This window comes from Sturnira hondurensis, unplaced genomic scaffold, assembly GCF_014824575.4.
Source record: "Sturnira hondurensis isolate 20B ecotype Veracruz unplaced genomic scaffold, ASM1482457v3 Scaffold0021555, whole genome shotgun sequence".
Taxonomy (NCBI): domain Eukaryota; kingdom Metazoa; phylum Chordata; class Mammalia; order Chiroptera; family Phyllostomidae; genus Sturnira; species Sturnira hondurensis.
The window spans coordinates 3,098,122-3,211,108 of record NW_028094186.1 but is presented as its reverse complement, the minus strand read 5'-3'; the positions used below and the strand labels follow the sequence as shown (position 1 = coordinate 3,211,108).

Genomic DNA, 112,987 nt, shown 5'->3' with positions numbered 1-112,987 from the left:
CTCCTCAAAGTTGCCTCCCTGCCTTTTTCCCCCTCATATCCCTGACACTCATGGCCCCTGGTTCCCTAAGGGTTCTGCCGCTCTGTGGAACTCTAGTCACAGAGAGAAATCTGGGAGGTGGTGGGTTCTTTCTCAATGTTGAACTGAGCAGAGAGAGACAGGGCTGATGCTGTAAGTCGGCCCATGCAGCTACCAGCTGTGTGACTTTACTGTCCATCAGACCACTCCCTCTGTGACCCGACTAAGCTGAAAGGCAGATCTAATTCTAAAAAGTGGCTCAGAAAAAAATAACACTAACACACGAATGCTGCTTCCAAATTTAACCCTCAGGTGTTGTGGGAAGAGCAGTTCTTGTCTCTCCAAAGTCAAGACAGTTTGACAGTTGTTAAAATTCAAGGGAACTTTCTGATGTGGGGAATTAATTGACAGCCACATTTGAGGTTCCTAAGCACCCTTTTAAATTCTCAGGGCCCTGGCTGGTGTGGCTCAGTGGGTTGAGTGCCGGCCTGCAAACCAAAGTGTTGTTGGTTCACTTCCTAGCCAGGGCACATGCCCGGGTTGCAGGCCAGATCCCCAGTAGGGGGCGCACAAAAGGCAACCACACATTGATGTTTCTCTCCCTCTCTTTTTTCTTCCCATCCCCTCTCTCTAAAAGTAGATGAATAAAATCTTTTTAAAAAAGTCTCAGAGGTCCCTTTCCAAACATAAAGAACCTCCAAATTCCAAATAGAAATAAACATCCATTCAAAAGACAATTCTGAAAAATTAGAGTTGATTTTCACCCATCAGACTAGAGAAGTTTTAAAAGGTCAGTAGTGTCCAGCTTGGACCTGGATGTCGAGAAACAGGACCCTTATTCACTACTGGGAGAAGTGCATGTTGGGACAGTCCATTTTGGAGGACAACTTGGCAGCGACTATGGAAAGTTTAAGGAAGCATGCTCTTGACAAATTCCATTGCTAAGTACCATCTTACAAAAATACTCTTCCAGGCCCTGGCTGGGTTTGTCAGTTGGTTAGAGGGTTGTCCCCATACGCCAAGGTTACAGGTTCGATCCCCAGTCAGGACACATATAAGAATGAATGCATCAATAAGTGGAGCAAGAGATGGATGTTTCTCTCTCCCTCACTCCTTTCCTTTCTCTTTCTAAAATCAATAAATGAAATAAAATAAAAATACTCTTCCATATGCACACAGATATATACTTATCATAGTGCAAAAAAAGTGAAGAGAACTGAAGTGCTTTTTTGCAGTCCTTTTGGTGAAATAAAGGATATCATATCTACATTATGAGCTACTGTAGAGCGTTTTTAAAAAACCCAGTAGATCTCTCTGTATTGATATGATAAGCTCTCTGGGTGGAAAAAAGCAAGTTACAGAACCATATGTGATCCCGTTCATGTGCCCCAGACTATAAAAATGCACATAAATGCTAGAAAAGTAACCTGGAAGGAATCACACCACGCCGCTAACAGCGGTCAGCTGGGGGCGGGGAGATGGGGCAAGTGCAAGGCGGCTTCACCTTTTACACTCTTACATGCAATACATTGTTGGCATTTTTACAAGCAGGTAACTTATACAGTTACATATAAAGAGAGAGAAAAAGTGAATTATGAAACTTTTGAGCAAGCTACTTTACATCAAACTTCATGCTCCACATTACAAAAGGGAAATTGCTGAAGTAACTTCTGGCTATAAAGTTCTACAAATACTAATTAACTAAGTAACTAACTAACTAAGCACATACATACATTTCCAGTAATGCAAAGGATACTTCTAAACCAAAGGTTTCCCAACCTGGCTTGAGTCAGGACCCCCTGTGAAATTTGTTAAGGAAAATCACAAAGCACAAAGTCGCCCCTCCCCCATACCCGGTGCCTCCACCCCACCTGCCCCATGCCCTGGACAAAAAATTGCTCCCCCCGCCCCCGTCTTCCTCCTTAGTTCCCCCTCCTCCCCCAGATTGGACCAGCTGTGAGCAAAGCTGAATTAAATCTCAAACATTCTAAAGAGCCCCAGAGACGTTTCCTCCCTGGTGGAGGAGGAGGAAAAGCGTCCTCGGAGGAAGATGCTAAATTGCCTTAATTATGTTTCTTTGGAAGGCACAAGTGCCCATCTGCTGCCGTGGTGGGGGGTGTGGATGCATGCTAAACACAACTACAAATCAACCCAAACACAAACACAATTAGCAGGTCTCTCCGCCCTGTAACCTGAGAAAGAGTGACCGTGGCTCTCGCGGAGTGGGCAGCAGGTTGGCACGGCACCAGGCTCCTCTCGAACCTGGGCTGCAGATGGAGCAGGCGGGGGGCACAAACTCTTAATGGGGGTGTGGCACGGGGGTGGGGGACACAGTGAGGTCCTAGGGAGAGGCTGCCGGCATGGGGGCTCCCAGCTGGAGCAGTGCCAACCCCATGCAAGAGCAGGACTGTAAAATCACAGCGTCATTGCACTCCAGTGAACTTGAGAAGCAGGAGGGGCTTTGGCACATCATCTCGGCAAGAGCGCGCATGCTGAATCAGGCAGCTCTGGGTCCAAATCCTGGCCATGCCTCTTATTAGTGATGCGACCTTGGACAAGAATGTGGCCCTGACTGGGGCTTCCTCTTCTGTGAGATGGAGATAGTAATACCTCCTTAAATTGAAGTGAGGAGGAGTGAGATTATGTGTATACAGCTCCCAACAGCGGGCACAATTCAGTGCTTGAGAATTGGCCCTTACGTTATTTCTCAGTGTAATTCACCCACCCTTTCCCGAAACACCTAGGGTACACTCCCTCATTCTCCTTCTCAGGTAGGAAGGCTGCCGAGAAGAGATGAAACAAATTCTAGAAAGGTCAGCAACTCGATCTGTGTCCCTGAAGGAAATGCGTACAACCTTGACTAAGTCCCTCCAGGCCTTTGGGACTCAGTTTCCCCACTTATAACCCAAGGTCTGGAGGATGTGACAGCTCTGACCATCAAGTGTTTTATGCACAATGACAGCACCAGGCTGCCTTCGGAGCTTATCCTGTGGGGAGAAGCAGAATCAGGGAGAAATCCCCAGACAGCACCTCATCACTCTGAAGAGCGTGACTGGGACCCGTGAGGGGTGAGCTGAGGATGCAGGTGGTTCCCGGGCAAAGAAGGGAAGACGTGGGCACATGCTCAGTCGTGTCCAGCTCGTTCCAAGCAGAAACTGATGGGACTGTGGGTGATGATAGCAGATTTTATTTTTTGAAACCTACTCGGCATCAGGCACTATGTGAGGCCTTTTACATGTACAGACTCATTCATCCTTGTAACACTGCTGGACAGGAATGACCTCGTTTTAAAGACAAGGAGACAGATTTAGAAGCTAAGATCACATGGCAAATAAAACAGAAAAAAAATAGGATTTGAACCCAGGAAGCTCTGGTGTCGAGTCCCTGGGCTTTGTGCTGCACCATTTGGGAACTGCTTGGAAGGGAGAAAGGGAAGCAAGGGTGCAGATTTCCTTCTAGACGGGAAGCAGCAGGCTAGACATTATGCTGATTTCACTTAAATATCACAGTAATCTTGTACGTATTAATGTTCCCATTTTATAGATGGGCAGACTGCGGACTGTCTGAGGCTAAGAACTGGATTCAGGCTATTGTGCGCTGTGGCCCCTTCCGCAATCTGGTGAAACCTATGGGCTCCACCTCAGAACATGTTTTTAAATGCATTAAAAAATTTTAAAAATGCATAAAAAATACAGAGGATCACAACAAAAATGAATTATAATGAAATAAAGTTGTCAAATATATATCTTTAAAATTCATGGTATTATGGTATTATAATAATAGTATTTCTTTTTATTTAAAAATTTAAAGTATTTATTTATGTATTTATTTATTTTTTATTTTTAGAGAAAGGGGAAGGAAAGGAGAAAGAGAGGGAGAGAAACATTCCTATGTGGTTGCCTCTCACATGCCCCCAACCAGGGACCTGGCCCACAACCCAGGCATGTGCCCTGCCTGGGAATCGAACTGGTGACCCTTTGGTTTGCAGGCCAGCATTCCATTCACTGAGCCACACCAGCCAGTTCTAATAATAGCATTTCCTTATTAACACATTAAATAACAAGATTTGGTGTCTGGTTTACTAACTACTCTAATTTCAAAGTTGTGATGATGATAAGCAATATTTTACGATATCTGCAATAGCCATACTATGGTTATGGTTATAACAAACCATAACATGGTTAATATGGTTATAACAAAATATCTATGATTTTTATTGGTGCCAAAGCCACAATATTTGCTAATAGTATGTGGTTTCCTGCCTTCATTCATAACTGAAGTGATGCTAACTAACTTTCAGATAGGAGGTAGTGAAAACACAAATGTGTTTCTCCCCTAAGTCTGTAACCTGTCTAAATTCTGCCCGTGGGTGTCTTGGGGCTCCACGGACCCAGGTTAACGCCTCTGCCTCCACTCTAACTGTGGTCATTAGACTGAGCTGTACTAGAAAATCAGGCACAGTGATGCCTCTGGTAACCTACCAGTGGCTTGTTTCACTGAGGATCAAACGTTTGACCCAGTGCGTGATGGTCTCCAACTTCGTTTGCACACCTGGGGGAAAAGCCTTCAAGGGAACAGGACCACCAGAGATGCAGGATACTCACACAGGGTGGTCATACCTGGGTGGGCCAGACCCTTCTGGTTCTTGGGGGCTTCAAATGGGTGGCTTGAATATATGAAAATAGGCAGCCCCCAATTTGTCATAAGATCTTAGACTTCTCTTTGTCCTGGCTCTATTTCCAAGCAGACAAGCTTTCTTCTCTCTTACTTGGGGGACTTCATGTGATAAAGATTGATTAAGACCTACCGTATACCAAAGAGCGCAACAAACGCTAAGAAGCATTTATCCACTTAACTCATATTTATTGAGTTAAGCAAGTGAAGAGCCTGAGCTATGCAAAAAACAGGCGAAGGGTACTTATTGGCTCACAAAAATAGTGGTGCCCCAAAATAGCACCATTTAGGTATAGCTGACTTTTTCATCATATCAGCTTCATTCTCCGATAGGCATCCCACGAATCTAATAAAGCAGCCACCAGTAACTTCAGGTGACTGTCTTACCTGCTTAGCTACTTCATCATCGTCGTCATCATCATCGTTGTCATCATCATCACTGCCATTGTCATCATCACCTGGTGGTGGGGAGTTTTTTGAAGCAAATCAGTGCAAAAAGGTTTGATGTGGCCATGGACTTCTGTTACTTTTTATTGCACATTACTTACGGCAGCAAAGAATCTGGCAAGCAAGCAAAATCAGCACTCACATTGAAATGCGCTCTCTAAATTAAAAATGTTTTTTAAAATATTTTATTTATTTATCTTTAGAGGGGAAGGGAAGGAGAAAGGAAGAGAAACATCAATGTATGGTTGCTTCTCGTGCATCCCCTGCTGGGAACTGGCCCCTGCAGGGAACCAGCCTGCAACCCAGGCATGTGCCCTGACTGGGACTCGAACCACGATTGTCTGGTTCGCAGACCCGAACTCAATCCACTGAGCTACACCAGCCAGGGCCTAAAAATGTTTTTAAGATAAAAATAAATTTATTTTCCTTAAAATAATTAGCATGCTTGACAGATCTGACTGCATACACACAAAAATAAATACTTTTTCCTCTCTGGCACATGGCACTCCAAACAAAGTCAAAATAACACATTAGAGGGAAGTATGTCTACCTACAACAGTGTGAAAATGGTCCTATGAGGTAATAAGAAGAAAACAGAGAATCCACTAGAAAAATGGGTTAAGGACACAGACAACTCGCAGAAACAGGCTGCAAGTGGCCGAGACCCTTATGAAACGGTGTCCAACCTCCCGGAGAAGTCAGGGGCACACACGTAGAACCAGGAGACACTATTTTTCTCCCATCGGATTGGCAAACATTTTAACAATGAATAAAACAGGGGGAAGTGTCAGTGAGCTACCAATTGCTACAACCTTTGGGAAAACAATCTGGCACTATTTATCAAAATTTAAAGCATGCTTCGCTTTTGACCCCAGCAATTCCACGTCTAGCAATCTGTCAGATGGGAATAAAAGTTTGAGAGTATAGAGGAAGGTGTGCAGGAGATTCACTGACATTGTAACAGCAAAAGAGCAAAAAAACTGGGGAAGCAAGCTGAAGGTCATCAGTGGGAGAAGAAAGAAGGTAGTCTACCCACTTAGCATAGGATATTATTAACTACTAAAAAAGAATAAAATGTTGCATATGGATGTGAATGACCTCCAGACATGGTATTAAGTGAAAACAGCCAGGTACAGAGAGCATGTAAAACTGGAGAGACAGTGCACGTACACATTTGCTTCTCCATGCTTAATGCAGCTCTGGAAGGACGCACAAGAAAGAAATGTTAGGCCCTGGCTGGTGTAGCTCAGTGGATTGAGCACAGGACTGTGAACCAGAGGATTGTGGTTTGATTCCCAGTCAGGGCACATGCCTGGGTTGCAGGCCAGTTCCCAGCAGGGGACGCATGAGAGCCGCCAATACATTGATATTTCTCTCCCTGTCTCCTTCCCTTCCCCTCTAAAGATAAATAAATAAAATCTTTAAAAAAAAAAAGAAATATTGGCTGACACTGGGGAGTCAACCTGGCACCTAGAGGAGATGGGTAGGAGGGGAGCTCATCTTTGAATGCTCTTGGAATTTTGAACCACGTGAATATATTACTTATTGAAACTTTAATTAAGAGGGGGAAAGTGGGTGGGGGGTGTGCAGGATGGAGGGAAATGAAGGGAGGAAGTGGGACAACTGTAATGGCATAATCAATAAAATATATTTTTAAAAAACAAAAATCTTTAATTAAAAAGAACAGAGCCCTGGGGATGACAGGTGGCTCCGTTGGTTGGAGCGTCATCCCACACACCAGAGGCTGCAGGGTTGGTGCCCGGTCAGGGTACGACCCAGGTGGTGGGTTCAGTCCCAGGTCGGGTGCGTATAGCAACTGATCAGTGTTTTTCACATCAATGTTTCTCTTCCTCTCTCTCTCCCCACTTCCTCTCTCTCTAAGATCATTAAATACATCTTCAGGTGAGGATTAAAAAAAAAGAATAGACACATCTAAATACAAAAGGTGTCCACAAAACATTGTTAAATTAGACTTCCGCCAAGATGCAAACTCTCTGTATCTCAGGTGGGTGGGAAGAACTTCTCCTGGAGTCCTGAGTCTGTGTTGGCAGAATGGACACTGCTTTCTCGGTCCTCTGGGTTTTTAACCCAACGGGCTCAGCCCGCCGAGTGCCGCCTTTGCCCGGCATGAGAGAAACAGGCAGACACTCTCCAGGTGTGTGGTCCCTAGACAGCTGCTTGGGTCCCCGAGAGTCCCATTTTCATTATTTCAGGAGAAGGAGATAGTTGGCGGCTTTTTGATAGTCACTCCCCAGTGACATCCCAGCAACACTTTGCTCTCACGTAGCACGAAGGCCTGGGCTGAAATCTCAGTGGTTAGTCCCAGTGGTTAGGGTTTCCGGCATAGGTGGAAACACTGTGCCTTCTCCCACAGCCAAGTTTGAATACAACAAAGGTTTGGAGAACAAGGACACACCCAAAGACCAGAAAATTGAATTATACGGAAGTCCGACAACTACGAACCATTCAATGGGGACGGTAAGAGAGGCGGAGCCAGCAGCGAGCTGGGTCGGGAAGGACAGATCCCCCAACCTAGGTGTGCAGGCAGCCCGGAACCAGTAGGGGTGTGGGGCAGACTGACTGTGGTCACACATTCTCGCACAGTGAGACGGACCACACAGGCCCCAGGGGGCGAACCCAGTGGTGGAGGGCTGACGGCGGTGGCACACTCACATGCAGTGGAACGAAACGCGTGGGCCTGGTGACGGTGGTGGCTGCGGCGGCAGGCAGCAGGCAGCAGGCGGCAGGCGAGACACAATTGTCCCTCTTTGACCCCGCCCCCACATACAACGTCACAACCCAGCGACTGAGTTGCCCTGCTCTAGTGAACACTTTAGGGCTCCGATCCTGCTACGAAACAGGCACGAACAGCCCAAAAGATGGCACAAGAAGAACTCAAAGTCCCAGAGCTGATAACTCTCAGCGACCAAGAAATTGCCAGCCTCTCAGAAGCACAATTCAAAACACTGTTTATCAGGATGCTAACAGAACTGGTTGATTATAGTCACAAATTAGAGGAACACATGAAGGCTAAACTAATTGAAATGAAGGGAGATACACAGGAAACCAATAGCAATGGAAAGGAAACTGAGACTCAAATCAATGGAATGGACCAGAAGGCAGAACGAAAAATCCAACCAGAAAGGAATGAAGAAATGAGAATTCAAAACAATGAGGAGAGGCTTAGGAACTTCCAGGACATCTTTAAACGTTCCAACATCCGGATTATAGGGGTACCAGAAGGAGGAAAGAAACAGCCACGAATGGAAAACCTATTTGAACAAATAATAAAGGAGAACTTCCCCAATCTGGCAAAGCAAATAGACTTCCAGGAAATCCAGGACACTCAGAGAGTCCCAAAGAAGTTGGACCCAAGAAGGAACACACCAAGGCACATCATCATTACATTAGCCAAGACTAAAATGAAGGAGAGAATCCTAGAAGCACCAGGAGATAAGGGGACAGTCACCTACAAAGGAGTACCCATCAGACTGTCAGTGGATTTCTCAAAAGAGACCTTACAGGCAAGAAGGGGCTGGAAAGAAGTATGCCAAGTCATGAAATCCAAAGACCTACATCCAACATTGCTTTATCCAGCAAAACTTTCATTTAGAATGGAAGGACAGATAAAGTGCTTCTCAGATAAGGTCAAGTTCAAGGAGTTCATCATCACCAAGCCCTTATTATATGAAATGCTAAAGGGACTTATATAAGAAAAAGAAGATGGAAAATATGAACAGTGAAAGGACAGCAAACTCACAGTTATTAACAACCACACCTAAAACAAAAGCAAACCAAGAGGACAGCTAGATCAGGAGTGGAACCACAGAAATGAAGAACACATGGAGGGTTAGAAACAGGGGAGTGGGAGGAGGAGAAGGGGGCAGAAGGTACAGAAAATAGCATAGATGGTAGGTAGAAAATAGATAGGGGGAGGGCAAAAATAGTGGGGGAAATATAGAATCTAAAGAACTTGAGACATGTGGTTATAAACTAAGGGGGGGGGAGAATGGTGGGGGAGGGGTGTGCAGGGTGGAGGGGAATGAAGGGGGGAATAGAACAACTGTAATGGTATAATCAATAAAATATATTTTAAAAGAACATTGTTAAATTAAAAAAAACTATGTTCCAGAACAATAAAGAATTTTTTGTACAAAAAGAAAGCAGAAGAAACAAAAGTCCTAACATTATACATGTATTTGTTTACACACAAAGAATTTTTTTATAAATGACCATATGTAAGTTCTCTTTTTTAAAAGATTTTGTTTATTTATTTTGAGAGAGAGGGGAAGGGAGGGAGAAAGAGAGCGAGAGAAACATCGATGTACAAGGTATATCAGATGGTTGCCTCTTGCACACCCCCAGCTGGGGAGCTGGCCCACAACCCAGGCCTGTGCCCCCACTGGGAATCAAACTGGCGACCTTTCAGTTTGCAGGCTGGCACTCGATCCACTGAGCCACACCAGCCAGGGCCATACATAAGTTTTCTAATTAAAAAAAATAAATTGCCATTGCTTTGGGAGTTTTATTTTTTTATTTGTTTGTTTTGTCGCAGTGCTTAATTATTCAAGCTGAGGACTCTGGTCTGGAAGATTTCATGCAAACTCTCGGTATCTCAGGTGGGTGGGAAGAACTTCTCCTGGAGTCCTGAGTCTGTGTTGGCGGAATGGACACTGCTTTCTCGGTCCTCTGGGTTTTTAACCCAATGGGCTCAGCCCGCCGAGTGCCGCCTTTGCCCGGCATGAGAGAAACAGGCAGACACTTTCCAGGTGTGTGGTCCCTAGACAGCTGCTTGGGTCCCCAAGAGTCCCATTTTCATTATTTCAGGAGAAGGAAATAGTTGGCGGCTTTTTGATAGTCACTCCCCAGTGACATCCCAGCAACACTTTGCTCTCACGTAGCACGAAGGCCTGGGCTGAAATCTTAGTGGTTAGTCCCAGTGGTTAGGGTTTCCGGCCAGCTTGGTTTCCACTGCCTGCTGGCTCTCCTGGGCTGATGTTCTGGTGAAGAGCTCCGGGCTCCAACGGACTTGGTCTTCAGACCACCTCTGCCATGAATGACCTATCTACGGCATTCTGGGCAGGTGACTTTCCTTCTCTAAGCCTCAGTGTCCCCGTTGCAAATGGGGGTGATGCTGCTGGGGGGGCCTGGCTCCTGGCAGAGGTGACATCTGCCTGTTGGCTTCAGGCACCGGGGGGGGGGGGGGGGGGGGGTGGGTGTGGGGGGGGGGGTGTTGTGACTGCGTGCCTCTTGCTCTCACCGGACTGTGGGCCCTGGTGTGCCCTCGTGGGTGTGGCTGAGCACAGGTGCTCTCGTGTGGGAACGCGTGTGCCCGAGTGTGAGGGAAAGCATGTCTAGGGCTGCTTCTTTGGGGGGCGTTGCATCTGGTAGGTTCCGTCAGAACCAGGCAGACTGCCTGCCATCTCGAAGCCGGAAGAGCAGGAGAGGAGGGCCCCTCGCAGCAAAGGCGTGGAGGCCCAGTTCACAAAAATAACCCTCCGGGTCCCTCGTGAGGCAGAGGCAAGGACTCCCCCTTTCTCCTGCTCTTCGCACTTCAAGTGAGATGAGACAAGCCGAGTCATTAGTTATTTCAGAAATAACCAAGGCGGCGCTTGCCACCCCAGCAGCTGAAGTTGCAGGTGCCCAGTTGGTTTTAATTATTTTTCAGGGAAATAGCTGTACCCATCAATCACGGACCCATTCCGCTGAGTGCTCAGGGGCGGGTTGGGCTGGGTGAGGGGACAGGACCTTATTCCAGCCTTCAAGGAGGGGCAGAGGAGAGCGGGGGGAGGGGGGACTTCTGTGTGATGGGACTATTTTAGGGAAACCATCAGAGAGCAAGCTGGCCAGCGTGGGAGCTGGGCCTTAGAGCATGGGGAGGGCCATGGTAGGTAGGGGGAGAGCCTCGGCGGGTGTTCGGGCTCCGCCCTTCTTATCCATGTGACCCTGAGCAAGGTTCTACACCTTGCCTCCGTTTCCTCATCTTGGGCTACTGGTCAGGAAGTTAGGAACATCAGCTTGTGGAAGTGGTGAGAAAAGCCAGAAGAAGAAACTGAGGCTCAGGGTGGTGCAATGGCTGCCCGAGGCCCCTCAGTGGTCACTGACAAGCAGGACCTTCGGGGATCCAGTGTTGTCACCTCCATGCCCTCTTTCCTGGGGTCTCCTGTGGTCCTTTTCCAGGACCATTTCCAAGGGCCACAAGGGCTGCTCTCCACTTGCAGTCCTGGACACAGGCCCAGCACGTGCCCCGCAAACCTGGGCACCCCTAGGCTCCCCCCCACAGCCCTTCAGACTTGTTTAATGCTGGGCCTCCTCACAGCAGGCCCAGACTGCAGCTCCACGGATGGACGGCGAGGGGGTGGGACTAGATGAACCCCCACCCTGGGGATTGGAAGGGGTTCCCTCTACCTCTGGATCCTGAGGATCCCCTTCTGAATTCTGGCTGTTTCCACCATTTCCACAGCATGACACTTCCAGGTTCCTGACCAGTTGCCTCTGTCCAAAACGGGTTCAAAGGGCAGCTGGCACAGCCTGACTGGCAGCAGCCAGTGGCCCCCTGGTTGCCTCTGGCACCTCCCTGCCTGGGCTGGAGTCCCCACCCCACCACTCCCTACTTGTGCAGCCTGGACCCAGTTGCTTCACCAACCCGTGCCTCTGTTCCCATGAAAAACACAGGGGTAATGAATGTACCACCACAATGGGGGTGTGGGGAGGTTTAAATGAGATAATACACGTCCGTGCTTAGCCCTGTCCTGAGGTCACAACAACTGCTCGAGAATGACGGAACTACTGTGCGAGCAGGTCGCTGACACATACCGGATCCCCTTCTGTGCGCGGCAAGCTTGGCGAGGGCAAGAATCACGTTTGATTTTATATCTTTCACGCCGTGAATACTAAAAAGATTAGTTAATTAAAGCTGCTGGATTTAGAAAGCCGGTGAAGTTCGGGGACTCCTGTTCTCAGCGCGCGACACTCCAGGACTTGATTTTCAGGCTCGTATTTCCATTTCGCTGGACTTGTCCTTTTCAGTACTTTCCACACTTACAACACAATTACGCATTTTTTCACTGATTGCTTGCCTCCCTTCCTAGGTTATCAAATCCACGAGGGAAAGGGCTCCGCTGGCTGGACCCACAGGCCGAGCACGGGGCCAGGCAAACCCTGGACTCTGACTAAACACTTCCGGCTGGCCGCCGACTCACTCGGCTGGCGACTCCGAAGGGAGGTGTGGCTGGTGAGCAGAGGAAACCTGCATTTAGAAAAACCAACGAAACCCTAGAAGAATGTTATGTTCTATATAATAATATATTCCATTAAATACATATAATTATTTACAATTATTGCAAAAATTAGTTTCATGTAAGTAGCCAGATATCACTAATTCTTAACTATTGTTTATTACTGTTGAGCTTAACCTTGACTTGGGGCTCTGGCTAGAAACAGAAAATATTTTTAGCTCACTCTTCATCTCCTAGCTGTCTGAGACTTCCCAGGATGCATCTCTAAACATCTCTTTGGGCTTAAAGACCCCTTCACGACCACAGCCTTACACGTGGCTTTTCTCACAGGCCAATGATGTCCTCGCAGCCATAGACACGATATGCTTTTTGCCCTGGCTGCTGTGGCTCAGTGGATTGAGTGCCAGCCTGCAAATTGAAAGGTTGCTGGTTTGATTCCCATTCAGGGCACCTGCCTGGGTTGCCGGCCAGGTCCCCAGCTGGGTAGGTGTGTCTCTCTCACACACTGATGTATCTATCCCTCTCTTTCCCCCTCCCTTCCCCAGTCTAAAAATAAATAAATAAAAGCTTTAAAAGATTAAAAAGGAAACGTACTCAGTGGATTGAGCGCGGGCCTGCGAACCAGAGGATGGCGGTTCGATTCCCAGGCAGGGCACGTGCCTGGGTTGCAGGCCGGTTCCCTGCAGGCCAACTCCCAGCAGGGGATGCACGAAAGGCAACCATACATTGTTTCTCTCCCTCTCTCCTTCCCCTCTAAAGATAAATAAATAAAATCTTTAAAAAAAAAGGAAACGTAAATATATAAACCCTTTTGAAAAAGGCTACACACTTAGACGAGAAGACTAAATAGCTTTATTGTTTTCCTTTCTTCTTGACACCTATCCTTCCCCATCTCCACCCACACACAGAAGGAACTATGGGGAAAAGAAAGAGAGCCCCCAGGGATGGGGTCTCGGCCCTCCCCAGAAGTGCGACCCTTTTCACTGCCTTTGCCCTGAGCAGAAAAACAACAGATTTCTCTTCCTCTGTCAGCATTTTCCCTAGTCATTTTTTTCTCTTCCTCTTTGGGAGAAAATTGCTTCTAGCTTTTCCCCTTCCCTCCCGATCGATAACTTGGCTGGGTGGGCTGTAAACTAAAGTTTAGGTGCAGTTGTTTCCATGGCAACCTCACACCAGACCTCTGGTTCTACAGCAATCATAGCCCTTTTCCAGTTATAAATTCAAGGTTGCCAAGGAGTAACTTTTTAAAGAAAGTACAGGATAGAACCTAATGTGGTTTGTAGATAGAGATAAAGTGCTTGCACAAGACAGAGGCCTCTTGCTAGAAAGCATGAGATGAATTCCTGAATAAAAAAATCCTCTGCAGGCCCTGGCTGGTGTAGCTCAGTGGATTGAGCGTGGGCCTGTGAACCACACGATCGTGGTTCGATTCCCAGTCAGGGCACATGCCTGGGTTGCAGGCCAGTTCCCAGCAGGGGACACACCAGAGGCAACCGCACATTGATATTTCTCTCTCTCTCTCCTTCCTTTCCCCTCTAAACATAAATAAATAAAATCTTTAAAAGAAATCCTCTGCAGATCATGGTTATTCGCACTCTGCTGAAACCGTCTAAAGTCTGCATAAGAACGCTTGTTGCGTCATAGACATCAGGAGCGCCTCATTTCTGGGACACTGCCCGCTCTGGGTTAGACGTGGGACAGAGCACTCTGCATCCGTGAATTGTCTAGTTTAATTTAACGCTCATTGCATTCTGCGGAGAATTTAGCACACAGATTGTTTTTACAGCCCCTGGGAGTCTGCCGCCTTGGAAAATGTTTCGGTTGCTCAATTAACTAGCTGGAATTGAAGCATTCATATCGCATAATAAGAGTAACAGCTGGCATTTACCGTGCCACGTTCACTGCGGAGAGATTTGACCACATCCTCTCAGTCAATCACTGGAATAAGCCTGGGGGGTAGTAGTATCCCCTTATCGGAGCTGGGGAAGCTGAGACTCAGGGAGGGAAGGCCATTTGCCCACACAGCTAGGAAGTTACAGAGTCGGGATTTGAATGCAGGTGGGTTGGGTCCCAAAGCATGTGCTCTTGTCATTCTGCCTCCCACAAATGCTTCCGGTCAGAGAGGCAGGAAGAGAGCCACGGCCGTCCTCAGAAGTCACAGGCTTCCACCCAGGTCGGATGAGTGTCTTAGGCAGGTTCTGTACCAGGGGTGGGTAACTCTGGGGCACAGCAGGTGGGAGGGAGGAAGAGGGAGGAGTCACTCCTCCCCAGTCCTTCAAACGCCTGGGTTTTAGGTTGGTTCCCACCAACTGAAATGCCGTCTTCCTCCTGCCTCTCCCTCGACGTTTCCACCTGCGCGTCTCCTACGCAGCCTCCGAGCCTTCCCCCGAGTCACCGGTTCCTGCCACAAGTGAGAGAGCGCTCAACCTCAACCTGGCTTTACAGATGGGACTCCTCCAGAGCCCAGAGAAGGACTTGCCTGAGGTCACCCGGTGAGTTAATTAGCGACCACTCCAGGCCCCGCCCCAGGTGTGCTCTGCCTGCCAGGACTTCTGCCACCTCCCCCGCACTGCGGGTCTCCCCAGCTGCGCGAGCACAGAGCTGGGCGCACAGGGGCCCCTTGGTAAGTTGCTTCAGAGGCAGCATGGGGCTCCGAACCCACAGAAACCTGGGACTGGTGGTGCCGGGTCTGTCACTCACATGCTGTGCAGCCTCAGGGAAGTCACTTCACCTCTCAGAGCTTCGGTTTCTTCGTTCATAAAATAGAACTAATAACGACCTTGCCTCCTTCGGAACCATCCTGAAAGACAGCAGTGCACAGAAGCGGAGAGCAGGGGCTGCGGAGCCAGGCCGCTCGTTCCAGCTCTGCCACACCAGACCTGGGTCACCTGGGCAACCGTGTCTCAGTTTTTTCATCTGCAGTCTGGGGATTATAAAAGCACCTCCCTCAAAGAGTGTGAGGACCAAATGAGACCAAATAAGATCAAATGCTTAGGATGGGGCCTGGCACACATAAGGTCCTCAGTGAACGAGACCCGTCACTCAGTGTCGCTATAGGGCTGTCCGGAGCGCAACGGGAGAGAATGTACAAAACCACCTAGTGCAGTATCTGGGGCACAGCACGTGTCCTATATAAAGTGGCACATGTTGTCTCTGCTGGCATTTCCTGCTGAGGGGCCCCGCAGTTCCCCTGGCCAGGCCAACTCTCTCCTACCACCAGAGGCCCCGAGGCTCCGCTCTCTGAAAGCCCCCCTTTCCCGAGTCTGGTGCTCGTGATGATCTAGTTCTGCCGACCCTTCCCAAATGCGCGCACCAGCGCTCGGCCACGCGCCAGCAGGCAGGCTTCCATCTCAGATGTCCACAGAAGTGCATTCTGCGGCAGAGCATGGGGGGAGGCATTCACACAGGCTGCCAGGCTCAAGCGCTTCGTGTTCTTTGCAGTTTGGTGGAGACTTCCATTCGCTGTTAAAACCAGAAGGATCCTAGAGAGGCCTGTTTTACTTCACGGAACACCGAGGGCCAGGAGATTGTGGTGAACCAGGGGTGGGAACAGGGGAGAAGTATGCTTTTCAAGTTTAAACAAAAATTGCAAAACATAGCCTATGCACAAAGGACATGTGTACAATGTGTCTTAGTGTTTAAAGAATCATGCAATCCCCGAAGCTGCCCTCCAGTTTCAGAAATAGAATTCATACTGATACCTGTGAAGCCCCTCCCGCTGTGTTTATTTATAAGCAGGGGGTCTCCAGATGAAGCAAATGCCCAGAGAACACTTAGGGGCTCATCAAAAGTGGGGCTCCTCTGAGTAAGACACTAATGAAGGCAGCACTGGGTCCTCTCTCCTCTGTATTTCTCCATGGCCGAGCCCGGACTATTGGCTGGGCTGTGGGTCTGGCCGAATGTTCCAGCCCCTCCATGTCTGTTTGGTCTCTCAACATTGGGAAGCTAGTGGTCCTCCCCCTAACTGCGGGGGAGGTCACCACATTTGATTTCCACCAACAGGATGGATAAACATCTCCACCTTCACGATGGCTCCCACTTACTGAGGGTTCAGTTGTCCTGGGCAGGGGGCTACTTGTATTTGCTCACTAAGTGTCGACAGGACTCTTACAAGGGGTCACCATTAATAAACCCACTTTTTTTCAAATGAGGAAACTGAGGCTCCAAGAGATTTAAAACTCTAGACTAATTTTGGATGGGGTAGAGCCAAGATCTGAGCCCAGGGTTGTCAGACTCCAGGGTCATATCTGGGTTTTGTGGGGCCTGAAATGGGCTATTTGGGGTGGGGGTGGGGTGTAACGGGGAGGAAGAAGTTTTCCTTGACCCTCTTAGAGTCCAGGCTGGGTCGAAAACGGAAACCGAAGAGGACAGATTAAGAGGAGAAAAGCGTGCGTGTTTACTTAGTATGTTCTACGTGACACTGGAGGCTTCATAAAGAAATGAAGACCCGAAGAAACTTGAATGAAGACTCAGAAACCTGAGTACATTTATGGCAGACTTGATGAAGGGTGGCAGTTACGTAAGATATGACAAATTAAGGCAAATGAGATAATTACAGTCAACCGGGCCAGTTCGTGAGGATTCTTCTGGCGTCCCTTTTCCTTCAGAAATAAGGATGCTCCCCTCCTCCATGGACAGGGAGGGCCCCTCTCACCTGAGAAATTTGTGACCAGTTTCAGAGACAAAGGGCGCAGTGGCCGTCCAGCTCCTGCCTTTGTCTCAAAGTCCTTCCACTGAAAATATGCCAAGGTGCCACATTTTGGGGTAGTATGTCCTGAACCCCATCAGGGACCATCTTTCAGAAAAGAATAAAGAATTTTAAAAACAAATTTTGGTTTGAAGTGTTGGAGTGAAAGGAAACCATGAGTGGTCTTAAGGAACTGCAGTTGAAAGATCTTAATTCTGCAAATTTTACAAACACGTTTACCCTGTGAAGACATTAGGGTGTCTCCTGGGCCTTTGCAAGGAGCTGGTGCAGGTGAGGAGCCCTGAGGCCACCACTTCATCAGCAACAGTGGTTTTCAAGAGAGAATTGTCCCGTCCAAAATGCCAGTAGTGCCTCAGTGGAGACGCCTTGGGCTGGAGTGATGAAACCGGAAAGAAGAGGCCGCCGACCTCTCCCTGGGCCAGTCACGGACGGCACCCAGGCAGTATTTTATACCGCCTCTCACTTCCACTGTCCCTGTTGGCCCTGGGAAGACAGTAGGGGAATCAGAAAACAGAGTGTTCCGCTTTTAGAATTATGAGTGTGACCAGAGTGACAAAGAGAGGGTGTCCCACACGGACGTGCTCAGGCTCCCTAACACTCTTCCTTCTCTCTCCTCTGTCATGGTGGACTCCCACTGGGCCATCCCTGTCCAGGGCCAAGGGCGAGACCTGGTCCCATGAAGGGAGGAAAGAGCTGTGGGTGCTTCTACCACAGGGTGAAGCTCTAGTCTGATGCATATCTGAAAGCAAACATGCCCTTGCCGAAAGAATTGATCTCCTCCTGGAGATCCTGCCGTTCTAATCCGAATGAGAAATTGGTATTCTCCTAGCACTCTGGTTTTCGTCCTATTTGCTGGGACACAATATCTCCGCTCTTGCCCTCATTACGCCCAAGGTGCCTTCCCCACCCCCATCCTTGCCCTGAATTGCATGACAAAGCTTTCTGGAATTAGGAAACATCAAAAGGTGCCCTGCCCCAAGGTTCTCCCCTCCCCAACGGGGGAAGGGGAAGGGAAAATAACTCAGTTCACTTTGCTGAGGCTGCCTTATTCTTTGGATTGTCTCCCAAGCACGACACTATGACAAAGCTTTTCATTTAATCTTTGTTGCACTGAGGACAAATGAAGCATGAACCCTCAAAAGATTGATCTGGAGAAAACCTATGCTGGGCCAAAGTTCAAGGCTGTACCCTGCTCCAATCCACTTTTTCTGCAGGAGGTGGCTGGGGAAAGTCAGAAACATGGGAAGCCGTACCTCCCTCCCATCACTCCCTTGAGGACAGTTTACAGGTTCGTTAGGGAAGGAAAACGGGTGTATGATTTCGTGACACCTCCCAGACTTCTACCAGCAGCTGACAATTAACCTAATTCCCAAGCCAATGCCAAAGCCACAGTCAAGATGGAAATGGTGTTGAAGGACAGCAGAATATGCCACCCCAAAATACGCCATTTTTGCATATTGATTTTTTTGAAATAAAGTTACCTAAAGAACAGCCAGTGCAGGGACACTCTGACCCTGCTTTGTCCCCCTGAAAACAGGAGGTAAAACTCCCATGTGAAAGGTGCCCCCTGTACTGGGAAGGTAGAGGCATCCTTATCACCAGAGATCAGGAAATTAAGACTGAGAAGACTGTGTGAACAAACCTAGCTCTTCTTCACTAATTTACTACCTCAAACCCAAACTTCTTTTTTTCTGATCCTCACCTGAGGATACATTTTATGTTTATTCAGTTGAGAGACAGAGAGAGAAGAGAAAGAAACACCGATATGAGAGAAACATTAACCAGTTGCCTCCCGTATATGCCTCAATGGGAGATGGAACCCACAACCTAGGTTTGTGCTGTGACCAGGAATCGAACCCGCAGCCTTTTGGTGTACGGAACAACAGTCAAACCGATTGAGCCACCCAGCCAGGGCATCCCAGCCCAAACTTCTTTGTCTTGTTGAGTCTTCACAAGTGTATTGTTCCTTTGGGTCTCGTATTTTTACGGAGCTCCTGTATATATGAACTTTGTTTCTCTCCTGTTACACCACCTTGTGTAAATTTAATTATTACACCAGCCGAAAAACTCACAAGGGGAGCAGGGAGAAGCTTTCCATCCCTACAAAGCACTTGGCATAGTTATGTGGTTATGGTGACACCTTCTCAGTCGACATGTTTAGAGTTGCCCAGACCAGAAATTAACCAGAATTAACTCAATCTCTTTTTTTTTCTCCAATTGTGGTAAAATGCACAGAATATCAAACTTACCACCTTCCCCATTGTGAGCAGACATTCACAGTGTTAAATGTTAAATGTGTTAAATGTGTGTTAAATGTGTCCATGATGCTGTGCAGCCGTCACCACCTCCGTCTCCGGAAGTCTTTTCCTCTCGTGAAACCGAAACTCTTCCCCTGTTCAACACTAACTCCCCGTTCTCCCCTCCCTCCAGGTCTTGGCAACCCCCTTGCCGCTCTCAGGCTCTGTGGTATTGATTACCCTTCCTCGTGTAAGTGGAATTATACAGTGTTTCTCTTTCTGTGTCTGGCTGACTTCACGTAGCATCCTGTCCTCAAGTTGTAGCATATGTCAGAATTTCTTTTCTCTTTAAGGCTGAATAATATTCCATTATATGTATACCACTATCTGTATATACCACTTTTTTAAATCTTTACCTGGTGATATGTTTCATTTTAATTAATTTGAGAGAGAGAGAGAAAGGGAGAGAAACATTAATCAGTTGCCTCCTGTAGGCACCCTGACCCCTTGACCAGGGATCTAACCCATAACCTAGGTACATGCCCTGACCCCTACCCGGAATTGAACCTGCAAACTTTTGGTGCACGGGGTGATGCTGCAACCCACTGAGCCACTCAGCCAGGGCCTTGCTTAATTTTTTTAAAGATTTTATTTATTGATTTTTAGAGAGAGGAGAAGGGAAGGAGAAAGGAAGAAAAACATCAGTGTGTGTTTGCCTCTTATGCACCCCTTACTGGGGACCTGGCCCGCAACCCAGGCATGTGACCTGACTGGGAATTGAACCAGCAACCCTCTGGTCCACAGACGAGGGCTCAATCCACTAAACCATGCCAGCCAGGGCTGATTTTTAACATACTTCATTATATAGGATGATTTCTGATACTGAAAATTGCCCAAAGTGATTCTTCTTACTTAATTATTCCTACCTTTAAAAACCTCTTTAAAAACCATACTTGGAAACTACGGTTTGAATAAAATTGTTTCCAAGGCAAATGGCTAGCCAGAAATCTGGGACAATTTGAGCAATAAAATAATGAATGATAGTGATAGACTATAAACCATAGAATAACATAAGAACCCATGAGTCCACATAAGTGAACAGGTAGAAGAAAAAGTTCTTCCTTGTAGTAGGCTGATAACTAATAAACATAGAAGGAATGATGCTAAAACTAGTGGGTGAAAGTTTGACGAGGAATGTAGTTTCAGTGAGTACCCCCACTAAGTACTTAGTAACTTCTAAGGGGGAAAGAGTAACTTGACAATGGAGAAATCTGGCAGACACGATCTTAACCGTGTGGTTCAAGTTAACATCGGTACTATTGGGACATGCCAACCAGTGTGCCTCCTGTTACGATGCACTGAGGACATGAGATCACTCCTGCAGTATTTCTGCTCAATATGCACATATAACCTGAATTCAGTCACAAGGAAACACAGACCATCCCAAATCAAGAGACGATCTACATAACAATTGGCTCATACTCTTCAAAAACAGCACAAAGAATGGCTGAGGGACAACTTCAGATTAAAGGAGACTAACAACTAAATACAATGTGTGATCCTGGCTTGGTTGGTAAAAATCAAACCAGGATCACACATTGGTAAAAAATAGCTGTAAAGAGTGTTATTGGGCCCTGGCTTGTATGGCTCAATGGAAAGAATGCCAAGCTGTGAACCAAAGGATCGCTGGTACGATTCCCAGTCAGGGCACATGCCTGGGTTTCGGGCCAGGTATCCAGTAGGGGGCACACAAGAGGCATCCACATATTGGTGTTTCTTTCCCTCTCTCCCTCCCTTCCCTTCTCTCCAAAAATAAATAAATAAAATATTTAAAAAAACATTATGGGGACATTTGATGAAATCTACAAATGGGCTGTGGATTAGGTAATAGTACTCCATCAATGTTCGATTTCCTGATTTTGATAGCTGAGCTGTGGTAATGCAAGAGAATGTCTTTGGCCTTAAAATATACACATGAAATATTTATGATTATGGGCACACAACGTCTCCAATTAACTCCCAACTTTTAGAAGCACACGTACATAGAGGAAACGAGAAAGCACACAGGGGAAAAACATAAACAATTGAAGAATCTAAACAGAGGTTATAGGGATTCCCTTGCATTATTCTTGTGCATTTTCTGTAACTTTGAAATTATATGAAAATATAACAAAAATAGTTGTCCAGACAACTTTTATTTCACCCCAGAGTATGAAAAATATTTCTAAAGTAGGAGTCCACTTTCTTGGGTTGGCAAACCACCTCTAAGAATTTAACTGAACCTCTGAAACAATCCAGAGGTTTAAGGTTCTAAGTCAATAAATTTGTATTCATTCATCATTGATGAGAAAAGTGAATACATTTAATTTTCCATATAATCAAAACTTATTCCTTTATTCTTTCAGCAAATAAGTGGGCCCTTCCCATGTGCCAGACACATCGTAGGTGTTTGGTAAACCAGAGATCCCCATCCCAGCAGAGGGAGGGAGACCGACCGTGAACAACAGACACGATTGGTAAGTGGTACATGATAGGCTAGAAGTTGGTAAGTGCTGTGCAGGCATCGTCTGTTTCAGAGAATCATACAGTTTCAGATAGCTCCAAGATCCCTTTCAGCTCTAGGCCGAAATGATGTCCCATTTTCAAGAAGAGAACGTTGTACCACAGGAAGACAAAACAACTTGTGTAGAGACACATACCAGGAAAAACTAGGACTCTGTCTTAGCCACCAGAAGCCGCCTACTCCAACCCCTGGCAGTTTCGTCACTGTATCCCTGAAACTCCTGAAGCACAAAAGCACAGAAGTTCCCTCATCTAAGAATAAAACGTTTTACCTTATTATTCTCCAGGGACAATTATGGAAGTTTCAGGTTGTGTCACTGATTACTTGCTATCACTCTGCAACTCCAAATAACTTTAGGTTCCCATAGCAACACACTCTGCTCTGGAAACTGACATTGTTCCCTAATCCATGTGGGAAGGAACAAGAGCCTCACTCAGAAAACTCACAGCAGGTGGAAGAAGCCAAGTTAGGGAGTGTGGAGCGTGGGGATGGTTATTAAGGACTTTGTCTAGCCGAAGACAATGAACCTACCAGGGTCACCAGTGAATGACTAGCCAATCCTTGGCCATCCTATGGGCCCCAAGGAAGAAAGTTGGCCAACAAAAAGTCTTCATATTATAAGAAGCACTATGATGCTTGGCAGGACCAAGGCAAGAAATTAAGATGCTTTTTCATCAAGTGAAAGTAACTTCCACTAAACTGCACTGGAAGTACACAGTATTTTTCATAGAAAAGATGTAAACCCAAAAGATCTATGTTGGCAGGCAGACTGAAAGGCCTGGGACACGCTGATTGTTTGGGAGATGTGTACCGATGTCTGTAAGTTACTGGTGTCTGCAAGCGGGTCTCAGAAGATGACTTGGTTGATGGAGGATGGACAGGTATGTACTGCAGCAAGCACTGTAAAATAATGGGAGAACCCAGGTGTTTCTATCGAAGTAGTTACCGTAACTTCTTTCAGCTTTTCCCTACATTGGAAAGTTTCATAATAAAATGTTGGAATAGCCCTGGGTGGGAAGTTCAGTGGGTGAGAGTGTCACCCCAACACCCCAAGGTTGCATCTTCGATCCCCTGTCAGGGCACATGCAAGAATCAACCAATGACTGTATGAATAAGTGCAACAACTAATTGGTGTCTCTCTCAAAGCAATAAACTCAAAGGCACATCACAATGAGACAGAACAGGAACGGGAAAAAAGAAAAGCAAAAGAAAAAGTAGTGGAGAAAGGAGGGAAAGGGAAAAGAATATTTTCCGTGTCCTCCCTAACTTAATTCCCTTTTCTTACCTCTGTCTTTGAGAGCTGTTTAAAGCAGAAGGTTTGGACCGAACTGGGTTGAAATTGTTGAAATATACCTTGGTGTCAAAAGGAACTCAAAGAAATTTCTTTAAAAAAAAAAGCAGGATCACTAACATCACTTGATGTTTTGGAGCTGGCTTTTGTTATCCTAACAGGTGTTTATATAAAATAAAACAAGCATCTATAAAAGGCAGGGTAGAATTAAACAAGTGTCTTTTTAGCCAGGAAGCCCAGTTAATCCCTAAAAGTGAAAGCTAGAGGTTTTGAATGATAGGGCCTATATCGCTCAAGGGCAGGGACTAGTGCAATATGTATATAGTTGGAATGCTCCGTCCTTTACACACAGAGTTTAAAACTGAGAGTGCCGAGGGCAAAACAAAGCTTACAAAGCTTTTAACAGATTTTTGAAATTTCAGGACAAATTTTCTGTGAGCTACTGACAGCTTCATAAGCATCCTGTATACATGGGTAGCAGTAGCTCTAGTCTAGAAAGCAACCAAAATCTGTGCAAATAGTGTCTCCTGGTGGTCAGAGTGGGGAATAACATTGTCTCTCCTACCAACTTGTTTTTTTCCTTGTTGGGGGAAAGGGCCCAGGAAGTGGTAATTATGTAACATGATGGAAGTGTTAGCTAATGCTATGGTGGTAACAATGTTGCAATATATTATAGTCATTTTGGTCAAGTCATGGGAAATTCCATCCTTAAAACAATTCCTTTCTTAGGGTAAGATTCTCTGTGCTCAGTTTTCTGATTAAAGAAAAATGCCCACAAAGAGGTGATGCTTTCAATGAAAAGGTTTGGGTTCTGATATCTGCTGTCAGTTCACTAGTTGCGCGATTTGGGGAAATCACAACCTTTGAGTCAGCTCCATCTGGATGTCACCTACCTACCCTACTTCCCACTGGTCGGATCTTGTATTTTCTTGTCTTCTAATACACATCCATCTCTGGGGTCAGCAGAGCCCAGGCCTAGCTTGACCCTCCCGCCTTCTTCCCTGGGCAAAGAGGCCTCTCTCTACTTCCTCAGGATACAGCAGCCGCTATGATGTCAGGGAGTTAGGGCAGAAACAAAAGGAACACCTTTAACCGCTGACTAAAATGAAAGCTGGTCAAGTGAAACCGGCTTGAAATCGTTTTAGAAGTTATTAAAATGGTTGAATTCAATATGAGTTATTATAAGGTTTAGGGATGAAGTAAAAGTAAATTTGGTGAGTTGGTCATTGAGCAAATTGGCCAGTTTCCTGACATAACCTCCCTAGGCCTTTGTGTACAAAAAATTTTTTTAAATAGCATCAACCTTATAAGTATGGAAGAAAGATAAAATCAGGTCATTTATTTAAAGTGCTTAGCACCATGCTGGTACATAGAAAGATGCTATTGTAATATTGCGTTGGCCCAAAGTCCATTTAGTTTTTTCCATAAAAGACATTTTTCATTTCATCAATAACTTTATTGACTTGGATATTTTGAGTGTGTTAGCTATCTTCTGCGTGGTATAACATTGACTGCTCCCAATTAATGTCTTGATTTGATTGCTCTCAACTTCCACTGGCCTGCCCGACCATGGAGCCTCATCCAGGGAGGAATGGCCAGCACACAACTCCACAAACCGTTTCTGACACATTCCATCAGTCCCAGCACCTTCTCCACACACTGCACAAATCCTTTTTTTTGCATTTTTACCTTTCTTGAAATAATAAAGCATAACATGCCTAAAATGTTGCATATTTTCTTCCACCTTCAATATTAAAATGGTTACACCAACACTAATTTTTGTTTTTTTATAAATGCATGCTGATATGACAGCTGTCACAATACAGTCTAACAAAATTGTTTTGAATGAAGCTAAAGACAACTAACTAGTACTAGAGCCATCTTATGGAAAAAAGCCAAAGGAACTTTTTGGCCAACCCAATATACTACCAGCACCATTAGGCACTATAATAGCTAGCCTCAATAACCCTTACAATACTGCAGGATGTTATTTGCTCAAGATCACAAAGTTTAGACACAGATCTAGCTCCAAAGCCTGTATGTTTTTTTAAGACCCTTTTTGATCATGAAATGTAACGCCAATACAAATGTATCAGAGGTTAATACATACTTACAAAGCAAATATCCATAGAATCACCATGCAGACTAAGAAATCAAATTCTACAAGTCTTCTGTGTCTCTTTCATCACATTCTTGTATACGTATCCTGATGCATTGCCCTAGGGTATGACTTCAAGGAGTGGCAATATCGTACTATGGGGTACGTGTGTGTATCCTCAGATTTACTAGGCAAGACAAACTGTTTTATTTTTGTTTTTAAAGACAGGGAAAGGGAAGGAGAAAGAGAGAATGAAACCTCAGTGTGTGATTGCTTCTTATACCCCGCACTGGGGACCTGGCCCTCAACCCAGGCATGTGCCCTTGACTGGGAATCAAACCACGATCCTTTTGTTCGCAGGCCTGCACTCAACCCACTGAACTACCCCAGCCAGGGCGACAAACTGTTTTTTATAAAATGGTTTTTCTAATTTACTCTGCTGCCAGCAGTGTATATGTGAATTTCTCCCCAACATTTGCCATTAGCAGACTTTTCTCCACCACTCATCAGAGTGGCCAGCATGTCACTGTGGTTTTGATATACACCTCCCTGGTTCCAAATGAGGTTCAGCACTTTTCATGTTTAGTAATCACTGAACTATCTTCTTTTATTTTTTTACTTTATTTATTTATTTTTAGAGAGAGGGGAAGGGAAGGAGAGTGGGAGAGAAATATCAATGTATAGTTGCCTCTCATGTGTCCCCTGCTGGGAACTGGCCTGCAACCCAGGCACGTGCCCTGACTGGGAATTGAACCACGACCCTTTGCTTCACAGGCCCGTGCTCAATCCACTGAGCTACACCAGCCAGGTGAACTGTCTTCTTTTATATTTCGTCTTTTCCCCAGTTTCCTATTCACTTACCCCAGGCCCTCCTTTCCACTCTGCACCTCATGAGAAATTCTAAATATGGTCCAGATAACACAGAGCAGACAAAAGACAGTTGTCAAGGCTTATTCTTTGCAGGTAATACCCACAGTGCTAGGCAGAGCTGGCCACAGAGTAGGGCTTAATAAGTACATGCTGATTCATTAGTGCAGGTCCACAATACTTACTGGCAATCCTAAAATCCAGAAAGTTATAAAAAAGCAAAAAAAATGTTTGTTTGGTACTAAAATTCGCTTGGAGGAAAAACCTAGTATATTTTATTTACCAGTATATTTTATACTAGTAAAAAGCTTGTATATTTTTTAAAAACTTGTATATTTTATCATGTTTTTCTTGCAGAAATATTAATGTGTTTGACTGTGGATGCTGCCCCAGACGCTGCTGGGGAAAAAACATCATATATAAGTGACTATGCCCCAGAGTAGCTTCTTAAATCTAAAAATTTCTCTTGCACACATCTGGTCATAGAGATACGAAATACAAAACTCTGGACCTATTATTTACCGAATTCTTGCAGAGTTTCCAAGCACGGTGAGTGTTCTACACACATAATAGACCTGCAGTGAAGATTAAATGAGGTAGGTATTACCTCTCGATTTACATTTCCCATCAGAGAAACCAGAAGCTCAGATTATCTCCCTAGTCACACAACAGAGCTGAGACTCATGTTTCTAGAAATTAGGGCATCTTCCAGACTGCGTATACGGCTTACCTGATACCACAGAGTGACTTAAAGGTATCACTGAAACATACTCAAAAGTAGTTAGCGAGTCAAATTGAATGCCTACGGCATATTCACCGAGAAACTCGACTTAGATGGACTGGTCACAGTAACAAGGAGCTAGACGGAAGCTCAAAGAGCACCTACTACATTGTTTGTAGGAGACGAGGCCAGCCCAGGGGCCCTACAAAGTGTGCCAAGGCCTCGGCGCTGGGCAGTGCGGTGCAGCTTCTGGGCACACGAGGTAGCAGCAACCAACACTGCATTCCACTTCTTTTTTTTTTAAGGTTTTATTTATTTATCTTTAGAGGGGAAGGGAAGGAGAGAAGGAGAGAAACATCAATGTATGGTTGTCTCTCGTGCATTCCCTACAGGGAACTGGCCTGCAACCCAGGCATGTGCCTTGACTGGGAATCGAACTGCTATCCTTTGGTTTGTAGGCCCGCGCTCAAATCCACTGAGCTACACCAGCCAGGGCCCACTTCTGGTGGGCTTTTAAGTCAAAGTGAAGCTGCTATTCTTGAAAACGCCAGTATTTAAAGCAAACAATTTTCAAATACGGTAAACTCTAAAATCTCTCCTCACCTCACACACTTATATATTCTTCCCTCCAGTCTCAGAGGATGAGATGCCTTCTCGTCCCAAGTCCACCCTGCAAGGCCTTCCACTCCATTCATACCTCTTCTCTGGAGCCTTGGTTTAGCAGTAACCATCCCCAGTCGCATTTAAACATTTCCAAATTTGTTGATTTTTAGAGACAGAAGAGGAAGAGAGAAGGGAGGAGGAGGAGAGGGAGGGGGAGAGAAAGGGGGGAGAGACATCGATTTGTTGTTCCACTCATCCACGCACCCGTCATTGGTTGCCTCCTGCACGTGCCCCAGTCAGGGACAGAACCTGCCACCTGGTGCCTCAGGAAGGTGCTCCAACTGAGCATCCAGAACCCCCGCCCCCGTAAGTTTTAACCTTCCTGTTTTCAACTGCCCTCCCAGTCTTTAAAAGCAAGCTTCGTTTCTCCATTGCCTCCTGTTTCTTCTCTCCTTCAGTTAAAGAGGAATCTACACTACTCCACATTCTCACCTCTCACTTGCTCAGCACACAAGGAACTCGCTCCCCCCACTGTTCCTCTGACATCACGTTGGCAGTTTCTGTGGACACACTTCAGCCGTCTCTCTGCTGACCATTCCCTTTCGTGCAACTCCTCTCCCTTGGGCTTCGTGTTGCTCCTGTTTCCCAATTCTCCTGGAGGTTTCTCCATAGCCTTGAACTTCCAACTATACATAGGTTTGAACATTTTGGTGTCTCCAGAGACACATTAAACTAATTGTGATCAAATTCCTTTGTCACCCCTCTTGATCCCAGGTCTGTTCCTAGCTATCACCTACCAGATAATCTAACTAGAAACCTAGTGGTCATGCCTGACTCTTTCCCCCCCTGCCCCTAAATCAATCCTTAATTCTTGCCATTCCCTTATCAAAGAATCCCAAAAGAGAATTCACTCTTATCAATTCAGCCTAACAAACACATATTTTAAGATTTTACTTATTTATCTTTAGAGGGGAAGGGAAGGGGAAAGGGAGAGAAATATCAATGTACGGTTGCCTTGTGTGTGTCCCCTGCTGGGCACCTGGCCCACAACCCAGGTATGTGCCCTGACCGGGAATTGAACCGAGATCCAGTGGTTTGCAGGTCCGCGCTCAATCCACTGAGCTACACCAGCCAGGGCAAGTTGAACAAATGCTTATTAGCGCCTCATGTACACTTAAAACATATTAGAACTCACCTGAGTGTAGATATTAAGCAGCCTATGAATCTTAGAAAAATGTCTGCCATGCTACACATACACTAACCATTTGCATTTAGGTCAAAACACTTTTGGAGAAATCACTGTAGAGCACAGGTGGCAAATACAAGGCCCGCGGACCGAATCCCGCCCTCCACCTTGTTTTATCCGGCTGGCACCTCGTTTCTATCTGGCGGCAGTGCCGAGCTCTCACTTCTATTAAGGAGTAGTTACATTTATACAGTCCTAAAATTACGTTAGGTCTTTTGAAGGCAACCATGAGGCTGATGTGATCCCCAGTGAAAATGAGTTTGACATTGCATAAAGTATTAAAATACACTAGGAATCATAAGCAAGCCTTTTTAAGTTCACATACCAAAGGCCAGCCTTATAAACCTGGCTTAATAGGACCGCAAATGACCTTAAACTTATTCCAAGCTATGGGTCCCAGTTGATTCTCCCCTCCCACACTGGGCAGGGTTGACCTGTGTGATCAATGGGATACTGCAGAAATGGAAGCTCGCTGCATGGTTCACTCAGGTTGGGGTGAGAGGTAGCTGCAGGTCATGAGGAGTCAGTCCAACAAAGGGGTCCACTGGGCTAGAAACTAAGACTTCCTGCCCACAACTGGCATGAATCGCCACGCGTGTGAGCAAACAAAGCGAATCCTCCACCCCCAGTCAAGCCTTCCAATGATTGCAACCTCTTGGAGCCATGAGCCAGACCACTCCACTCCACCACCCTCGGTGTGATAACGTGTTTGTTTTAAATCCCTGAGTCTTGGCACCCATATAAGGAACGTGGAAAATCTTACAGCACAAGCAGTTGCATTACCAAGCAGACAGCGGTGAGATACCCTGAATGTAGTGACTATGGGAAAGCTTTGAATGCTCTCTATTTGACTCTGGAAAGTCCTATTTAATGTCATCACTGTTGGAAAATCTTTGCTTTTTCCACATTCCTTCAGAAACTTGTGAGAACTCACACTGCAAATAAACTCATGAACATAACGAATGAGGGAAAGTCTTTTAATGGTGCCTCTTGCATTAGTTGTATGAAAATTCTCCCTGGATCAAACTCTTGAGTGTTATCAATTTTGGAAAAATTGTCAGTGGTCCGGTCTTCACTGACATGTGAGAACTCATACTGAAGGGAACTCAGGAATATTATCAATATGAGGATGCCTCAGCTTCAGCTCTGCACTGAGTGGCCACAAAATGTACTGCAAACCAAAAGTATAAATGTACAAGTATGCTATTACCTTTATCAATATCTCATTCTTAGGTTGGGACAACAGCTCATTAATGTTTAGCCTTGTTTTAGTATAAATATTGATGCCAAAGCTATTCCTAAAATAAACTTTAAATTACATTAAAAAACTAAGTCAATAAACCAAATTTTGGGGATAATTTGTTATGCAGCAATAGATAACACAAAGAATTCCCAAGGCATGTGAAAAGTTGTTCACTATAACTCATGGTAATTTTGTCCTGCAACTGTGTTTATTGGAATGGGAAGACAACTAGACTCTTGTCTGTAAATAGCCAAAGAGGTTGAAAATATGTCCTAAGAAGTTACTTTGAAGAGTACTCCATAAATCAGGTTGTAGGGCAGTTGACAATTCCCAACAATGGGGTTAGGAATTCCCAAGTTAAGCCCTAGAGTATATTAGGTAATATGCTTTGTAAAAATCAAAGGCCAGACCAAGTACCCCGCACCTCCACTAAAGGCACCAACTTATCTTTACATCTATATTTCCTACTCCTTTGACTTTTCCTGCCCACTGAGTGCAACTGACCACAACCGATGGCCCGTCCACAGAACTGTGCCTTAGAATCTTAGAATACACCCTTTTTATATACACCTCTATTTCTAAAATTCTGGCTTCAAGTCATTCCCAAATCTAATTTCTGCCACCTGCTACCAACTGCCACCCTAACTTCACACAGTGAAGTCATCTCTACCTCATACGAATCACCAACAACCTTTAAGCTGTATTTCTCTCCTCTCACTTCATGGCACTACACTTGCTTTTTACCCCCCTAGACTTTCCTATCAAATTGTGAACCAAAGCCGAGAATCTGAATCTTCACAGCAAGTCAAATGTTAGTTGAATGAATAATGGGACTGGGTTTTGGAGTCCCAGTCTCCTGAGTCTTCCTTGAATCTGCTCTCCTTTGACCTAATAATGTTCGCAAGGCATTAAATCACTTGTGTGTATACTCCCATTCATGTGTATATATTTCCCATCAAAACATTTGTTGAAGGGAATGCATACATTTTCAGATTCTGCTGTTCATTCACACATTCCCCCCCCAAAGGCTATCATCAGCATGTTGAAGAGCCACCCAGAATTGTGCAAACTATCAAAGATCTTTACAAATATTTTGCCAATTGTATGAGCATTCTCAATGTACAACTGCCTTTCAACTAACATGCAATGACTCCTACAATGAGGCAAAAGGCCCTGTGAGAGCCCACCCCTTTGCTGCCAGCCAGACACTGCCCACTGAACCAAGTTCATGGTCTTGTTTACAGGGGCCCAAATGTAATCTACAGCCCGCTATCCAGCATTACTTGGGAGATTATTAGAAATGCTGACTCAAATAGTACAGTCAACTTTAGAAATTTAGTTCAAAATGTTAACTTGATGACATAGATCCGTTGTACAACATGGTGCCAAATTAATACTATACTGTTAAATTCCAGTTGAGAAAGTAAATCTCATCAGTTGTTTAAAGCTACCATATAACCAGTCCACTCTTCTGTATATTCCTGACAGAACCAAACACGCATTCACACAAAACTTTGTGCATGAATGTTCATAACAGCAGTATTCATGATCGTCAAAAAGCAGAAAACCCGAATGTCCATCAACTGATGAAGAAATAAAACGTGGCCTGTCCAGGCAGGGCAGCATTCCTCGGCCACAAAAAGGAACGAGGTACCTAATATACATGACACAACATGGGTGAACCCGGACATATTAAGAAGCCAGTTACAGAAGTCCACATAGTGCATGATTCCACGTCTAGGAAACGCACAGACTAGGTAAACCCAGAGAGCCATAAAGTAGGTTAGTGGCTGCCAGAGACTGAGGGTGGTGGCGGCGAATGGGGGTGACCGTTGATGGGTGCAGTTTCTTCTGTGGCAAGATGAAAATGTCCTGGTTAAGACACTAATAACAGTTGCATGCTTTAAAAAACTCAAATTGTATACTTTTAAGTAGTGAGTTATTTCAATAAAGAGAAATACAGATTCTCAGGGTGACCCCAGACCTATTGAATCAAAATCTGCATTCTAGCAAGATCCCCAAGTGATTCACATATATCTTAAAGTTTGAGAAGCACTGATCTGGGATCCGATCAAAACTATCTCTCATTTATTTCATTATTCACAGAAGAGTTAATGTGGTTTCACTAGGGTAGATTTCTCATCACAACTGTTTGAGATACACAATCAACCGCTGTTCACATTGATTTTATAACACCTAATTTTTCCTTTAAAAATTTGTGAAGTTTTAGTACTGGGTGGCACCTTCATTAAGCTTAAGATCAAAGTTTTTATATATTGTGATATATATTTAATATTTTTATATATTACATAACATATACTTTTAATCCTCAGCACTACTAGGTATATAGCAGGTGTCCTCAACATTGATCAGCTGCCTCCTGCATGTACCCCAACCAGGAATCAAACCCGCAACCTTTGACACCCCCATTAACTGAGCCACCTGGCCAGGGCTCGAATTAAACCTGTTTTGAAGGGGTAACAGAAACATACATAAGGTGACCAAAGATACACAACCAGATGGGAAATGAGACCAAAAAACCACTCACTTCAGAAAACAGTTTATTAAAGACCAAATGGATTTACAGTATGTAACAGGGCACAGTGGTGTGGAAGCTCCAAGTAAACTATGCATACAACAGGAAGCAGATTTACCTACCTGAGGTTCTCAAAGCAGTTTTTATTCCTGTAGAGCCTAATGTGTTCTTTTAAAAAGAGCCCTGGAAAAACTCTCAGCAGCCGTGTTTTCTCATGATTTAGCAGATAAAACATACAGTCCAGAAACAAGGGGTGAGCCGGGGGCACAGTATAAAGATTCTGAGTATAAAACTTAACCATGAGCCGCTCTGGTCCGTCCCAGTTCTTTGATTTTCGTGTGTGCACAATCTGCTGGGAGCTGGGAGGATGGGCCGTGAGAGGGGAGGTCATCAAGAAAAATGACTCTTAGAGCCAAAGAAAGGGAATTTTTGGTTCTCTGAAAAATTTATTACTACATCTTTAGCCTTTTTGTGCTATTGGAACTTTTTTAAACCTTAGTTTTATTAAGAACTTGGAACATTTTACAGGTACTTACAGCCTACAGGTACTATACATAAGTATCACCCACAAACTAGGGGGGCACGCTCTGGAATCAACTTATCTGGGTTCCAATACTGGCCTGAGACCGCAGTTGTGTCAACTGGGCCGTTAGTAACTCCTCTGCCTCAATGACTCAAAGGAAAATACACTTAGAGGGCAGTTATGGGGATTTTTAAAATGTATGTGAACAGCTTACAACAGTAACTGGCACACAGTGTTTTATAATCCTCTCTCACATACAAGTGCACGTGTGCAGGGTCTTCCAAACACAATCAGTCATATTCAGATTGACACGCTAGTTAGAAGGAACTGTTGACGGAGGCATGGAATTAGCCTCATTTGAATATAATTCCCTAAACTAGAATTCCATCTGCATTGTGTCAATAAAAATAAACTGAAATCATGAACTGTATGCCAATTCGTCTTTGTATTCCAGGCCCTCGCACAGTGTCCACTATGTAAGTGTGTAATAAGTAATTTAAAAATTATCTATAAAACTAATCAAGGTGATGTTAGTAAAGACCTATAAAGCCCCATTTCTCTTATTTGACTATGTATAATGGAAATGTAATCTGGTAGGAACTTCGAAGCATTTTTAAAGTTTTTCTATAAATACAGTAAGGGATAACATTAAAATTCCAATAATTTTTAACAAAGTTTTTGAGCATAAAACAACAGAAATTAGCACTTTATATGCTTCGATCCAGTTCCAACCTCACTGCTGAGCAGAGGGAAAGCACCCTGTTGGCTGGAGCAACTGCACCCAGCAAGGGCAAGACTTTTTGAGGCTCAGAATAAAGCAGTTGTCCATCTTTACTAACATGGAACAATTGGATTTAAAATACCTAAGAGTCTTTCTTCAAAACAGACATCTCACTTACCTGAAATTTTCTAAAAACATTACAGACAGATGCAAGGCTTAGCCGGTAATTTCCATGAACTCGGTTCTTTTCCTCTGACTGCAGTGGACTTGACACGACAAAGCAGGCTTAGGAACGCTAGAAATGAATTCCTACTTCCCCTCGAATTCTTCAGCCATTTTCCCCATTTCAGCATTGGTTGGCTTCCACTTCAGCATCGGTCATGAAATCTTGAAGGTCAGACACAGTAAACAGGGAAGGACATAAAATTAAGTGATCCGGGTGTAGCGCTGAGTCTCCCAACTTTAACAGGGATGAGTCACACCTTAAAGCATGTGAAAATTGCAAGTTCTGTTCCTCAATGAAATTCAACTTCTAGTTAAAGGTACTAGTTTGTTATTTCCTAAAATTCTGTGTTTCTTGCCCTGGCTGGTGTAGCTCAGTGGATTGAGCACGGGCCTGCAAACCAGACGATGGCGGTTCGATTCCCAGTCAGGGCACATGCCTGGGTTGCAAGCCAGTTCCCGGCAGGGGACACACGGTACATTGTGTCCTCGGCAGAGGCAACCATACATTGATATTTCTCTCCCTCTCTCCTTCCCTTCCCCTCTAAAGATAAATAAAATATTTTAAAAAAATTCTGTTTCTTTAATGTATATTGAGTGTAAAAAGGATGTAATTCCCATAAAAGCCAGGCTTTGATCAACCAAAAGTTGATCAATTTAGTATGAGTCTGCATTCTTGACTTATTCTGCAGTTTGTGTAAAGAAAAAAAAATTTAAGAAAACTAAAAATGGGAAATTGTTTTCACTGATTTTCTATTGGCCAGTTAAATCTGAACTACATATTACTGCTTTGCAAAATCATAAACTGAAAGTAAGAGCTTTCTGCACTTCAAGGAGTTAGCAAACAAATTTGCTTCCCATAAATCATTCCATGGGTTTGCTGAACACACACACTGACATTCAACTCCTTTTGACACCCAGAAGTGGCACAGAGAGACCACTCCATTAGGGATGGAGACGAGGGCACACAGATTAGGGGAGCTGAGGCTATGAAAACTTGCTTTGTAGAGAAATGGGAGAGGAATGCATCAGTATGCCATACGAGTTTGAGCATTCTGACCATTATCATCAGGCAGTTATCCTTGCTGAGTGGTCCTGGATTCCAAATGACACATTCTTCCTCAACATACTCACTCCACCACTGGGCTTGGCAGTCCGACTGGAGACCATTTAAAATGTGCACTTGGCAATAATCATTATCTATCTTAGCAGCTAGAAAGGCAAAACAAAAGTTAGTGTATCAAACTGCCTTCAGAGACTAGGGCAGAATACGAATTTATGAGTGATGAACATAGTTGACTATAACCAATCTTTTAAAAAGTATCAGGAACACATCCAGGCCTGAGTTGTTGTTTTTTTTTGGGGGGGGGGGATTCAAAACATTTGTTTTCAAAGTATGGTCAAAGTATCCTCTTTCCTCTCCACAACTTCAACTTTTGGACTGACATTCTGTAAGTGTAAGGAATGCAAAATATAATTAGCTGTCCAGGAAACAGAGCCAGTGACCTTACTTACACTTCCCAATTAAATAAACACTGGACTAGATATGCCTTCCATCCCAGAAAAATCCATGGATGAAACTTGGACATGGCAACAACTCCTAATGCCAAGATTCTGACAGCAAAGGGCAAGAGGGACTTATGTTACCTACTCTTCGCATTATAAATAAGAGCAAAATTCAGTTTAAGGAAGGAAAAAAACCACCATTTAAAATGACCTGGAAAAAAACCTCTGAGTAATTAATTAAAACTGAGACTGAGAACAAGCTGTGTGAACGCTGGGCTATTTAGTTTGCAGTTTAAAAGAAATATTGAAAGTAAGACAAAATGTTGAGTTTTTCAAACCAAAAGACTGCTGAAAGCTAATCAACATGGCCAAGAGCACATGTGTTAAACTGGTATCTGGAAATCAGGCAAAAATAAGTTTGTTGTAGGACTTGACACGCTTATGGATTAGACTGGAGACAGGAGCTGGCAAGTCTTTTGCCCTTAGGTGTCTCGGTTTGTAGCAGTTTAACAGCCAGCAAGAATTTCAAGCTTCAAGATTTGTATTTTGAAACTTATCATTCTCCAACCTCTCACTATGAATTTTCAGGGTAAATCTTACCTTCAAGGACAGTTGTGACTCCTATATTTCAAAACACTTGAGGTTAGTATTTCAAATCCTTAGTTCACCTAACATACTTAATCACAAATTCACTGACATCTGAACTGAGCTTATACAATCAAAAGTGGAGGACAGAAAACTCTGAGAAACATAATTATACCTGTTGTACGAGTTGTACAGAATCACCTCATAATCTGGAGAATTGTTTCTTCTTTATGCCTGATTTATAATAAGTTGACCACTAGACATGATAAAGTGAAGGCCCTAACTAGTTTTCATAACTATTTTCTTCACTCACTCGAAGTCAACTCCAAAGACATCAACACGCAGCCTCACTGCCAGGTTAGTTTCAGCTATCCGGGTGTCCTCCTCCAGTGGTGTGAAAGCTGATCGGGAATCACACGCAGTATGCCCTCACGAGAACAGCCATTACTCCTCCAGCCACAAATCCATATACACACCGAAGTCTTTGCATGGCTCTTTATAATGTCAATGTATGAAATGAGTGTAATGTTATTGCTTTATTTAAATTCAGCATTCAGTGTCCCTGATTGAGGTGAACTCAATAATCCAGCTTTCAAAGAAGAAAACACACATGACTCATGTATCTTTTGAGTGTCACTGCTGGTGTGTCCCCTACTTTCACTCAGTTCTCAGTTCTGGGACAAAGCCAAGAGAAAAACTGAACCTGTAGGCTAAGCCTGAACACTGATGTAAAATGGCCACCAACTTCCAAGTGGTATCTCTCTGAGATTGGTGATACCCTGGACATAGAAGTAAACAAAGGGTCAGGGCTAAACCATGTCCACAAGATTGAGATTTCTGCAGCCTCAGCTCGTGCAAATGCATTTCAAAGATTGTAATAAAGTGTTAAGTTTAGTCATGAGATGTGTATCAGGAGAATGAGCAAGAAAAAAATCTTGGTCATAATTCCAATTTCTCTAAATATGCTTTCTTGACAACCTAAAACCATGGAAATGTCCTTCATGGAGCCCTTTCCTATCCATCGGCTGATGATGAAGGGGATCAGACTCGATTATTTAGACTTTTTCCTTTGGAGACGCGCCGCTGCTCTTGGACTGAAGGCCACCACAGCCATTTCTGCTACTTGGACCTAGAGCTGCCGCAACCTGTACCTCTGGGCTGGCTTCCCATCCTTCCCCCAAATTCATGCTTAAAGGATGAGACTCAGTTCATGTTAGTTGTAAGTGAACCACAGGGGAATCACTGTACAAATCACTTAATACTTATTTACATATATCACCTTCTGCCTCCCTAATGCTGACCCCACTCCATTCTGGCAACCTCTTCTCTATTCTTTTTCTTTTTCAATTCTCTTCTCCCAACAGCTGTGGGCTTTCCCCTCTTACTTTCTTAGAAAAAGACAATGAACTATACTTTTGTGGGGGGAAAAATTGGGGGTGGGGGCAGGAATCAGTTTTGACACTATAAGCAGACTTGTAGTAAAAATGTTATTTTTCATATAAATTATCATCCACAGGGTCCCATTAAAGAGGCTGTGAACAGTTGTCTGATTAGCACCCTCTCCCCTATCTTCTTGCCTTTGGTTCCAAGGGTGAACCTTAGAAACCATGGTCACTGGCAGACTGTCAGCGAATGGAGGCTGCTTGCAAGGGGGTGACTCCACCTTTCTCTCAGGTACGTGTGGCGCAGTGACTGGAGCTGCAGCATTTCATGAATCAAAGGAGAGAAACTTTTAACCCAAACATCAGAGAAAAATAAATCTCAAATGTATCACTAGTTTTTTAATTAAATTCTTCAGTGGACTAATGGTTCTACCTGATACCTTGGATGAAACCAATTTGATCTTGCTAAATTAGTTTACTATAATCAAGATGTAAAAGTAGAATATTTTTTATATATTCACTTTCTAGACTGCCACCAGAGCCAGCTCTTAAAGATTAGAGACAAAATAAAAAAGAATATATATTATGCATATGCAGAAACTTGTGTTCTTGTTCACTTTCATTTTGCAGAAGAACCTAGTTTTTTTCTACAGAGCCATGAAGAACCTAGTTTTTTTGAATCATTCACTACAAAGTTCTACTCCAAGTACATGGGGTTTAAGCAAACTTTAATTCCAAGTTAAAAAAAATGCAGAAATCTAGTTTTCAAAGAACACTTGACAGAGAAATTAATGTTAACACTGTTTGTCACTAACTTCAAAAAATAAAAAGAAGTGGCATATCTTGCTTCTTTATTAAAATAGAGAATTAAAGCAACTTTATGAAGCATATAAAGGAATATGTCACTTCCATGGCTTTCTGCTCTTCTACAAGGACATGCAGTATTGAACTTGGCACACCTGGCTCAGATATGAGACAGACATGATGTGGAGTTTATATGCAACTGAGGGTGAGAAAATACTTGGGACAAAGCAGTAGTAAAGCCTGATTCTGATAAAGCTGAAATGTGTTTTAGATTAGTATTTGCTATTCAGTTGATTTCACACAGAAGGGAAATACTTTAAAGTCTTCAGTATTTCCTAATAACATGAAAGCATCTTTTTTACCTTATGGATTAAAAGAATGAATGCTATGTTTATAAAATTAAACAGAATGAAAAAATTGTTTTGGTAAAATCTATACCACTTGTTTTATAAGTAATTTTCAGATTGGATATGGCAAGTATGCAACTAAAGAGATTTCATAATCCTAATGTCAAGAAATGTTCCATATACTTTTTACCTATGTCCTTCTTCAAGTCTGAGTGCTCCAATACACGCTAGTGAAAAAGAAGATCAAAATTAGCATTAGCACAAGGATTTTCAGTTAATACCGCAAATAGAATCACCAGGAAAAAAGGCCAGAATAAAAAAAAGAAAAGCCTCAAATATGTGACCGAATGAGAAACCTTTGAGACATACAAAATCAAACTGGCTTACTTACCAAACCTCTCCTGATAAAAATCCAGGAAAAAGTGTGGGAGATCTATAATACATCATAAATGGGTAGAGAGAATACTTTAATAGCCCTCCCCCTAAATAACATAATTCAAAATAAAAAATTTAAGACATAGGTCCAACGAAGTATAAATATTTTGACTTTTTTAATAAAATTTCTAAACAAATGAGCAAATCTGAAGTTTTCTGCTCCTTTTGTTTTTTTAAGTGTTGTTTTAAATTTTATTTATTTATTGTTTTTTTAGAGAGACAGGAAAAGAGGGAGAAAGGGAAAGACACATCAATGTGTGGTTGCCTTCCTGGGGACCTGGCCCACAACTCAGGCATGTGCCCTGATTGGGAATTGAACCAGTGATCCTTAAGTTCGCAGGCCGGCACTCAATCCACTCAGCCACACCAACCAGGGCTGTTTTCTGCTTCTAAGAACAGGAAAATCCTTTGAAAAAAATAATTAAAAAACAAATAAATAAACAAACTTTAAGTATGGGAGAGGAAATCCAACACAGAACATAGCATAGAGTGAAGTTGAATAGAGAAATCACCAAAGTAAAACAAAAAAACAAAATCAAATAAGACCCCTTTGTCTATAATACCCTGGAGCTCTATTTTTCTGAACAAGTTGCTTAGTATTCGAATCATGGCTCAGCTCCTAAGTGCTGTTGCGTCTTGGCGTCTTCATCTGTACAGTGAGGTTGTGAAGACTAAAGAAGTTACAAAAAGCACTTTAAAACAGCACTTGACATAAGATATTAACAAATGCCATAGCTATTAACACATGAAACAAAGCACATATTCACTGAAATATTTTCACTGGCTATTATTATTATTATTTTTGTAAGAGCAAAAGCAGCCACGTTTGTGATGGGTATGCTGAATGGCTGAAATTTGAGTCCAGATGACAACAGCACATCTAAGGACACTTGACTCTCAGAACAGCTTCAGGGAAATTCTTTGAAATGCTTTCTATAGACGTTAACTGACCCAAATATAAGGTAGCACTTCTTGTCTGGAATATTAGTATTAATATTAAGAGACAGATGGAAGGCAGTATCCCCTTATATATGGGGGGGAGCAAAAGTAGGTTCACAGTTGATCATATGGAAAACACAACATAAGAACTCATTTGTGATTCGCATACTCACAACTGTAACCCTAACTTGCTCCCACCCTATATAGTTTATCTGCGTGCTAAATGTTAGGTGACTTGAATATTTGAGTTTGCTGTGGGAATAATCAAAGTGACCAGGTTATACTTACAGATATAAAACCAACTTCTTTTATCCCTTCTACCCCCATTTTGTTCTCAAACTACCACTTAAGTGATTCTAAATGCTCTAGGCCGGTTCCCAGCAGGGGACTCACGAGAGGCAACCACACATTGATATTTCTCTCCTTCCCTTCCTCTCTAAAGATAAATAAATAAAACCTTTAAAAATAAATAAATAATTTAAAAGGTGTTATTTTTCAAGGGGGGGGTGGGAGAAACATCAATGTGTGCTTGCCTCTCATGGACCCCCAACTGGGGACCTCACCCGCAACCCAGGCATGTGCTCTGATTGGGAACTGAACAGGCAACCCTTCGGATCACATTCTGGAGGTTAATCCAGAGCCACACCAGCCAGGGCTGTATATGGCAATTTTGGTAGCTCAACCGTATATACATGGTCCAGCAAAAGGCTTGCTTGAGTGTAGTTGGTAGGGTAACAATATGGGTTTAATAACTTATAATTCTAATTTGAGCATTTCACCTAAAATGTCTTATGGTATACTTGAATGTGACAGTTATGCTACACAATTACATGCTTATGATTTTGTAATAAAATACTTTGTAATAAAAAAGGTGTTAATTTGTGCCAGACCCTATATATTCCTGGGTTATTTCATGTGACATTCCAATCATTTCTCTTAGGAAAATGGAATAATCTTCCAAAGTAACTGCTAGGAAGTAATGTGTTAAAGCAAGATGGATAAAGACAGTGTAACTTTTCAAAGCCTAACAGTAAAGGTTTAAATACCATCATAGTCAGATTGAAAAAGAAAAGGTTTGGAAGATGCCAGGGATGTATATGATGTCTCCAATTTCAAGGATTTAGATTTGAAGTCAAGATTTAATAAGAATGTTGGTGTTTGTGTGATAATTAGTATGGCAATTGTATAAAGCAAATACAGTAGAAGGGGATCAGGCAGGAAAATCGGAAGAGTTGTAATAACCTAGGAGTTAACTTGTAAGGCACACAGCAGTGCTTCCTAACCTGTAAGTCTTGGATTGGGGGGTGCTGTACATCAAGCAGGCTAAATGTGAATTCTCTCTTTTTTTAGAGATTTTTAAAAAATTCTTTAGAGGGGAAGGGAAGGAGAGAAAAAGAGAAATATCAATGTATGGTTGCCTCTCATGGGTCCCCTGCTGGGAACTGACCTGCAACCCAAGAATGTGCCCTGACTGGGAATTGAACCACAATTCATTGGTTGGATGGAACTGCCACTTAAGACTAGAGAATTCAGGAAAAACCATCACAGAAGAATCACAACTTAACAGAAAATCCAACAGAAATTCTAAGACTGAAGTGCTTCCAAAGACCTAATTCTTTCATAGCTATGTCTGTAAGGTATTGTTCCCTTTTGTATCCCCAGTGCCAGGAATATACAGACACTAAATGTTTGTTAAATGAACACATGCTGGTCATTGTTTTTCAATACTATCAAGTTTCATGTGATCTGGAGACACATGAGATTAGAGAGCAAAGATTAGTCAGAGAGATGATCTGGGAGGATATAAAACCCTGTACCCCTACAGCAGTTTAAATTCCGAAAGAGTAGTAAGATATGGGAAGGGGGCATCAAAAGAACAATACGCAAAACTGTGAATCAGTCAGGAAAACTAGAAAAGCTTTGAAGGTTTACTCAATTGTGTCAAAAGTAACAAAATGATCAAGGGCAACAACTGGGAGAAAAAAGGCAATCCAAATGACCTGAAGACCGTTGCTGCCATTAACACTAGCTTTAACTGAATGGTAATCAAAATCCTCTATAATTAAGAGTCTCCTATGCAGAAAACAGCTACATGGAACCCCACAGCAATTTGACTGGTCACATGTATATTCTGATATTAACTGTTTGTTCACCAGCTGTGTGCTCGCGTGCACACATACACATAATATCAGAGAAAATTTCCCCAGGGTTAATACGCCATCAATTTGCCATTCAAGTTTGCATATGCATACTATGTTTCTCCAGGAATCAAGGTTAGTGAAAAACTACCAGGATGCAAGTTCTGGTTCTGCCCTATCTTTCTTTCTTTTATGACAGTAGCCTAAGTAAACCATGTGAGTCATGAAGTGAAATATAAACAGCAACACCCAACTTCTAAAACATATATAAAGATAGTAATTAAGGGTAATGATAAAACTGTAAAAAAATGACAATCAACACTACACAAAGCCATGGTTATGTATGCAACCAGCATACTTCATGACTTTCCATTAGCCACTTCAAAAACAAAAAAGAAAGCCAGGGAAGTACAAAACAGGGCAACTTAAGAAGTGTTTACAGAAATAAAGTGGCTTTTACCTTTGAAGAGTAAGAACTCCAATCTGGAAAAAAAATTAGATGATGAAGTTGAATTCCATGAAAAATCCAAATGGTTATAGATAAAATAACACAGCCCACCTCCATTTTATTAAAAGTCATTTAAAACAAATCCTGAAACACTCTAATTAGATGTTTTAAAACTGGTAAAAGGAAATCAAATCATAGGATGTTTAGTAAGCTTGTGGCAAAAATTACAAGTACAAAAAAGAGTCATTTGATAAACTAAACAGGTTTAAGGAGCCCTGGCTGGTGTGGTTCAATGGACTGACTGAGCGACTGCCTGTGAACCAAAGGGTCGCCAGTTGGATTCCCAGTAGGGGCGCATGCCTGGGTTGTAGGCCAGGTCCCTGGTCGGGCAACCACACATTGATGTTTCTCTCCCTTTCCCTCTCCCTTTCTGTGTAAAAATAAAGTCTTTAAAAAAAAACACCCAAAAACCACGTTTAAGGAGGAGCACTGTTCAATCCTGGAGGCTACAATGACAGCACATTTCTATACAAAAGGGAAGTCTGAGTTATTCAGAGGCTATCATTAATCTTACAACACAGAAGAATCCTTCTGCTCTTATTTCTCTAAACTAGTCCTTGGCCCACCCATAGTTGTAAACTCTGGAAATCACTAGTCTAACCAACCAATCAATAATATCCCAATTACCCAATATTTCAAAGAACCCTAATGTCATGTACCTGGTAAGACTGCGCAAAGCAAGTAAAATCCAGAAGACAGTGCAGAGTGGTGGTTTAATGTGAGCTTTGATATCACACCCACCTGGGTTCGGTATCAGATTTGCCTCTTCTGGTTAGGAGGCCTTGGACCAAAGTCTGTCTTGGTTTCCACATTTTCACTTACTTTACAGGGTTAGTAAACAAGTTAAAGAATTTAAGACAATGACACTCCACTGGAAATACTCATTATTAGTTCTTCCACCAAATTTGTCTTTGACTGAAATTATAACCAGTGTAATGTGTTAACCTGATATCAGATAATGGAGTACAAAACAGCTTAACCTTGTAAGAAATTTTTATGAGTCACAGGGAATGGATTAAACAGTTAGGTCTAATAAATTGATTCTGCCTGAGTGATGCAGCATCTGTATGTAAGAGGGAAGCAATGTTTCAAAGAACTGCTCATTAATCCAATCTTGACCAGGAATTTCTCACCTAAACGCTTCAAGTTTTCAGTAATGAAAAAATGGGTAAAAATATAAGAAAACCTACCATCATATTTGTTCTTTCAGATTCAGTCATCCAACCTTTACTTTTGTATTTTCTTTAATTAACATTTGAACTGTATGTGAAAATTATTAAAATCAAGTTTTTATATACATAATTTTTTTGAAGTCTGTCTGGAAAAGGTCTAGCCATTAATAAAACGAGAATGGTTTGCACAACATCCATGTAACCTGGCAGCCTGACAGACTTCATTGCACTGGTCAGTGGGGGCAGTGGACACTGCTGACTGAGCATGTGCACTGTGTGGTCATCACATTCAAAATGGCTGAGCGAGTAGTGCAACAAATCTGCATCAAACTTTGTATTAAGTTTGAACATTCTTCCACAGAAACTATTCAGATGATTCAGAACGCTGCAGCTATGGGCAACTGGTGACTGGCAGCTTTGTCAGGACAGCGTGCCTGCTCATGTATTCCATCTTCTGCAGTTTTTTTTGCAAAACAGCAGACAAACTCAGGCCCTCTACAGCCCAGATTTGGTGCCCTGAGACTTCTGGCTTTTTCACAAAACTAAATTAATCTTTGAAAGAGAAGAGATTTGACTGCCAATGAGAGTCAGGAAAATACGACAGGGAAGCTGATGGCGACTGGGAGAACCGTGTGAGGTCCCAAGGTGTCTTACTATTAAGGGGACTGAGGTGTAATTGTCCTATGTACAATGTTTCTCGTATCTTGAATAAATGTCTCTATTTTTCACATTACATGACTGGGTATCTTCCGGACAGACCTCGTTGTATATCCAGTGGACACTTAATTTAATTTTAGTTAGCTAAATAAAGGAGATGTTTTATAAACTCTTATGCTCTTTAGAGGTAATCTAAATCATACACATTAGTCATGTATTCCAATTATAAACAGAGTATTTTATTAAGACCCAGAACACCTCTCAAATTTCCAATGGTGTTTCTGGAAATTGGTTTTGATGCTTATTACCATTTATAAATCTATTATTGCCTTCTGGAATATTCTCTAAATTCTTTAAGTATAATGATCATGACTTACTGATTCTGTATTCCTAACTACTAAAACAAAAATCCCTCCATGGTTATGGAATTAATAAATGATGTATCAATTACTGGTGTTAGGTACTGACCTTTTGAATAAATAGCTTTTGGCTACCTATATTTAGTTAATGAGACAAGTCAACCGTTTTAATGATTCCCTCTCTAAGCATCCACAGGCTGATGGAGATGTTACTGTACTTTCTAAAAAAAAACAAAGTTCATTACTTTTGTCACACTTCTCAGCACAAAATCTAGGATGGGAATATTCGGTCATTTCTACAATCGTATCGAAAGCTCACACTGTGGAAAAATAAGCTAGTGATTGTCATAAACATTTATTAGTGCTTTGACCCATTTAACAGATTAAAATATAAATACTGAAACTGTTATACAAATGTTATTTTTAAAAGAGCAATAATAGTGACTTTAGAAAGTACTGGCTAATCTCCTATCTCAAATCATTAATAATCTCCCTCTAGAAAACATTTAGTCTACACTGAACGAAACCAACCTAATGAAACTTTATTAAGGAGGACTAGTTTTCTTAGAGGTTAGATGCACTGATCAGTTATAGACTCAAATAAATGACTGAGAGATTTTATCATGGTAAATAATAAGCCTTCTGCTCTTCATTAATACAGTCTCACATTACTGTTACAATGACCTTGAATTCAGGACTAGTGAGCACTGAGAATTCCCGATTCTATTTTGAAATAACCCATTACTTTAAGTAATGGACCAAAGTACACAGAACCCAAGCAGCAAGATATTACAGTCCTTAAAAATCGTTTTTAAACTTATTTTTATAGAAGAGAAGAGAGGGAGAGAAACATCAATGTAACCTTGCCTCTCCCAAACCCCCTATTGGGGACCTGGCCTGCAACCCAGGCATGAGCCCTGACTGGGAACTGAACCAGCAACCCTTTGGTTCGAAGGCGGGCACTCAATCCACTGAGCCACAAGATGCCAGGGCTCAAAAATAGGATTTTAACAAACATATTGCTGTTGACCTACCTATTTTTTTACTAGATAGCTCAGATTTTCATAAATATCCTGCATAACCTACAACATTATTTTATTTTATGATTTTATTTATCTATCTTGAGAGGGGCAGGGAAGGAGAAAGGGAGAGATATCAATGTATGGTTGCTTCTCATGCATCCCCCATTGGGAACCAGCCTGCAACCGAGGCATGTGCCCTGATTGGGAATCAAACCACAGTTGGTTGGTTCGCAGGCCCTAGCTCAATCCACTGAGGGATACCAGCCAGGGCTATTTTATTTTTTAAAAAAAGATTTTATTTATTTTTAGAGAAAGGGGAAGGGAAACACCAATGTGTCATTGCTTCTTATGCATCCTCTACTAGGGACCTGACCCACAACCCAGGCATGTGCCCTGACTAGGTATCAAACTAGTGACCCTTTGGTTCACAGGCCTGGGCTCAATCCATAGAGCAACACCAGCCAGGGCTTATTTTTTTAAAATAGGAAAAAATGTTTTAAGACCACCTTTCTTCCTATTTCAGAAAATAACATTTTCCGTAAGAGTGCATAAGAAAAGTAAGTTCTCTACAGCACCAATTTTAGGGCTGAGCATACTGTCTTCTTCATGTGTAAACACAGCATCCTTCATGTACACACCGTCAGGTCTGACAAGCAAAGCCCTTTAACATTTTCCCACTATGTCCTTGAAACATGTAGAAGGGCTAAAATCAAATATTAAATGATGGAGATAGCTTAACAAACACTTTAAAAATGCTTAAATACTAATACAGATAGAATTCACAAATGAAGGTAAGTTTGGGTTTTGTGAATAAAATATTAAAATTTTTAATTTTTAAGTCATTTGGAAAGTGGCACCCTTTCTAAATCAAGTATAACCTTACCTAGGTAAAAAATAGCTGTCTTAATAAAGGGATCAAAATCCAATGACATTTGGCCATAAATTTTTATAAATAAATGGTAGAAAAAAAACCCACAAATGACAAACCATCAACGTAACACACAAAACCACTTTAGCAATACACTTTAATCTAGGATTAAATTATTTTACTTTAAGTTCAAATTAGGCTGTCTTTGTTTCAGGCATAACTTAAGAGGTTTAAAGTAAACATAAAACTTAACATTTAACTCTAACTTCACATTGTTAGGCCTATTTCTGATCCAATAGTTAGAGTGTATACTGGAGTCAGGCAGAACAGGGTTTAAATCCTGTCTTTGCCACACTACATATGATATAACAAGTGACTTAACTCAATCTCTAAATTCACATGTAATGTAGGAATAATGCCACCTACTTTAGAGTTGATCACTACATAATACACAGAATGCAAAGCAATTTCTTAGCAAAGTGCCTGGTACATAGTACACCACAGTTAGTAGATATTATTAACCTACCATTGAGAAAGAGCAAAGTATTTGTTTTTCATACTTCCATCTATTTTTATTTTTAAATTAAAGTTTTAGAGATACTAAAACTTTTAGTATCTCTAAACTTTAATTTTCTGAAATCTTATTTTAGAAAATAAGATTTCAGTTACCAGGAACTACCTTCTGGCTCCTTTATATAAAAATGTATACACTTGCCATTCCCCATCTTTTTATCTTAATCCATGTTATTTTTAAATCATCTAATCCTGTTCCTCCTTAATCTCCTTCACCTTTTCACCACCCATGACTTACTTTGATCTAATTAATGAATATCAACTTTTTTTGGTGGAGATAAAAAAAAAAAAACACCCACCTGGGTATTTTTAGTAACCTATTAACCTTCCCTTTCTGGGCTTTCAGAAATTATTTTCATTTTCTATGGCTTTTGTTGTAATGCCTAAATAAACGTGCCATTTCCTCAGTGATCTGATTTTTTAAAAAGCTTTTTTCTTCCTGTTATTTTTTAACAATTCCCTAAAACTATTAAGGCCTGTTTTTCTAAATGTATTTCATTTTTTTTTGCCAACTATGCTCCTAACCTTTCCTTGGGATCCAATACACTATTAGCTTTTGGGGTGCGTGGGCTTTACCAAAGTATTAATACCCTCCAACTAGATCCAACTTGAACACTTTGATCCTGCAAATCACTGCCAATGTCTATTGCTGGCATCTTTTTTACTAAGTCGACTCAGTAACATTCCCCCACGTGTGAGATAACCAACCTGTGCCTCTGTTACTCCAAGTGTAGTCATGGGCACCAGCATCATCTACAAGCTTGTTGAAAATGCAGAATCTTGCTCCATCTCAAATCTTCTGAATCAGAATCTGCTTTTTTGAAAAGAATGTCCCAGGACTCCCACCCAAAATAAAGTTTGAGAAAAACTGTTGAATGGTAACTGTGACCAAAATAGTTTAACCAGGAAATTAAAATAATGACTAGGAGTTATTTCAAAATTATTCTGACAAACACAACAGATGATCTCATTTGTATCACCCCCACCACAGTTCTGGAAAGTTGAATAGAAATGACATTACATTGTTCTTCATGATTTAAAATGTTCAATGTAATATTTACTATTGGTTGCATCTAAACATTAGATACATAAAGCCCTGGCTGGTATAGCTCAGTGGATTGAGCACGGGCCTTCGAACCAGACAATCGCTGGATTCCCAGTCAGGGCACGTGCCTGGGTTGCAGGCCAGTTCCCAGCAGGGGACCCACGAAAGGCAACCATACATTGGTATTTCTCTCCCTCTCTCCTTCCCTTCCCCTCTAAAGATAAATAAAATCTTTATTAAAAAAATAGATACATAGCTTGCATTTAAATATAATTAATTTGATAAGGTTCTACTTAACAGGAAACATGAAAAGTTTCAGTATGATAAGCAAATACTAAATATATACTATATCTAACCAAAAATATTCAGTTAGACCATAACTAGCCAGAAGTATACCCAAGTCCTTCTGACTAATTCAATTCAGGTATATAATAAACAACAGCAAAATATCCATGACTTTGAATTAGTGATGAAAAAGGAGTATGAGATTTCTTCATGGGGAAAAATGGCAAAATATATAAAGTTATAATCAATAGGCTCACATGAAATTTGTTTCAATAATATTTTGATCAATATGTCAAAATTTTCAAACTAGTGATTAACTGATAAAAACAGCATTAGCCTTCTAAAAATACATTAACTTTTCACTATCAGAAAAACCCCAGGCAACTGCAATTTGCATACTTAAAGATTCCTGACTGATGAGATTAATCCCTTAAGAATACCTGCATAGGTACGTCTGTCTCCAAATTCTATTAAAAAGTGCTCAATAGTGAGATCAATACGTAAAATTTTCACATTAAGATACTTCCCCCTTTACATGTTTACTAACTGAAGTTGCGCTTCCAGGTACTATTATACACTTGAAAGTACTGATCTTTTCCTTTACCCTAGTGGAGAAGAATTTTAAAGTGACTTCATGGTATTTTAAAAGGCATGAGTAAGCTGTGTGGTTTTGACTAATTTAACCTCTTGACTGCTTAATAAATGAATGGGTAGACCTAAAAACCAACCTTTAAGAATTTTTAAGTAGATAGTTAAATAAAACACTACTCTTGCTTTATATTAGTTTAAGAAAATGTCTATATATGATCATGATTTCAGTCACGAATTGAAGTCTAAGTTAACAGAAATGGGTTTTTCATAGTTATAGAAAAAAGATATTCCCCTACGTGAATATATCCCATAGGAAAATACCTAATAAAACCTTGTTGCCCTGGCTGGTATGACTCAGTGGATTTGAGGTCTGGGCTGTGAAAACGTAAGGTCGCTGGTTCAATCGAGCCAGAGCACAGGCCTGGGTTGTGGGCCAGGTCCCCAGTTGAGGGCTTGGGAGAGGCAACTGATCAATGTTTCTCTTGTACACTGATATTTCTCCCCCTCTCCTTCACCTTCCCTTTCCCCTCTCTCTTAATAATAAATACAATCTTAAAAAAGAAAAAAACACCTTGTTATTTCTAAAATTAAACTAAGTAATTTTAGGGCTCAGGCAGAGCAAAAAGACACCAATAAAGCTTAAGTTTAAAATCTTTGTCATACAGTGTATTTTCCCCTATATTCTTGGAAAAAATACACTATGTATCCGTGAGCTCTCCCACCCCATCTCCAGCTCAGCTAACACCTGAACATACCCAGGTTTAGATACTGCTTGCTGTTAGTACATTCCCTCCTATCTCAGTGAGTGATTTTTAATTTTGGGACAATAGAAAACCAGATGCCATAAACTTTCTGGAAAATACTGGCCGAGGGGATGTGTTTTGTCTATACTCTTTTCTTATCTTAAAAACAATAATCACTTTTTCTTCTCTGTAGCTTAATTTATTTAAGTCTTCATTCAAAAGAGACAAGGCAGAGTTGAGGGGAAAGAAACTGCAGTCTCCCCCTTTCTTCTTCCACCAGCTCCAGCCCTGGCCTTTCATCCCTCTTCCCCAAGACNCAGATGCCATAAACTTTCTGGAAAATACTGGCCGAGGGGATGTGTTTTGTCTATACTCTTTTCTTATCTTAAAAACAATAATCACTTTTTCTTCTCTGTAGCTTAATTTATTTAAGTCTTCATTCAAAAGAGACAAGGCAGAGTTGAGGGGAAAGAAACTGCAGTCTCCCCCTTTCTTCTTCCACCAGCTCCAGCCCTGGCCTTTCATCCCTCTCCCCCAAGATAGAAGCTGTGGCCCTGGCCACGGCATCGTGTTCCTGTGCCCCCTGCATGTTCCCTACCCTTCACTTCCTCTTGTATGGATCCCAGTACAATATTTTTTCAAGAGAGTGAGAGAATGAGTGAGAGAGAGAGAGAGAGAAGGCAGTCTATGTTACTACTCCTTATGAAGAATTTCATCATTTGTTTACAATCATTAGGTCCCTGTCACTTACCTCCTTAATCTCTGTTATTAACGGTAGTCTGCAGAGGAATGAGCACATTACTTCAAGTAAATTTCCATTCTGAGTTGCAGGATTTCTATGCTTTTGACTAAAGGAACTAAGAACACCCCAAGGAAAAGAAGTCAAAAGAAAATCTACTGTATTAGGGTTATGTTTAAGAGAATAGGATCCGTATGGAGAAACCTTTAAAGTTTACTGTCAAAAACAAACAGGGGGCTCTCTATATAAGGTAAGTCTTGTACACTGAAGCTATTATCTGATGGTGCATCTAAACACAAGCCTTCCTCAAATATTCCTTCATCCCTTTTACACTTACAGGCATGTCATGTCAACTGGTCAAAGACACTGGGGCAATAAAATGCTTACTGAAAGCATCACACAAGTGTTTCCCCTTTGCCCACCTTTGCATGTTTTCTAGGAGCACTGCTAGTGTAAATATGCCACAATTTCATCAGAGTAACTTTATCAGCAGCCTGTTACGCCAAAGCCAACACTCTTATCTGTAGACCCAGCTCCAAACTCCAGTAAAGCTACTTCCTGACACTTTAATAAACCCCCCTGAGTCCAGTCCTTTTATTTTTTACTATCCTACTGTTTTACTACCTTCCCTTGAAGAGGTGCCCAATCAAGTACTAAATTTGAGGACAGGAACTCCATTTGACTACAAAAGTCTCAACTACAGAGCCACTGAATCTGATTTGTACAAATGAACCCATCACACCCCACCCAAAATCACCAACACAACATTTTGAACATGTTAAATTTTATTAAAAATATTAAACATTTTACAAATATTCCAATACAGTTATGTTACCTGAATGCTGTACCAAAAGCATGGTTTTTATTAAACTGCTGATTTTAATATTCTCATGTTACTATATGCACATCAGCAATGTAATGGTTGCAGGAGCTTTCAGATCAATTTTAGAAATAGCCTTGTAACGTAGTACGAAACATCGTAATAGGAGTCATCAAAGTACATTTCTACCTATGTTATTGAACAGACTACAGAAGTCCCTTCTTTCTAACCAGCATATATGAGAAATCAAGATAAGCAATGTTCATGGGACCCTGACAAAGTTACTACACAAAATGAAAGCCCTTATTTATATTTAAGGAATGTTCAGTTTTCTCCCACAATGCCTCCTTCTTTTCTGGCCCCATGAAATGTATTTTATTGTTAGTGTATAAAAGCCCAACGAATTAGCACTTCATTTTCCTTAACTTGTATCAACTGCTCAGAACTACTAGTTTTCCCACTACTTACTATAAAACTTCCCAAGGAGCAGATCATTAAGTGCAATCTCTTCAGTTCTATACTCTGGTCTTTTCTATTACTAATACATGCATACGTGTCAAAAGAGAACAGGTACCTTAACATAATGACACAATCACTATAATTCTTAAAGTATTTCACCGCAGTGATGTTCAGCTACTCTACAGCAAGCTTACATACAAGGATTTACATTCTTGACACCAATGATCTTATGCCTTAACACCTAGGGAGGGGATTCGGCCTGGACTGATACACCCAACCAACAAAGAAAGCATAAGAATACTGAGGAGGTTCTTCAGACATGAAAATCCCAAACTACTTTTAATCAGTGCTTATGTTATATATTTTTATATGGTATGGTAAGAAATGCCTAGTGATTAAATTCAATTGCCTCAATTTATACTTTACCATCAGGGAATCCCCTACCACGTTTGAAAGATTTTAATCTTTAGCAATAATCTAAAAATTGGCTCAATTCTACCAGTATCTACTAATCCCATCAGCTGTCATCGGTTTCAGATGAAACACAAGTTGTTGATTAAACTGTGTTTCTGCTATGTTCAAGGTCCTAATATTTCACCTACATATTTTCCTCTTCCCCATGTTACACTGTATCAACTGGATCTTTATACTGAATCAACTATTTTTCAAATCACTAAAACTTTTAAGGTTCATTTTACAATGTTAAAAACAGATTGCTTTTGGAAATTTAAAAAAATAATTTCTCCTAATGTTTAAACCCTATACTCTCTCAACATCTTCCTATTTTTACTAATGTTAGTGTGCAGTAAACATCTCTTAAGATGCATTACATGTTACTATACCCAAATAAAAATGTAAATATAATGAGGATACTACTAGAGGGATTGAACTCACAGTAAAATAAGCAAATTTACTGTCTCTCCAAGAGACATGATTTAGTCTATCTCGCAAGTTGTCTATCCTGGTCACATAAAATATACCCTGAGAATTTCATTACTTCATACTTCTAGGCCTTTCCTGCTCATCTACCAATCTGAGAATAAAGAGCAAGCACTTATTATATGTTCCTATTAAGAACAGAATTAAAGTCTTATTTTTCTATAAGGCCAACATAAACGCCCACTTACAGGATATGGGCATTCTCCCACTTAATGCCCCACTACTGATCAGGAAAAAAAAAAAATAGGAAAAAAAAAAGTTCTTACCAACAATTCCACTGGTTATCGTCCCCAGCGAACCCCACCTAGCAAGTCGACATCATGACATGTCAGGTCAGGGCAGCCTCAACCTCGCTTCCCTGATAGTCAGGTGATAAAAGGAAGGAGTTAAAACAGGAAAAGTACACTTGCAGATTTCTGGATAACATCTGAAAATGATTAAAAAACAAAAACAAAACAAAAAACCCAGAGCTTCTGGTAACCTCTAAATAAATATATATACACATATATATATGTATGTACATTTTAAAATAAAAAAAACTTCTACAAAGATTAACAATAACTACTTCAAATTAAATATTTACATTTAAATTACTGGCCCAAACATTATGTAAGCAGTATTTTTAAAGCTTGGTATTTACATCTGAAAAAAAAAAAAACTAATCAGCAAACTTCTAATGCAAAAGTCCATGTACGGTTAATGTATTTGTCATTCTGGATTCTCTAGGCAGGCACCCAATCATGGCTTACTCAGAACAACTAAGTTAACAGAAGCTCTCATTCTTAGAGAAACATAAACACACTTATAAATCCAGTGCACCCTTTCTATAAGGCTTTTTCATGGCTCCTTACTTAAGAGACTCCACATAATAAAGGACATCACTAATATTAACATTTCTTCCACATACTTTGATTGGTTTTCTTTAAGATTACTGGATAGCACAGTGTAATAAAATTCTTTTTGGAAAATCAAAACAGCACATTTTAACCTAACTAGAAGTCTTTATAATTGACAAGTAAGAGCCTTATAGCAAGTATTTACTGGAAGTGTTTGGTTTTACAAATAATACACAATTAATAAAATGTAGGTATGATTATCCAAATGGGCAGGAGGCAAATGATGCAATGAGTTTCAAGAATATTATATGACTTTATGCTAAGAATGGAATTTTATATCCCTTCTCTTGGAATTTAAAATACGTATACTTTGTTTTGATGCATGCTGACCTTTTTAAAAAAGAGGGTTGGTCTAAGTCAGATTTCAAAGTCAAATGAGAGAAAAATTATTTACTAACAGAAAGCATTGGGCTTTCTTATGCAGAATAACCTCAGTTAACTATGAAAACTGAAAAATAATTATGCTGAACTCTTTTTGTTTAAAAAAACTAACTACAGAACCATAGTAACTTCATTTCCGTATCAATTGACCAAATAAACTTGGATTTATTAGAAATCTGGCAACTTATTAGAACATTTTTGCTTTTTAAAAATTAAAACACCGTCATATAAATACATACATTTAAGCAACTGCTATAAATGAGTGATCAAATAAAAATTAGCATTCCATTATGGGGAAGGGGTATATTTATGCCAATCTCAGGAGGGTACCTACAAAGATGTCTATCTCAATATAAAGTAAATATTTTCTAACACATATTATTCTAGCAGGCTAGTAAACCAAATGAATTAGGTTGGAGGGGAAAAAAGATGGCAGGAGTGCAGAAAATCAGATTTCCCTGAACTCAGAATTTGTGCCAATTAAAAAAAACAAAAAACAAACCCAGTGTAAACCTAGAATAAAGACCTCCCTCAGTTGACATTTTTCAGATTTATAGTAATTACATTTCTGTGAAAAGTTAAGCCCTGAATCTATTTGTTCCTGACTGCTGCCACAACGTTTACAAGATATCAACAAGGGGAAAGCTCTCAAGTGAGATTTAATGTTTATAAAGTTACGTTTTACTGCTAAGTAAAATAGACACAAAAAACCCTATCAAGCAGTATTAGAGGAACATTTCTATAAATATAGTTGGTGAGAATAAAACATAATTTGCAATTAAAGAAAAGGATTTAAATATGGAACACAGTTTTGTTCTTATGTTTTTGCCGGGTTTTATATTTTAAAATGAGTGGGAAAAGCACAGTAAGTTACTTTCAGAATCACTTCTAAATCCTAATTTTCTTCACAACAATTTTATGGCTGGCACCATATAATTTTTAAGAAATATAAACAACTCAAATTTTATTTGTAGACACCCTTTCTTCTTTCCAAGAAAAATCAGGGTTTTATTCAAGTCTAATTTAGATTTAAAATTATAGCCTCAAGTTGTATTTTCAAAGTTTAAAAGCAGTATTTAACGAATGTTTGGTGTCTTTATTTTCATACATGGGCATTAAAAAACAACTGGATCTAAGCCTTACCAAATAAGATACCCATGTTGACCTGAGACTACTGTAAGATGGACTATATAATTAATTCCTTTATTAGTTTATAAAAACAAAACAGGACTATTAATAAGGCCAGTTAACTCACTGTAGTATGTAAGAAGTGCACTTTTTAAGAGAAATAGATATACTGTCTTTCATCAGTAAATACTGATTTTCTTACTCAAAATCAAGAAGCCATGAAATCCAAAATATAATCTAACCAAACTCTCAAACAATCCAGTGACTTGTGATTTTGAAATCTAGTATTACTGTTATAATAGACACCAAAAAGGAACAAGACTCAGAGGTGTGTTGTTTTAAACTATTTCCCAATGGCTTCTTATAATTTAAAAACATTTAGACCCACCTAAGAACAAAACAAAAGGGAAAATTTGGTGGTAATTTGAAAAGTGATCCAGACTTTTCTGCACTGTGAAGTTTGGATTTCTTTGTTCCTCTTATTCTCAAGTAAAAAGGTCATTACCATAACTCAAATTTCTAAAGGAAAACAGGGAAAGAGATGTTATGACTTGGCCAACAAAAACTTTAGCCATTAGAGATAGTGAAAAAAAAAAGTATTAATAGGAAGTCAGAAGTTCAGAAGTATGTTTTACTAGATATTTTTAATCCTCTCTAATAAGGCATGTGTTTCTCAAAGCAAATTTACATAGCAATAGAAAATTATATTCCTAAACCAGTAACTAAAGTGGTAGTCCCGATCATGTACGCTAAAACTGAGTTTAGTCCGCAGTGCAATTGACGCCACAGTACTAACATTTTTTCCTGTTATATACATTCACTTTTCCAGCAAATAATGTCTCCAGACAACAAATTATCCTTTACAGAAAGAATGTGGGTCAAAATAAATTGCAGTCTGCTTCCTTAAGCCCACTGTATTTAACACATATTATCCAATGCCTGCCAAGAATGTTCAAAAGCCTTTGAACCTGTTTTATAAAAAATAAAAGATAAAATTTCAAAATTAGATGAGACTAGGAGAGAACATCAATCAATAAAGTGCTATTTGGAATAAATACTAGAATTTAGACTATTCCTCAGTCTGATAGCCACAATACATATTGGAATAGACAAGAAATTTTGCATGAATTTGATCACTCACATAGGCAGTTATAGTTTAAAAACAATATTCCTTGCAAGGATTACGAATAAAATAATGTTTTAGGACACAATTGAATTTGAAATAGGTGATGTTTTGAATAGATTTTTGAGTTTTATTGAAATCTTACATGAACAAGAAATTGGAAATACAATCACATCAAAGAACAAATTGTCACGGCTTTGACGTTTAAGCCAAACAAATTTTGTAGGGCAGATTTCAAAAAGGTGTGAAGTTATAACAATTTAAAAACACAGTTAACCTACTTCTAAGAATGCAAAACATACAATCATAGGTTATTTTCAATACAAGAAAACTTAAATTTGTTTGCTTTAATTTCTTAAAACTACTAAGACAAAGCACTAGCTTGTATTTTTATTTACAGCATACTCCATACTCCTATGTAATCTATCTCAAATCCAAAAAATGAAACTATTCAAAACCAAAGGTTCTGCAAAATCATGATTTAACAGTGTGCTCAGCTTGTTTTGAAGCTAAAATGAAGCCTGAAACGATAAAAGCATTGTGATCCCCAGAATAAGGGAACTCTGCAAGCCCAATAATGTCCAAGAGCATTTATGAAAAGAGGAAAAAAATAAAAAGACTTGAATATATATACACAATAGTGATTTCTTCAGCCCAATACAAATGGCAGCAAATTGCTACTTAAAGATGAAACAGTTAAGCCAATTTTTTTTGAAGAATGTAGTAGATCTAGAGCCAATCGTGTCTTGCCAATATCATTTTCAAGCCCTCACTTGTCTATTTCCACTGTTGCCCATAAGTATCCTGATAAAATTCCTGGTTGTCATTATTGTAACCATAGTTACCAGAATAGTCACCACCTTGCTGAAGCGGCTGCTGAGCGATGGGTTGGGAACCCCAGTTCTGTTGGTTGTTGGTCTGACGGCGCTTGGAATCAGGTTGGTTGTACCCATCTGCCTTTCTCTTGCCTCCTACATTGCCCCCACGATTGCCCCGAGCTCCACGGGAACCACGGCCTCTCTGCTGTTGTGCAGGACCCCCTCTGCCACCCCTAGAGCCTCTTGGTGGTCCCAAAGGTGCCCCCCTCTGTGAATAGCCAGCTCTACCTCTTGGAGGTGGTGCTCCCCGCCCCCTTGGTGGTGGTGGAGCACCTCGCCCTCCCCTTCCTCCTCCTCTTCCTCTTACTGCATAGCCATCATCATAGCCGTAGTAGGGATCTTCATAGCCTCCACGATAGTCGTGATAATCATAACCATAGTAATCATCATAGTAATCTTCATAGCCATAGTAATCTGGAGGGTAGCCATATCCACCTCTCCCCCCACCACGACCTCGACCTCTAATTGGAGGTGGCATGCGAGGAGGAGGGTGATAGTAATAATCTTCATACCTAACAATAGAGGGAAAAGAGAAAAAAATCAAATTAGTTTAAGACTCGTCTTACATTTGTTTTACTAACCTGATCGCTGCTATCAAATTATTCTCTATTCAAAGATGTTATTTATTAAAATGCAGACTCACGCAGTGCTTCTGGAGGCCTGTCTGGCAGCTTGGCGTTCTTTCCTTTTCTTGTCTGGTGGCTTGGCTAAGACTATTTCAATTTCTTCCCCTTCTATTTCTTTGCCATTCATTTCATCCATGGCCTATACAAAATTAGAAAAATAAATTTACCTTACAATTAACAGTACTTTAAAACATAACTACATAAACATATTTATGCCAATTTATACACTAATAAACAATTTACTTAAATATTTTAATTAGCAAAAGATGAACCTAGCAAGAAAGCAAAAAACCACAAAGACAGTTCTTGTAGCCCTAGCTGGGGAACTCAGTTGGTTAGAACATCTTCCCTATACGTCGACGCTGCAGTTCTGATTCCCAGTCAGGGCACATACAAGAGACAACCAATGAATACATAAATAAGTGGAACAAATCAATGTTTTCTTCTCTCTCTCCCCCATCCCCTTCCTTCTCTCTCTCTCTCTGACACACATCAAAACTTCATTAAGAACAAAATGTATTAAGTGTTCTTCATAACACTTAACCTTGAACATGCTTTGCCTGAAAAGTTAAAAGCATGAGCCCAGAAAAGGCCTGGCCTAATAATGAGAGCCTCAAGTACTCACCTAAAAGACAGTAATCAAAAGCACACTATGCTCAGTCCTTTGTTTTCACTGTGCCACCTAACAGCCTCTGCCATACTTCAAGGTTCAGATAACCTAGCAACAAAATATTACCTCCTTGCCACTGCTTTTCTATTCCCCTTTATAACCATTCCTTCTCTGGGCATACATAAATGCTCATCTGTAAAGAACATTTAGTGATTTACAAGTATCCAGACAAAGATTAAATCCATCCTTTTCTAGACACTAATTTTCTCCCTTTACCACCTTACCTTTTGGCTACTTTTGATAAAGAAACTAAGAGGCTACAGAAGCTTCCTGGTATAAACAAAAGAATAGAGCATCTACTTTTACCTGGCCATACTAAAGAATATGATTCCTAGTTGCTAAGCAGAAAATTTTATGATTTCATAGATGTCTTTGACAAACCACCCTACCAGTTCTTATACAACCAATTATCAATACCAACCGAATTAAAGGACTATTTAGACGTTATTAGGACTTCCGCCAAGATGGTGGCATAGGTGGAAACACTGTGCCTTCTCCCACAACCAAGTTTAAAGACAACAAAGTTTCAGTAAACAAAAACGCAGCCAAAACACAGAAAATTGAACTATATGGAAATCCGACAACAACGAACCATTCAGCCAGACCGATAAACCAGCAAAGGAGTGAGCAGTGAGACAGACTGCGCAGGCCCCAGCTGCAGGAAGCAGCAGAAGGGACCACCGTTGCCCCCCTTGGACCCCGTCCCCACATACAGCATCACAACCCAGCGACTGAGTTGCCTGCCCTGGTGAAGACCGAGGGCTCTGCTCCTCATACGTAACAGGCACAAACAGATCAAAACATGGCTCAAGAAGAACTCAAAGCCCCAGAGCCGATAACTCTAAGCTAAAAAGAAATAGCCAACCTCTCAGATGCAGTTCAAAACACTGGTGATAAGGATGCTCACAGAACTGGTTGATTTTAGTCACAAGTTAGAGGAACATATGAAGGCTAAATTAATTGAAATGAAGGGAAATGCACAGGAAACCAATAGTGATGGAAAGGAAACTGGGACTCAAATTAAGGGAGTGAACCAGAAGGAAGAAAAAATGACTAAACAGAAAAATATGAAGAAACAAGAATTCAGAAAAATGAGGAGAGGCTTAGGAACCTCCAGGACATCTTTATAAGTTCCAACATCTGAATTATAGGGGTACCACAAGGGGAAGAGGAACAGCCACAAGCGGAAAACTTACTTGAACAAATAATAAAGGAGAACTCCCCCAGTCTGGCAAAGGAAATAGACTTCCAGGAAATCCAGGAAGCTCAGAGTTCCAAAGAAGTTGGACCCAAGGAGGAATACACCAAGGCACATCATAATTACATTATCTAAGATTAAAATGGAGAGAATCCTAGAAGCAGCAAGAGATAAAGGGACAGTCACCTACAAAGGAGTTCCCATCAGACTGTTAGCAGATTTCTCAAAAGAGACCTTACAGGCAAGAAGGGGCTGGAAGAAGTATTCCAAGTCATGAAATACAAAGACCTACATCCAAAATTGCTCTATCTAGCAAAGCTTTCATTTAGAATGGAAGGACAGATGAAGTGCTTTTCAGATAAGATCAAATTCAAGGAGTTCATCATCACCAAGCCCTTACTATATGAAATGTTAAAGGGACTTATCTAAGAAAAAAAGAAGATGAAAAATATGAACAGTGAAAGGACAGCAAACTCACAGTTATTAACAACCACATCTAAAACAAAAGCAAACTAAGAGGACAGCTAGATCAGGAGTGGAACCATAGAAATTAAGATCACACAGAGGGTTAGCAACAGGGAAGTGGGAGGAGGAGAAGGGGGGAGAAGGTACAGAGAATAAATAGCATAGACAGTAGGTAGAAAAGAGAGCAAGAATAGTAGGGGAAATACAGAATCTAAAGAACTTGAGACACGTGGTCATAAACTAAAGGGGGGATGGTGGGGGAGGGGGTGTGCAGGGTGGAGGGGAATGAAGGGGGGACTAGAACAACTGTAATGGCATAATCAATAAAACATATTTTAAAAAGAAATTATTAATTATCAGTGTTCATACCATTGGCAATTTCAGAAAGCATACATTAAATTCTGTACTAAGCTGTGAATTGTATAAGCAATATTGTCTAATTAATAGCTGCCATCGAAAAGCAAACCAATGAACTGGTTTGGGATTCTTCTATAAGGATTTATAGAAGAATTCTTCTATAAGGCAAATTTTTCTATAGGATTCTTCTATAAGGCAAATTTAAAACTAGTGCCCTGGGCAAGAAAAACTGCTCACCCATGAAGTGGCACCATTCCACCAACAGAACATGTAGAAAAAGAACCAAGCCTCAGTCACTGATTTGGATCCATCTCCCCAATTTAAAAAAAAAAAAAGTGCTCTAATTAGTGTCACTCCCCACCCCCATTCCCACACTACTGCCAAAGGAGAGAGAACAAAAGGAAAAAGAAACTGGAAACTCTACCCATCAAAAATGGTGCTGATGCATTATTAAGAGAAAGCAGCAGGGTATACTTTTCTCATTTCTATAACCAAAGAATTAATCAATCAACTACTTTGTGCAAGAAATCTCTCTAACAATGATCAAAACCCGCAAAACATACTCAATACAATTAGAATTCTATAATGACTACAGGTAGGCAAAACCATGAAGAACTAACCATTCCCTCAGAACACAGCTAGTGAATTAAATATGCAGTTACTGGATGAAAAGTCACATACACTACTCAAATTCTTTCAAAGGTCCACAAACCAAAGTAAACAAAGTAGCTATAGTGCACTCATTACCTGTTTAGTACTTATAGCAGCTAATTACTATTCCTTGTAATAGTCTTAAGCATTATGCTATCAAAGCTTAGACTTAGCCAGACTGGTCAGGGCAGTAATAATCAGGCTTTGAAACAGAGTCTTCCCTGTTACACTACCAGCACTTCACAAAGATTATTCAAGAAAAGTTCCAGCCCTGGCTGGTGCAGCTCAGTGGATTGAGCACAGGCCTGTGAACCAGGCGATCGCAGTTTGATTCCCAGTCAGGGCACGGGCCTGGGTTGCAGGCTAGTTCCTGGTAGGGGCCAGTTCCCAGCCGGGGATGCACAAGAAGCAACCATACATTGATGTTTCTCTTCCTCTCTCCTTCCCTTCCCCTCTAAAGATAAATAAATAAAATATTTTTAAAAAGTTCATGTTTTGCAAAGCTGAAAACCAATTTTCTTTCAGTTTTTAAAGTCACTTTATATGACTATCAAGTTTTAACCACAGAATTCAAATATCAGTATTAACAAAATTTCAAAATGTCTACCTTAACAGCTGCTCCTCGGTCTTCAAAATGAACAAATGCATAATCTTTCAACTTCTTCACCCTTTCAAGTTTTCCGAATTCAGAAAATGACTTTTCCAGTATTTCTTCTGTCACTGTGGTAGCCAAGTTTCTCACAAATAAAACTTTCACCTAAAACAATAAATATACAAAACTGGCATTAGCTAGTCAATTTTAGCTGGTTTTACATTAAAGTTCTTCTTCCTATCTTCATGGCATAAGCTTTTTCCCTCTGAAACACTGAATGCTAAAAGTACTACCGCAGAAGGTATAAAACTGCCAACAAAATGATTCTGACTAGCTACCAATTTATATAAATATTGATTTTTTTCTCCTGTCCTATCATTAAATTATCTTTTGTTTATCTCCTAGAATTGGAGAGGCTGATTCTAAAGTTTATATAAAAAAATAAACAATAGTCAAGAAAAAGATAAGAATGAAATTTAGAGACTAGCCCTACCAGATACAACAAACCATAATTCTTAAATCATTGAATCTGGCTAATGATAAAAGCTGGATGGTATCTCTGAAAAAAAATAAGCAAAAAAAAAAAAAAAAAACCCTAGATCCACATCTCATACTATATACCAGGATAAACTCCAAATAGACTGGGGGAGGGGAGGGGGAAAGGATGGTGGGGAAGGGAAAACTGAAAAGTATTAGAAGAATATAATGTTTTATAAATGCCACTGGGGAAGGCTTTGTGACCAAAACGAAGGAGTTAGTAGGGAAGAAAAGTCTTAATGGCTTTGAGATACCATTATGTTATCCAACTGGCAAAACCCAAAAGCTTAAACATTTGCTCACTGAGAAGGATGAGAAAAAATAGGCCTCTTGGAGGTAGAAGTGGGACTTCTCTATCTATACCTTTCTATAAAATTTTGATTCCTGAGCTAAGGAAATGCATTACCTATTCAAACAGAAAATGAACATATCCACTGAACAAACTGCTTCCTGGGGTTAAGAGCTGTATGAATAAAAAGCATCTGGGGGGAAGATCTTTATTTAATTCAATGGGTGAAATACACTTTCCACCTCTACCCCTTTATTTTTATCAGTGTGGTCAATACTGAAGTACAGCTACATCAGATCAGCTTCTACTGATTTCTTTTAACTCAACATAGATCATTTATTTACTTATTTATTTTTTAAAGATTATTTATTTATTTATCTTTAGAGGGGAAGGGAAGGAGAGAAGGAGAGAAATATCAATGTATGGTTGCCTCTCGTGAGTCCACTGCTGGGAACTGGCCTGCAACCCAGGTATGTGCCCTGACTGGGAATCGAACCGCGATCGTGTGGTTTGCAGGCCCATGCTCAATCCACTGAGTTACACCAGCCAGTTACTTATTTATTTTTTAAATAAAACCATAACATACTATATAAAAGTTACGTGTTAAAATTGTGTTAAGAGCCTTGGCTGGTGTGGCTCAGTGGATTGAGTACTGGCCTGAGAACCAAAGAGTCACTGGTTCAATTCCTGATCAGGGTACATGCCTGGGTTGCAGGCCAGGCCCCCAGTGGGGACCGCATGAGAGGAATCCACACACTGATGTTTCCCTCCCTTTCTCCTCTCTAAAAATAATTTTTTTTAAAAAAAATTTGTGTTAAGAAAAATACATTTAGGCCCTTAGATTCTGTTTGACTTTAAACTGACCCAATTTGGCAAAAGATCTTCAATAAATGATAACAGTGATAGAGTGAAGGAACAGCAGAAGCTTTATTCTACTGTGTAAACTCCCCTCTCATTTGAAAACAGTAAAGGAGTCTGTATTATCCAATTAAGTTTATTTAATCAGTGTTGTTCAAGTTTATAGAGGCTGTCTATTCACTCTGAAACTTGCTTCTGATTCGGGAAGAATAGTTACTAAAACAAAATCTTGAGATTTTTCTAACCCTGTAAAAAGATTTAGAATAAATTTCAATTTGAGCCCTGGCTGGTGTAGCTCAGTGGATTGAGCATGAGCCTTCGAACCACAAGATTGTGGTTCGATTCCCAGTCAGGGCACATGCCTGGGTTGCAGGCCTGTTCCCAGCAGGGGACCCACAAGACGCAACCATACATTGATGTTTCTCTCCCTCTCTCCTTCCCTTTCCCTCTTAAGATAAATAAAATCTTTTTTAAAAAATTTCAATTTGAAAGGTTACTGGAGATATATGGTATGTGCTTGAGAAGCAAATTAGCTTTTAGATTTTTCTGGGGATTTGGTTCCCCTCTTATAATGTGTAATACATCTATGCTACTTTTAAAATAGGATAAGCACTGCAGGATACACTCAGTTTCTACAAGGAAGATTCAAAGTTGTATGGAATCCAAAGATACTTATACAATCCTAATAAAATAGATGACATTCAAATTCAAAAGTTTGTCCAAAGTCATAACTGGATTAGAACATGTGAAACTGAAATCAAGCTAGTAAAAAATAAAAATAAACAAATCAGGGCTATTTAAATTCCCAGTCCCTTTCCTTGACACCATCTATTCAAGGGCTACGTTAAAAAGATACTGAGCAACATATCCGAGAGCTCCTGGTTTGTTCTCAATAGATCTTCTCTGCTTAATACAAGGATATTTTTGCCTACAAAAATTTCACCATACTAATATAAACTGGGGCTCTCCCCCAAACTAATCAGAGTGAGGACGGTCTCCCCAGAACCCAGAGGAAAAGACTTCTCACCCAGAAGAATTCAATCACTAATTTATGACCATCCATAGAGGAGCTGCCTCCCTGAGAAAAGACGTATTCCCAAACACTCAAAACACTCGTTAAAGGCAGCAGAGATGCAACTCTAATGTGTCCCTTCAATCTCAGGACTCAAACCGAAGGAAACCCTGAGAATGAAGACTCATGGCTCCATCAGTTACCAAAGGTCCTGGTAATGCAAGCACAGGGCACAGAGGAAAATGAGGTCCCTCTTGCAGGACTTGCTATGTGTATTTTGCCATTACCATTTAACAGCAAATATGATAACGCTTTGCCTTTCTTCATAGGGATAATACCCAAAAGAAGCTTGGTAATTAAAAAAAAACTTTTTTAAAATAAGAGAAAAAATTAGCTATAAATATAAATAAAATAAACAGGCATGGCCATTTATTTATTTATATAAATAAATAAGCGGTCATTTAATAAAAGTCATGCTAGGGTCAATAAAGATTTTAATTCATAACCTCTAAAACTTTACCTCTCTTTAGTAAGGCCTTGTCTTTTTTTCTTTTCAAACCTCTGTACTCCTCCTAATGCCCAGCACTAAACAAATTCTCAGTGTGTATAAAAATACTTAATGGAAGAGATTTCATTTCAGTTAATGGTTAATGAAGTTCCTGGATACCAAGACAGGCTGTAAGTTTGGTGTTTAAGCAGGTCCTTGCCTAAATAGTTAATATAGAGAGCTATAATTTATATTATGAAGCTGAAACTTCCAGCTTCATTCTGAGTATAAAATTGAAATGATGAGCCCTGGCTGGTGTAGCTCAGTGGATTGAGTGCGGGCTGTGAACCAAAGGGTCGCTGGTTCGATTCCCAGTCGGGGCATGTGCCTGGGTTGTAGGCCAGGTCCCCCAGTGGGGGCCACATGAGAGGCAGCCACACACTGATATTTCTCTCCCTCTCTCCTTCCCTTCTCCTCTCTCTAAAAATAAATAAAATATTAAAAAAAGAAAAAGAATACCTAGTTGTTTTCTTTAAAAAAAAAATTTTGATGACCACACCCCCCAGCAATTGCATTTACCTTAGCCATGACTTCTGGATCTGGTTCTTCCACAGGGTCAGCCCATTCAACTGTAACTACATTTCCCCACACTTTTACTTTTCCGCTCATCAGCCGGCGTCTGGCTTGTGCTGCTGACTTGTGATCCTCATATTCAAGGAAGCAGAACCCCCGATTCTTCTTTTTGTCATCGGGTTGATGATAGAGAATAACGTCCACCAAACCCTCTGTTAAACCAACAGCCAGATATATAAGCCAAAAGCATCCACCACACATCTAGTGATTAGGCAGACCTAAATCCACTTGTCAAAAGGCAAAAAAATAACTGAGGAAGATTCCAAATGATTAACTAATTATGTTAAGACAATTAAATCAGCATTATTAGATATGAGGTTTAAGACAGTATTTTAAGGTTCCCTGTTAATTTTAGGGGTTGTAAAGATACAGCCATAAACAAACAGGTACAACTACTGCATTTTGACATAACATTCTACAGTGTTTCGGTGTTTGACATAACCTTATGATTTATGAAAACACTACCAAGGAACTTAAAAAATAAAATTATTGATATAAATGCAAGAAAACTAACATTAGACTAATAATCATGACCAAAAAGTTTCCTTGGAGATAACTTAAAAAAGTTTGTTTTTACCAAGAATGAAAATAATTGCTAAATATAGATTCTTCTGGTCTTAGTCCTACACCCTCATCTTTCCATTTTATGTTCTTTCTAGGTAACATCAGCTAGTTTCTACTCTTAAATACTATCTTTATCCTTGGCCTGGCTGGTGTGGCTCAGTGGGCTGAGTGCTGGCCTGTGAATCAAAAGGTCGCTGGTTTGATTTCTGGTCAGGGCACATGCTTGGGTTGCAGGCCAGGTCCCCAGTTGGATACCTGTGAGGCAGCTGATCAATGTATCTCTCACACACTTATGTTTCTCTCTACAAGGTTATGTAGAAAACCTTCCCTTACTCTCTCTCTAAAAGTAACTAAAATCTTAAAAAAATAAAAATACTATCTATATTCTTAAGATTGTCTAGATCTTATTTCTAGCCCAGACTTAAAAACATTTCAAATTTAACATGTCCAAAACTGCACTATCACTCCCGGTGGTCTCTCTTTTCTAGACTTCCCTATTTAATAAACAGTATCATCTCCTGGGTTTCTCAAGCCAGAAATTAGAGACTCATTCTTGATTTCCTCCTTTACTTCATCTCCCCTATCCAATTCTAAGCCAATCTACTTTTTACATCTTCATTGCTCAAACTTCACCCAGAACATTATGAAAGCTTTCTACTGTTTACCTCCTCTAAGCCATTATCCAAATAGCAGTAGAAATAATATATAAACATAAAACAGATGTTATTCCCTACTTACGACCTTCAAATACTTATAATTATAAGAGGTCTGTCCAGGAAAAGTCCAACCATTGTTAACAAGAATGGTTTGCACATCAATGTAACCTGGCAGCCAAGGAGAGTGGACTGGAATGCACATGTGTTAACAATGATGACTTCACTGTACTAGTCACTGGGGGCGGTAGATGCCCTTGAGTGAATGTGTGTTGTGTATGGCATCACATTCAAAATGACCAAGCAAGTAGGGCAACAAATCTGCATTTACTTTTGTGTTAAGGTTGCACATTCCTCCACAGAAACTATTCCAATGGTTCAGAAGGCTGCAGCTATAGACAACTGGTGATTGGTAGATTCTTCAAGACAATGCTTGCCCTGGCTGGTGTAGCTCAGTGGACTGAGCACAGGTTTCGAACCAAAGGGTCACCACTTCAATTCCCAGTCAGGGCACCTGCCTGGGTTGCAGGCCAGGCCCCCGGTGGGGGGCCACGTGAGAGGCAACCACACGTTTATGTTTCTCTCCCTCTCTTCCCCTCCTTCTAAAAATAAATAAAATCTTTAAAAATTGTTTCCAATTAATATACTTAAAAAAAAAAGACAATGCTCCTGCTCATGCATTCTATCTCCTGCAGATTTTTTTGGCAAAACATCAAATCAGCCAGGTGACTCAGCCCCCCTACACCCCGGATTTGGTGCCCTGAGACTTCTGGCTTTTGCCAAAACTAAAATCACTTTTGAAAGGGAAGAGATTTCTGACTGTCACTGAGATTCAGGAAAATACAACAGGGCAGCTGATGGCGACTGGGAGAACTGTGTGAGGTCCCAAGGTGCCTACTTTGAAAGAGACTGAGGTACCACTGTCCTATGTACAATGTTTCTTGTACCTTCTTCAAGAAATGTCTTTTTCATATTACACAGTTGGGTATGTGCTGGACACACTTTGTACACACACTAATCCAAACTCCTCTTACATGGTGTACAAAAGCCCTGCCTATTTCATTTCATATAATTCTACTTTGTAAAAACAATGGCCTTCACCCTGGCTGGTGTGGCTCAGGGGATTGAGTGCTGGCCTGCAAACCAAAAGGTCACCAGTTATTCCCAGCCAGAGGCACATGCCTGGGTTGCAGGCTGGGTCCCTGGTAGGGGGCACATGAGAGGCAACCACACACTGATGTTTCTCTCCCTCTCTTTCTCCCTCCCTTCCTCTCTCTAAAAGTAAATAAATAAAATCTTTAAAAGAATAAAAAATAAAAACAATAACCTTCTGTTACTTTAATATACCAAGTTCTTTTTTGCCTTAGAATACTGACATGTGCTGCAATCTCAGAATGACATCCCTTGGCTCTTTGTACACTAATAATACATTCTCCTCATTGTTAATGTTGTAGATGAAATGTCTCTTTATCTGAAAGCCTTCCATAACCAGCATAACGAGGATAGTAGCTATTTTCTAGTAAAATATCCTTTATTTCTCTCTTCACACATGGTGCTTACCATAACGTGTAAATATTTGTTTAGTCTTCTCTCCTTTCCCAGAATGTAAACTCTACAAGGGCAGAGAATAGATCTCTTATTCGCCACTGTACCCTAGCATGTAGTACAATACCAGAACTTAATAGGCACTAGATAAACACTTTGAATGAATGAATAAATGGACATAAAGCCAGAAAAAAGCTGGGAGGTAATAAGCTAATGAGATTAAAAAACAGCCCCTGTAGGGGTATCAGACCCACACAACTACGATGAACGGGGACAGGGATTACAATGTGGGGTGCTAGAAGTCAAACGTTCCAGAGTGGTTAGAATTTGTGGCAACGAGACCCAGAATGTGAGCTGGATGTTGGGGAGCTGAAGGACAGATGAGGTGTCATAAAACTAGGAGGCTGGGCTTCGGATGGCTCGATCATATACAGGTAAAAAGGACTAAGAGTTAAGTCAATTTAGGGCAAAAAAGGATAACTGTGAGCCAGCAGCAATCTTCCATTAATAAAAGACTGAAATGAAACCAGAAGAACAATACATGACAGCCTGAAGGAAGGGAAAAGACAGTATAGCTGGATGACAAAAATGTAAAGGAACAGTGGTCTATTTTTTAAGGGTACAAAGTAATAGTCTAAAACAGTGTTTTTTGAATCACAGCTGGCATTTAGTAGATCTCCAACAGCATTTTAAAAAATGAAATGGAATAGGAACTATCTGACTATAAATCATAATAGTGAAAATATGGCTTCATTAAACTTTGTTTCAGTTATAAACAAATGTATACAGACCTGTGAATAAAACGTACTTCTCAACCAATTCCATGAGTTTAAAATCGGAAATTTTGAAAAATATGACCTAGACAGGCAACAGGAAGAGGACAAGAACTTTCATCCCCTTGGCCTTAAATCAATGTCAGGCTCTTCACTGAATGTTGGAGGGGAAAGAGCCCTCACCTGAGGAGCACAGGGCAAAAGCTCTAGCAAAAGCTCTGGTAAAAAGCCAAACTTCAATAAAGGTAAAGAAGTGAAGGGTACATTAAGAAGATGAGGGAACTTGCTTAGTCAAAACCACTATAAAGCAGCCCTGGCTGGTGTAGCTCAGTGGATTGAGCACAGGCCTGCGAACCAGAGCATCACAGTTTAATTCCCAGTCAGGGCACATGCCTGGGTTGCAGGCCAGTTCCCTGCAGGCCAGTTCCCAGCAGGGGATGCACGAAAGGCAACCATACATTGATGTTTCTCTCCCTCTCTCCTTCCCCTCTAAAGATAAATAAATAAATAAATAAATAATCTAAAAATTAAAAAAAAACAAAACAAAAAACCACTATAAAGCAGAAAGGAGGCAATTTTGACATTGGATACACAATGTCAATTTTGACATTCGAACTCTTAAACTGACACCTCCTTTTTTTGTACTTATAAACGGTACCACAGATTTCCCAAAATTAACTTCTAAATACATTTTTGTTTTACCTGTGACTTTACTGAATTCTTCCAGAATGTTTTCTTTAGTCTTATTCTTCGGAATCGATCCAACAAAAAGCCTGTTGTTTGCCACAGAAATGCATACTCCAAGGTGTTTACCAGGACGAATTTCATAGCTGTCACACTGCAAGGAAGAAAAGAACCAGACACCCGACAACCACCCCAAACTCAGGACAAGTAATCTTAATTTAAACAACTCAACACTTTAAGGTCAAACACTCCAGGCTTCATGAACTCACGAGTTCCCTCAGGCTTGCCAAAATGTAAACATGTATTCTTAAATTTGTCATAGTCAGTCTCTCATTTTAGTTGGGTTTTGTTAACCATCACTGTTACTCCATATTATAAATGACTGAAAGCTACTCTCACTATATTTTTTAAATTATCTTATTCCATCTTTCAACTTTATCTAAAAATTTTTTCCAGAGATATTTCATAAAAAGTACCTTGGAGTTCAGTTAGATATCAAAAAGCCATTGGCAAAATAATTGTATACATAAGGAGTAATAACTATGTTTAATCAATGCAAAAGAATTTTAGAAGAACTTCACATTCTACACAAACCACAGAATTCTCCATATACATACTAACAAGGTTTTAAACTGCTTACCAAACATTGTACTTTCAAAGTTATACAAATGATAGATATAAAAAAGTTTTATTTAAATCACTATATGGTTTCCTCGATAAACTTTAGCTTCTCGTGTTTTAACATTACCCACTCATTTATTTACTAAAAGACATGGTATTATTAAATGAAATCATCCATATGTTGCCAGAAAATGGAAACAAAGTTTTAAAAACTTCAAGCTAGAGGTGGAAGTAATATAGAGGCAACCAATGAAACAAAAAGCTTGGTGAAAGGGGCTACTGTTCTAGAAGGCCTAGAATCTAAGTGACACCTTTAGATAGATGTCTGGCAAAAGATTATGTCAAAAAACAATGATACTGTTATTTTAAGTTACCGAGACGGTAGCATCTTAATACAGTAGGAGCAAAGATATATTTAATTTGCATCACTGTTACTACTACAACTCATAAATACAAAGAGTAAAAGGCCCTATAAAAAGAAATTAACAGAGTATTTGTTATAAAATAGTAAAAAAGAGAAAGCTTAAAGACAGAGAAGACTAAATGACCTGGAAACAAAACTACAGAAAACAAGAATATACTTAGAAAGTAAATAAATTGTATATTAGGCTAGGACAAAAACAAAACAGATTCAGAACCATTTCCTGAATTGGCAAGTGTCCTAAGCCTTCATTACTTTAAGAATCCTATCATCAAGTTTGACAGCAAGAACTGACATTCTTTTTTGTCTCAAAACAAAAGAGAGAGCTGCAGAAGACAAATATTCTAATGAAATTTAGATACTAATCACTCTAATAATTTTTTAGAATAATGGGAGACTTTTTCAAGTATAGTAATTCTTGGTTATTCATTAGAGCAAAGGCCACTTGCCAACTCAGTCAATACAAAAACATTCAAAGCAAAAACTAAAGAAAATGAAACAATGTTAACTGCAAACATTTTTAATTGATGTAATTCTCTCAACTAAGGACTTGCTACACAGTAGGTATCTGTTTGTTATCACATACCAGTTTAACAGCTTCCTGTGCAGCTTCCTTTCCACAGAAGGTGATAAACGCATACCCTCTGTTCTGACCAGACAGTGGATCCATCATAAGACGTAGATCCCAAATGGGACCAGCCTTCTCAAAAAGGGGCACCAACTCATCCTCATATAAATCTCTTGGTATTTTACCTACAAAGACCTGAAATAAAGACCTCTATATTAGAAGGCAATGCAAACATTTGATTTTAGAGCTATAAAGCCTAACTGCCTTAAAAAAAAAAGGTTTTATTTGTTTATTTTGAGAGACGGGAAGGGAGAAAGAGAGAAGTTGATCAGGAACTAAACTTGCAACTAAGGCATGTACCCTGCTCAGAATCTAACTGGCGACCTTCTGTTTTGTGGGACAAAACTGAGCAACCCCAGTCAGGGCTAAGTGCCTTTTCTTTAAGGCAGTGGGGGACACATGAGAGGCAACCACACACTGATGTTTCTCTCCCACTCTATTTCCTTCCCTCCCCCTCTCTCTAAAAATAAATAAATAAAAATATTTTAAAAAATAAAATAAAATAAATAAGAGTGCAAATTTTGGCCCTAGCTGATGTGGCTCTGTGGATTGAGTGCTGGCCTGAGAATCAAAGGGTTGCTGGGTTTGATTCCTAGTCAGAGTACATGTCTGGGCTGCAGGTCAGGTCCCCAGTTGGGGGCACAAGAAAGAAAAATAATTGATGTTTTTCTCCCTCTCTTTCTCCCTCCCCTCCCCTCTCTAAAAATAAGTAAAAAAATTTTAAGAAGTGTGCAAATTTTGTACTAAAATTTGAATATTTATAATATATATTCCATTTTATTAAAAAATGAAATAAAGGACACATATGTATCTTCATGGAAATATGTCTGCACTTTTATAAAAACAATAACTGAATAAAAGACTAATATGGTCTTCCTCAAGTCTTCTCAACTCTAACTCTAGGGTATCAATCGATCCCTCTCTATCAAAATATTACATTTTTGCCCTGGCTGGTACAGCTCAGTGGATTGAGCATCGACTGCTAACCAAAGGGTTGCCAGTCCAATTCCCAGTCAGGGCACATGCCTGGGTTGTAGGCCAGGTCCCCACGGGGGGCCATGTGAGAGGCAACCACACATTGATGTTTCTTTCCTTCTCTTTCTCCCTCCCTTCACCTCTAAATAATAAATAAATAAATATCTTTTTTTTTAAAATTACATTTTAAGGAATGAAAAAAAATTCACCATATGAAGATCGGGTGTTCCATTTTAATCAACATTATATACTAGAATTAAGTTATAATACACAATGACAAATTAGAATTAAATAACCAGAAACCCTCAGTATTTCATACCACAATTTCCTTCAAGTTTCCACCACATCAGCAGTATTAAAAACATTCTTTTATGTTAAGACATTTGCAACCCACACACAAAGTCTTAAAGAGTAAACTAGCATTTGCATAATATAAATTTTCTAGTGAAACTCTATATCAACATCTCATATTCTGAAATGTGACATGATTAATTAATAATAGCAGTCCAAAAGATGTCAAAGTTATACCAAGTAATAAGTTTCTGATGTTGAGCCTACAACAGTTCCTTTTCAAAAAAGTCAGATTCACTCTGGCTGGTGTGGCTCAGTGGACTGAGTGCTGCCCTGCGAACCAAGAGGTTGCAGGTTCTATTCCTAGTCAGTGCACACCCCTAGATTGTGAGCCAAGTTCCCGGTTGGTGACCTCGGTTGGTGACCTGTGAGAGGCAACAGATTGAAGTATCCCTCACATATCGATGTTTCTCTCCCTCTCTCTAAAAGTAAATAAATAAAATCTTAAAAAAAAAAACCAAAACCTCAAATTCCCCTTCACTGCTGTCAGGTAAAACTTGAGGTGTACTGAATCTCTAGCATATTTCTCACATAATAGCTATTTCAAATCTTCCATTTCCTTGAAGTCTCCAATTCTTGTTCACTAAATGTCATTTTAAGGTCATCTGGGAAAAGTTGCTGGTTTCCTCATATTTTTTCCTCTGAACCTTAACAACCTTTCTCAATACCTATATTCACTTCTTTCCTTATACCTCAGAGAAAGAGATTTACTTCCTTTCCAAGGTTAACTTTTTCAAAGAAAATCATTTATTTATTTATTTATTTTTAATGAGAGAGGAAGGGAGGGAGAAAGAGAGAAAACCATCTATGAGGGAGAAACATCAGATGCCCCGCGCACACCCCACTCTGGGGACCTGGCCTGCAACCCAGACATGTGCCCTGACTGGGAATCGACGAACCAGGAACCTTTCGGTTTGTAGAACTGCACCCAGCTCACTGAGTCACACCAGTCAGGGCTCAAGATTAACTTCTTAACACTAATAAATACACACATTTTTTTGTCCACCAATTTCTTTTGGAAATAATCACAAACCTTTATTTCTTAAACTCTTGTGTTTTGCTCAGTACATCCCTTCCTGTCAACTGGTTCTTTCCTGTCTACAAACATGCTAAATCTCCCACAACAAAATAAAATACAAACAAAAATCCTTCCCCTTAGCTTATACATCTTTCCTTTCATATTTACTGTATTTTGCTGTGTATGATGCACACTCATGGGTTTGTGCACATTATACACAGGATTATTTTACCCATTGTTATTACCCATGGCATGTGATCCTTATATGTCCATGTATAATGTACGCCTATTTTCCCCTCAAAAATTGGTGCTAAAAAGTGTGACTATACACAGCAAAATATGGTATGTGCTTTGAACATATGCCTCATCTTTTGTTTTACTCATGCTGTTTTTCTTTTCAACACATCTGTATGCTTAGTAATATGCAGCTACAGAGAAGTAAAAATAAGACATTTAAGGCATCATCTGAATAGTGTCCCTACAGAACCATCTTTCTAATGAAAACCCACTCTGAAAAACCCTTGGCACCTATACTCTCTCTAAAATTGACTTCTTCCTCTAACACTAAACCATATGCCCAAATGTCACTAACTTCTAATGGCCAAATTTTCTTTCCTCAGTCTCATCTCCTTGCCTTCTCAACAAGCATGAGCAGTGGTGATGCTACCTTCTGAAAATCCTCTTAAGCCTTCAGAACCCTCACTAACTTGGTCTTCTTACCTTTAATTATTTTCCTATCCTTTCCATGGTGATTCTGCTATCCACCTAACAATAATCTGTGTTTCCCAAAACTATGGCTCATAATTAGTAATTATGAAAAATTACTATTCTTCACTGTATTTTCTCTACCCCCCAAACCTACAACTCTACAGTCATCTGCCAGATCCCCACCCCAAACTGAATTCTGTATCTCCAACTGCCTAGGTTTCTGTTTTTTGGGTTTTTTTAGGTTTTATTTATTTATCTTTGGAGGGGAAAGGAAGAAGAAAGGGAGAGAAATGTCAATGTATGGTTGCCTCTCATGTGTTCCCTGCTGGTAATCGAACCGCAATCCTTTGGTTCGAAGGCCCGCGCTCAGTCCACTGAGCTACACCAGCCAGGGCCCAACTGCCTAACTTTAATCACTTCCTCTTGCCCTGGCCCACATGACTCAGTTGGTTGGAACGTCATCATCCTGTGGATCAAAAGGTCACAGGTTTGATTACCCATCAGGCACACTCAGGTTGCACATTCGATCTACATATTCTACAATAAAGATACAATTTACTGAGGAAACATTACTCTCATAAACAAAAAAATCTCAAATACTTTGAATCTCATTCCCATTCATATCCAATGAATGTTTTTAACTATCACCTTCAAGTCGTTCTAATGCATGCCTAGCCTATACAGACAACTGGCTTTCTCTAATCAACAAACCCTTCATAAGACATGGAAATGCATGTACCTTGGACTCATGTGCCATGTATTTTTCTAAGTTCTAGAGATACAGCGAACAAAGGTCCAGGTATTCATGAAGCTTATATTACCAATGAAAATAAAAACATAAACAATATGATTTTAGGTGTTAAAGGCTAACAGAATTTAAAAAAGCAAGAGAAGGGGGTAAAAATGATGAGGAAGAGATTGTATTTTAAATTAGGAGGTTAAATTGGAACAGACGTAAATTTAAAAAGTGTGACTAAGATGGTTAAATTTGAACAGACTTAAGAGAGAAAATCAAGTAAAAATCCGAGCAGAGAACATTCCAGAGTGAGGGAACAAGTACAAAAAGATAGCAGAGCACAACTGCCACAGCTGAACACAGCAAACAAGCCAGTGAGTGACTGGAATCCAACGTCCACACAGGACACAGTATTGAGAAAGAGAGAACAGGATCAAAATTAAGTTAAATCATGGTTAAAAGTTTGAGTTTTATTCCAAATGTGTTGGAAACATATCAGAGTTTTCAGCAGACAAGTGACTAGGTATGACTTATGTTCTAAAAAAAATATTCTGGTAACTCACTAGAAAATGGATAGTACAGAAAAACAGGCTGACTGGCCCAGCTAACAGGGCAACAGTGAGTTTCAAATTACATTGATTTCAAAACCTACATTTTAGTTCCCTTGATCAAGTTTCTTAATCAGTGAATCTCCATATCCTCATCTGGGAGCAACACCAGCAAGAGGGTTCAATCTGCATGTCAGTGGAGAGCTCACAACCTGTTCTTTTTATTCCCAGCACTGGACACAGTGGTTGCTCACCTTTGAACGAATGTATGACTGAGCACCTACCTCATACTGTTACCTTCTACACTAACTAGATCCCATCCCTTCTTTCCTACTCAAGGACACACAGACCAGTAACAATTTTATCAATTTCCCCTTTTATATATCAATCATTTCCATCAGCACAAGTATAATTTATCCCTTGAAATTTAAACAAAAATACGAGTATATCTTGACTACAAATGCCTTCCAGCTATTTTCCCATTTTTCTGCTATCCTCAGTAGCAAAATTCCTCCAAAAAAAAACAACCCCAAAACAAAATTGTATCTATTCGCTATCCCAAATTCCTCATCTCCTACTTTCTCCAATGTTCTCCAAATCTGACTTTTACCACCATTCCTATCAAAGTCAACTACAGTCAAATATTGATTCACAGTCCTCATCTTACTTGGAAAGTTTGATATAGCTATCATTCCTTCTGTGAAAATTTTCTTAACTTGACTTCTGAGACAACACACTCCTGGTTCTTCTCTCACACCACTGGCTTGCTCTTCCCAGTCCCCTCTGTTAGTTCCTCATCTCCCCAAACTCTAAACGTTGAAGGGCTCAGGTCTCAGACCTTATACCTCTTCTCTAAGCTACACACAACTTCCTTGGTGACTGCACCCAAACTCATGGTTTTTAAATACCACATAGATGCTTTTGTATCCCCATATTTACAATCTCCAGCCAAAACTCTCCCCTGAATTCCAAACTCATATGAGCAACTGATCATTCAACAGCTAGAGTCAGAGGTCTGAAACATCTAACTGAGACATGTCCAGGACAGCACTACTGCTACATTTCAGTCCTAATAATCTGCTCAATACAGCCTTCTTATTTCAGCAAATGGCACTGCATCCTCCCAGGTACTCAGGGTCAGAAGTCTTGAAGTCATCCATAGCTCCTTTCTCTCATATCCCTATATCCAACCCATCAATAAATATCCAGAGTGTGACCTCTTCTCACTAGCTTCCGCTATATCAACATGCATCATCATTTAATAAACCTATCGACTCTAAAATCTTTTTAGGGCATAGCACTGAAAAAACTACTGATAAAGGTATCCTGAGATAAGAAATATATAAGAATGGACATTAATTTTGAAATGCATTTTTTATTTATTTTATTTCTAGAGAGAGGAAAAAGAGGAAGAGAATCATGTGCAAGAAAAACATTGATCAGTTGCCTCTCACACACCCCCAACTGAAGTCTTGGCCCACAACCCGGGGACGTGCCCTACCAGGAACTGACCTGTGACCTTCTGGTTCACAGGCTGGTAATCTACTGAGCCACACCAGCCAGGGCTGAAACGCATTTTTAATGTGGCTAGGCTCTCTAGCCTACTTCGGTTAAAGTATTTTTATATTTGAAAATATTTTAAAACCATTCTGGGAAGTAAATTCAGCTCTATATTGTTTTTATTACCATAATCCAATAGTGCTTCATAATCACATTATTCACCAACCAAACTTTCTCCCTACCCATTACAAGTACATGCAAAAGCAAACAAAGAGTATATGCAGTGGCACTATGAAAATATTCAATATATCTGATACACAACTGAGGAAACTGAGTATCAGATTATACTACTATTTATATAACACATAAATCTATATTTTTCGAACCAGACAAGTTTGCCTAAGCATACCTGAAGTGAAAAACCTGTATTTTCAATAATATAATTTAATGACTGAATAATCACTTTATAGAAAGGATTCATAAGAATGAGCTCATTGTACTCATTTGAATGTTAGAAATCCAACTTACATATTTTCTAAGAGAATGCACCTTTATTTTAGAACATACATCTACAAATCTGTGGTCAACAAGGTACCCAATATTATAAATCACTGGGGCCCATAAAGAAACAGGCCATAAATAATGATTTATCTAAGAAATAAGAGGTGGCCTCGTTTCAAAATCAGTTTACCTTAAGACATTAAAAGAACTTAAAAAGGCTAAAACTAAACAGTATTCAAAACCAAATCAGCTCTGGCTGGGTGACTAAGTGGGGTGGAGCAGTCGCCTAGTACAAAGAAAGGTTGTCAGTTCCATCCCCAGTCAGAGCACATACCTAGGTTATGAGTTTGATTGATCTCCAGTTTCTGTGCCATATGGGATGCAACCAATCAATCTTTCTCTCACATCAATGTTTCTCTGTCTCTCTCTTGCTTAGTAACAGCATCTGTTAATGAGTGCTCATTTATAGCATTAATTTACAGTAATTTTATGCGAAGATAAAACATCACAGTTTTCATTCACACATCTTAAGTTCTTAACATTGTCAATCTCAGGCACTGACCCTAATTTCAACTTCCTCAATTGAAAACTTAAATTTTTTTAGCCCTGGCTGATATGGCTCAGTGGACTGAGAGTGCCAGCCTGAGAACCAAAGGGTCGCTGGTTTGACTCCCAGTCCAGGACACAGGCCTGGGTTGCAGGCCAGGTCCCTAGTTGAGGGCATGTGAAAGGCAACCACCCATTGATGTTTCTCTCCCTTTCTTTCTCCCTCCCTTTTCCCCAAAATAAATAAATAAAGTCTTTTTAAACAAAAGAGCTCAAAGTGTTTTTTTAAAAAATTTTTAACATCGATTTTAGAGCAAGAGGAATGGCAGCGGGCAGGGGGGGTGGTAAGAAACATCAATTTGTTGTTCCACTTATTTATATATTCCACTTATTTATATATATATGGTTGATTCTTATACGTGTCCTGACCGGGGATCAAACCTATACAACTTTGGTATATCAAGACAACACTCTACCCAACCGAGTTACCCAGCCAGGGCAAGAGCTAAAAAGTTTTTGCAACTCTAATAAAACATAAAAGAACAAAAGCATTAGAGCTCACCACATCAAAAACGACACCAGTTAAAACCAATTTATTAAATCTACTAGCCACCTAATATATTAAAAACCTACTTTCCTTGCTATACACTGGAAACTAATGTAAAATACTGTCAATTGAAAAAAAAATCTATTTTTTCTAACTTCCCAAAACTGTAGTTTTGTACAAGTATAGGCAAAATCTTATGAAATTTAAATTTATGGAAGGAATCCAAAACTTTACATTGCAGATTTTACTTGTATTGTTAACAAATTCCTTGACAAGAGTGGCTTAAGCTGGTGATATATAAGAACTCTGCTACAACAGTATCTGCTGTATGTAACAATATCTAATATATAGAAAAATGTATCTTTCTCCTAAAGAGGCACTGCAATATAAAAAGATGATACATGCTTACAGTTAGAGTATCAACCATGTTTCTAACTACTCAAAATAGTTTCCTATTAAATTATCGAATGCTTCCAGTGAAATCTGAAGAGTACTAGCAAACCCCTTCCTTATCTATAGAAAGCAAAGATAAAATAAGTCTCCATTAATAAAACCAATCTAATGGGCTAAAAAAGTTCGTATCCCTCATTATGAAATATATACAATAAAATTTATACCAGGCTGTTTTGAGAGTTGTGAAGAACATACAATATTATATAGATTTAATTTTTATTCCTAAGGATTTTATAATTAGTTGAAGAACTAAGACTAAGAGAAATGTAGTAACTGTTAAATACTAAACATGGATATCACATGCTGAATAGTATAGCATAAACTTTTTCAAACTGTATTCCCCTCTTGGAGGTGTTCTAGGGTGCCTCAAGAACAAAGTAAAGACAATGGAGCAATTTCATCTTAATCATTTTATATGAGGGTTTAAGATAAAAAAAAATCCTGGTACTAAGAAAAAAATTTTAAAAATATGCTGTAGGAGTCCAAGTAAGAAAAAAGTTGAATTTTATTTCTTATTGTTTAAATATAAATGTAGATTTGAAAGACTTCACTACATAAGCAAAACATTAAAGATAAAGGATACAAGGTAGGCAGGGAGGGGATAACAGGAGAACAAAAGTGAAAAAAGGCCAATTATTATTCACTTGTACACTGTTTTTTTTTTTAAATTATTTTTAAAGAGAGGGGAGAGGGAGGGAGAAAGAGAGAGAGAAAAACATCAATGTGTGGTTGCCTCTTGTATGCCCCTATTGAGGACCTGGTTTGCAACCCAGGCATGTGCCCTGACCGGGAATTGAACCGGCTAACCTTTGGTTCGCAGACCCGTGTGGCATTCAATCCACTGAGCTACACCAGCCAGGACTAAATAAACAAAATCTTTAAAATAAATAAATAAATAAATAACCTCAAGCTCCTAAAATGTTGTGTTGCTACTTGCATAGTTTTAGCAACCAGTTCCAAGAATTCTACATTCCTTTACCAAATATTCAGCACCTACAGTCACATGATTATCTTTGCTTATGATGTAGCAAAACACAGGTGGATATCCAAAAAATAGTAACTGAAACTTTGAAAAGAATCAAGTATTTTTCCTAATCACGCAATAGACAGCATAATCTACAAACTGGAAAGATTTTGGCAAACAGCCAAAGAACACTTACTTCTGTTCCAATTCCAGGTTGCGTGCCAGAGTACACACTATCTGGCGGAGGACCGCCATACTTCCGCTGCCCTGTGGTCACATCCAGAGTATAACCAGTCCTCTCAAGCAAGGCCTAAAAGTAATTACACATCTGTTTATACTTGGATATAAAATATCACACACAAATCAGTATATTAATATTTTCTAAAACACACACCAACCTCTTAGGCTATGTAGTTTATAATTAGGTAAAATCAATCAATCAATCAAAATTCACACTGGTTCCTCTCAGATGTTGCTCCCACTTTATTTTACTTCTTTCCATAAATTTAATGGAAACGTCACGGTCAAATTAAGTCTCTAAAGACATACCACTTTTTTGTTATAAAAACAAAATAGAGGCAAGAATTTTTCAAAATTCAACATAAGCTGATCTGAGGCTACCAATTCATAATTACGGACCACAGTTCCTCATTTTATACCTCTTCTACTTCATGTAGACCAGTTTCCTTATTTGTTACCTTTACATACCATACTCTCAGCCACCAGTGATACTTTTCAAATAAATAAACTGTTTGCTATCATTAAAGAAATCAAGCCCTACGTCTAATGCAGCTTACCTCATTTACTATTTCTCACATCTTCCCACTCCTTCTACTGTACTCAAATAATTTTACCTGTTTTATTTGATCCTTCTGTTTTGTACTCCTGCTACACCACAAGCTTTTTAAGAACCAGATAATTTCTCATACAACAGACTCAAAATATCTGGCAATTACCAAATGAAAAAGAAAAAAAATCCTCATATTTCCCAATTTCCAACATTCTCACAACACTATATTAGATACTAAAGGGAATTACAGGAAAAAAGATAATGTCCTTGTCCTCAAAGGTTTGTGCTCATATTGAAAGGCCTAGAGAATGAAGACACAATGGGAGAAAAAGAAATGCAATCTACCTAGAAGGGGAGTCTGGCACTTCAAGTTTTTAAAATTATACAATGTCAGGGCAACGAGCTATCTTGTTTAGATACCACCAAGTTCAGTGGTTTTCAAAAATATCTTTGGAGGAACCCTGAGATACCAGAGTTACCTTAGATCCTCCATTCCTTTACCTTTGACTCTACTTTTAACATAAAAATACATGCAATACATAAAATATACATTAATATGCATTTACATATTTACACATGATGCCTGCATAATGTAATATATACATATTACATATATAGTATGTATCTTATCAAGAGCAAATAACTTTAGATAAGTAACATAGACCTATTCAGTGAACAGTAGTAAGTTAAAAAACATGCACACATTACATCAAAAAGAATTTTCACAAATTTAATTTTTTAAATGTAAGAATGAGGTTATGCCATTTTACACCAAGAGGAAAAGGTACAAAAGACCTCTACATAAACCAGTTATATGGCAAAAACTATAATTTATATTTCATATCTACATAAAACTACAAACAACTTCAATATTAAATGAAGTATTTCAAATTGAAAAGTCTATAACCATAGCAAAACAGCAATGTCCATTTAACTAAGAAATTACGTTCACTTGTCTTTCACTAAATGCCCTGTATTTACCTTTCAGAGAAGTTTATCTAAATAGTAACAATAATGGTTCATAGCTACACAGTTTTCGCTACATTCCAGGCATTATTTTAAGCACTTTCTATATCTTAATTCTTTTAATCCTCACAACTACTATAAGGCAGACACTATTACTATTCTCAGTTTATAAGTAAATTGAGGAAAATAAAACTTCAAAGAAAGGAAAGCAGTTATAAAAATACTTTTTACCAAGAGAAAAAACAAAACAAAGTGCTTGGAAATGAACCAGAGATGTGACTGGATCAATTCAAAAAACTATTATAAGAAGCATCAATAAATGGATCTCATTCAGTGCCTGAAGAACAAGGAATGAGGGAGAGTCTAAATTGGGTTTTTCCACCAAATATAGAATTAAATGTTCGCCTCCAAAATTCTTCTAATTTTCCCTAAATTATTTCATTTCTAAACATTAATTTTAAAAAGTGAAACTGTAAAAACTGATTTCATTTGATTAAATTTGATTTCACTACCAAGTCACGTTTTACCTTGATCTTTGCTTCATCGGGTCCCTTTGTAGACTCTTGCACCTTGCTCCCCTGTTTCTCCCTTTGCCTGTAGGTCTTCATAACTCCACATAAAAATGCACTTTTGTTCTAGAACAGGTGAGTTATTCAATGAAAAAGAATTACCAGGAATCGTTGAAGGGTCAATACATAGTTAAATTCAATTTCAGAAGACCAGAATTTTAAAAAATATTTACTCATGAATTTACTCAATAAATATTTGCTGAGTGGTTACTATGTGCCAGAGAATAGAGCAAAAAGCAGCAAAACAGTCTTCCATTTGTTGATTGGGCTATCTTTGCCATATGTTCTGAAACTATTTTCCCCACCTACATTACTTCCCTTCAAGACAGTAAGACAGAATCAAATGACCCAAAAATCTGAGTAATTTGAATATATAAAACCAGTAACAATTAGCAAACTTCGATTTTTAATTTTTTTAAAAGCTTTTTTTATTTTTAGAGAGAGGAAAGGGAAGGAGAAAGACAAAAAGAAACACCAATGTGTAAGAGAAAAATCTATGGGTTGCCTCTCATATATTCCCTGTCCCAGGACCTAATCCACAACCCAGGCGTGTGCCATGACCAGGCACTGAACCAGTGACCTTTCACTTTATAGGATGATACTCAACCAACTGAGCCACACTGGTCAGGGATGATTTTAAGTTTTGAAAGTAATTTACTGCAAACAAGGAATGGGGGAGACTCTTACTTTGTACTTGTGGTTCTAAAAATTCTGTCATAACAGATCTTTGTTTTCCTTAAAACTAATTTTCTAAAAGAAGTAGAGGTAATCACAAACAAAAAAATACCACTTCTCCACAGGAAAAAATTATAGTAAACTAATTTAAGGTCACTATTTGTTCAAAGACATTTCTGAGTACTGGCCTTACCTGAACATGTGATAAGTCACTTTCCTTGAACTGCTGTAGTACAGATAGAGCTCCTTCTTCATTAAATTCCCTGAGAGCATCAATTGCTCTTTCATCAAGATCGACATAAGCTACCAATCCTACAAATGAAATTGAAAAGGAGTAACATTATTGCAACAAAAGGGATAATGTACATTGTGCTATCAATGTTTAATAAAGAACAGTTACATTCAGTACTACCACTAACAAACTACATTTTCACTTAGCTATATGCATACAGACAGGTATACAATTACTATATAGACAGGTCAAGAATACAAATATGAAAATAAAAGCTAAAATGTCAATAACTATAAAAATGAATTTCAATCCCCATATCCCACAAGAAAACATAAAAATCCTAACCCCTTTCCCACTCCTCAAAAGGTTTAAATCTTGGCAGTTAAATCTGATGAACACACTGTACTACAGATTAAGCATTAATATAACAAATTCTAATTCACACACTGTGAACAAATTCTGTAAGAACACATTGTATTTCCCAAGGATCAACCTGCAAATTATATGGACTGTTACAGTTGTTGCTAACCACACAATAGGTGGTGGGGAAAAAAAGAGAGAACTATTTTTACTAAATTAATTCTTCCTGTTCTCCAAAAAGTGTCAACAGCTTTTCCTCCTTAGCACCAAAGATAACATGAAACACATGTTTATCGAAGCATCTACTTTGCTGCAGTCAGAATGTGGAAAGGCATTAATTTTAAACTTTTCTACAAATGCAAGTGCAGCTTGATCAATCAATTCTGAAAGTCATATTTTAAGGCATTTTGTGTTCTTCTGAAGTGTCAAGCTGAGATTTAAAAGATGCTGTGGCATTTGCAACACTGTCAAGAATGGCAATTTTTTTTCAAACGGCATTAAGGACTTTACTATGGACTCACAAGTAAACTATACAGAAAATATACACTGCATTACATATATGTAGTATATTTAACTGCACACAAAACATCTACTAAGTTTAAAATATAATTACTTAAGTCTGTTAAGTATATATTTATCTCCATATAGTATAAGAAATAAATTTCAGAATTGATCCTACATAAAATGGAAATATTTGGCACATTAAAACCCCCAAGTCCATATGAACTAACATCAAAAGTGACTCCATTTTGGTAAAGCCAAAAGAACTTTATTCCATACAGTAAATGTAATGCCACTTGCAAAGTTACCTTTTTAAAATGCTATCATGATTTGTTTTAAAAGCTCAAAATGAGCATGTCTAAATAACTGGAGTTTCCTTACTTGAATATTCCATACCACCACCCAAAGCCACAACTCAGGACACCCATCAATCCATTCTATCAATCCAACCCTACACTTAAACCATCAGCCTTTTATCAATAACAAAAACACTCTACAAGAGAGCATCTCTAAGCAGATCACTGCCAATTCTCTGTGGCAGCATGTCAAAGTTCCTAAGGGCTGATTTTCAAATGGGAACATCACTCAGGAGTCATTTTTAGATGTTATCTTAATATCTGAAATTCTCCTGAGTTTTTCAAATTAAAAAAATTTTTAAGGACAAAATAACCAGTATATGTTACTATGATACTTAAGACACGTTTATGAAATAATTCAATTCTCTCTCCCAAAATCTGGACAGGCCCACAAAACACTGAGGAAGAAAGTTTCCATCCATGGTCCCAAAGGGGGAGGACACATTTATTTATGAACAACACTCCCTAAGGGTAATGGTATCTCTCCCTCTTTAAACTTCAAACCACTTACAACCAACCTTATTAAGATGTTCAAATTTGCTTAAGCACTTAACCATGGAACTCCTCGATTTTTTTTTAAAAAAGCAGCTGTTACAAACCAAACACTTCCATATTACTGAGAGATGTGGATTTCTGTCTAACAGAAAGTAGACAGGCACAAACTCTCAAGGAGTCTAACATTTATTATCATTTCAGATGATACAGTCTAACCAGTCCTCTTATTATGCCACCTAATCAGACCTAAGCTGATTTAACAATCACTTTAAGAAGCTAAAAGTAGAAAAGTAAAAGAAAAATGATGACTGATTTAGATTAAGGAAAAAAGTAAAATTTGGTATGCTGAAACATACATTTTAATTGGTGGTAAACCTAATGCAAATTGATGTACTATTCTGAAACAACTAAGACTGCATATTCAACACTAAGAAGGCTTCAAAATAATGAGAAAAGAATATCAAAGTCAAACCCAATATGCCTTCAATGAAGGGAAAGTAACAAACATTCAGCTCTACATAGATCAGAAACAATAAGTATTATTTAACCTTAAAAAATCTATAAAATTTAAAGTGGTATGCGCCCTCACTTTCATAACCAGTCAGAAACAAGAAATGCATATTATACCTGTCTGAAATATTTCATCAAGTCTTTCTGCCACCTTCTGTGGGAGGCCTGCCTCTATCAGTGTCTTGTAGTGTTCTGTGTGAGTTACACTGGAAGTATCCATTGGTTCTTCCTCTTCTTTTAACTGTACCGCATTACCATTCACCTGATTAGCCATTTTATTATGCTGCTGGAAAAAATTCAGGAGCTATATTACATTAAGCCAAAAATAACTAGTTTGTAGGACAATGCATGATTTAGCTGAACTAATTTGTATACATGCTGCTAATAACCTCTAGCATTATTTTATGCCTTTTGTGATGTATCTGACCTAAAATTGCAGTAACAATCCTGTAAAACCATAAAAATGTACATGGAAGCATTAGATCTTTAAGGAACTTCATGTACACTAGGTCAAATAAAGGCTTGAATTTACTTAAGGCAGAATCACTGATTAACAAAAGTAGCTGTTGTGTCCTAATGAGTATATCAAACAAATCACCAGAAAATCCTAAAAAGTCCTTCGGCACTCAATTCTTATACAATTTTTAAAAGTTCGGTTTAAAAACATAATGAACACCCACAGTCCACTTAACCAAGGTTTAAGAACATTCAAATCTTCCTAACTCTGCTTCAAATCCAAGATCAGTGAGAAACAAATGTCCTGTTGTCTCCAGTTCAACACACTGGTGGTTTGGGTTTTCTTCACCTCACACAAAACAAAAAAATCACAACTTGACATTATTTTTTGTTCTAAAATTAATTTGCTATTCCCATTCACAGATTTAAAAGAAAAAATGACTAAGTTTAAAAGTTAAAAAGATTGTTTTAAGTTCACATAAAATAAAAAGTGAGCTAGAGTTGAGGTTGCTTCATTTTTAAAAAATCATGAGTACATACTGAATTTTTCACATCAGTAAAATAAAGCTGGAAAAAAAGCAATGAAAAATGTACACCTTATTCCAAATAGTTTCAGCAAACACTAATTAGGATAAACTTAGATCAGCTGTCTCAGATTAACCTACTCAAATCATTTTGTATGTTCAACCTGTATGTAATATTGAAATGAACCAACTCCCTGAATAGAGATTAAATAGTAAAACCATACAAGGCCAGTCTCTATTCTTCCTCAAAAGACAGAATTAAAGTGCATTTGTCTGTGGTGAAATTACAATGTAATGAAGACAATAAGCAACAGAATAAAGACATTGCAACAAATACTGAAATAAAGGACATGAAGGTGATCAAGAAAAGCCTACTTTCTTGATGAAACTCAAGATACCTAGCCACCTATAAAGAAAATACAAGTTTCCTAAAAAGCACTAAAACCCATAAGATAACCACACTTCCAGACTGCTCATCAAACACTGTGCAAATGCACCAGGAGCAGTTTTCTGACTTAAAACAACTTCTTTTCATTTTGAAGTCCACTACTATTTAGTCGAAGTTAATGAAGGGAGAAAAACTGAGAGGAAGGAGATAATAGAGTAGGAAGAGAGGAAAATGCAGAAAAGATTACTCTGAAATGAGATAGTATCATGACTTCTTAGGATTACAAATCGTTAAGACTTGATAGTCCACTAATGCCTCTACAGACGCAGACTGTGGTTAAACTCTGGATTGATAAATGTTTCTCAAGGCAAGCCTCAAATTCTGATGAACTGAAAATTTCTTTAAATCTTTTAGTTAACATTCGTAACTGGCACACTTCTGATCAAAAAAACTACTTACGGTGAATACGTTTACTGATTAGTACAACCTATTTGTATAAAGATGCACCCTAAGTCCAAAATCTCCTGAACATACAGATCTGTTTTCCCAAGCTCCCACCACCCCAAAATACGACCATAATAAGATCATCAGAAGTCAAAAATTGTCATTATCACAAGACCCTTTCAGTACTGCAGCTGGAAATAACTATTAGTCACAGAAAGAAAGCAAATTTTTAACAGAAAAGTTCAATGAACATCTGTCAAGGTGGTATGTTTTTTAAAGTATGTGTAAAGCAAAATGACAAGTTGCATATTAAGGACAAGATAGAAATATTTATGACTATTTTATTGCAAAACCTCTTTGCAAATTGATTCGGATATTAAATTTGTTAATTATAAATTTTAACCAAAAAAATGTAAAAGAATTAGATCCCAGAAAAATAAAACGTTCAGATCAAGGAAAAACGTCTCTTCAAACCAAATACAATGTGCTCATTAAAAAAAAAAGAAAAGACTTTTAGGTCACATGAGACTTAAAACTCATGTCAATTCAACACAATGCCACACAGCCAAACCATATTTCTGATGCAGCAAATATACTAACATGACTGGAATCATTTGATCTAAGTATTTTTGCAAGAAGTAGAAATTTCATTAAGATTTAAAAGGGCTGCTGGGAGATTTGGAAGTCAGAGTGACCCCTTCCTGGCTGTTTCTAAACACATCTACGCAAATTATTCACATTAAGAGACAAGTTGTAAAAAAAACCAACGACATGGAAACTAACGGTTATCTCAAGGTTTAAGACTGTCAATCCCTTATCCTACAACTGACTCACGAAACATAAATTCAGCCTCTTGAGGACAGCGAAAAACTCAAACAGGCAGTGTGAAAGGATGGGACCTTTCAAGAACCCCGTGGCTGTAAGTTTTTTAAATGCTAATAATATGCTCACTACCATATTTTTTTTTAAATCGCCTTTCCGGTTTAGTGCGCCTAAGACATTCTTAGAATTATGTGTCTCGGGCGCTGCTTGAAGCCTACGTTTCATGGCCTCTAGTAGTCATTTTTTCCTTCAAATCTCGGCTCGCAGCATGCAAAACGGGGGAGGGGAGGGAGGCTTTCCACACACACGTCGGCCGTTCGTCTCCTGCTCCCCACAAAAGTTTTCTCACGGCTCAAATAACCCGAGGTTTACATCCCGCCCTCTGCCCACCCCACCCCCTCACGCCAGTCCCGACCATCAACACATCCCACTCGTGGCTACGCCGGCTGAGACGGGAAGCGAGGCGGCTCAGACAGAGAGAAGCGAAGGGGCCGCGGGCGCCTTAGGCCGCCGGCTGGGGCCGGCCGCGTGGAGCAGCGGACGGAGGCGGGAAAAGCACTGCCAACCGCGGAGAGCGCCCGGCGGACCTCAGCGCGGACCGGGAAGGAGGCAAATGAGTAAGGGCGAGGAGGTGCCTCGGCGAGGCCAGGCCCTCTATAGTGCTGCGGGACGAAGCAGCAGCCGCCCCCAGCCCATCCCCACCCCCACCCCGGGACCTCGATGAGAAAACGAACTGGGAACCAGGCGCAGAGCGCGGGTCGGGTGGAATCGGGGCTCCCGGCCCCTCCCCCCACGGGCCTGGGCGAGACTCACCAGGGAAGAGCAGGGGCCGGTGGCCAGGCCCGTGAGAATCAGCGCGAGGCGCTTTGAAAACGACTAGAAATGGCGCGCGCGCACCCCCCTCCCCCCGTCATGGACAGAGATGCGATCCCGGCAGCACGCGGGGTTTCCCGGAACTGCTTCCAGGGACTTGGAGCGGCCAGGCAATCACCTCGCGCGAAGGCCTGAGAGGCAGCTTGTGCGACCAATGGAAGCAAGAAAAGCAGTACCACGCTAAACGACCGGGAGCCAATCAAGAAAGCCACCGGTTGAGCCAATGAGGGAACTCAGCGCCGCTGGCTGTGGTGCCTCCGGGGCGGGGGCAGGAACACAAAGGGGTCTGTGGTGAAGCCCGGGGTAGAGGCGAGTCTGCGGGGCACCAAGTCCTTCTGGGGCTGAGGCTCCTCCCTTCTTGCCCGCCGCGGACGCGAGGTCGGAAAGCTAGGCCTCGCGCCGCGTGGCCGCCTTTGGAACCCCGCCCCCTACGGTCCGCGCGGGCCCCGCTCCGCCGGGGCCTTCCCACCCCCATGCTGGTGCCGCAGCGTCCCGAATTCCCCTTAGAGGCGCCGCCGACGCCGGCGTTCGCCCCCGGCACGCCCACCTCCAGGCGGTGGGGCCTCCCCCTCGGTCACGTCTGGGCTCTAGTTAGAACACGATTTTAGGATGATTGGGCTAGTCTTTCGAGTAGAAAAATCGTCCCTAGGAACGGTCGGAACGCGGCCCCTCCGACTCAGGCTCCCTTCCACTCATCGTTAGGAGCGTCTCAGAATGTGACAGAAACCACTCAAATGGGAACACTCAAAAGCTATGTGACACAAATGATAGCGCAGGGACTTTTTTCCCACAGGGTTTGTGATGAAGCCTTTCTCATGCTGGGAAAAGGGCTTAGTCCCCAAGGAGACTAATTTCCCATCATCTCTACACCTGTTTCTCACCTTCTACCCGCCCCCACACTAGTGTCACTCCCTGTCCTCGCCTTAGCCCCAACCCATGTCATCCCACGGCCCTGCAATCTCACTACGGCACAGCCGGTCCTGCCTTCCCAACCGCCACCCCAACGTCCCACCCTCCAGAGCCCGCCCCTCAAGGGAGCGGAGAAGGTCGAGCAGTGGTCTGCAGCATTTCCCGCTGCGCTCGGGTGACATTGAAATTTCTCAGACCCTACCAACCAAAAATTAATTATTGAACCTCTAGGTGCCAGTCCAAGTTTTGCATTATGAAGTGTGAAAGTTACACAAATGATGGGATCTTTAAAAAAATAATATAAAATGATGAATATAAATTTAAGAACAGGCTAGGAGGGACGTGGTAACAGGGAGAGACCCAGAAGCTTAAAATGTGTTAGCCAATAGCTCGAGGGTTCTTAACCTATTTGGTGCCACTTAACCAAGTCTAGTAAAAGCAATGAATCTCTTCTAGGTTTTAAAATAAAATATATAGCCCTGGAGAGGCTGCTAAGTTGGTTGGAACGTACTCCCGTACGCCAGAAAATGTTGGGGTTCATTCCTGGTCAGGGCACATACCTGGGTTTCAGGTTCCATCCCCAGTGGGGGCACATATGGGAGGCAACCATCTATGTTTCTCCGCCTCATCCACGTTTCTCTCTCTCTCTCTCTCCTATATCTCTATCTCCCTCCCACCTCCGTCCCCCTAATGCTCTCTCTAAAAATCAATGAACATGTCCTCCTGTGAGAATTAAAAAATAATAACAGCCCTGCCTAGTGTGGCTTGGTTGGTCGCAGCTCCTCCCTTACTCGTAAAGACCCCAGTTCTATCCCCGAAGGGTACATACTTAGGTTGCGGGTTGGGTACCTGGTGGGGGTATGCACGGAAGGGACCCATGGATGTTTCTCTTTCACATCTGTGTATGTCCGTCCGTCTGTCTGTCTGTCTCTCTCTCTCTCGGCAAGGATTAAAAACAACATAATAATAAATAAAAATTTAAAAATAAACACATAGCATTATAGGAGACCTCATATTGAAATATAAGTAGAAAATATATTTTTAAAACAAATTTGCGATACAGTATTCTTATGCTGTTTTTCTTTATTAACACACATGAAATGTCAAGATCTTGCAATGGGTCAAATAACTATTGAAATTTTAAAGCAACTAGAATATACATCAATAAATCCATAATAATGAAAATGTCTGGGATTACTATTGACAGTGATAGGTACTACTGATTCCACTGTGGTTTGTTGTTTCCATTCACAACGGGGAAAATGCTGAATTTCAGTTGGACATTAGTGAAAATAAAGATGTTATTTTTCCATCTTAGTTGGAAGATTGTTGAATTCCATTCAGAGACTCTTTTGAGGACTTGGCCACAAGGATAAGAACCCCTTGGACTGGATACTGTAATTAAAGTGATTCTATCACCCAACATTTTCTGGGATAATGTTTCAAGTATTTGGCCATACAGCCTTCATGAGCACACTCCATCATCTCAGACCATATATCTTGATTTCTTTATTTGGAAAATGTGGTCATCTGAGCTTTGCATTTCCCCCCCAAATTAAAAATTGCATGTGTGTATGTATTCACGGATTCAATATTTCACTAATATTTATTGCATGCCCTCCACATGCAAACCACTGTGTTAAAAATAGGAAATATAAAATGAATGAAACACAGTCTATGTCCTTAAAGAGTTTATGTTTGAGCAGACAAGGCAGGCCAAGTATACAAATAAATATTATTAAAAGATGAGTCTTTAAGAAGAGCTCCAACCCTGACTGGTGTGACTCTGCAGGTTGGGCATTGTACCACAGACAAAAAGGTGGCCAGTTGATTCCTGGTCAGGGCATGTGCCTGGGTTTCGGGCCAGGTCCCTGGTTGGGGGCCTGTGAGAAGCAACTGACCAATGTTTCTCTCACACATTGGTGATTCTCTCCCTCTTTCTCCCTCCCTTCTCTTCTCTCTAAAAATAGGTAAAGTCTTTTTTTTTTAATTATAAGAAGAGCCCTGGCTGGATTGAATGCAGGTCTGCAAACCAAAGGGTTGTTTGTTCGATTCCCACTCAGGACACATGCCTGGACTTCAGGCCAGGTCCCCAGTAGGGGCCGAGTGAGAGGCAACCACACATTGATGTTTCTCTCCCTCTCTCCTTCCCTTCCCCTCTCTAATAGTAAGTAAATAAATAAGTCTTTTTAAAAAAATAATCATAGTCAACCTGATAATTAAGGGTCCAAAGTGAACTATGATATAAGATAATGAGAATATTCCCTTATGTGGTTTGCAAAGTGGTTTCTCAGTGAAATTTGCACTTGTTCTGAGAAATGACAGTATCTAAGAACAAAATGATGGCTTCACAAGATCTCAGCACGACGGAGCCACAGTCCTTTGTGTAGGTTTATTAGAAAAAAAAAATGTCTCAAAGATTTACTTATATGGACTTCAAAATACTATTGGGTTGGCCAAAAAGTACATATCGTTTTTTTTCTATAAAATAAAAGACAATTTTTAATTTTCACCAATAATTTTATTGATTTGGATAGTTAGAACATGTGGGCTGTCTCCCACTATCCGCTTCTAGTGGGCAGAGACCAGGAGCGCTACTAAACATCTTCTAATGCATAAGACGGCCCACAGCAAAGAATTATTTGGCCAAAATGTCAAATACACAAGAGACTTCACCACTTTTGAAACATTTGATCAGTCACAGTACCTTCTCCATGCACTGCACAATTTTTTTTTTGTTTTTCAGTTGAGTTTTTACCTTCCTTGAAATAATAAAGCATAATATGCCCAAAATGTTGCAGATCTTCTTCCATCTTCAGTATTAAAATGGCTGGATGAAAATTCACCAATTTTGATGTTTTTTAAAATTTTTTTATTTTTCCAATAAGTTTTTTTAATGCACACTGAGATGAGAACTGTCACAGTACAACTTAACAAAATTGTTTTGAATGAAGTTAAAGATGACTAAGCACTACTAGAGCCATCATACAGAAAAAACCAAATGACCTTTGTGGCCAACCCAACACTTAACACTTGCTGAGGACTTACCATGTTACCTTATTTAATGCTCACAACAATATATGAGGCACAGCACCAAAAGGTAACATTTTCCTCTTGCAAAAGAAGAAACTAAGCCCCAAGTCAGACTCAAGCTTTGGTATAATCCCAAATTCCAATCCCTTTATCTTTATGCTGCACAGCCAGAAGAGAAGAGTAAAAACCAATAACGTTAGACATTCCTCTTCTAAGCCGTCATATTTCCAAACCTGATATTGGTACTCTCTTTTGAAATTCTTTTTGCCCTCTTTTTTTTTTCATGAGTTCTCTGTTCTCCTTGAGTTCTGTGAGGGGAATATGGGAAAAGTAAAAAAAAAGAGATAGCAAAGTGAGCTCTCCTTTTCCAATTTTCCATGCCCCCAATCAAAATCAAGAAAGCAAGAATCACCTTTCAAGTCCAACTAGGATTGTTAAATTCAATTTAAGAAAGATGAATGCTTGGTCCAGTGGAAGAATTGAACATAACATTCCTTCCTTGGCCACAGTGGGGCTTGGTGACTCACCGATAGGAACTTGGTGTGCCTACCCACAGACACTGAATTCTGCAGCCTTATTTATTTATTTATTTGTCATTTATTTTTTAGAGAGCGGGTAAGAGAGGGAGAGTTGGAGAGAAATATCGATCAGTTGCCTTTTACACACCCCCAACTGGGGACCTGGCCTGCAACCCAGGCATGTGCCCTAGACTGGGAATCAAACCTATGACCCTTTGGTTTGCAGGTCGGCACTCAAGCCACACCAGCCAGGGCTGAACCCTGCAGCTGTTTAAAGAGATGAGCATAGGCAGTAGCAGCTGCAGCTGCCTGAATTCCAGAAACCAAATTCTGGGGGACTATTGAATATAGCATCTGGTCCATTGAGTTCTGATTATTTTAATGCTTGCCTCTAGGCAGGCAGAAGAGCTACATGCTGCAAATCATTTATGGAAGTATTACTATAAACTTTTAACCAAAACCAAGTGGGATTCTAAAGTAAATATTATTACCCACATTCAAATATACAAGTTAAATATACTGTCATACAAATAAGATTTAATAGGGCTTGTGAGTTCTGTTCCCTCAGTCATAACTTATATTTTGTTTTTTAAATGCAATAAAACAGCCCTGACCAGTGTGACTCAGTTGGTTGGGTGTCATTCTGCAAAGCGAAAGGCTGTGGGTTTGATTCCTGGTCAGGGCCCGTGCCTGGGTTGCAGGTTCGATCTCCAGTCGGGGCGTGCGTGAAAGGCAACCAGTCAATGTTTCTCTCCCTCTGTTTCTCCTTTCCTTGCCTTCTCTCCTAAAATAAATAAATAAATTATTTTAAAAATGTAATAAAACAGTAAGAATTGATTATAAACAAACTATGTATATATAACTAAATTCTCATTACCCTTATGTTAAAATGTCCATTACAAGGAGGAGAGGTGCTTTAATTAATAACAATAATATAATATCGTTTTTACATAGTGTTTCCATTTTATAAAGAGTTTCAAATACAACATCTCACATCTTGGCTACATTTGGGCATCTTGAAGTGTGTCCTGTCCTTGGCCCTGGGACTCCCCTCTCTTGATTCTTCCCTTGGTTCTGTAACACATCCACCTAGGTCCTCTCCTCTTCCCACTGTTATCTACTGGTGTTCCCAGGATGCCACCCTTGACATTGCTCTCACGCTCTATCAGCGCCACCCATTCACCCGTGTGGTTTTCCCTATTACCATCTTCAGCTATTCCCATTTCTTTACTTGCAGCTCCATCCTGGGTCCTGAGCTCTGGACTCATATTTCCAGCTTCCTGCTTGGTATATGAATATATGTTTGGATGTAGTGGATTCTTCAGACTCAACAACAAGTCTCTAAAGATGTGTTTTATCTCCCATCATTTGCCCCCTTCCTCAGCGAGCTCCACCCACACGGACCAACTGATGGTTTCCCCTCCAGAATGCCAACCACTGCCTCGGCACTCTTACATTTGCTTCTCAGTAAATTAGCCACTTAGAACACTTAGCCCCCCAACCCCGATAACCTGATGACTATCAGAACTCTGCTCTAAGGTCACCTCTTTGGAGAGGCTTTTCTTGACCCTTCTAAATAACAGCTCCCTTCTCTTTTTCTACTTTTCTTGTACATGTTATTATCTGACATTATACCATGTCTTTGTTTATGGCCCATCTCCCCCACCGGAATGTTAGTTCAACAAGAATAGAGCCTTTATCTCATTCAGTGTTATACTTACATTGAGCACATTAACTGGTGCTCAACAAATTTTTGTTACGTGATTGAATCAGCTTATAATCTTTATACACATCCTACACTCCTTTTTGTGAGTTCTGGTTCCATTCATGGCATACTTGGCCATTCAATAAATCACTCACCTCAGAAATCTGCATTTCACAGGTTCTGACTCATCCTAAATTATTCATGGAAATGTTTGATAGTTATACCTGGAGCCAGGACTGGAGCAAGAATACGAACGAGGCTCACCCCTTCTTTTCCTATTCTGGCTCTGTCCCTCATGAGAGCTGGAGGGCTCTCATGTCCACAGAGGGCTACTCAACCAGCAAGCCCAAGCTCTGTCCATCCTCCCAGACTAGGCCCAGGCGTACAGACAGGCAGCTTGGTTTACCTTCATGAGAACAAAGCTGGGGAAGGCGTTTCTTGATGGGATATTTATGCAAAGAACTTCAAGGCCCTGGACGCCTGAGTACATGATCTAGAAGGGGAGGGGGCGGTGTGAGCTCCCATCTCCTTGGTCCCGTGGGGAAAAGTGAAACAGAAGGAGGGCCAGATCCGAGGCTCCTACAGGGCAGGGCTCGGGGAGGAGGCCTCATTACTGCTGCCTGAAAGCCATACTATCTGGGCTAAGACCCAAACTCCAAAAATGTGGGTGTAACTACACAAGCATGAAGGCCAAAAAGCATGCTTCTTCCCTGCCTTGCCTAAAAACCAAAGATGTAAGTTCTATGATTCAAGAGCTATCGATGTAGAGATTTAGAAAAGGAAATCTTGGGGGAAAATCCCATCAGAAAACTGGGCTTAATTAAAACTTAAAACTTTGGTCCTTTCAAAGACACTACTAGAGAATGAAAAGACAAGCCCTGACTGGTGTGGCTCAGTGGGTTGAGCACTGTCCTGCAAATTGAAGGGTCACCTGTTTGATTCCCAGTCTGGGGACGTGCCTGGGTGGTGGGCCAGGTCCTGGGTTGGGGATGTATGGGAGACAACTGATGGATGTTTCTCTCCCTCTCTTTCTCTTTCTCTTCCCCACTCTCTAAAAATAAATAAAATCTTTTTTAAAAATAAAAAAAGAGAGCCCTGGCTGGTGTAGCTCAGTGGATTGAACGCGGGCCTGGGAACCACACAATCGAGGTTCGATTCCCAGTCAGGGCACATGCCTGGGTTGCAGGCCAGTTCCCAGCAGGGGACTCACGAGAGGCAACCATACATTGATATTTCTCTCCTTCTCTCCTTTCCTTCCCCTCTACAGAAAAATAAATAAAATCTTTAAAAAAAATAAAAATAAAAATAAAATAAAGACAATGAAAGGACAAGCCAAAGACTGAGGGAAATATTTGCAAATAATATATGTAATAAAGGAATTATGTCCAAAATCTATAAAGGACTCTCAAAACTCAATAAACTCCAACTGGTGTCGCTCAGTGGATTGATCACCAACCCGAGACCCACAAGGTCAGCGGTTCAATTCCTGGTCAGGACACATGCCTGGGTTGCACACCAGGTCCTCAGTTCAGGGCATGCAAGAGGCAACTAGTCAATGCATTTCTCATATATTGATGTTTCTCTTTCTCCCTCCTTTGACTATTTCTCTAAAAATAAATAAAATCTTTTTTTAAAAAAAATCAATAAAAACAAGTGATCCAAAACATTCACTAGAATCTCAAAGGAATCTGATCCTCTCTGAAATATTGACAACCATTCGTTTATGTGCTTGGCTTGGAGGATTCAGAGGTTAACCAGATGCCACACCTAGAGCAGAGAGCCTAGAATCCTGCCTGAACTCCCTGTATTGGGAGCCTGCCTTGCAACAAGTCCCCAAAGTTGCAAAGAAAGATCTGTTCTGAGATAACCCTCCAAAGATGACAATCAGTCCTAAGGAGCTGATGGCTTTATCCCAGCTTTACTGAGGGGGGTGGGGCTGAGGGTGGGTCTTAGGTGGGTCACATTGCCTCTAGGAGCCTTCTTCCTTTTGCATAAAGGCCCCACTAGATGCCCAATGACAGAATTCCTACAGTTCTTTTATGAGTAGCATGTATTGTGACAAATTAGAAATGAAGTCACCAGCTTTGCTGAAGGGGCTGAAATTTATACGTATTTTCCTCTCATTTACCCAAGAAATATTTGTTGCCTGCCTACTGTAAGTAAAACGTTTGCTAGGCGTTGAAGACACAATGGTGAGGAAGATGCAATGACTCCTTCAAGTGTGGCCAAGTCTAAGGAGGAGATGAGAAAATAAACAGGCAACAAAACAGGAATAAAGCACTTCGATCGGGACAAATCCAGGGAACACTGAGGAACACCTGATGAATCCAGTCTGGTGGGATCAGGAAAGGTTTCCTCTGCGAGCTTGGTGTGAGAGCTGGAGGAGGAGTTGGCCAGAAGAGTAGGGAGGAAGAGAAGCAGCCTGGAGTGTGTGCCAAGTGCAGGGAAAGTGCAGGGAATGGAAGCTGAGGGGCCGGCAGAGGCCAGATCATGGCTGGCCTCCCCGTAAATCACACCACGGCAGTGTATGATTTACACTGCTGCTGGTGATGGATGGGAATCCGGACAAGGTTTTACCCAGAAGAGTGGCAAGAAGGGATTTGCCCTTCAGGAAGCTCCTTCTAGCTGCAGCAAGGGAGAATAGACTGAAGGGGTTTGAAAACAGAAAAGGAGAGACTCATTAGGAGGTTACTTCCATTAGGAAGACATGGCCATTAGTGGTCTGAGTAATTGCAGCTAATATTTTGAGCCTCGTTATCTCATTTAATCTTTGCAACTCTATGAGGTAGATATAACCACTCCCATGTAATGATAAGAAACCCAAGGAACGGAAGAGCCCAGTAACTTGACCAAGGTCACAGGGTAAGTGGTGGCCATAGAGCAAGGTAGGTGCACTGGAAAAATATTTAAGAGGTGATATGGTCACTAGTTTTTTTTATGACTAGTTTACTCAGCTAATATTACTGACCGGGAGGTAGCTAAAAGAGCAGGAACTGTCAAGTATGACATGCAAGTTTCTAGCCTGGACAAATAGACCATGAGTGAGTCAGGAAATAGAGGCAGGTGAGGGTGGTAGAAGAAAGCGGTAAGTTCAGTGCGAGGTTTGGTTTTTAAGGAACGCTCGGGTAATTTCCAAGCGGAGATATATACAAGGTAGCCTTCTACAGGGGCTGGTGTGGAATTCCAAGTGAGAATTTGATGTCATCAGCTTCAATCTCTCTGGGCAGTATCAATAAAAACCAAAACCACCTTTGGAGAAGCTGAAAAGGATACAAACTTTGAACATGAAGCATTTAGGAAAACATACTACAGTCGCTTTAACCACGAAACAATTGTAGGTCACTCCAGGGTAGTTTTTCTATTAATTTTACTCCTCAGGTTGGTTGGGTTGTTTTGTTTTGTTTTGTTTACCAATGGCCCTGTAAGTTTCCTGTAGAGAAGCAAGGTCCAAATCAGTTACACCACCACAGAGATGTGTATCTAACCAATGCTTCGAGTCCTTTTCTCCCGGGGCACAGGCATTCCTTTTTGAACACTAACTTTTGAAACACTAGAGAACCGCTGAACAAATGATCACTTCAGGGCACTCAATGGAGAACTAATGTCCTGGAAGCAGAGCCCTAACCAACCCCTAGAGAACAAAGAGGAATCTTCTTTGTTATAATGGTGAAGCATTAACACATCAAATAGCCTTACAGGGGAGACTCCAGGTGAATTTCTGCAGGTGAACTGGCATTTTCTTTTAATTTCCTTTACAGAAATAAAAAATGCTGAACATGTAAATGGAAAAAGAGTTTTAAAAAATGTTTTGATGAAATTTCTTTTCCAACTTTTGGCTATAGATTAACTTGAGTTTTTCTTCCACGTTTGTATTTTTGCCCAATTTAAAGCACTTCTACTCCTTACCTCGACCTAGACTGGCCCTTCATTTTTGTAAAAAAGGTTTCATTAGAGAAAATTACTTGTAAGTAACTTGAAAATTGTGGACACAGCCTGGTAACACACAATCACTGCCATAATCACAATTACTTGCACCACCTGCAAGACAGTGCAATTATGTCATAAATAGGGAGCCTTTGACTGTTTCTAAGAGTTATCTGTTCTGGAATCCCAATACTGGATCAGTAGAAATTGTTTTAGTATTCTTAGGACTAAATATCTCCTTAAAGCAACAAGGCTTCCTTTCATTTTTCCTTTTGGATGTCCCTCCCCCGCTTCTGCATAGCTAATGACCACTCCTACCAAATACATCCATGTTGCTTGCCACCAGCCTAATCTTCGTAAGAAATTGTTCACGTTTTTGCATCTTCCCCAAATATGGCAATATCCAAGGGCTCACCAATGTACTCCCAAATTTCCAGAAGAACATCAGTACAAATGCATGAATGTAAAGGTAACTGTATTGAAATTCAATGTATCTGATGAAAACCCATTTTATGAATTGGTGCTGGATTACTAAAATAATTCTCAGCTTTTTGATTTTAAAAATTATACTTTTAATTATAGAATATTGTTAGAATAATACAGATATAGATAGACACTAGAGTAACTGTGACCAATACCACAAGGAAAACTGCTCTACATACTTACTCATCCACTCTCCACAACCATAGAAAACAGGCACAAAGTGTTCAGGGTATGTGCAGACGCAGCCAGAGTCTTGGGAGCAGAAGGCATGCAAAAAGCATTAGCAAAGAGAGTCCAATGTATAACTTCTACACAAAGTTCAACGAATGGGCAGCAACTGGCAGACAGAGAGGAGACAGAGCTGGTCTGGCCCCTGCCCTTTTAACTTCCCAGCTGGAGTGTACATGTACGGAGCGATGGCTGGGGTACTCAAGATGCCAAAGCAGCAGCAGGCACAGGCTGGGACGGGACAGGGGAGTAGGGACGACGGAAAAGGAAGTGAAATAGTTATGTCATGAAGATGCTGTCTTCTACGGCCACTCCAAAGCTGAAGCCCCAGGAGCTCACCGAAACAGAACTTTGATATTCATTAAAAGCATCAGCAACACTGATATGGTACAAGACATACTTTAGTCATCAAGAACATGTAAGTCACTTAACAATTAAAATATGAATACCCACAATTGGTGAGAGTTCGGCTAGAACAAAAAACAGGCTCCCTGCCCGAGTTTATATTGAAATAGGAGTGACAACAGAAAAAAAGCTCGCTGGTGGAGTGGGATTTTTTGCTACTTTGGAGGTCGTGTTAGTCCCACAGCTGTGGGTCGTAACTCAGCACAGTACACTGCTTTAGACAGACCACTGGCTCTTTTAACATCAGCCGCCAAAGAGCTATGGCAAAAGTAGGTTTCAAATGTTAAAACTCTCACAATAAAGCACAGTAGAAATACCTTGAGGCACACTCAAAAATAAAAAATTTCCTTACTTGAATCCCATCTCCTGGGCATTAATTCCCTTCCACACACACCCTCAAATACTTGGATAAGCACAAACCTTGGGGACATTCCCTAATTCTTGGTTGGGCTGAGATGGGAGAACTGACACTATCGGGCTTACATTGAGTCAAGTGGTAATCACTGTACATCTGTAGGCTGAGAGGATGAGAGTACATTCCTATAGGTTTATTAATTCCTTGTGATTAGCCCAAAGAGAAGACATTCAGTCTCAGAACAGGACAGTCAACGCATCTGTCCAGTCCTCATCTCCCACAGTGGGCTGTTACACACGAACAAGTGCTTAGTTCTGTCCAAGGGCAGCCCTTACGGAAGAGTGCACACTAGAGCACTAGTGTTCAAATTTTTTCTTCATACAGTGAAAAGGACATTTCTCCCACTGCAGTTGCGTCTGTAGCTCTGCCACACAATCAACGCCACCCAGTCACATGCTACTTCTGTGTGCATTCAGTTTCTACTATGGGAAAAACCACAGGAAGACACATTTTACTGTACACACACATGCTCTTATGCAAGCTAAGAGAAACACTGGGATGTGGCCCTTATCAGATCCTAGAGTCAGCAGAATAGGGAGAAGCGATCTTAAAGGGCAGAAGGGAAAGAACACAGACATGACCTGTGTTCCTTGGGAAGGGACTCTGCTTCCTTCCCTGAAGTCATCAATGCCACTTGCTCCTTATGCTCCATCATCACTTATGATCCCATCTTTCCTTGAAGCTATTTGCATTGCAATGTTCCCTACAATGACCCCCCCAAAGAAAATTAATAAATTCTGATTAATGGCAATAACAATAGTGGCCATCACTTGCTAAAATCACCATCACTGATGAGTCCTTGGTCCCCAAACCTGTTTCATTTTTTCTTGCAATCAGTATCTTCAGTTCGTTTTCACAAAAATGCAAGCTTTAAAAGAGCTAATTAGAAACAATGAGAAGAAAAGTTATGATCATTGCCTTCAAAGTGCAGAATCCAGCTCTCAGGAAGTTGGAAAGCTACAAGTGCATGAGCAACTCAAGGAGAAAGCCCTTTGAAAGGGAAGATGTGTGTGCCCAACTATGGTAAGTGAATAAGTGTGGCGATTCAGGCAAAGTCTCTCGTCCTTTTCCAAAACAGCTGTGACCACCCTCTAACAGTCCAACATTGCCCTTAGCACAGTTTTTTGAGCCAGGGCTAGGAGGAAGAACTTTTAAAAATTTACTCTGTTTCCTCGCCTGAGTATTTATCAGCATCTATCCCCTAGACTTCAGAGTTCCAGTTACTTGTGGGGCTGATTTCAAGGAAGTACTTCATTAATACTGACTGAATAAAAATCACTATGTTTAGGAGGGAATAACATTCCCAAAGCCATGGGTCAGAATTTCAAATGGCTTGTCTTCACTGATGTTCCAAACTGTGGCCTACAAGGAAATTCAGTACGGTATATAAGCAGCTCAGTCTTGAGAGAGCTCCCTAATAGCAAATAAAATTGTACCTTCAAGTGAATCATTTATCAGTCATAATGACAAGACTTAGTCAGTGTGAACTCTCTTGTGTTTAATAAGAGCTGAGCTCCGGCTGAAACTCTTCTCGCATTCAGTACATTCATAAGGCTTCTCCCCGGTATGAACTCTTTGATGTGTGATGAGGTTGGAGCTCTGGGTGAAACCTTTTCCACACTGTACACACTCATAAGGCTTCTCTCCTGTGTGGGTTCTCTGGTGCTTAATGAGATCTGACCTTTCACCAAAGCTTCGCCAACACTCGTTGCACTCATAGGGCTTCTCTCCAGTGTGAATTTTCTGGTGTGTGATGAGATGAGAGCTCCGGCTGAAGCTTTTCCCACAAGCATTACATTCATATGGCTTTTCCCCGGTGTGGGTTCTCTGGTGCTGAACCAAGTGTGAGATGCGGCTGAAGTTCTCCCCACATTCGTTACAGTGGTACGGCTTTTCTCCCGTGTGGGCTCTGCGATGGCGCACAAGGTCAGAGTTCTGACTGAAGTTCTTCCCACACTCATCACACTTGTAGGGCCTCTCTCCCGTGTGGACTCGATAGTGCTTGATGAGATCAGACCTCTCACTGAAGCCTCGTCCACACTCATTACACTCATAAGGCTTCTCGCCTGTGTGTGTCCTCTGGTGCTGAGCTAGGTGAGAGCTCCGGCTGAAGCTTTTCCCACACTCCTCACACTCATAGGGTTTCTCCCCACTGTGCGTCCTTTGGTGTTGGATTAGGTGAGACAGCCGGCAGAAACTTTTCCCACACTCGTTACATTTGTGGGGCTTTTCTCCAGTGTGGATTGTCTGATGCTGGATGAGATGAGAACTTCTCCCAAAACTTTTCCCACACTCGTTACAATCGTAGGGTCTCTCCCCAGTGTGTGTTCTTTGATGCTGAATAAGGTGCGAGCTCCGACTGAAGCCCTTTCCACATTCGTAACACTTGTAGGGTCTATCTCCAGTGTGGGTTTTCTGATGTCGATTAAGGTCTGAGATCTGACTAAAGGCCTTTCCACAGTGAGAACATATGTGATATCGGATACCCGTGTGAGCCTCTTTGTGGACAAGCAGGTCCGTGACTTGCTGGAGAGGATAGCTGACCCACTCTTCTGCTGTTAAATCTCCCCACTGTCCTTCCGCTCTATCCCTGCTTTCAAAGGCCCCTTCACTTCCAGGGTTTTCTTCGGCATTCCCAGCAGGTCTTTCAGATGCGGTCCCAAATTCTACATCGTCACTAATCTCTTGCTTTGGATTCACCTCGTTCTCACTCCTGATCTCAAAATCTGTAATAAAGAGTATATAATAATAATACTGATGAACACACAAAAATTATCTACTGTGTGTCAGGCACTGTGCTAAGTCCTTTACACGAATCACCTCACTTGCATGAGAGTCAGGCATTACAATGATTTCTACTGCATAAATGAGAAATCCAAGACTAAGAGAAGTGACATCCAATAGGTCATACTCACAGATACAGAGAACAGACTGACATGTGTCAGAGGAGAGGGCAGTTAGGAGCTGGATGGAAAAGGTGAAGGGGTGAAGCAGTACAAATTGGCAGTTGTAGAGCAGCCAAAGAGGTGCAGATGGCGGCATGGGAAACAGAGTCAGTGATGTTGAGATAACTGAGCATTGGTCTGGGTGGGTGCTTAGGGCAGTGGGGGGACCACTCTGCAGAGTGCATGGTCTTCCAGCCACTTTGCTGTACATCTGAATGGCACTTACTGAATGTAGACTGTCATTGGGGGAAAAAAAACAACACAAAGGTCATGTAGTAAATGATGGAGCCAGGATTCAAATTCAGGTTTGTCTGATAAAGGTTCATGCTCTGTATCAATACTGTCAACGGTCCTTCATAAAAATGGTATATATCCCTGATTTTTCAAAAGGAGAAAACCAGGAAGAGAGAATATGCGACTCTAAATTAGAATTTCTAACAGCCAAGAGCCTAGATACGTTATATACAAATGCATGTGTGTGCATGTTTGTTTTTAACTGATCAAGCCTTCATCATTACCATTATATAATATTTACTAAGAACCTTCTGGGATAGCATAGAGAAAAATGATTTATTTATTTATATCAAGTTTTTTTAAAATATCTTATTTATCTGTTTTTAGAGAGGGAGAGGGAGGGAGAAAGAGAGGGAGAGAAACGTCATTGTGTGGTTGCCTCCTCTGCACTCCCTACAGTAGACCTGGCCCATAACCCAGACATATGCCCTAGCTGGGAATTGAACCAGCGACCCTTTGGTTTGCAGGCTGGCACTCAATCATCCACTGAGCCACATCAGCAGGGGCTATATCAAGTTTTAATTGACCAAAAAAGTGATTGATCACCAAATGATACTTTCCAGTGACCTTTTAATGAAAATAGGGGTGGGAAGGTTGGAGAAGGCAAAAAAGATGCCTAGCATAGGACACTCTTGGCATTGACTAAGTACAGTCTTCAAATGGAAGTCAAAATATACAAACTACTGTGTACAAAAAAACTTTCTACCAAATACTGCATTTTCTAAACTGTGTTTCTTAGTACACTCTTCAGAAAGTGGTTACTAGGTATGCTGGGAGAAAAGGGTTCATGGATAAATTAGTTTGGTAAACGATGTATGCAACATCTTCTTAGAAACTCACAGTGTCTGATAACATGTTAAAGGTTCTAAAGAGTCTTGCTGCAAATAAGCCTGGTAAATGTTATTTAACCCACTTCTAAACTTACTTGGGCAAAAACCTTTTTTTTTTTTTGGTGCTTCCATCCTTAAAGGCTCCTTGGACTGAATCATAGACATATAAATGCATATTTCTTTAAGATTCTCATTTCTTATTTTTGTGAGATTAAGTGGAATATTTGGGAAACAGATTGCAATAAATCTGGGCATATAACTTCATTTCCAGTTGCTTTTCTAAAGGAAGAATCCAAGAAACTTGGGACATCAGAGAGAGCCCAAGTTAAAAAGAAAATCTCTCATATGTGCCTTTTGTTCTGGAATAGGCTATAGGAATAAAGATTTCAAAGATAGGATTAGTCTTTAATGAGTGGCAGATGACCCAGTGAAGCTCACATGGTTGCTAACACGGTTCACACTGTTTCTGTCCAGTCTAAACAGGAGACAAAGTGAGTTTAAAGGCTGTTCAGCTCAAGAACATACTATTTGTTCTGGTTATACTTGGACCAAAGGACAGCTAAGAGAAATGACAGGATTGCTGATCACGAAAAAAATTAGCTTCCCTCACACTGTACACACTCATAAGGCTCACTCATTAGTTCAGGATTTTCTGGAACATTTGACATACTCATATCTGTGATCAACTCTGAAACATCTCTAGACAAGCACCTACTCCAGATACAGGACCTGAGGCAAAGCTAGGGCTCTGAAGCCAGAATGAACACAGAAAGGTGGCTTTTGTCCTCATATGAACGTGGGGCAGAACCCTCTCATCTTCTAGTAAAAACCTATTTATGGGGGCATTTAAAATTTTTATTTGTCTATTTTTAGAGAGGGGGAAGGGAGGGTGAAAAAGAGGGAGAGAAACATGGATGTGCAAGAGATACAGTGGCTGATTGCTCCTTACACGCCCCCAGTTAGGGACCTGGCCTGCAACCCAGGTATGTGCCCTGACTGGGAATTGAACCTGCCACCTTTCAGCTAAGTTTGCAGGCTGGCATTCAATCCACTGAGCCACATCAGCTAGGGCTATGGGGGTATTTATATCCTGGACACCAATTTATCAGATTTATTTGGTCAATGACCTGTACAAATGGGCTGGAAAAAGACAAATGTCTCAGGGCACAAGAAATCTAAATGTTTTTAAAATATGCAGAAACATTCTTTCTTTTTAGACAACACGACCCTGATGTTCCCACACTCAAATATTTGTGAGGACCCAACTCAAGCCAATATCCAGTTAAGTGCTTTAAAAATCAAACAACTAGGCTGTGTTGAAAGAGCTAAGCCATTTTTGACACAGCCTCAAAAATGTGGGGTGAAGAATGGAAGAGAACCCTTACTTACCTAATGAGACAACATTTCCATAATTCTCCTGCATAACATCCCTGTAAAGGTCCCTCTGTGTAGGGTCCAGGGGTCTCCATTCTTCCCGGGTGAGGTACATGGCCATATCTTCAAATGTCACCGGTGCCTGAAATCACACAATGCTTCCTCATTACTTGGTATCTCAGAGGTTAGGACCAGTTTTTCTCCTTGAAATTACAGACATGCTTAGAACTGCTGAGGAATCTAAAAGTATTAAGTCTGCTTTGTAGAGTCCAAAGAGAAAATAAAAAAAGCTAAAGAGATATAGTAAAGTGGGGAGCAATTTGCAAGCTAATTGCTCTGGACGAATGACCAGATAACCCTGCCCAACACCAGAACCTTATCCTCTAGCTGTACTTTGCTCAGAACACATCTAGCACCTATGTCCCTCCATACCTTTACTCACAATGTTCATCTTTTCCTGGAATAGCTTTCTTAAACTATAGATACACTATTCTTTTTTTCCCCCTAGATGAGGAAAATCTTTAACTGACAAACATGTAAGTGATAAAGGGTTTTAAGAAATAAAAAGGATGTATGAAGCAAAATAAGTTACAAATATAAGAGCTGGGCCTTATATTTGGAAATATACGATCTGAAAATTCTACTCTTCTTTCAGGCCCTGTTCCGGTACCAGCTATTCTTGAGTGCCCCTCCTCCCTCGGACCCCTGGGATAGAATTAATCACTCCCACGCCTTGGTTCCCACACAGCACTTTGTTCTACAGAAAACAGAGCTCTTATCACGTTGTATCACGGTTAACCGGATGCATCCATCTCCCTATAGATTGTGAGCAAGGGCCCGTTTCATCCATCTTTTCTCTCTCTGGTATTTAAAAGGCATAAGGCAGGTGCTCAATAAATGCTCGTCTGTGGCTAAACGGGTCTGGTACTGGATTCCCTGGAGGCAGAATACGGAAACGAGCTAATTACTAATCCCAGGAAAATTCCCACAGGTACTTGCAAAGTAACGCCGGGACCAGGTGGATAAGCAGAGGCAGGGTCCGCGAAGCCACCCCCGGCTTACCTGGGACCCAGCCATAAGCAGGGTGGCTGCCATCTCGGGCTCAAGGATTCGCCTCCCAGGAGAGAGAGAGCAGGAAAAGCAGCTAGCAGACAGCACTAAAGAAGGCGAAAAGCAGGGCGTAAGGCATAGAAAACAGGCCCTGCCCACTCCCCAGGGTTGGAGTTCTGGCCGCCAGGCGGCTGGGGAGGGCCCTGAGCCCGGGCCGGGTCACTCTCCTCCCTGACCCTAGAGCGCTACCCGCCCTCTGTGTCTCCGCCACCGTGGGGTGGAGGCAGTGCCGGAATTTACTAGGACAGCTCCCCGGCAATGTCCCTGCCGGGCCGGGGGTCAAGCCGCTGCAGTCTCAGGGAGGAGGCTCCCAGCCCAGCCCACGGAACGCCTCCGCTCTTGCATCTCAAGGCTGGGCCCTTTCCGGCAGCTGCTTCAGCCAATCAGCGAGCGAAGCTCAAAAAATGCTCTGCCAATGAGAAGCCGAACACTAGGCCGGCCTTGTGTAGCATGACCGGGAGCCTCTATCACGCCTGCGCCTGCCCCTATGGCCTGTCGGGAGTTTGAGTTCCATTCAGGCGTACAAAGGCCGGTCAGGGGCCAAAAGCCAAGGAGGGAAAAGAACAAAAGGGTAAAAAAAGAAGCGCTTTCCTCCAAGCCAAGACAGAGTATCTTCTGCTTTCTTCTGTTTGGGACAAAAGCCCAGTTAAGGCAGGGAAGTTGCCCTGCTTTTCCTCACGTCCCTAGAAGCTTATCTTGAGTAGAAACTTAATTGCGACGTCGGGCCTAATTTAGGCGCTGGCCTGCGTTAGCTTTCTCTGGGATTAGTACTCATTTGGCAGCCGGGGATAGAGAGGAAAGAGGCAGCCGCCCACTCCCCAGGGGAGACTCAGCAGCCAAGCTAGAACTTTGAGCTCGGCTTACGCACTACATCTCCCAGCAGCGCCCGCGGTGTTCGCACGCCGCTACGGAGACTGCAACTCCCAAGAGGCCCCGCGCCAGCGAAGGATTAGCGAGTGGGGTCTTTGGGCCAGGCGGTGTCCAAACTCTGGCTCTGTTAACCCTATAGAGGAGTCTGACCGCGTCTTTCTAAAGAGGGAGACCCTTAAGGGATGGGCTGAGTTACGCCTAGCAGAGGAAAAGCCAAAACCCTGAGCAAGCGTGGGGGATAGGGCGCGTGAGGAGGAGCGAGTCCGGCAGACCTCAGACTGGGAAGGGCCGACTTTACCATCCTGAGGGCTTGTCTACCCAAAGGGTTCTCGGCCTCTGGCACGGTTTGAGACTCTGAAGGCTTGAGCCGGGTGGCCCCTTGGGATGTTAGCAGTCCCTGATCGGCTGAAAATGAGAAGCTGAAAACCCGAGCTGAGAACGAACAGACTTACCTCCTGGCCTGTAAAAGACCCACGAGATCCCTGCTCCAAGATCCGAGAGGCCCCCAAACAGATTCCAAACCCGCAGGCAGAGTTCTTTGAGACTTCAGGCGTTCGGAAAGATTCTAGAGATAGCTACTGGCAGATTCCGGATATTTCAGATCCGCAGGTAGATCTCGAATCCGTAGACTTGCAGGCAAAGCCCAGAGATTGTAGGCGGATCCCAAAGATTCTCAGGCAGCTCCGAAACCACAGGCCCATAGGCAGATCCCTCTGAGACCACAGTGGCTAGCCAAGAAATACCACCAGCAGCTAAGCTGCATTCAGCTGGATTTCTTCCGAACGGAAGGACTCGTAGCCTTCCCTTTCCCCAGCCAGGATGAGAAAATTAGACAATGGAAGCCCAGCACTAGGAATGGCAGGCATTCTGCCTGGAGAAGAGCTCTGAGCTCGCTGTAGCCTTGGAGAGGGAAGTGATGGAAAAAGAATATAGCAGCTTATTAGGGACTCCCACCCTCTTCAAGTTATAAATATCCCCAGAACCTTGGCTATGTGCCCGGAGGCCTGTTGTCTCTAACTGTACAGGAGACTTCTCTGCCTGCTCTGGGAAAGGGGCTTTGCTTTTGTTTTGCAGATACGTCCACCCACTGAATGACTTGAATTTCTTTTCTCGAACATAACTCCAGGCTATGCTTTTATTGGTGAGTGTCCTGTTCCAGTGCCCAGTTATTTATGGTTAAATTACTCAAGTGTCTAAAAAGAACGAGGACTCTACTCAGCCACGAGGCAGACTCTCCTCCTCCTCCTCACCCCCCAACTATGAGGGTAGGAATTCTTTAGATAACACCGAATTGTACCATTATACCCCAGCTAAAGTTGGTAGGGGTACCACCACCACCACAACAACAAAAGAAAAGAGTCACAGAGGGTCCCCCAAAGGCAGTCAAGATCAGACAGACCTGGGTTGGGATCCAGGCTGTGTATCCTCTGGAAAGTCTTTCAATCTCTCCAGGCCCATTTCCCTTTCTGTAAAATGGGGTGATCACACCTGAGGCGGTGGTGAGCACTCATATGATAGTTGTTATTAATCCTGCCTTGGGTGACTTCCAAAGAGGCCTGTGGACATTTTCACTGGCTCAGAAAATCTGAAATGTCAGAATAGCTTGATAGCTGTGAGTTTCTGCTGGTGACCTTACCCTTCCATAATGCTGCTGGAAATCAAGAGGGGACTGGTAGATGGACCAGTGTGGTGAACTGAGCCCAGTAGAGCAGAGGTATTTAGAGTTGCCAGGAACCTAGCACGTTGAGGCCTCATCCTTAGGGAACCCTCCGGGATGACAGGAGGGAGATTGGTTCCTACTGTGGCTTAATGATTGCAGGTATCTAACTGGGCCTAAGGTGAAGAGAGCTGAGTGGCCAAGCCCCTCAGCTCAGCAGGGCTTGCTTTTCATCCCTTCTCTGACAGATTGCTTCGTAAACTTTCTCAGGCCTTTTCTCCCCCCTTACTCCAGTGCTTTAAATCCTTCTTTGTCCTCCACTATTTCTTTTATTCCTAGGCCTGGCTGGGGGCAGGGCAACCCTCTAAACCCAGCTTGGCTGCTAGTCTCCTGTAAGTATTTTTCTCTTTCTTCGCCTGGGATCCTCCAGAGGGTGTAGAAGAGAGGCTGAGAAAGACAGAAAGCATGACTGCTTTTGTTGCCCCAGGGTGGGGGGCTGGGGGTAGGGGGGATGAAAGGGGGGAAGGAAAGAAAGTGGGTGAAGGGCTTCCTGTTGCAGCCTTCAGCTGGACCCTGAGGGTTGAGGTCACTAGAGGAGGAGGTGGCTTCCTGCTCATTGTTCAAGACTTCATTGTTTCTCAGGAATACTTTATTGTATGTGGGTTTTCAATAACCAACTTGGAAAACCGTATTTGTCCCATCCATCAGCAAACAATAAGCACCTACTGTGTGCACAGGCACCAGCACAGCCTTTCCCTGGGGAAAGGGGCTAGAAGAACCATTTGTCCAGGGTCTCCAGACAGAGTTGTAGGTTACATCAGATCCACTGACCAATTTGATCAGAGATCCTCTTTGTATGTCCTTAAGCTTGTTTCTTATTAATAGGCCACCCTGGCTAGGGAGCACTGTAAAGTGTTGTTTTAATAAACCCTATCATTATCTTGTGAGCTGCACAATTATGTTGTGATTTTTTGTTCTAGAAGTATTAATTTGTTAAATATTTAAAACTGTGCCTCAATATTTGTGATGATGTTTTTCATCTCTTCATTTTCAAATTATACCTGGAATACCAAAAAAAAACTGAAGTGACCTGGGCTTCTCTCTTGACCCAGCCGGGAGCAGTGATGAAGCCTCAACACAGCCCAAGGAGCTGGGGACACGGGGGACACACCGACTTGCAGTCATTGCAGTCCAGCTGTTAGAGTGTACGATGATGAGCTGGCGACTGTGCACCAAGGAGAGGGGCGAACTCCTGGCCGGGGGATGGGAGGAGGCTCCACAGAGGAGATGACATCTGAGCTGGCTTGCAAAAACTGTAGGAGTCTTGTAGGTGGAGAACAAGGGGAGGGACAGACAGCATTCCGGTCTACAAGGACAGCATGTGCAAAGTCATGGAGGCATGAAAGGGCAGAGCGTGTTCCTGAATGGTCAGGACTGGGGATGGCTAAAGGGAAGAGTGTGGGAGTGCAGTGACAGGGGGAGGAAGCAGAGCGAGGACAGTCTCTTATGCTCCTTTGTCTGCCTGCCTGTTTGTCTCCGCCTTTGGCTGTGGATCAGCCGAGCTGGTGAGGAGGTGCAGATGAGGGGGCAGCTGGGGACTGGCCTGGGGTGAGAGGAGCAGATTGACCCTGCAGGAAGAGGGGGGAGTGGAGAGGATTAGGAAGCTCTTTATGACCTCATGCGTTTCAGCTGGTTTTCTCCTGAGAGTATCACCATGGTAAAAAAAAAAAAAAAAGTAAACAATTGCATTAAAATAATACAACAAATGTACCTCATTTGTTTAGCCTACTTAAAAGCATCAAATAGGCCCAGATTCACCAAACGTGTTTACTGTGTCTCAGTTTGGTACCAGAGACTGTGCCAGTACCAGCTACTGAAGAAAATTCAAACTCCTTGGTTTGCCTTTCCAAGTCCCCCTCCATCTGCCTTCTGCCCTTGGTGGCTTATCTTCCATCCCCACTGCCCATTCGCTCCAGCCTAGTGGAGCTATTGCCCTCTTCCTGAAAACCTGATGGGCCTTCCCAAAGGTGGCTGCCATTGCACACCGCCCCCTCACAATGACTGCAGGGCTGCTGTGAAGACCACATGCAAGAATGACTGCAAGCGCATGGGCACAGAGGAAGGCCTGGATCCGCAGTGGCCATCACCGTCGGGGGGGAAGTAAATGAATCATGCTCTGTGGGGTGAAGCCATATTTCCGAGTGGCTCGCAGCAGGAATAGGGGCCTAGGTTCAAGTTTAGATTCCGTCTCCTGGAACCAAATCACTCTCTGAACCTTGGTTTTCCCAGTCTGTAAAAAGAGTATAATAATACAACTCATAGAGACAGAAAATAGAATAATAGTGCTTGGCAGGGGCTGGAGGAAGGGGGAAATGGGGAATTGTTTAATAGGTGTAGAGGTTCCTTTGGCAAGATAAAAAGAGTTCTGGAGAATGGCTGGACAGACATGTGAATGTACTTAACATTACTGAATTGTACGTAGCCTTCAAAATGGTTAAGGTGGTAAATTTTATATTACCTATATTTTACAATAAAAAAGAGCGTAATAGTCATGGCCGGTGTGGCTCAGTGGATTGAATGCCAGCCTGTGAACCGAAGGCTCACGGATTTGATTCCCAGTCAGAGCACATGCCTGGGTTGCGGGCCAGGTCCCCCGTTGTGGGTGTGCAAGAGGCAACCACACATTGATATTTCTCTCCCTCTCTTCCTCCCTTCCCCTCTCTAAAAATAAATAAAATCTTTTTTTAAGTGTATAGTAATGTGACCTAGTTCAGGGCGTCTCGGGGTTGGTTGAGCAATATAAAGTGACCCCCCTGTACTCACAGTCGTAAGAGCTCACATTTACTAACCAGTTACTCGGTGTCAGGCATGATTCTAATGAATCCTCACAACAATCCTTGGAGTCGGGTGTCCTTGTACCATTTTACAGATGAAAAG

At 41.1% G+C, this 112,987-nt stretch overlaps 2 protein-coding genes across 9 annotated transcripts; both read right to left on the bottom strand.

Moving 5' to 3' along the window:
- Positions 1–56,491: 56,491 nt before the first annotated feature.
- Positions 56,492–89,428, bottom strand: HNRNPR (heterogeneous nuclear ribonucleoprotein R). Of its 5 annotated transcripts, none has more exons than XM_037032702.1 (11): positions 89,291–89,428; positions 85,961–86,129; positions 83,583–83,701; positions 82,673–82,780; positions 80,586–80,699; positions 71,501–71,677; positions 69,891–70,026; positions 65,600–65,814; positions 61,853–62,002; positions 57,922–58,043; positions 56,492–57,790 (listed from the first exon to the last, which is right to left on the bottom strand). In XM_037032702.1, the coding sequence occupies exons 2-11, from the start codon at positions 86,115–86,117 to the stop codon at positions 57,178–57,180; spliced, it is 1,911 nt and encodes a 636-aa protein (XP_036888597.1). In that variant the 5' UTR covers positions 86,118–86,129; positions 89,291–89,428; the 3' UTR covers positions 56,492–57,177. The 5 variants fall into 5 exon arrangements, with proteins under 5 accessions (XP_036888597.1, XP_036888596.1, XP_036888599.1 ...); XM_037032701.1 differs by having other exon boundaries at positions 85,961–86,126; XM_037032704.1 differs by having other exon boundaries at positions 65,600–65,805; positions 85,961–86,126; positions 89,291–89,427.
- An 11,291-nt stretch (positions 89,429–100,719) lies between these two features.
- On the bottom strand, positions 100,720–109,460 carry ZNF436 (zinc finger protein 436). 4 transcript variants are annotated; one of them, XM_037032849.1, is made up of 4 exons: positions 108,846–109,460; positions 107,476–107,570; positions 106,429–106,555; positions 100,720–103,696 (listed from the first exon to the last, which is right to left on the bottom strand). In XM_037032849.1, the coding sequence occupies exons 2-4, from the start codon at positions 107,506–107,508 to the stop codon at positions 102,444–102,446; spliced, it is 1,413 nt and encodes a 470-aa protein (XP_036888744.1). In that variant the 5' UTR covers positions 107,509–107,570; positions 108,846–109,460; the 3' UTR covers positions 100,720–102,443. The 4 variants fall into 4 exon arrangements, with proteins under 4 accessions (XP_036888744.1, XP_036888742.1, XP_036888745.1 ...); XM_037032847.1 differs by lacking the exon at positions 108,846–109,460 and adding an exon at positions 107,764–107,859; XM_037032850.1 differs by lacking the exon at positions 107,476–107,570.
- Positions 109,461–112,987: the final 3,527 nt, after the last annotated feature.

What these genes read in the sequence shown, in the direction of transcription:
- HNRNPR (XM_037032702.1), bottom strand. Translation starts at nt 86,117, where the DNA reads ATGGCTAATCAGGTGAATGGTAATGCGGTACAGTTAAAAGAAGAGGAA. An exon ending in GTGACTTATCACATGTTCAG is followed by an intron (nt 82,781 to 83,582) that starts GTAAGGCCAGTA and finishes CACCTGTTCTAG; the next exon opens with AACAAAAGTGCATTTTTATG. An exon ending in CACAGGAAGCTGTTAAACTG is followed by an intron (nt 70,027 to 71,500) that starts GTATGTGATAAC and finishes TCTTCCTTGCAG; the next exon opens with TGTGACAGCTATGAAATTCG.
- ZNF436 (XM_037032847.1), bottom strand. An exon ending in TGCTTATGGCTGGGTCCCAG is followed by an intron (nt 106,556 to 107,475) that starts GTAAGCCGGGGG and finishes GTGTGATTTCAG; the next exon opens with GCACCGGTGACATTTGAAGA. An exon ending in TGGAAATGTTGTCTCATTAG is followed by an intron (nt 103,697 to 106,428) that starts GTAAGTAAGGGT and finishes TCTTTATTACAG; the next exon opens with ATTTTGAGATCAGGAGTGAG.